This window comes from Ceratotherium simum, chromosome 13 (assembly GCF_057802395.1).
Source record: "Ceratotherium simum simum isolate JZ-2026a chromosome 13, ASM5780239v1, whole genome shotgun sequence".
In the NCBI taxonomy this organism is placed as follows: Eukaryota; Metazoa; Chordata; class Mammalia; order Perissodactyla; family Rhinocerotidae; genus Ceratotherium; species Ceratotherium simum.
The window spans coordinates 52,155,721-52,260,954 of NC_141912.1; the positions used below are offsets into that span (position 1 = coordinate 52,155,721).

The following is a 105,234-nucleotide window of genomic DNA, read 5'->3' on the forward strand; positions in this document are numbered from 1 at the left end:
CCTTGAATATTTTTTACAGTTGGTTTATTTGCATCAGGATCCAAGCAAGGTCCACACATTGCATTTGAGTGATGGGAATAAAGATATTCTGAAGACATGGGTGAGTGAATACAGACATCAGGCAGGTGGGAGTGTGGGGGGAAGTGTGAGGAGTTCCCAGAGCCCAGACTCAAACTCGGAGGTCACCGAGGTGTGCGTGGAGTTGTGTACGGTGTTTTCACCCTTGGTGAGGGAGCCCTGGGGACACCACAGGGCCATGGCCCCACACCAGGCACTCACAGGACAGCGGGGGAGGCACAGTGGCTTCAGGTTTCTGAGCTGCTCATGGGGCTCTGTGGGACCCCAGGGCAGAGCCCAGCTCTCACTGGGAAGCACCAAGGGGAGGAGTGGAGTGTGGCCGGGGGGGAAGGAGCTGCCAGGCAGGGCTAGCAACTGTGCCCAGGCAGGAAGGCCAGGGCCCCGCCTTGCCCATGAGTGTGATGGGCTGGAGGTGGGTGTGAGGAGGGGTGTGAGGAGGCCTCCCTGCAGGTACAGGAGTCACTGAAGGAGATCAAGAAGGTGGAGAGACTCAGAATTGAGCTTGAGGAAATCCACTCTGGCTGTGAGTAGAGAACAGACCAGAGTGAAGTGAAGCCTCAGTCAGGGAGCCCTGTGTCTGTGTCCCCCTGCCCCACCCCCCACTGTGGGGACCCTCACACTAAGGGGAGGAGAACTCCAGGCACCAAAGCCCACCTTTTCTGAGAGAGTGTTCATCACTGGCACTGGGTGTGGCTAAAGCTAGAAATCACTCCTCACCCAGGCACTCTGGCTGAGAACAATGATTTCATATATATTCATTTGCACATAATTCATACATATAATCTGACATCTGTGTTCAAATTGTTGGCAATAGCTGAAGCAGGGGGATGGGTACACTGGATGGTACCATACAATGTTTAGGACATACTCATACTAAAAAATGATTTACTGTTTGTCTGAAATTCACATTTAATAGGCTGTCCTGTATTGTATCTGTGACCCAGTATAAAAACTACTTTAGAGAACCGCTTGCCCCTTACTGGCATCAGCTCCCTGCTGCTCATGGCAGAGGTTTCTCATCTGCCTTCCTCCTTTCATCCAATTCATGAAAACCTCACAGTAAGCTTCTTCAAAAAGCCATTCCCCACTCACTGGCAGAGAGAGTTCAAACGCCCTCAAATTTTTTGTTTAATCATTTCATTGTCAACCTTGAAAAGGAACATATTAACCAATTGTTTGATCATAAGAAGATGACTTGTCACCTTCTTCTAATCTAGCATGGAACCCTTGGCCCCTGAACTCTGTAGGAGTGGCTTTTCCTTAACTGGTCTCTACCCTTGTCACAGGGAGGAGTTATTCCATTATACAAACAGCTATAAACACCTGAGGGGTTGGCATTGAGTTGCTGAGCCACGTGGGAGACAGACTTTAATAAGGTCAGTACTGATTTTGTAAATCTTCATACATTGCCTCACATCCTCACCTCTAGGTCACCAGAAAAATACTTTAAAATGTGTCCTCAGCACAAGAAAAATCTGTTTTAGACTCACATGGTGCCTTCTTGCTGTGCTTAGGGGTCAGTTCAAGAGTTGTTTATTCAATTACTGTTGGAAACACCTTTACAGAGTGTAAAAATGAAGAATTTAGGAAACCAGGGTATGAGAATCTAGATGCGAGAAAAATTAATGATAGGAGGAGAAAAAAGAATGATACCATTTTAGACAATCTGAGAATAAGAAGAGTTCAAGAGAGAGTGTGGGTGTTTGTACTGAGGTTACTCTCTCTGTAGAAGTGGTTGACACACAGCAGTTGTGAGCTGTGATACTGTAATACTATGTCGGCTGTGAAAATTTAATATTGATTGATTGTAATAGGAATAAATTAGTCCGAAGGTCAGCAGAACTCGATTCTAATTCAGCCTTTGCTGGATTAGCTCACTGGCACGTTTCCTCTCTCTGGAGTTCAGCCAACTCAGGGCAACCCGACAGCGGCTGGAGGTTTCCCAGTCTGGCCCTGTGGACACTGTGGCCGGGCAACGCCTTGTTGTGGGGCTGTCCTGTCCATGGACGTTTTTGTGTTTTAGTTAAAAAATGTTTATCATAGAAATGTACATTTAATTAGTTTTAAGAAATAGGGTTGAGAGTAGTCTTAAGATATATTTTCTCACATTTGCAAACTTTACACCTTTAAGATATCTGCAATGATAGTTTATTTACAAGTGTTACAAGAAATCATCATTTCATCCACACTCTACTCGCACTTTTTCTTCTCATTTCACTTTGTACTTGTAGAAAGAACACCATGTTTGGGTCAAGTTCCATGCCAGTGCTGGGGGCAACCGTAAAGTCGAATGAGAGATACAAATGGATAGAGAAGAATTATTCTATTGTTTAGAAATCTATTTTTCAAAACAACTTTATCCTGGGGACATGACACAGATGTAAGAGCCAAACCCAACATACCATTAGGTATTTCCAACTAAATATCCAATCAGTGCGTCTGTTAGGATGACATGGTGGATGTGAACTGAAGGTGGATGAAATGCAGAATGACTGAGGGTGGATAAGGAGCATTCACATGCACATCGAGGCATCGCCCCACTCCACATCAGAGGCGTCTCTGCTCTCTACGCAACGGGTGTAGCACTCTCACTCCAGCTTTCAAAAACGAAAAATGTCACCAGAGATTTCAATATGTTGTCTGGGGCAGAGGGGACAAAATCACCTCCAGTTAACAGTCCCTGGATGACACGACTTCTCAAACTCTCCAACTCAGGAAGTCTTGATGGGAAAACTAGAGAATCACAGGGGCATACATTAAGTTCTGAAAAAGCATAGGAATTCACCTAAGTAGAATGGACAAGTCAGTCAAATAAGAACGTAAGAGTCTATCATGCTGTAAGCATTAATATTGGGGGAAAAAAGGAAAGGTCTCACACAGGAGAGACGGACAGGTGCAGGGAGATCAAGTGAAAATCCTGGAACAGTCCAAACACAACAGAATTCACCAGAAAAACTCTAGTACCTATGGGAGAAGACATTGAAATGGCAGTGAGGAAAAGCACTAGGCAGGATGCTACCGAGAGCAAGGTTGTCAGGGCTGAGGCGGGGTCCTCATTTGAAGGGGAGGAAGGCAGCCACGTGGGGTAGAGAGGCACGGAGCTTGGGGACTGGGTGCTGCCTGGGAGGCAGGAGCGCCCTGGGCCGCGGAGCAGCGCCCTCAGCTTCCTCAGCCTGGCAGCTCCTCACCTCGCGCTGACTTGCTTGGCTGAGAGAATCGTGATTCTTGAGTTGGAACCACTCAAAGAGAGGTCCCTGCTGGGGCCTTGTGCTCTGTCTGCTGTCCACAAACCTGTTTTTCTGACTAGACTTAAAGCCCTGTAGGTCAGGGACCATATCAGGCTCGGATCCTGTTCCCGACCAGCCATCATTTCTTAGCACTGGAAACTGCTCCAGGAGTGTTAGAAGGAAGTTTGAAGGAAACTTTTTAGAAGAAAGAAATACATCTACATGGAAACCAGAAGCAAGGTGTCAGAGAAGGATCAGTGAAATGGGTTGTTGCCGGGTAAGCGAGAGGATGCTGGAGAGACGTGACCATTTTCATTGAGTGTCGACAATGAGACACGCAAGAGGGCTGTGAAGAGCTGGAGAGAGAAGCTGTGGTCCTCCCATTCCAGTGGCTGGATCCATGCAAAGGGGGCCCGGGCACAGGAAGGAGTCCAGAGTGCCCGGTTCAGGGAGGGAGTGGCAGCTGGGGTGGGCCTGAGGAAAGTCACGTGGGGTGCAGGGTCCTGGGACAGAACCAGGAATCTGCTGCAGTGTTGGGTACACAAGCCTGTGTTGAGTGATGTGCCAGATATCCCTGAACCTTCACCAAAAACTTCCTGCAGCCCAGGTTAAGTAATCAGTGAATATCACTAATCTTCCCGTACGAGCTAAATAAAATGAGCCTTTCTATGACTTTTGAAAATACTCTGTATATATACATAAAAAAATATATATATATTTTATGTGTAATCTTATTCCTACTGGAGCTCTATGTGTCAAGAGATAGCTAGCTAGCTAGATAGATATAGAGACAGAGAGATAGATTGACACACAGATGGATATAAAAGAGAAGACACATGTGATACCCAGTATGTTCAACTCACTCATCTCCAGGATCTGAGAGCAAGAGGGAGCTTGTATTAGCTGATCGCTATAATGAATTTTATGCACATTATCTCATTTAAGTTTCTCAACAGCCCTCAAAAGTAGAGATAAATCTACTTTCGTAAGAGAAAATTGCAGTGCAGAGATGCAACCGCCCACCCGATGTTCTGATCCTCATGAGGAAAGGAGCTGGGATTGGGCTCCAAAACTCCTTCTCTCTGTTGAGACCCACTGTAATTAGGACCCCCAGACCTCACCGCTTTACTTTACTCCCAGGATTATCACAGATAGCGGCCTTTTGAGGAATATAAGCCTACTCCCCTGTTACGGTATAGTGTAGTTGTACTAGTCCTCAATTTACTCACAGTAGATTTTTAGGATGTCAAAGTAAAGCAAAGCATGCTATTATCAATGTTTCTTCTTATCAAGCCCCTAAAAAATCAGCTAACAGAAAGGAACTCACAAATTCCTTGTTTCCTTCTCTCCCTCGCCTTCAACAGATAGCGGGCTAATGGATTCCGAATGGGAAAAATAAACAAAAGTCTCAGGGAGACCCACAGAGAGAGAGCCTGAGTGTTCCATGGTGGGGTGAAACCTGAAATGACGTGGCCTTGAAATCAGAGGACACAGCGTGTGAGCCTAGGAAAGCTGCTGCGTGTCTTTGACCTTCAGTTTCCTCCTCTTGAGAACAGGATAGTAGAAGCTATTTCCCGGGGTTGTGGTCGAGGGTAGACACACTCGCTGGATATTGAGTGTGAATCAGGAGCACACGTGTGTGACCTTTGGCAATTCATCGAAGCTCTCTAGTTCTCATTTTCCACTGACCAAAGTTTTAGGATAACCTTTGCCCCAGTCTGGACCAGGCCTTTGGAAACCTCCTAGTGGGGAGGTGAGGAAAGTTGTCTATGAGGAAGAGAGTCATCATAACATATTATCTAAGATAAGAGTTCCTTTCCTTTTGTAACAAGATCCTCAGTGAAAGGGAAAGGAGCTGAGTGTGAGGTGTGAGTCACTTGGCTCTGTGAACTCTAGTCCACAGCACACACTTCCCGCCTCAGTGCCGGCTTTAGTCTCCTCTCCATTCTGCTCAATCCCAGCACCTCTTTTTCCTGTGATGAGAAAACACAGAGTCCAATATCGCCAACTACACCACAGATGGTTGATTAAGTGTGTTTCCAAAGGATTTTTACTTTCTAAAAATTAGACTATTGAGTCCCCCATTAAAAATGTGGATATTGAAGACATTTTGATATCTAAAATTCAAGTCACCCACACTTTTTCAGAAATATATCCATTGGGTAAAGAGAAGTATATTTTTGTCCAAAACTCTACAACAATAAAATTTTGGCGGAAGAATCTTCATGTTTTCTAAACAGAGCCTGGGATTTGGATGGAAAATGCAACTGTTCCTCCCTAAGTCCTGGCTTTGGGACTCCCGCTTGTAATGAGTCTCGTGTGCTTCCATTCACACCCATGAGAGAACTAGCCGTGTCCACTGTGGGAGCCGTTGAGTGTCATTTTCTGGTTCCCTCTATGTTGACCACCCACGCAGCCTGGGGTAGAACAAGGGCTTTCAAATTTTTCTGACTGGACACAACCAATTTCTCTCTCACCATCAATTGATCAAATGAGTGTGCACACATCCACACATGCACACACACGTGACTGAAGCTGAAACTCCTGAGATGACCCTAACTTCATCTCCATAGAGTGACTAGGAGAGTTTCTATTGTCTTCTATTTCATTTGAAAAATTGGTGGATTTCACAATCCACTGAAGGATTGTCATGCATAATTTGAAAAACACTAAGACAGAAAATGAAACCTAGACTTTGGTTTAATATAAAGTGTGTTTGAATCCCAGGTCCACCACCTAAATTGGGGAAGTTACGTATATCCCCGACTGTAAAGGGAGAGTGATAACAGACCCACCTCAGGTGATTTTTGTAGGATTAAATGGAGATAAATTTGTGAGCTCGCCCATCGTATGATAGACATTGAACACATGTTAATTCTATTCCATTACTGTAGTTGATGCAGTAACATCCGTTTTTCTAGATTATAAAACACACCGAGTAGAGGTAGAATGTAGAATTCCAAAGACAGGCAGGAATCAGCATCCTGTGTCCGTGGGAAGAATTAGGATCTTTTGAGCTATAGTTAAGTGAGTGTGAGTCCTAATTTCAGCTTTTGAACAAATGCAGCTTTAACTCTGCTCCCTCTTCCCCCTCGCTGTCAGGGAAGTCCTCTGGTTTCAAGGCCCCTCACAGGCTCCAGCCCTGCCCTCCCTTTACCCTGGGGGTGGATTTCCATGTTCACCACTCACTGGAGTGTGACTGTGGGTTTGTTATTTAACTAACCTCTGAGCCGCCGTCTCAACTAAAAAATGGAGACAATCCCAACAATTTCATGGGGCTGTTATGAAGATTAAAGATATAATGTATCCAAAGGCGTTAGTATTCAGTCAAGATCGTTAGGAGGAGGTTTTCAATAAATATTAGTTCTCTAATCCTTCCCCTCCCCCTAATACCTACACACGCATCCTAACCACAGACTCTCACTTGCCAAGACCACCAGACTTTACCCAGCGGAGACTGGAGAGTGGTTTGGTGCCATTTCCTGGACTTGCCTCCTGAGGGTGAGAATTTGAGTCCAGGAAGACATTCCAGGGACTCTTCTGACTCTGCCCTGAAAGAGGAAGACCTTCTTCACCATGGTTGGTGCTGTTCAACCACGTATCATAAAGTACATTTTTGCTTCTGTGGTTTCATTCATTTGTTCATTCAATCATTCATTCAGGTTTAGAGAAACTAGGAGACTACATCATGGCAGGGAAGCCCAAACTTCACTACTTCGATAGACCAGGCAGAATGAAGGCCATCAGGTGGGTCCTGGCTGCAGATGGAGTAGAGGTGTGTTCTCAGTTCAGTCATGTGAAGTTGGATATAAAATTGACTATCAAAGCCCTTTCTCACATAAGCTAGGAGACTGTTCTTACTAAATGACCTGTGTAGGCTTTGGGTTCACATTGTCTTCTGGGTGTTTTATCATATTTTATTCAGATCTAACTCTAAAGCAGCAATACATACTAATTGAAATTTAAAAAATAATTATAAAGGAATGCACCAGATTATCTCTTCTCTCTCATAATCTACCCTCTGTTATCTATCTGTCTCAGCATGGATGGGATCTCATAAACATATTATTGAGTGTAAAGAGGAAAACAGAGAATGATATATACAGGGAATCATTTATACAAATTATTTCAAAAGGGACACAAGTCAATGGTTGGTGAGCACACATATAAATGTAAAAATATAAAGGCTAGACTGATTGGATAGAGGTTACTTAAGTGGAGATGGGGGTGATTGAATTTCATTAATTAATTCATTCATTAATTTATCTGTTAATGTTTTATTTTTAAAAGATTATATGAATATATTAGCTGTGGTTTGTTTTTTAAAGACTGAAGGCAAGTATGATAAAATATTAATAATTCTTCAATCCAGGTAGTGGGATCATGTTTATTACATATTCTTTGTACTTTTCTCCACACATTTTCAAAATTTTAATTTAAAATTTTTAGTTATTCAAAACAAAGGGATTTTAGAAAAAAGTGATGAATTTTCATGAATATTTTTTGCTTTATTAATTACTTTTTATATAGATAGCTTTTTTCTGGGAACAGTTTCATAGGTCTCTTCAGATTCTAGTATAAAACATGTTATTTTCTCCTAAAATTTCTTCAAACATCTGCATCACCAGATTACATAAATGGTACATTTCAGTAAATATTTAAAAAGTAAACCATGTTCTAAGCTGCATTCATAATAGGTATCCACATTTCTAGAGAACAAATGAACTTGGTGCCTCTACCAAGGCTGAAATATGGTGTAGAGCATCCTAATGAATATCAGGTCACCAGGGTTACTTGCTAATTTCATGTTAAACCATGGTGCAGCTGGCCATAAGTTTGAAGAAAACTCCCTGTTCTTTCATCTTTGGATCTAAGAGACCATTTAGGAGTGACGAAAAAACATTGTGTGTGTGGGTTACAGAGGAGGCTAATTGCCTTATATTCACCATTAACGTGTACACAGACACAGATATTTGTTTTTGAAAAATCTTCATAAACTTCAATAACTAAACTTTTAGTATGTTGAGAACAGAATTTTAAAAATTTATTAAAGTGTAAGACAGTTGTATTTTTGGTAGTGAATGATATGTTCTTACATGAGTAGCTCTGAGACTGTTCTACACATTTAAAGAAAATTACCTTTTTCTGAATATTTTTGAGACAAATGTAATCAAATGAATGCAATATTCGGTTGATCAGAGTGAAATGAAAAGAAGCCGTTTGATAGAATGAGTCTTCCTTAGTCGATAATTATTTGCCTCCTCTTGGATGGGCTCAGTATCAACAACCAGTTACCACAGTATTTGGGCACTTATTGAAAAGAACTAACTAATTTACTCACAGCCCAACATCTAAAGAACAGGTGGTAAAAACTGCTTTTTGTTTGGGGATCATGTAAAGAGTTTTCTACAACTGCTCCCTAAGTAAGTGCTCAGTGACCTGGAGACAAAAATAATATGAATAAATCCAGCGTCTTACCTCTACCCCTGCTGCGGCCAAGAGCCACCAGATTGTTTCCATTCTGCCTCTTGCATTGAAGTAGTGAAGCTTGGGCTTCCCTGCTGCACTTAGGGATTCCTGAAAGTCAGCAGAGAGAGACTGATTAAAACTCTTCTGCACAGAGAGAGAGAAAGAGAGAGAGAGAGAGAGAGAGAGAGAGAGAGCAAGCATACAAACTTACAGACCAGTATATGTTAGACCAGAAAGCTGTGGACTAGCAATTTTTGCTAAAAATCAAAGCTATTCCTCAGCTCCAAGCCTACTGTGTTCTGTGTTCTTTCGCACAAATGGAGTTTATCCTCACAAACTGGTGTTCTAAAAACTTAATTAAATAACTGATACATTTAAAAAAATTGATAGAAAGAGGACAAGAGTGAGGAAGCCAGACAGATGGAAGGAGTTTAGGAGTACAACTCTGACCAGCTTTTCCTCCCCCGGCAGGTGGCAAGTTTTTAGCATTCTAATTTTTTTTCTTTTTATCTGTACAGACCCTCCTCACTCCTCCCGCCAGGATGAGGATGAGAGTGAGATTAGGGGAGGATGAAATACCTCAATTTCCAAAATTAATCTGCATATTTTAATTCTGGCATCCTCTGATGCCTACAGACATCAATCAAGAGGATTTTCAATGACACACAGGGATTTAAAGCAAAAAAAAAAAAAAAATTAAACCAAAAGTGCAGTTAGGCAAAGTGGGTCTTTTCACACTTTCTTTCTCCTCTGAAAATGAAAATATCTTTTTTAGAAACATAACCTCTGCTCATTTTGAAGGCGTTAAAATCGTATAGAAGTGAAAAGCCCTTCTCCACCACCCCAATGGAGCTTATGGGGAATGAGGAGTAGACTTGGTGGGTGACAGGCTCTGGACATTCGGAGGCAGCTTGAGGACCCTGGAGATGGGGCCCCTGAAAGCAAGGGGGGCTGTGGGGAGGGTGGGTGGCTTTAGGAGTAGCAGGAGTGCGAGTCTTCACAGTATGAGCGGGAGCTCACTTATTTTGGAGCACATCACCTGGCTCACTTTCTAAAGCAGCTCTTCTACACATGGAGAGCTCAGCAAAATCAATGAAGAAAGACGGACAGATAGAGAATATCACCATTGGAAACCAGAATGAAAAAAAATGCTCTAGGCCAGTAGTTTTCCAACCCTACATGGTGCTTATTAGAATCACGTGAGGGGCTTAAAACACTTGCAGTGCACGTGCCCACGTGCACGCACACACACACACTCTGCCTGGGCCCCACCCAGAGATTCTGATAGAATTGATTTGGAATAGGACTCTGGCATCAATGTGTTTTAAAATCTCTCTGGGGGATTCTAATGTGCAGCCAACATTGAGAACAATGATCTGGAAAATGATGAGATCAGCTGCTAAAACTATTAATAGGGATTTATAATGAAAGGGTCATGCTGACCACCCTAAATGTCTAACATCACTCAAAGTGGGACAGCCGGAAGTGAGGGTCTTCCTGATGTGATGCAATAGAAAGGATGCCTATGAAGACTTGTTGCCAAAATAATTGACCCAGAATTCAATCAAGCCTCTCGGTTGATTACAGGAAACACAGGAAACAGAGGAACACTTCCGGGATGCAATTAGCAAGATTTGTAACTTGAAACTCAGCAGACTTGCTATTCAGAGAGTGGTGCCCAGACCAGCAAGTGGAGATCACCTGCGAGGTTGTGAGAAATGCAGCATCGGGCTCCACTCCAGGCCTACCAAATCAGAATCTGTATTTTAAGGTCCCCAGAGGGCACTGTACTCCAGGTCAAGTGGCTAACATCTTTCAGAGAACTCTCTACTCTTATATTTCCATAAAAGGAAATTTTAAAAATTGCGTGAAAATCGAAGAGGCAGGGGAACCTACAGGGTAAAGGGATTTAAGAGATTCTTCAAACAAATGCGATGTGTAGACATTTTTTGCATTCTGATTCTAACACAGCAATTATTTTAAAACTAGATGATACAATGGGGAGAATTTGAACCTAACATTTGCTAGCAGGGAATTACTGTTACTTTTTTAGGTATGATAATGATATGGAATTTTTCCAAAAAGGATCCTTATCTTTTAGAGACTCATATCAAAGTATCAAAGTAGCTTACAGAAGCAGTCAATGAGCAAATTAAACTTTTTTGTCTAGGTCTGACCTTCTGAAAATACGTCTCTGAGCCCCAGTTTCTTCCTTTGTAAAATGGAGATGGTAACACCAAATCTCACAGGTGTTTGAGAGTTTTACATGAGAGAAAGAGTGTAATGTGTTTAGCCCTCAGTGAATGATGAGTGATGGTAAGTGGTCCATATGTGTGGGTAGAGGAAAGGGAAGCAGACCCTGGAAGAGGGAAGACCTAAAAAGAGCAGGAGCCATCATCTTAGCGGTGAGATAGCTGGAGAGACAGTGGCAGGGACAGGAGGGAGATCGGGAGTTCATAGGAAAGAGGTGAGAGTTCTCTGGGATCCCCTGGGATCCAAGGAACAGGCCGGGGAGAGGCTGCCAGGCCCAGAGTAGCAAGGAAGATATGGCTGAAGATGGCTCTGACAGAGGGTCTAGACACCCCCTGAGGTGGGGCTTATCTCAGTTGGGCAGAGCCGGGCAGAGCAGCCAAGCCATCTGATGGTGCACAGAGCTGGGAACTGCTCTTACCCTCTGTAGAAGTGCACGGACTTATGGACAGCTATGCAGGACCCGAATGTGAGCTTCTGAGAAGCCTCTCCGTGGGAGGGGCAATTCTGTGGGAAGTCTATGAGATGAGGCTCAAGCCAGAGAAATACTGTAGGGTTGGTGTTGATGTCAACCAATTATCCCCCCATGCTGGATGGCCTGGAAAATACCGATTACATTTTAGAGGCCTATGCCCCCACCTAGACTGGAAGCCCTCAATGACCATGGTCTTTGGTCTTTTATCTTCAATTCCTAGAAGTGCCTGGCTCCCAGGAGGATCTCTGTGGTGGGATGGTGGGTGAGTGGATGGGTGGATGGGTGGATGGATGGATGAATAGATGAACAATCTAGCTAATAGCCAGGACTGTTTGGATAATAGAGGTGACTAAACTTCCTGAGTCAAGGCTCTTCATAGGAAAAAAAGAGGCATTACTAGCAGGTGTCATAAGAATGTGTCATTCACTCATCCAACAGCTATTTGTTGTGTGCTCTACATAGCAGGCACTGTGCTACACACTAGAGGCACAATAGTGAGCAAGGCCAGACTGATCCCTGCTCTCATGAAGGTAACAGTCTAGTTGCCTGCTATGGATCAGTCTGAGGTCACATAATTGTATCATAAAAACAAGGACCAGGGGCTAGAAGCCCATGGAGCTCTACCTCTCTCTGTCTCATCTCTGCTCCCCTCTGTTCATTTCTTTTCACACAGTGGGAAACGTGACCATTGGCAGCTCCTGAGTTTTATGTGTTAGAGCTACAGCAACTGAGAGGGACCTGATTAAATCTCTTGACCCCAAATCCAGAAACACAGGACAAGGAGCTCCTCAGCTCAGCTGGGGTCTGGAGCCTGCTCCTTAGGGACTCATCACCTGTGAGGAGGGGGAGGAATGGGATTATGGTAGAACATTGAAATCCTGTGGGAGCCACTAGGATGGAGAGGGAAGAGGCATAGTTCCCAGTTGTTTCTGTTTCAGGGAGGTGTGGGGATGGCAACCCTCCACAGAGATCAAGAGAATGATGGGAGGGGTGGATCAAAGTGACATCCTGGGTCAGCTGAGGAAGAGGGCTATGAGGTACGATGCCTTGTGCCTCCTGGAGGACTGTGGAGACGCAGGGCCGTATGCCTCCAGGCAAGTGTGTTATGAAGGTCAACAGACAGACCTGGGTTTCAATCCCAGCCTTGCCCTTTACTTTCTAAGAAGTTACCTAACCTTTGAATTTTACTTTTTTTTTTGGTGAGGAAGAGTGGCCCTAAACTAACATCTGTTGCCAATCTCCCTCTCTTTGCTTCAGGAAGATTGTCCCAGAGCTAACATCTGTGCCAGTATTCCTCTACTTTGTATATGGGATGCCACCACAACATGGCTTGATGAGTGGTGCATAAGTCCACGCCCAGGGTCTGAACCCAGGAACCCCGGGAGCGGGGTTCCTGGGCCAGGAACACCGAAGCGGAGCACGTGAACTTAACCACTACGCCACTGGGCCAGCCCCATGAACTTCACTTTCTTTACCTGGGAAATAGGAATGATCATACCCTGTAGTATTAATGTGAGCATTAAGTGGGATAATGTTCTCAAAGGGCTCGGCAAGTGACAGGAAGAGAGTAAGCATCCAGTAACCGGTGTTATTGTTATGATGTAGGACAAAGGCTCCATCTACAGGGGTGTTTATGTCCCAAAGTGATAACCTCTCTTTATGGTGATGCTGGCCCAGCCGATTGTGTTTTGTCAACATTGTGTAGGATGGATCAGCTTTGATGATGTTCTCAGTAAAGACCCCAAGTCAGAGTTAGAGCATGTGGTCATTCTGGGCACTGAGGAAAGAAGTTCTTAAATTTTTGCTGAGTGAATGTCTTTGAGGCGTTCCCTGATGTACAGAGCCTTTTCTGGTAATTAATCAAAGCCAAAAATGATAATAAATGCCAACCATGGTTGTGCTACAGAACCCCACCCCCCAGCCGTGACTGAATTGACCACGACATGGAGTCTCCTGACTCAAATGAAACCCAATCAGTCTTCAGCCTAGGAAGTTAGCGTTGAGACTCTGGGGCAGCTCTGTGTGTGACTGGAGTGAAACATAGACCCTCAGGGATGGTGGGACCGCCATCTTTTGTCACACAGAGTGAGCAATAGAGAAGGCTAATCGGTAAAGAGATCAAAATAAAGCCAGTGGGTGGAGAGAAGTAAAGAGATTGAAAGAGAGTACCGAGAGATGTCATTTCAGTGTGTTACTGTGCTGAATTGAAAAGCCTGAGGATCAACTCTTCCTCTGATCAGGAGAGCATGTCTCATCACGGTGTCCGCCAGCGCCTGCTCAGGAGAAAGGAACAGATCCCACTCATTTGTCAATGGAATTGCTGTGCTCCCTTCTGCAAGGTCTCCCTCCACGTCTGAGTACCTGCTCCCGAAATGGTGTTTGACACACAATAGTGTGTGCACCATCTGGGCTGATTCCTCTCCCCACCCACCTACCGCTCCTGTATTGTTATAGTCCCAGCATCTCCAAGCCCTAAGCTTACCTAATGTATGAAAATTATATTGTTTTTCAAATCAGTTCTTTATTTTTTTCTCTTTAATAAATTGAAACCCATCCCTCTTTGTAAGAGACACAAAAAACACCTCACTCACATGTAACATGTCATACCCTTGGATGGGATAATGTTTTGAGACAACCAAGGATTCTGGACACTGTACCTCCATCCTAGTCACCATGTGTCCTTTACTTATCATCTCTCTATGAATTCTGAGTTCGGTGAAAGGCAGAGGAACAAAGATGCCGAGACTTTGGAGTTGCAAAAGCCTGGATTTTGAGTTTAAAAGAGCATAAAGTATATGCCATATTCTGATTATCTATTGCTGCAGAACAAACTACCCCAAAACTTAGCAGCTTAAAACAATCATTTAATCTTGCGGTTTGGGAATTTGGTGAGTTTAGGTAGGAAGCTCCCTGACTATATCTTAAATAATTCTGTTAACACGTTTTGATCCATACTCCCCCACTCAGTGAGTCACAGCTGGCAAATAGTGGTCTCAGGTAGAGTTATCTGTTGGCTCCTGTCCTGTTTATGTTGGTACATTGTAATTCATTTATTTTACAAATTACACCAACATGCTTATCCACTAAACTCCAGAACGGTAATTTGATTTAGTTTGGTAAGTCCACACACTGAGACTGGTTTTCCGTGTTATCTTCATCCTTTTTTGGTGCTGAAGCAGATGAGTTTTTCTTCTTTAGTTCAAGTTATCCTTTCAAACAGCTATAGTGTGAAACTGCACCTCCCAAATACTATATCATCCAGGCAAAATCTTAGGGAAGAAAGCCAGACCTTGGATTCTCATTTCATCTAGAATAAAATCCAAATGCTTCACAGGATGTGAAAGAGTGTGTCATCTGTCATCTGCCGCCCCCTTCTCAGGCCACACCACTAACCCCACTCTCCAGCCAGGCCTCCTTTCGCTTGGGGTCCACGAAGACACTGAGCACTTTCCCACTTCAAGGCTTTGAAAATGCTGGTTCCTCTGTCTGGAACCCTCTTGCCCATCTCCTGGTGTGCCTGGTTTCTTCTCACTTTTTACTTCTCATCTTACATGTCGCCTCCCAGAGTGGCCTTCCCTCATCATCTGAAGTAGAGCTCTCTTTGGGGAAGGGTACAAACTTTCAGCTATGTGATAAGTAGGATCTGAGGATCTCATGTATAACATGGTGCCTCTAGTTGGTAACAGTGTCTTGCATAATTGGAGCTTGCTAAGAGAGTACAACTTAAATGTTCTCACCAAAAAAAGAAAAAAATGTAAATATGTGGGGTGACGGATGTGTTAATTAACTCGATGGGGGCAAACTTTCACAGTGTATACGTATATCAAACATCACGAGGTGCACTTTATATATCTTGCAATTTTCTTTGTGTATTATACCTCAATCAAGAAGGAAAAAATTAAAGAAGGAGAGCTCTCCCCTCACCTCCCACATCCACTCTCTATTATAATCTCTGTTTAATTTTCTTCACATCCGTATCACAGGCTATGATTGCGACATTTATTTATTTATCTGTTTGTGGTCTTTCTCCTCCCACTAAAACGTCAATTCCTTGAGGTCATTCAGCACAGTATCTCCACACCCAGGGTAACACTTCATACATTAGACTCAAAAAATATTTCCTGAGTCAGTGAAGAAATGGGAAAGGCTTTGGCCTGCGATTGAGGAGACCCAGCCTCTAGGCTGATTCTCCCATTGAGCAGCCGTGTGACCCTAGACAAATCCCAACCTTTATGGACCCCAGTTATTCTTCTAAAATAGAGAGGAAGACTCGATGTATTGAGGTAAAGATGACTGCCAAGTTTGGAGGCTTGATTCTTCCTTCCTAGTTTTCTCACAACGATACTGGAACAACCAGTATTTAAGACAACCTCAGAAAAAATATGGATAGGTCTTGAGGTAGAAGAACAGGGTCAGGATGGTGTAATAACAGAATTTAATCAGCTTCAGTGCATCCGCAGTTCAGATGTGTGGTGCCCAGCCTTCACCTACAACGTCTCATGGCCACCTTCCTGCTGTGTAGATGATTCTCCACCACTACTGACTACCACCACCCTCTTCCACATCTCCCCAGTGTTAGGGTGAGGAAACTATAACCTGAGCACATGGGATACAGAACAGAAAAAAAGCATCATTTCCAGAAGGACTCCTTATTGGAATGCCCACTGTTGAGTTCACAGTGAAGGCGTCATGATGGAGAAGACACTGCTGGACTGGTGCAGAGCAGGGGGGAGAACATTTCAAGTAAGAAGGAAAGGAGGGCAGAAAGGTGGCATAGTGGCCATGTCGCTCATCCAGTTGCTCTACCAAATGTTGCATTCCCTGCCCAACGTCAGACTCCAGAAACTTTCAGAGCCTTTGGTCACAAGCCTGAGCTCTGCAGGAGGGAGGGCTGTCAGTCATGGTTTGTTATTTATTTTATGAAAATTCTCACCTTTCGGAATGAAGCAGGATTGGATGCGATGAGTGTGACCCCGTGCTGGCAAGAAAAGCACATAAACCATGCAACCAAGAAAAGGAAGCCACAGGAGAGCATGAGCACCAGAGTTTCGTGGAGGGTGGAGGCCTCTGGAGAAAGTTGCTGATGTTAAAGGAGATTGCAGACGCACTGGGCCTGGATTTGCAGTAAAGAGGTCAAAGAGGACAGAACTGAGAAAAGACCTTTGAACAAGTAGGACGAATACGGCAAATCGTTAATTGGTTAAGATACAAAAGTTCCCCACTTTGGAGAGGACGGAGAGCCTGAGTGCAGACTCTTGAGTTTTGAAAGTGACAGGAGAGAGGGAGGGAAATAGCAAAAGAGAAAACCAGCCAGCAATCAAGAAAGGCCGTTTTGATTTGTTTGGGAGGGTTTGTTGGGTTTTTCTGAGGGGTGGACATGAAGGCGACTGAGGGGGTTAGGACAGGAGAGAGCTGAGTCTGTAATTAGAAGGAAACACGGCAGAGGAGAGAGAGGCAGGCAGGCAGCATGGCAGGGAGAGGAACTGTGTGGAACACTATCTACACGATGAATTTGTGGAGTTTATTTCCTCTGTTGGTTTTACTACTATATTTGGGGTATAATTGACATGTAATAAAGTGCACGTATTTAAGTGTACAATTGTATGTGTTTTGAAGAATGTGTACACCTATGAAGGACCCCCACAATCAGTACAGTGAACATGGCGTGTCCTCCAGCCCTGTCGGAGCCCCGTCCCCCTGCCCCTCTCTGTACCACTTATCTGCTTCTTGTCACTGTAAATTAGTTTGCATTTTCTAGAATTTTATAGAAATAGGGCATCCAATAAGTGCTCTTTTTTGTCTGGTTTCTTCCACTCAGCAGAATTATCTTGAGATTCATCTATGTTGTTGAGTGTCTTCATTCCTGTTTGTTGCAAAGTGCTTGTCTGAGCTTCCTGTGGCCGCTGTAACAAATGACCACGCACTGGGTGGCTTAAACAACAGAAATGTATTCTCTCACAGTTCTGGAGGCCAGAGGTCTGAAATCAAGGTGTCGAGAAGGTTCCTTCTGGAGGCTCTGAGGAAACATCTGTTCCATGCCTCTCCCCTGGCTTCTGCCGGCTGCAGGCAAGCCTTGGCATTCCTTAGCCTGTGGATGTGTCATTCCAATCTATATCACAGAAATGGACAGTGGAAAAGGAGACTGAAAAGAGAGACTGATGGATGGAGGTAAAGGGATGAGGGAGTAAGATAGAAGACATGGAATAAACTGGACGGTGTTAAGGGAAAGTGTGCAGAACTTTCCACCTCAGCCTTTCAGTCAGCACTTTTTTAGTTGCTCTTTTGGTGATTTATTCCAACACAGATTTAAGATTTATAAGCAAAAGTAATTTCCCTGTTCCAGAAAACAGATTGCTCTGACCTGAACAGGAGGCCCAACCTACTCTGAGAAGTTGTTCTGAGAAGAAGTTAACGCCGTGGCTGAGTACGAGATGGCGCACTTTCTGGAGCGACAGGACCTCCCTGATGACTAACAACTTAAGTGCCTTTAGAAATCTATGTCACTGTGGTACACAGCCTGGGCCATTCTTAGGTGACTTCCCACAATTGCAAATGAAACTGAGCCCAACCTACTTAACCTTTCCTTCCTTTTCTAGAGCTCAGACAAAGCCTACTGTCCCACTATCTGCCCCTTTTTGAAGCAAAACTCAAGAGGGCAGTCAGTAGCTGTCCCTACTGCTCATTTCCCATTTTCTTCTCAACCCACTGTAGTCAGGCTTCCGTCCCACCACTCCACCACAGCTGCTCTCACCAAGGGCAGCAGTGGCCTCCGTGTTACCAAACTCAACATTCACTCTTCAGTCCTCACGCTCCTCTCCCTCCTGATGCTGCCATATTTTCCTGTCTCTCCCTACTTCCTTGTCGCCTCCTCCTCAGATTTCTTTGCTGGTTCCCTCTCTACTTCCCTTCTCCTCTCCAACTGCTCTCTCATCCTACATGATCTCCTAAATCGATCACTATCATCAGAAGTGCGCCTTCCAATGCTGTTTCCATCTTGCTCTCCCTTTGGATCACTTACTCTGAGGGAGGCTAGTTGCTCTGTCATGAGGACACTGTGAAGAAGCAGGCATGGCAAGGAACTGAGGCCTCAGTCAACACTGATATGAATGAGCCATCCTAGAGGTGGACCCCATCCCCAGTCAAGCTTTCAGATGACTGCAGCCCCTGCTGACGGCTTGACTGCAACCATCCGAGAGATCCTGACCCAGAACAACCCAGCTGAGTTGCTCCTAGAGTCCTGGCCCTCAGAAGTGGCATGAGGTGGTAAATATGGGAGGCAAGATGAATCAAAGTCAACACCGATTGAAGTTGTGCTGACTCATGGCTGCTTTGCACAAGCAGCTCTGGTTGGCAGAATGTTTCTAATACATGTTCCCTCTTCAAGAAGATTTTGAGTAATTAATAAGTAATGGCTCAAATCTTGACCCAATACCCCCAGTACTGAGAAATTAATAGCTACACTCATTTCAATTATATGTGTATAAAATCTCTCCATGAAAGTGGTGGATGGTGTGAGGATTAAATACCATCTGTATATTAGTTTGTAACAAAATACTTATGTGTTTATGCCACAGATTATCCAGGAACAATTTTCAAAATATTTAACATCTAGTATGGTAAATAGAAATTTATATATAAATAAGTATATATATCAAAAATTAAAACATATTTCCCTTTATTTTCTAACTAAACCATGTAAAGCATAAAAATGGATAAAGCCGTACTGCAAACAGGTCATGAATCAATGTGATAATTTCCATCATTTGTGATTTCTATAAACTGTCCCTGTGTTGTAGGAAGTTTGGGTTGGCAGTGGGGACCTTCCTCTACAGAGGCCGTCAACTCCTGTAGGGGTGGCCCTCTCCTGCACCTATGACTCTCAGAGCACTCTCAGGTCCCTCTACTGCTTTCTGCCCTTGTCCTTTTGAGAGTAGGGGAGGGAGAGGCCTCCCGTTGTGTCTAGCCCCACAGTCTTTCACCATGTTTTGAGGTGTCTTAACTCAATCTCCAGCTTTGTAAATAGGCGTTTCGTTAAACTCTCTTCAGCCATCCTTTGTGAGATAAGGTGATATCTTATTCTCCTTGTATTCACAGCACCAGCAACGATGAGGTAAATGTTACGAAGTTCACTTCACAACAATAAAAAGAGATTATAAATATATATTATAAACTGGGGAAGGCTGAGTGTGATGAGGTTAAGAACTTCTGTTCCAGAGCCAGGGTATGAGAGTGTACGTTTGGAGGGATGTGTAAAAAAGATCTCTCCTCATAAATCCCTTGAGGAGTCTAGAGCTGGAGAGAGACCAGCTAAATGTGTACAGGGAACTGGAAGCCTCCTGAGAGGACAGCTTGGCACATCTTGGTTGGGCTGAGTTGACCTAACACTGAGTAGACATAAAAGACACAAGCCATGTGTCCCTTGTCTCTGTCTGCCTCACCGCAGCCAACGTGGGAAGTTGACGCTATGAAAATGGACAGTCAGGACCAGGAACCTGCGCTCAGCCTCATAGATTCTGGATTTCCTGGGGGAGCCCAAGTTATGGGCTCAGTATGTGGCTGAAGCTAGAAATCGCTCTATCCCAGCCTCTCCCACACAGTGACGTGCCAGGGGGAAATGACTACATATCTTAATCTGTAGTCTGAATTCCCAGGCCTGGGTGACAACAGTGAGGGAGACCTCCTCTTCCTTCCCTCTGCAGCTGTAGAGCATGAAGATGCTGCTGCTGAAGTGGACTAACGGTGACCGGTGTTTCGACCGACCCTCCCCAGCTCAGCGAGTCGATGGGACAATAGGACTCCAGGTGGCAGAAAGGGCAGCGAAGCCCAGGTGTAGCAGCAGAGGACTGGGGATTTTCTATCGGTCTCAGGGCTACTTGACTCCTTGGTGGAGTAAGCCCCTCGTTGTTGGATTTAACATGGGAAAGAGACTCCTGGGGGGGAGAAAGTTCTTACTCCTCTGAGATCTATGCTTGAGTAGCTTAAATATTTAAAAGATGTGATTTTATTCTCTATGTACATCAGGCTGGTAGTGTAGGGTGTGTGGCTGCACTTCAGTGGCTCTCTATTTTCCTTAGGACAAAATCCAGGTTCCTTGCCGTGGGCTTCAGAGTCCTGGGGACGCTGGACCTTGTTCCCTGATCTCACCTCCTCAGTGCTCCTCCCACCTTATACGTTAATGCTCCACTCAGACCCAGTGACTCCTCTTTCCTCAAATACACCATGCTCAGTCTCTCTCTCTAGGCCATTGACCCTGCTGACCTCCGGCCTGGATTCCATCCCTGCTGCCCACCAAAGTTCCACCCCCTTCCCTAACCACAACTTGTCTCTCCTTCAGGTCTCACGGCAGACACGACTTCCCTCCTTGAGAAACCGTGACAGACCCACAGATTCCAGCAAAGGTACTCTGATTAGCTTTATGCCCAGCAGTCTCTCATCCTATAGCATGGTGCTGTAGACTAAATTGTGTCTCCTAAAAAGAGGATATGTTGAAGTCCTAATTCTGGGCACCTATGAATGTGACTTTATCTGGAAATAGAGACTTTGTAGATGTAATCAAGTTAAGATGAGGTCCTACTGTATTAGGATGGGCCCAAATGCAATTCCTGGTATCTTTATAAGAAGAAGGAACTTTGGGTAGAGACACACACAGAAGAATGCCCTGTGACAATGGAGGCAGAGATTGGAGTTATGCATCTACAAGCCAAAAAATGCCAAGGATTGCCAGCAGCCACCAGAAACCAGGAAGAGGCAAGGACGGATCCTTCCCTGCAGCCTTCAGAGAGAGCACGGCCCTGCTCACACTGTGATTTTGTGCTAAGAGACTCCAGACCTGTGAGAAAATCAATTTCTAATGTTTTAAGTCCCTAAATTTGTGGTCATTTGTTTCAGCAACCCTAGGAAACTGATAGACAAGGTGTGCATGATTTTGGATTAGAATTACCTATTTTTTTCTTTCTCTCACTAGAGTGAACCCCAGGACTAGAGTGAACCTCTGTCCATGAGGACAGAGACTATATCTGGCTTGTTCGTCATTATTTACCCAGCTCCTGGAACACTGAATATTACATGTTAGATGTAAATAAATATTAGTTCCATAAAACCACAGGAAAACAGGTTGATTATCTGAAGAAAAGTGGTTTTCTAAAAAAAAAAGGAGAAAAACGTTTTAGGTCATGGGTCAGAAAGACAGCCAAGTACAAAAAGAAAAGACTATTTTTGTGTAACTGAGATTGTCAGATGAAAATTTCTGCTTAACTGTTTTTGATGAGGTATATGATTGCCGTTATATGACAATTTTTCAAATAGATCAAAGTGTCTTTGAAACTCTGTCTCCTTTTATTTATTATTGAGTCCAATGGACATCGTGGGAGGAAATCATAATTTCATATTTGATCAAAACAAAATAGATATCTTTGCAACTAAATCAGCATAGTTGATTTTTAATAAAATTAGCATTTAAACTTCAGAATAGTTTATTAGTCTTGCAATAGCCAAGATCTACATTTAGGTCCACCACTTCATTGCTGGAAAATTTCAGTAGATTGGTACTGCATGTGCTGGGGGCCATGCCTGCTCTATTAAAACTCCCAAACCTTCCTTGCTTCTTCTATAGCTTTCTCACCCAGTGGAGGCTTCCTCTGGCTGCCAGGCTGCAAAAACTTCTTCATGGTGGGGAGTTTGCTGATTCAGGTTTTCAGGGCCTGGAATGCACAAGAGCACAACCTCAGAGTGGAGCCAAAGACCAACCCCGTCATTAGCACAAGCCAGGGAATCTGAGACCCTCCTAGACGAGGACCCACTGAGTCTCTTCCATTAGCACCAGTGTGAGGCTGGGGAACAGATATTTTACAGTTTGTTTAAATCCAAATCCAAATAAGGCCCACACAGTGTGATTAGTTTCTTAACTTTATTTTACTTGTTTACGCTCTTTGATGACAAGAAATTTTGAGAATATATTAGGTCAAATCCGTTCATCTCTTAATATCTGAATTATTTTTAAAATGCAAAACTCTTGACAGGTCATTCAGCAAGAACAGTTTCCTAGCTTATGTGAGAAAGTACTTTTACAGTCAATTTTAGATGCAACTTAGGATGACCAAACTCAGAACCCACCTCTACTCCAGCTGCAGCCAGGAGCCGCCGGATGACTTCCATTCTGCCTTGTCCGTCGAAGTAGTGAAGCTTGGGCTTCCCTGCCATGACGCAGTCTCCTGGTTTCTCTAAACCTGAATGAATGAATGAATTAATGAATGAACAAATGAAAGAAACCACAGAAGCAGAAATGCACTTTATGATACATGGTTGAACAGCACCAACGAGGAAGGGGATCTGCCTCCCTTATGGCAGAATCAGAAGAGTCGCTGGAATGTCTTCCTTGGCCCAAAATCTCACTCTCAGGAGCAAACCCCAGGAAGTTAGACTAAACCACTCTCCAGTCTCCACTGGGTAAAATCCAGTGGTCTTGGCAGGCTAATAGTGAGTGTCAGTCGAAAGGATGCTTCCGTGGTTATTAGGGGGAGGGGGAAGGATTAGAGACGTAACATTTATTGAAAACCCACTCCTAATGATCATGACCGAATGCTAACCCCTGTGGATACATTATAACTTTAATCTTCATAACAGCTCCATGAAATAGATGTTGTTATCCCCATTTTTCAGTTAATGAGACTGAGGCTCAGAGATTAGTTAAACGACACAACCACAGTCACACTCCAGGGAGTGGTGGACATGGAAATCCACCCCCAGGATAGAGGGAGGGCAGGGCTGGACCCCAGAGAGATGCAGGCCCTGGGAGCCTGTGAGGGGCCTTGAAACCGGAGGACTTCTCTGACAGCGAGGGGGAAGAGGGAGCAGAGTTAACGCTGCATTTGTTCAAAGGCTGAAATTAGGGCTCAGACTCATTTAACTGTAGTTCAACAGACCCTAATTCTTCCCACAGACACAAGATGCTGATTCCTGCCTGTTTTTGGAATCTACATTCTACCTCCACTTGGTGCATGATCTAGAAAAAAGGATGTTACTGCATCAACTTTACAGCATATGGAGTGGAACTCACATTTATTCAAAACCTGTCATACGATGGGCGAGCTCACAAATTTATCTCCATTTAATCCTACAAAGATCACCTGAGGTGGGTCTGTTATCACTCTCCCTTTACAGCTGGGGATACTGAAGTTTCTAGAGTAACATACCCAATGGAGATGGTGGACCTGGGGTTCAAAACCACTTCTTTGTGACATTGAAATATAAGCTTCATTTTCTGTATTAGTGTCTTTCAAACTCTGTGTGACAGTCCTTCAGTGGATTGTGAAATCCACTAATTTTTAAAATGGAATAGAAGACAATAGAAACTTTCCCAGTGCCCTCTATGGAGACGAGGTTAGGATCATCTCAGGAGTTTCAGCTTCAGTCAGATGTGTGTTGCACGTGTGGATGTGTGCACACTCATTTGGTCAACTGATGGTGAGAGAGACATTGGTTGTGTCCAATCAGCAAAATCTGAAAGCCCTTGTTCTACCCCAGGCTGCATGGGTGGTCAACATAGACGGAACCAGAAAGTGACACTCATCGGCTCCCACAGTGGACACGGCTAGTTCCTCATGGGTGTGAATGGAAGCACATGGGACTCATTACAAGCGGGAGTCCCAAAGCCAGGACTGAGGGAGGAACAGTTGCATTTTCCATCCAAATCCCAGGCTCTGTTTAGAAAACATAAAGATTTCATGCAAAATTTTATTGTTGTGGAGTTTGGGACAAAAATATGCGTTCCTTTACCCAATGGACATATCTCTGAAAAAGTGCATCTGATTTGAATGTTAGATATCAAAATTATTTCAATATCCATATTTTTATTGGGGAACACAAAAGTCTAAGCTTTAGAAAGTAAAAAATCCTTTGGAAACATACTTAATCAACCATCTGTCTTGTAATCGGAGACATTGGAGTTTGTACTTTCTCGTCACTGGAGGTGGAGGTGCTGGGATTGAGCAGAATGGAGAGGAGACTAAAGCCGGCACTGAGGCGGGAAGTGTGTGCTGTGGACTAGAGTTCACAGAGCCAAGTGACTCACACCTCACACTCAGCTCCTTTCCCTTTCACTGAGGATCCTGTTACAAAGGGAAAGGAACTCTTATCTTAGATAATATGTTATCATAACTCTCTTCCTCATAGACAACTTTCCTCACCTCCCCACTAGGAGGTTTCCAAAGGCCTGGTCCAGACTGGGGCAAAGGTTATCCTAAAACTTTGCCTGGTCAGCAGAAAATGAGAACTAGAGAGATTCGATGAATTGCCAAAGGTCACACACGTGTGTTCCTGGTTCACACTCAATATCCAGCAAGTGTGTCTGCCCTCGACCACAATCCCGGGAAGTAGCTTCTCACATCCTGTTCTAAAGAGGAGGAAACTGAAGGTCAAAGACATGCAGCAGCTTTCCTAGGCTCACACGCTGTGTCCTCTGATTTCAGGGCCACGTCATTTCAGGTTTCACCCCACCATGGAACACTCAGGCTCTCTCTGTGGGTCTCCCTGAGACTTTTGTTTATTTTTCCCATTTTGAATCCATTAGCCCGCTATCTGTTGAGGGGGAGGGAGAGAGGGAAATAAGAAATTCGTGAATTCCTTTCTGTTAGCTGATTTTTAGGGGCTTGATAAGAAGAAACTTTGATAAAAGCGTGCCTTGCTTTACTTTGACATCCTAAAAATCTACCTTGAGTAAATTGAAGACTAGTACCATTACACTTTAGCTTAATAGGGGAGTAGGCTTATATTCCTCTAAAGACGTCTATCCATGATAATCCCAGGAGTAAACTAAAGGAGTGAGGACTGCGGGTCCTAATCACAGTGGGTCTCAGCAGAGAGAAGGAGACTTGGAGCCCAGTCCCAGCTCCTTTCCTCACAAGGATCAGAACCTCGGGCAGGTGGTTGCATCTCTGCACCGCAATTTTCGCTTCTAAAAATAGAGTTATCTCTACTTTTGAGGGCTGTTGAGAAAGTTAAATGAGATAATGTGCATAAAATTCTTCCATAAGGATCAGTAAATGCAATCTCCCTCCTGCTCCCGGGTCCTGGGAGAAGAGTGAGTCTCAACACACCGGGTAGCATCTGTATCTTCTTTCTTCTATCTCTGTCAATCTGTCTGTCTCTCTGTCTCTCTATCTATCTATCATGGTCTGTCTGTCTGTCTGTCTGTCTGTCTATCTATCTATCTATCTATCTATCTCTTGACAGCTAGAGCTCCAATAGGTATAAGATTAGGCATAGTATGTATATATTTCTCCAGAATTTTTCCAAACGTCATATAACGACTGTTTGTTTAGCTCATATGGTAAGATTAGTGACGTTCACTGATTACTTAACCTGGATTGCAGGAAGTCTTTGGGGAAAGTTCAGGGAGGTTTGGCACAATATTAAAAGCAGCCTAGTGTACCCAACCCTGCAGCAGATCCCCAGTTTGGTCCCTGACGCTGCACCCCAGGTGCCTTTCTCCTCAGGCTCACTGTGCTGCCACTCCCTCCCTGAACTGGGCACTCTGGCCTCCTTCCTGTGCCCAGGCTGCCTTTGCAGGGGTCCAGCCATTGGAACAGGAGATCCACGGCTTCTCTCTCCAGCTCTTCACAGCCTTCTTGAGGGTCTCACTGTCAACACTCAATGAAAATGATCATGTCTCTCCAGCATCCTCCTGCTTACCTGGAAACACACACATACACTGATCCTTCTCTCACACCCCTTTCTGGTTTACATGGAGGTATATTTCCTTCTAAAAACTTTCCTTGAAACTTCTTCCTAACACTCCTGGAGCAGTTTCCAGTGCTAAGAAATGATGGCTGGTCGGGAACAGGATCCGAGCCTGATCTGATCCCTGACCTACAGGGCTTTAAGTCTAGTCAGAAAAACAGGTTTGTGGACAACAGACAGAGCATGAAGGGCCCAGCAGGGACTTCACTTTGAGTGGTTCCAACTCAAGAATCACGATTCTCTCAGCCAAGCAAGTCAGAGCGAGGTGAGGAGCTGCCAGGTTGAGGAAGCTGAGGGCGCTGCTCCGCGGCCCAGGGCGCTCCTGCCTCCCGGGCAGCACCCAGTTCCCAAGCTCCGTGCCTCTCTACCCCACGTGGCTGCCTTCCTCCCCTTCAAATGAGGACCCCGCCTCAGCCCTGACAACCTTGCTCTCGGTAGCATCCTGCCTAGTGCTTTTCCTCATTGCCATTTCCATGTCTTCTCCCATAGGTACCAGAGTTTTCCCATGAATTCTGTTATGTTCCGACTGCTCCAGGGTTTTCACATGATCTCCCTGCGGCTCTCCATCTCTCCTGTATGAGACTTTTCCTTTTTTCCCCCAATATTAATACTGTAACAGAGCATGGTTGACTCTTACATTCTGATGTGAATGACTTGTCCGTTCTAGCTAGGCGAATTCCTGTGCTTTGTAAAATCTCATTCTGTGCTCCTGTGATTCTCTAGTTTTCCCGTTGAGACTTCCTGAGTTGGAGAATTTGAGAAGTCATGTCACCCAGGAACTCTTAACAGGGGGTGATATTGCCACTCTTGTCCCAGAGGACACTTGGCAATCTCTGGAGATATTTTTGGTTGTCAAAATCAAGAGGGAGGGTGCTACACCCAGTGGGTAGCTAGCAGAGATGCCTCTGACATGGAGTGGGGCGATGCCTCCATGTGCATCTGACTCCTTCTTATCCACCCTCAGTCATTCTGCATTTCATCCACCCTCCATTTTTCATCCACTGTGTTGTCCTAACAGACACATTGATTGGATATTTAGTTGGAAATACCTTATATTTGAGTGCAGTTGGCTATTTTATCTGTGTCATCTTCATAGGATAATTTTTTTTGAAAAATACATTTCTGAAACATGGAATAATTCTTCTCTATCCTTTTGCATCTCTCATTCAACTATGCGGCTGCCACTAGCACTAGGATGAACTTGACCCCCACACTGTGTTTTTTCTACAGCTACAGAGTAAAATGAGAAGAAAAAGTGAGAGTCAAGTATTGATGAAATGATGATTTCTTGTAAGCATGTAAACAAACTATCATTGTAGATATCTTAAGGTTGTAACGTTTGCAAATTTGAGGAAAATATATGTTAACACTATTCTTAAGTACACTCCTTAAAACTAATTAAATGTACATTTCTATAATAAATACTTTTTAACTAAAAAGAAAAAGGAAAGGAGAACAGACAGGACAGCCCCACAACAAAGCATCGCCCAGCCACAGTGTCAACAGGGCCAGACTGGGAAACCTGCTTCAGCCGATGTCTGGTTGCCCTGAGTTGGTTGAACCACAGAGAGAGAAGGAGACTTGCCAGTGAGCTAATCCAGCAAAGGCCGAACTAGAATCGAGTTCTGCTGAACTTCAGACTAATTTATTCCTAGTATAACCAGTGAATTTGGAATTTTCACAGAGACTATTACAGTATCACTGTTCACAACTGATGTGCATCAACTACTTCTATGGAAAAAGTAACCTCAGCATAAACACTCACACTCCCTCCTATACTGGTAATATTCTCGGATTGTCTAAAATTGTATCATTCTTTTTCCTCCTCCTATCATTAATTTTTCTTGCATCTAAATTCTTGTGCCCTAGTTTTCTAAATCCTTCATTTTCACATTTTTGTAAAGATGTTTCCAACAGCAATTGAATAAACAACTCTTGAACTGACCCCTAAGCACAGCAAGAAGGCACGATGTGAGTCTAAAACAGATTTTTCTTGCGCTGAGGACACATTTTAAAGTATTTTTCTGGTGACATAGAGGGGAGGATGTGAGGCAATGTATGAAGATTTATAAAATCAGTACTGATCTTATTAAAGTCTGTCTCCCACATGCTCAGCAACTCAATGTCAACCCCTCAGGTGTTCATAAGCTGTTTTTGTAATGGAATAACTCCTCCCTGTGACACAGGTAGAGATCAGTTAAGGAAAAGCCACTCCTACAGAGTTCAGGGGCCAAGGGTTCCATGCTAGATGGGAAGAAAAATGACAAGTCATCCTCTTATCACAAAAAAATTGGTTAATTGTTCTTTTGAAGGTTGGCAATTGAATGGTTAAACAAAAAGTTTCAGGTTGTTTGGACTTTCTCCTCCAGTCAGTGGGGTATGGCTTTTTGAAGAAACTTACTGTGAGATTTTCATGAATTGGATGCAAGGATGGCAGCAGATGAGAAACCTCTGCCATGAGCATAGCAGGGAGCTGACGTCAGTATACCGCAAGCAGGTCTCTGGAATACTTTTTGTATTGGATAGCAGATAAAACACGGGACAACCCATCAAATATGAATTTCAGCTGAATAGCAAATAATTTTTAGTTTAAGTATGTCCTAAACGTGTATTGTACCCACCAATGAACCCATTCCCCTGCTTCAACAACTGACAACTGTCTTTCTTCATCTATACCCCGTAGGGGGTATAGATGACCTCCTAAAAAGATAGGCCCGTGTCCAAATACCTGGAACCTGTGCTGTGACCCTTTGGACAAAGGGTCTTTGCAGATATAATTGAGTTAAGGACATTGAGATGAGATGGCTCTGCATTATGCTGATGGGCCCTAAATCCAAGAGCGTATACCCTTATAACAGAAGAGAAGACACAGACACACACAGAGGGTGAGGGGAGGTGAAGACAGAGTCAGAAGTTGAAGTGACGTGGCCATGAGCCAAGGAAGCAAAGAATGCAAAAAGCCACCAGAAGCTGGACGAGGCAGGAAGGATTCTCCCATAGAGCCCCCGGAGGAAGGCAGCCCAGCTGACACACCTCCACTTTGGGCTTCTAGCCTCCAAAAGTGTGATAGAATACATTCTGCTATTTTACGCCACCCAGTTTGTAGTAATTTTGTAGAAACCACAAAAAACCAATATAGACCCACCTACTGTCCCCACTACCAAGGGATTATTTTGAAACAAATCCTAGACAGCATGTCACTAAATCTATCAAAAAGTTAATATGTTAATCTCTGAAAGGTAAGGAGTCTTTTTCTAAACATAATCAGACTACAGTCCTAGCACACTAAAGTTTTATAATTCCTTCATTTCAGTAAATATTCCACATTCTAATTTCCTCCAATGTCTCCTGAAGATTTCTTAACAGTTGGTTTTTTTGCATCAGGATCCAAGCAAGTTCCACACACTGCATTTGACTAATGGAAATAAATATTCTGAAGACATGGGTGAGTGACTACAGATGTCCGGTAGGTGGGAGCGTGGGGGAAATGGTGAGGAATTCTGAAAGCCCAGACTAGAGCCCTTAGGTCCCCGAGTTGTGTGTGGAGTTGTGCGCCATGTTATCACCATTGGTGAGGGAGCCCTGGGGACACCGCAGGGCCATATCCCCACACCAGGCGCTCACAGGACAGTGGGGGAGGCACAGCGACCTTCAGCTTTCTGAGATGCTCATGGGGCTCTGTGGGAGCCCCTGGGAAGCAGCGAGTGTGGAGTGTGGCCAGGCAGGGCTAGCAACTGTGCCCAGGCAGGAAGGCCTCACCCAGGAGTGTGATTGGGCTGGAGGCGGGTGTGAGGAAGGATGTGAGGAGGCCTCCCTGCAGGTATAGGAGTCACTGAAAGAGATCAAGAAGGTGGAGAGACTCAGATTTGCACTTGAGAAAATCAACTCTGGCTGTGAGTAAAGAACAGACTAGAGTGAAGTGAGGCCTCAGTCAGGGAGCCCTGTGTCTGTGTGCCCCCTGCCCCACCCCCCACTGTGGGGACCCTCACACTAAGGGGAGGAGAACTCCATGTGCCAAAGCCCACCTTTTCTGAGAGAGTATTCATCATTGGCCCTGGGTGTGGCTAAAGCTAGAAATCACTCTTCATTGGGCACTCTGGCCCAGAACAATGATTTTATGTATATTCATTTATACATAATTCATGCATATAGTCTGTATCTTGGAAGCCTGGGCCTGAGGGACACTAAGTGACCTGAGAGGAAGGCTCTTACCAGGCCCCACAGAGCACTAAGCAACAGAGCGATGATGTGCCAGGGTGCTCGTGGACTGGAAGGGACAGAGGGTCCCCTGAGAGCAGACCTCGGCCCTGTTTTGTTCTTCATTCCTTCCCCACCACCTAGAACACTAAAGAGTCCATAGGAGACATAATAGCTGTTCAGACACGCATTAAAAAAAAAAGTTTTTATTATCAGAAGGAAAATGTTTCTCAAAGAAAAAATAAAATTTTTTTAGCCATTACTGAGAAAGGTAGGTATTTGCCTGTGAATACCTGAGAGTGTCAGGTATGAATTTCTGCACATGACTGTTTGTTGGCTATGTGACAGATGTTATATGACAATGTCTGGAAAAGATCAAGAAGACACAAAGTCTGTATTTCCCATTTTTATTTCATTTTTAATTCCAAGCAAGAGACAGGATAGAAGGAGACTGAAAATCTGATTTCATATTTGATCCTAATGAAAAGGAATAAATTGTAATGAAATCTGCTCATAGGAGTTGTATTATTTAATCAACACTAAAACCTTGGAATAGTTTATTAGTCTCACAATAGACAGGATCTACATTTAGGTCAACCACTTCATTTTTGGAAAACTTCAGAAGATAGGTCCTGCATATGCTGGGCAGCCATGCTTGCTTTATTATAACTGGAAAATCTCCTTTACTTTTAAAAGACATTTCTCATCCATTGGAGGCTTCCTCGGACTGCCAGGTTGCAGAAACTTCTTAACAGTAGGGATGTTGCTGATCCTGGTTTTCAGGGCCTACAATGCACAAGAGCACAGCCTCAGAGTGGAGCCAAAGACCAACTTGTCATTAGCACAAGCCAGGGAATCTGAGACCCCCCTAGATGAGGACCCACTGAGTATCATCCATCAGCACCAGTGTGAGGCTGGAGAATAGACATCCGGTGAGAAATGAGGAAAAGAGGAAGAAAATCCAGCTCAATAGCACTTTCTTCCCTCTCTTCTTCCCTACACACTCATCCTGTGGATTCATGGCTCTTGTGCAATGCAAGGAAGAGGATGTGTCTGTCAGATACCATCACAGATACAGTCTCCAATCAGGAAAAGAAAAGATATAGGAAAATTGGGCAGGAACTGAAGACAGAGAATATAAAAGGGGCCTTTTGACATGAGGCCGGTCAAAGCCAATTTACCCATGGAGAGAGAGAGACAGGGAGAGAGGGGAGACTGTGCAGAGAGAAACACAATGTCTGAAAGTAGGAGCAGGAGCCGAGGGGAGGAGACCTGCTCACAGACTCAGGTGTGGAAAGAGAAGGACACACCTGGGTCAAGGGAATCGCAGAGAAAAGAGGACAGAAACTGTCATGGACCAGGGGCCTGGGAGAGAGAGGCTGACCCTGGGTCCCTCTCCTTTAAAAGACAAATTCTTCTTCTTGGGGCAGCATCCACTCAGATCTCCTCAGCATAACAAGATTCTTTTCATGCCTCAGGCCATGGCCCAGGAGCTAATTTGAAGACCTGAGGGCAGCAAAGGCCTTGATAATAATGGAGACCCAAGAGTCCAAATATTAGATTCCAAAGTGGGAAATGAGGGCCTTCCGTCCTGAGGGCTGTGAAAGAGATCACCTTCAGCAGAGGGAAGTTGGCCAGAATGCCGGGGTCAAGCTCTTCGACAGAGTAGAGAAGTTCAACCAGCTGAATGTCAGCCCTGCTCAGCGTGTTGCCAACCAGGTAGTCTTGTCCGTGGCTCTTCAACACCTGACGAATTTGAGGGATCAGGTCATGAACATAGGCACAGTCAGGCTGGGCCCCTGCTCCTCCCGGGTCTCTCCAGCCCCACTCTCCCCCTCTGCTGCCTCCCTGGGCGGATGTGGAGCTTCAGACCTTCTCCACCGGCCCTGACTCAGTGAGACGGAGGGAGGAGTGGGCTCTGCTGTTCTTCCCTCGCTCCTCAGCTGAAGCCCAGGCCACCATGTCCTTCTCCCCTTCCCACATCACTGGGGCTCCTGCTGCACCTTCCTCTGGGCCAAGGGCTTAGCATCTGCTGTGCCATGTTTCTGTCAGCCCCACACTCTAAAGCGAGCAGCCCTGAAACTTCAGGCCATGGCTCTTTATCTTTCTGACCCTCTCTCTCCGTCTCCACACTTTTCTTTCTCCTCTCTGCCTTGGGAAAAGGCTCCATCTTCATGACAGCCTTCTTCACTCCTGAGCAAACTATTTTAGAGTCTACCTTTCTCCTCTAGTCAGCTTTCCTCATTTCCTCATCTATCTCTCTGGGACCCGAAAGGAACCTGAACTTACCATCTCCCTTTGGAGCCCTCTCAACATTGGCTCTGACTCCTAACCCACCTGTGTCTGTCAATGACATTGGTGGAATATGTTCTAATTTGCATGCTGAGCGTCTAAGGGTGACTGTGTTGATGTCTGCGTTTCCTTTAAAATGCACCATAAAATGATATGCTTGATTGGAGGAAACTGGGATGGGGACATACATGGTTAAGCAAACATGATAATAAAAATTAACTCTAGGTGATGGGTAATTAGGAGTTCATTATACATATCTTTCAACTTTTGTGTGTGTTTCAGTTTTTCATATAATATATTGTACAAAATATGTGGTGTTTATTAAAAATATTATAGCAATGTGGAAATCACAGAGAAAAAAGGGAAAAAACATACATAGTACCACCAACTGAAGATTACAACGTTGTGTCAAATACCCTTTCAGCAATGTATGCATATAGCAGTTGGATAAAAAATAAAGACTATAATGAAGCATCAAATGCCAGTTTGTGATATGCATCTTTCATTTATGTTGTCACAGGGCTCTTTATTCCTCAGGATGGATGTCCTCAAACTGCAGTGACTGAAGAGCTTGTCACCAGTGAATGTGCCTAAACCCTCAGCACAAGGGCCAGGAGAGAATATTTTCCTATTAGTATCAAATTCTTCACTCTTTGAATAGGACCTAACACACTAGCAGTGAATGCACGTTTGTTGAGTGAATGAAAGAATGATTTAATGTTTTATGAAGATGAGAGTGTTAAACCTCCTGTATCTCTTACAATCATTTTTTGGTTTACGATTTTTATTTAGCAGTATTTCAGGTAGTTTTGATCTTGAAATGTTCTCCATGACCTTCAAAGAGAAACATTAACTAAGATATGTACTATGTATAGTGATGGAACTTTATTTCCTTAGTTTACATAACTTTCCTCAAAAATCTAAGAGCCATGTCCCACAAATTTCTAGATTATTTTCCCTTAACATCTCTTCATCTATCTCTTCCTCTCCATCACACTGCTCCTGTCTGTGTTTAGATACATCTCATTCATTCCCTGAAACACTACCACATTCTCCTGATGTGCAGCTGGTCTCATGTCTCCCTACATATGGTACCAGAATATTTTCAGATGTATGGCTTTCATCATGTTCCTCCTGGACCAGAAACCTCTGTATGGTGTTCTGTAGGATCTGCTCCAATCTCTAGTGTGGCTCTCAGAGCCTTCAATTCCATTGAATAGAAAATTCTAGATTGGGTCCTAGCAAACCAAAGTTTTGCTGAAAAATTATAACTTGGGTAAAACTGGCACAATTCTTCCTCACGGTGGATATTTATAAGATGCCTTGAGAGTCAGGTACTCCATTAACTAGTATTCAGGAAGGCTCACTGGAAGTGAAGGTCAATGCCCCAGGAATGCCCAGGCACTCTTTCTCTTTCTCCTCTAACCTCAGTGCCAGGACACTAAACAGCCCACTTACTTTTTCAAATGCAGGGAAATAACGATTTGCTGCCTTCTCTTTTATCTGGGCGATCTTGGCACCTTTTTCATCAGGTGGGGTTATGAGCAAAAATATGAACATTTCATTCATATCTGCCACACCTTCTACGTACATATCAATCCTGAAAGAAAGAAATGACTAAATTGTCAAATGTCTCCTGTCTTAGATTTTATAGTTTAAAAATGTAAAAGAATGGGGCATCAGGAGGTGGCAAAGGAATTCACTTCCACTGGGTGCATTTTTATAAGCCAATCATTCAGCTATGATTTTTACTTATTTTTCACATTTCATTCTAGAACAAGCTACCAAGGTAGATATATGTCTAAAATTTTTGTTACACACATGACCAAATATAAAGACTAAGAGCATCAGTGACCTGCCCCGAGTCACAGGCATGAGAGACACTGGTGGAATCACTGCAAGTAACCACTGAGACTCTAGCTGGGGTTTGCCATCTCTGCTGGGGTTTGTTCTGTGCACAAACTCAGTGTGATTCACACGGCCAAAGACCAGTCACCTAAGTCACCTCCAAAGAGAGTCCCTGGTACAGCCATCTCAGTCATGGCCCTCTCCCTCTCATCCTGTTATACCACCCAGGCCCACTTAACGCTCAGTGTTAGAAGTTCTTTCAATGATTCCCCATAGAACACTGTTCCACAGCCCTCTCCATGCACTGTTTCCCAACACTGGCCATGTTTGCATCTCTCAAGACCCCACCTAAATATCCCCTGAAATGCTTCAATTCTTTATACACTTCCCACCAGTGCCTATTCCTAGTTTGTGTGTGTGTGTGTTCCAAGCAGGGCTTCCTATAAGAGCTTTTTAAAATAAAAGCTTTATTGACATATAATTCCGTTACCGTAATGTCACCTTTTTCAAGTGTACGATTTTGTGATTTTTGGTAAAGTCACAGATTTGTGCCATCAACACACTCTAATTCCAGAATATTTTGAACCCTTCCAAATCAAATGCTCTATGCTTTCACAGGCATTATACATTCTTCCCTCCCAACAGCGCCAGGCAACCATTAAACTACATTCTGTTTCTACAGATATGAATATTCTGGATATTGCATAGAATGAAATCATGCAATAAGGGCTGTTTGTTCTGGTCTCTTTTATGTAACATAATGTTGTCAAGGTTCATCCATGTTGTAGCCAGCAACAGGACTTCATTTCTTTTCATGGGAAAATAATATTCCACTCTATGGATATACCCCCATCTGTTCATCCATTCATCACTTGATGGCCATTTGTATTGTTTCTACTTTTTGAAGATTATGAACAACACTGTTATGAGCATTTGTGTACAAGATTTAATGTGGATATATTTTCGATTCTTTCAGGTATATACCTAGTGGTGGAATTGCTGAGTCATATAGTCATATGGTAACTGTTTTTCACTTTTTGAATAAGCCCTTACATGGTTTTAATTTTAATCATGTGGTCCATCACAACCAGGAGGAGACCCCCCCAGATATGGTTGTATTGAATAAATCTGATGCTTCATTCCTGTGTCAAAAAGCTTACTGTAACCCTGGCAATTTGGGCTCAACCTGTGCTAACCCTTGTCAAATGCCCAGTCAATATAACTCAGTCATAAATTAGGTTCCTGGTCATCATTCTGGTAAATTCTGCAATATGAGAAGCAGCTCATTTGGGTCCCACCCTTCGCCAGCCTTATCCTCTAGATCCTCAGACACTTTGTCCCTTGTCTCTAGCTGAGGGCTGGTGTCCAGCTCCTAAAGGCCTGAGTACCTGGAGTCATGACTCCACCAGCCTCCCGGCTTCTTAGTTCATCAGAGTTTGGAGACCTCTGTCACTGTGCCCTATCCGTGGGCCACATCCTCTTCTATAATCCCACTTGCTTGAGTCCACTGCAGGTTTCCTGTCCTTCATCCTCCAAGGTCTCTGGACCTCAGTCTATACCACCAAGGCCACCCTGCTGGTGGTCTTGTTCCCCCTGATACAGTCCTGCTCCCTCAGGGAAGGACCTACATTGTTCCTATTAACTGTTGATGAAAGAGCAGGAAAAATACCATACAGGGCTCTCTCCTTTATGTCTTTCCCGTAGAGGTTGTATTTGGCGGCAATGTAGCTGAGAATGGCTCTGCATTGCACCAGCTTCATCCCATCAATTTCGACCATTGGCACTTGCTGGAACATCAGACTCCCATCTTTGGAAAGAAGAAAAAAAAAAAGGAGAGTGAAGTGTTTTATGGATCAAACTTTCAAGATAAAAAACTGTTTGTTAGAATGACTGAAGATATAAAAGGAAACAAAACATTATTATGTGGAACATTTCAAAGGAAATAGCATTTGCTTTTGGCTTCCTGTAATCATTTTTGTTATCAATCTGTGTGTTACTTTTTATCCTATTATTTCATTTATCGTTTTATTCTCATTCAGGTACATGGGAGGTCCCTGTATTTGTTGTGTTCGATTTCTCTTCAAGGACATTTAAGGAAGAAGTTGAGAGAGGCTGCAACACGGCTACCAGCCGGTTGTCATTTCAGTTGGGAAGTTCCCAAAATAAATCTAGAGGGTTGCTGGTCCCCTACCATTAGTAGGGGAGATTTCTCCGGAGGATGTTTTCTATGCTCCTCAAATCCCCCCATTGGAGAGTGTGTGTAGGGGGCCCTGTGTTCCCCACCCCACTGCTGCTGGCCCTCGGGCTTTCACTCCCTCCTCACAGGCTCCCCTGGCCTTCCAACTAAATCAACACAATTTTGTTATCTGAGTCTACAATACGCTAGGACATCACCTTGCCAACCTGTCAGAGAGAATAACTCCAGGTAAGTGCCGGGCCTGTTTCTCCTCTTTGCTCTATTACATGTATTTGAGTGTCCTTCCTGGGAGGGCTGTGGGATCCTGAGCTGCTAGAGCTCAGTCACTGGGCAGAAAAGCAGGAGAGGCAAAGACAGGGATCCACAGGGCCTGGGGGATGGTCCTGGAGCAACTACTCAGAGAGTTCCAGCCCTTCCTGCCCTGAGCGAGTTACCAAAGCTGCTCAAAGAGCCCCAGCCCTGACATTTGCACCACTTCCCTCCCTCTCCCTGGACCCCAGCTCCCAGGGTACACACACATAGGCATTGCCCGGGGTTAAACCCCAACACATGACTTCTACTAGATACTCTCATCAGAGGCAACTAGATACTTGGTCTTACCATTTCTCAGCTTTTCCAAGTCTTTCGAAGTTTCTATAAACTTCTCTTCAAACTGGAAAGCAGAAACAGTCAATGAGTTCTTGTTCTTTCATTCCACAGCATTATAGAACTTTTACACTTGAATGGCCCCTGTCTGGCACATGATGAGGAGAAGGGCGATTCCTGAGCTTGGCAGGGTACGCAGAGGAGTGTGATCAGGGTCAATGGGAATTTAGATGAGAGCCATCAAGAAAGAGCATGGAGGCCGGCCCAGTGGCGTAGCGGTTAAGTGCACGTGCTCCATTGCGGCGGCCCGGGTTCAGATCCTGGGCATGCACTGAGGCACCGCTCATCAAGCCATGTTGTGGCGACCTCCCATATAAAGTGGAGGAAGATGGGCCCGGATGTTAGCTCAGGGCCAGTCTTCCTCACAAAAAAAAAACAAAAAAAAAAACAAAGAAAGAGCATAGGTTACAGCAGTGACAGCTCACTCTTGCAGTTTGAATTCACCTCCACCCTCTTTCCAGCTCTGTGGATGGTTAGGTGGTGACTGGGGAAGGGATGTCATGGAGGGAAGGGACCGGAAAGTTCATCCTGTTGTGGAGTTTGAATATCTCGGGAAAGCCTGTCTCTCCACGTGAGATCAGGACAGGACATTGTGTGTCCCCCGGCATGCGGTATGCCAGGGGGAAGTGACCCTCTAAGATGCTGCCACCAGGGGCCTCTGCTGTCATTGACACCACCCCATCCCACAAGGCCCCACTCAGGGTAAAATGAGTCCTGGTTGTTGCACAGCTTTAACTCTTTCAACTCAGAATTTCCTCTCCTGAAAAATAGTGGACACATTAGGTTAGAATTCCCAACTTAAGGAAGGAAAAAGAGTTCCCAAAGAGTGTCTTTCTTTCTAACCCAAAAACATTGCTTTCTGATATGACTGCCTGGTTTGAACATCATTTTTTACATGTAGTGACCTCTTGACCTTAAACACATCACTGAATCTCTCTGTGTCTCAATGTCCTCTTCTATAAAATGAGTATAGTTATGGTACCTGCATTATAGATTGGTGTGAGGATTAAATCAGTAAGGTATTCAAAGGCCCTTAAATAGTACCGTGTATACTCTAAGTGCTCAATGAACATAAGTGTCAGGATTTTTAAAAATAGTTGCTGTTTTATCATGCCATACTCTTTTTTTTTTTTAATTTAGGGCAAACCTAACATTGGTGAACACATCCTCAGTCCTTGACCTACACTCAGGATATGCACCTTGGTGTATATTATCCCTTCTCCTGTGGTTGGAATGGCAGCCAACAGCAAGCCTGTCTCAATCTGATCAGAAGCTCTGAGTGGTTGCGGGATTTTAATACAAACATGAAAATCAGTAATTATATAATCATGCAATTTACTTAATTGACAGAATCTACCAAACCAAAAGTCAAAAGAGACAGATATTAGGAAAGTGGATTTCAGTGTTGATTGGATTTGGTTCTACTCTTGGCTCTGCCTCACAGTAGCTATGTGATCTGGGCACAGTCACTTCACATCTCCAGGACTTAGTTTCCTCATCTATAAAATGGACGTAGAACATTTTCTTAAGCAGAATATGTTGAGTTTTAAAATGCATATTATAGGACCCAGCCCACATAAACCATGTAATAACTAGTAGTGGTGTTTGCAGTGGCTATGATAGTTTAAAGGGGGTCTTGATGGTGAAAGTGTAGGAATTTGGGAGTTTCTAACTTGTCCAGTGGAACTGTTTATTGTGGGTCTACACAACTCCACAGGGTCAGGCTAGACAGACAGTGAGGTGTGGGTGCAGTATTCATAAAGCACCACTTCAAGACAAACATAAGGGAATGTGGTGGTCTTCACAGCAGGGTGGCCGAGGTGGGGTGGGGTTGGCTAGTGAGATGGTGTTTGTGAGGCTAGTGGAGACGGATGGGATGGTGAGGGTCAGCCTTTGGGCACAGAGAACCCAGAAGCCCTGACCAAGAGCCTCTGGTAAGTCCTTGCCCCCCAGCCCTCTTCAGTCAAGCTGGGATGGAGAAGAGGAAGCCTGGATGCTCTCAGCATCTCCCCCTGCTTCCCCCTCCTGTGCTGAACTCATCCTGCCCAGGGGCTCTGAACACATCCCTGAACCCAAACCTGACGCTGGACGCAGTGAAAACAGGCTATTGATTCATAGAAAGAAAACAACCTGGAATGGCACTATTTGGATGTTTTCTGTACTCGTTTCTTCATGAAATTGAGAGAGGACCAGGCTAAAGCCCCGTGCACCCATGGAGCAAGAGAGAAAGTGTAATCCCAAGGCTTCAGTAAACATGGTGTTATGGGGCTGAATGGAACTCACTAGAAGTGCCTGTCACAGGACACTGCCTCACCTGGAACACTCCTTTTCTGCTCCCACTTGAGGCACAAGATGTCCTGAGTCTGTCCATGACCTCCTCCCCAGGAAAACCATCCCAGAGTTGCTGATCCCTCTGATCTGGACTGAGAAGTGTTTTTCTCAGTGACACCTCTAGAGGGCAGCACTCAACAGAGTCCCGGGGAAACCTACCGTTTTTCCACTGGGAATATGGCATTTTGACACTGTAAATGCTTGAGTGTCCTCCTAGATGCTCCCTCCCTCCTTCTAATCACCTCCTTGCTGTGTGCAACCTTCCTAGAATGTAGGCTGCCTGAGGACAGGGCCCATGTCTGTCTTGTTCATCCTTGTGTCCCCAGGACCTGACACAGAACCTGGCCCTTAAAGGTTCTCAACAAAATCACTGCTGAGTAAACATATTACATCTTTCACAGCCAGTTTGCTACAATCCATTCTTCCCCACATTTGTGGTTATGTCTTAACTTTAATTATATGATATTCTAATAATGTATGTTTTTTGTCCTTTTATTAATGAAATTTCTAGCATGTACTAAAATAAATATAAAAGTACAAATATCCTCCTTGTACCCTTCACCTTTGATAATTATCAACTCAAGCCAGTTGCCTGTCATTTATACGCCCACCACTCTCCCCCCTCATAAAAATTTGAGACAAATTCTAGATGTCATGTATTTCATCTTTAAATGCTTCAAAGTATCTCTAAAACATAAGAACTATTTTAAAAATAACCTCAGCGCATTATTAAACCTAAAACATTAACAATAGTTATTATTACCTAATATACAATCATGTTCATGTTTAATTTTTACAAAAAGGTCATAAATGATATTTTACGTTTAAATCCAAATCCAAATAAGGCCCACACATTGCGATAGTTTCTTAACTTTATTTTAATTTTTTATGCTCTGATGACAAGAAATTTTAAGAATATGTTAGGTCAAATCTTTTCTGAATTACTCAATTTTTTTTTTAATGCAAAACACTTGACAGGTCATTTAGTAAGAACAGTCTCCTAGCTTCTGTGAGAAATGACTTTGATAGTCAAATTTTGATCCAACTAAGGATGACCGAACACAGAACCCACCTCTACTCCAGCTGCAGCCAAGAGCCACAGGATGGAATCCAATCTGCCTCGTCCATCGAAGTAGTGAAGTTTGGGCTTCCCTGCCATGATGCAGTCTCCTGGTTTCTCTAAACCTGAATGAATGAATGACTCATTGAATGAATGAATGAAACCACAGAAGCAAAAATGCACTTTATGATTCGTGGTTGAACAGCACCAACGATGCTGAAGAAGGTCTGCCTCTTTCATGGCAGAGTCGGAAGACTCTCTGGAATGTCTTCCTCAGCCCAAATTCTCACCCTCAGGAGCCAAGCCCAGGAAATGGCACCAAACCACTCTCCAGTCTCCACTGGGTAAAGTCTGGTGGTCTTGGCAGCCTAATAGGTGACAGTCTGTGGAAAGGATGGATGTATGGGTATCAGGGGGAGGGAAAGGATTAGAGAACTAATATTTATTGAAAACCTCCCCCTGAGGATCCTGACTGAATGCTAACCCCTTTGGATACACTATATATTTAATCTTCATATCGGCCCCATGAAATAGTTCAGATTGTCTCCATTTTTCAGTTAAGACCAAGGCTAGGAGGTTAGTTAAATGACATGTCCACAGTCCCACTCCAGGGAATGGTGGACATGAAAATCCACCCCCAGGCTAGAGGGAGGGCGGGGCTGGACCCCACACAGATGCAGGCCCTGCCTATGAGGGGCCTTGAAACCAGAGGACTTCGCTGACAGCGAGGGGGAAGAGGGAGCAGAGTTAACGCCGCATTTCTTCAAAAGCTGAAATTAGGGCTCAGACTCGCTTAACTATAGCTCAACAGATCCTAATTCTTCCCACAGACACAGGATGCTGATTTTGGAATTCTTCCATGTTTTGGAATTCTACATTCTACCTCCACTTGGTGCATTTTATAATCTAGTAAAAGGGATGTTACTGCATCAACTTTACAGTATATGGAGTGGAACTAGCATATGTTCAATGTCTGTCATAAGATGGGCGACCTCACAAATTTATCTCCATTTAATCCTACAAAAATCACCTGAGGTGGGTCTGTTATCAATTTCCCCTTACAACTGGGGATACTGAGATTTCTAGAGTAACATCCACAATGGAGGTGGTGAACCTGGGGTTCAACCCACTTCTATGTGAAATCAAAGTCTAGGCTTCATTTTCCATCTTAGTGTTTTTCAAAGTATGCATGACAATCCTTCAGTGGATTGTGAAATCCACCAATTTTTCAAATGAAATAGAAGACAATAGAAACTCTCCGAGTGCCCTCTGTGGAGACGAGGTTAGGATCATCTCAAGAGTTTCAGCTTCAGTCATGTGTGCGGGCACGGGTGGATGTGTGCACACTCATTTGGTCAACTGGTGGTGAGAGAAACATTGGTTGTGTCCAGTCAGCAAAATTTGAAAGCCCTTGTTCTACCCCAGGCTGCGTGGGTGGTCAACATAGAGAGAACCAGAGAATGAAACTCAACGGCTCCCACAGTGGACATGGCTAGTTCGCTCATGGGTGTGAATGGAAGCACACGGGACTGGTTGCAAGCTGGAGTCCCAAAGCCAGGACTTAGGGAGGAAGAGTTGCATTTTCTATCCACTTCCCAGGCTCTGTTTAGAAAACATTAAGATTCTTTCTGCAAAATGTTATTGTTGTGGAGTTTGGGACAAAAATTTACTTCTCTTTACCCGATGGGCATATCTCTGAAAAAGTGTGTGTGACTTGAATTTTAGATATCAAAATGTTTTCAATATGCACATTTTTAATGGGAGACTCAATAGTCTAACCTCTAGAAAGTAAAAAATCCTTTGGAAACATAGCTAACCAACCATCTGTCTTGTAATTGGAGATATTGGAGATTGTGCTTTCTCATCACAGGAGATGGAGGTGCTGGGATTGAGCAGAATGGAGAGGAGACTAAAGCCGGCACTGAGGCGGGAAGTGTGTGCTGTGGACTAGAGTTCACAGAGCCACGTGACTCACACCTCACACTCAGCTCCTTTCCCTTTCACTGAGGATCCTGTTACAAAGGGAAAGGAACTCTTATCTTAGATAATATGTTATCATAACTCTCTTCCTCATAGACAACTTTCCTCACCTCCCCACTAGGAGGTTTCCAAAGGCCTGGTCCAGACTGGGGCAAAGGTTATCCTAAAACTTTGCCTGGTCAGCAGAAAATGAGAACTAGAGAGATTCGATGAATTGCCAAAGTCACACACGTGTGTTCCTGATTCACACTCGATATCCAGCAAGTGTGTCTACCCTCGACCACAACCCCGGGAAGTAGCTTCTCATATTCTATTCTAAAGAGGAGGAAACTGAAAGTCAAAGACATGCAGCAGCTTTCCTAGGCTCACACGCTGTGTCCTCTGATTTCAGGGCCATGTCATTTCAGGTTTCACCCCACCATGGAACACTCAGGCTCTCTCTATGCTTCTCCCCGAGACTCTTGTTTATTTTTCCCATTCGGAATCCATTAGCCCGCTATCTGTTGAAGGAGAGGGAGAGAGGGAAACAAGGAATTCGTGAATTCCTTTCTGTTAGCTGATTTTTAGAGCTTGATGAGAAGAAACATTGATAACAGCATGCCTTGCTTTACTTTCAAATCCTAAATATTTACTGAGTAAATTGAGGACTACTCTCTATATTTTACCTTAACAGGGAAGTAGGCTCATACTCCTCGAAAGGCGTCTATCCTATGAAAAATCCAGGAGTAAACTAAAGGATTGAGGTCTGGGGGTCCTAATCACAGAGGATCTCAGCAGAGAAGCGGAGACATGGAGCCCAATCCCAGCTCCCTTCCTCACCAGGATCAGAGCCTCAGGCGGGTGGTTGCATCTCTGCACAGTAACTTTCTCTTCTGAAAATAGAGTTATCTCTACTTTTGAGAGCTGTTGAGAAAGTTCAATGAAATAAGGTGCATAAAATTCATTATAGGAATCAGCAAATGCAAGCTCCCTCCTGCTCCCAGATCCTGGAGATTAGTGAGTCTGAACATACCGGCTGCACCTGTATCATCTTTCTTCTATCTGTCTGGGTGTCATTCTGTCTGTCTGTCTATCTATCTTCTATCTCTTGACAGAGAGAGCTCCAGTAGGAATAAGATTAGATACAGTGTATATAAGTATATATACATGTATATATCTCCAGACTTTTTCCAAATGTCATATAAAAGCTCTTTCTAAATAACTCGTGTGGAAAGATTAGTGATGTTCACTTATTAATTAACCTGGATTGCAGGAAGTTTTTGGCGAAGGTTCAGAGTTCTGGCACATCATTAAACAAAGCCTTGCATAACTCCAACTCTGCAGCAGATCCCTGGTTCTGCCCCTGGACCCTGTACCCCATGTGCGTTTCTCCTCAGGCCTGCCCCTGTGGCCCTTCCCTCCCTGATCCAGGCACTCTGGCCTCCTTCCTGTGCCCGGTCCCCCTTTGCATGGGTCCAGCCACTGGAATGGGAGAGCCACGGCTTCTCTCTCCAGCTCTTCACAGCCCTCATGCAGGTCTCACTGTCGCCACTTGATGAAAATGATCACGTCTCTCCAGTGGCATCTTGCTTACCTAGAACACGCACATTTCTCTGGTCCTTCTATGACTCCTTGTCTCTGTTTATGCGTAGGTGTATTTCTTTCTTTTAAAAAATTTCCTTCAACCTTCCTCCTCACACTCCTGGAGCAGTTTCCAGTGCTGAGAATTCATGGCTGTTTGGCAACAGGATCCGAGCCTGATCTGGTCCCTGACCTAAAGGGCTTTAAGTCTAGTCAGAAAAACAGGTTTGTGGACAACAGACAGAGCACAAGGCCCAGCAGGGACTTCACTTTGAGTGGTTCCAATTCAAGAATCACGATTCTCTCAGTCAAGCAAGTCAGAGCGAGGTGAGGAACTGCCAGGTTGAGGAAGCTGAGGGCGCTGCTCCGCGGCCCAGGGCGCTCCTGCCTCCCAGGCAGCACCCAGTCCCCAAGCTCCGTGCCTCTCTACCCCACGTGGCTGCCTTTCTCCCCTTCAAATGAGGACCCCGCCTCAGCCCTGTCAAACCTTGCTCTCGGTAGCATCCTGCCTAGTGCTTTTCCTCGTTGCCATTTCAATATCTTCTCCCATAGGTACCAGAGTTTTTCCCATGAATTCTATTACGTTCTAACAGCTCCAGGATTTTCACATGATCTCCCTGAGGCTCTCCGTCTCTCCTGTATGAGACTTTTCCTTTTATCCCCCAATATTAATACTATAACAGAGCATGGTTGACTCTTACATTCTGATTTGAATGACTTGTCCATTCTAGCTGGGTGAATTCCTGTGCTTTGTAAAATCTCATTCTGTGCTCCTGTGATTCTCTAGTTTTCCCATCGAGACTTCCTGAGTTGGGGATTTTGAGAAGTCATGTCATCCAGAGATTCCTAACAGGGGGTGATTTTGTCCCTCCTGCCCCGGAGGACACTTGGCTATCTCTGGAGATGTTTTGTGTTGTCAACACCAGGAGAGAAGGTGCTACTTCCATTGGGTAGAGAACAGAGATGCCTCTGATGTGGAGTGGGGCAATGCCTCAGTTTTCATCCAATGCTTCTTACCACTCTAACTCATCATGCATTTTATCCAACTTCATTTTTTATCCACCATGTTATCCTATCAGACACATTGATTGGATATTTAGTTGGAAATACGTTATATTTGTTTGCAGTTGGCTACTTTATCTGTGTCATCTGCCCAGGATAATGTTTTTTTAAAAAATTCATTTTTAAAAAATAGAATAATTCTTCTCTCTCCATTTGCACCTCTCATTCCACTCTGTGGCTGCCAATTGCACTAGGATGAACTTGACCCCCACACTCTGTTCTTTCTACAAGTACAGAGTGAAATGAAAAGGAAAAGTGAGAGTAGAGAATTGAGGAAATGATGACTTCTTGTTAAATGTGTAAACAAACTATTGTTGTAGATGTCTTACAGAAGTAAAGTTTACAAATTTGAGGAAATATATATGTTAACACTACTTGCAAGTATATTCCTTAAAACTAATTAAATGTACATTTCTATAATAAATATTTTTTAAATTATTTTATAGAGGTCATAATAGTTTAAAAACATTGTGAAATTTCAGGTATACATTATTATTTGTCAGTCACAATATATATGAGCCCCTTTACCCCCTATGCCTGCCTCCTAGCCCCCTTTCCCTCTGGTAACCACTAATCTCTTCTCTTCATCCATGTGTTTGCTATAATAAATATTTTTTAACTGAAAAAGGAGGACAACGGACAGGACGGCCCCATAACAAGGCATTGCCCAGCCACAGTGTCCATAGGACCAGACTGAGAAACCTCCAGCCGTTGTCTGGTTGCCCTGAGTTGGTTGAACCCCAGAGAGAGAAGGAGACGTGCCCGTGAGCTAATCCAGCAAAGGCTGAACTAGAATCGAGTTCTGCTGACCTTCAGACTAATTTATTCCTGTTACAGTCAGTCTTAATATTGAATTTTCACAGTGGACCTAGTATTACACTATCATAGCTCACAACAGCTGTGTGTCAACCACTTCTACAGAGAGAGTAACCTCGGCACAAACACCCACACTCTCTCTTGCACTGGGCAGATTCTCGGATTGTCTAAAATCCTATCATTCTTATTTCTCTTCCTATCATTAATTTTTATCGTATCTAAATTCTTGTGCCCTAGTTTTCTAATTTCGTCATTTTCACATTTCTGTAAAGGTGATTCCAACAGCAATTGAATAAACAACTCTTGAACTGATCCCTAAGCACAGCAAGAAGTCACGATGTGAGTCTAAAACAGACTTTTCTTGTGCTGAGGACACATTTTAAAGTATTTTTCTGGTGACTTAGTTTTGAGGATGTGAGGCAATGTATGAAGATTTATAAAATCAGTACTTACCTTATTAAAGTCTTTCCCCGACTTGGTTCAGCAACTCAACGCCAGGCCCTCAAGTGTTTATAAGCTGCTTTTATTAGGGAATAACTCCTCCCTGTGACACGGGTGGAGTCTAGTCAAGGAAAAGCCACTCTCACAGAGTTCAGGGCCAGGGGTTCCATACTAGATGGGAAGAAAAAAGACAGGTCATCCTCTTATCACAAGCAACTAGTTAATATGTTCCTTTTCAAGGTTGGCAATTAAAAGATTAAACAAAAAATTTCAGGATGTTTGGACTCTCTGGCAGTCAGTGCGGAATGGCTTTCTGAAGAAACTTACTGTGAGTTTGTCATGAGTTGGATGCAAGGACGAAGGCAGATGAGAAACCTCTGCCATGAGCATAGCAGGGAGCTGATGTCAGTGAGGGGCAAGCAGATCTCTGGAATACTTTTTATATTGTGTCACAGATAAAATACAGGGCATCCAATTAAATGTGAATTTCAGAGAAATAATAAATAATTTTTTAAGTATATCATAAAAATTGTATGGTATCCATCCTATGCACCCATTCCCTGCTTCAGATATCGCCAACAATTTTTTTCATCTCTACCCTGTAGGGGCTGGTAAGGTGGCCTCCTAAAAATATAGGTCCATGTCCAAATACCTGGAACCTGTCATGTGACCTTACTTGGAAAAAGGATCTTTGCAGATGTACCTGAGTTTAGGAAGTTGAGATGAGATCATTCTGGATTATTCTGGTGGGCCCGAAATCCAATGAAACGTATCCTTATAACAGAAGAGAAGACACACACACACAGAGGGTGAGGGGATGTGAGGATGGAGTCAGAGGTTGAAGTGTCGTGGCGATGAGCCAAGGAAGCAGAGAATGCAAAAAGCCACCAGAAGCTGGAAGAGGCAGGGAAGGATTCTCCCCTAGGCCCCCTGAGGAAGGCGGTCAGCTGACACCTTGACTTTCAGCCTCGAAAAGTGTGAAGGAATACATTCTGTTGTTTTAAGCCAGCCAGTTTGTAGTAATTTGATACAGCAACCACGAGAAACTAATATATACTCTCATCTATGGCCCCCACTACCACGGGATTATTTCGAAGCAAATCCTAGACAGCATACCACTTCATCTATCAAAAATTTACTATGTTAATCTCTAAAAGATAAGGACTCTTTCACTAAACATAATTAGACTAGTCTCCTATCACACAAAAGTTAATTCCTTCATTTTATTAAATATTCAGCATTCTAATTTCCCACAATGTCTTGTGAAAATTTCCTTAGAGTTGGTTTACTTGCATCAGGGTCCAAGCAAGGTCCACACATTACATTCGAGCGATGGGAGTAAATATATTTTGAAGACATGGGTCAGTGAATACAGAGGTCAGACAGGTGGGATTGTGCGGAGAATGTGAAGAATTCCCGAAGCCCAGACTCGAACCCTTAGGTCACCAAGGTGTGCGTGGAGTTGTGCGCGGTGTTATTACCATTGGTGAGGGAGCCCTGGGGACACTGCAGGGCCATGTCCCCACACCAGGCGCTCACAGGACAGTGGGGGAGGCACAGTGGCTTCAGGTTTCTGAGATGCTCACGGGGCTCTGTGGGAGCCCAGAGCAGAGCCCAGCTCTCCCTGGGAAGCACCGAGGGGAGGAGGAGTGGAGTGTGGCCAGGGGGAAGGAGCTGCCAGGCAGGGCTAGCAACTGTGCCCAAGGAAGAAGGCCAGGTCCCCGCCTTGCCCAGGAGTGTGATGGGCTGGAGGAGGGTGTGAGGAGGGGTGTGAGGAGGACTCCCTGCAGGTACAGGAGTCACTGAAGGAGATCAAGAAGGTGGAGAGACTCAGATTTGCACTTGAGGAAATCTGCTCTGGCTGTGAGTAGAGAACAGACCAGAGTGAAGTGAGGCCTCAGTCAGGGAGCCCTGTGTCGGTCTGCTCCCTGCCCCACCCCCCACTGTGGGGACCCCCACACTAAGGGGAGGAGAACTCCAGGTGCCAAAGCCCACCTTTTCTGGGAGAGTATTCATCATTGGCCCCGGGTGGGGCTAAAACTAGAAATCACTCCTCACCCAGGCATTCTGGCCCAGAACAAGGATTTTGTATATATTCATTTATACATAATTCATGCATATAGTCTGTGTCTTAGAAGCCCAGGTCTGAGGGACACTGAGTGACCTGAGAGGAGGGCTCATGCCCAGGCCTCACAGAGCACTAAGCAGCAGAGTGATGATGTGCCAGGGTGCTCGGGGACTGGAAGGGACAGAGGGTCCCCTGAGACCAGAGCTCGGCTCTGTTTTGTTTTTCATTCTGTCCCCACCTCCTAGAACATTAAAGAGTCCATAGGGGACATAATAGCTGTTCAAACATGCATCAGAAACAACATTTTTATTACCAGAAGGAAAATGCCTCTCAAAGAAAAGAAAATTTCTTTAGCCATTATGGAAAAAGGTAGCTATTTTCCTGTGACCACCTGAGAGTGTCAGACATGAATTTCTACACTTGACTCTTCGATGGCTATGTGACAGATGTTACATGATAACGTCTCCAAAAGATCAAGAAGACACATAATCTGTATTTCCCGTTTTTATTTCATTTTTAATTCCAAGCAAGAGACAGGATAGAAGGAGATTGAAAATCTGATTTCATATTTGACTCTAATGAAAAAGAATAAATTGTAACAAAATCTGCTCATAGAGTTATATTATTTAATTATCACTAAAACCTTGGAATAGTTTATTAGTCTCACAATAGCCAGGATCTACATTTAGGTTAAGCACTTCATTTTTGGAAAACTTCAGAAGATAGGTCCTGCATAGGCTAGGCAGCCATGCTTGCTTTATTATTACTGGAAAATCTTGATTACTTTTTCAAAACGTGTCTCATCCATTGGAGGCTTCCTCTGGCTGCCAGGCTGCAGAAACTTCTTCACGGTAGGGACGTTGCTGATTCTGGTTTTCAGGGCCTGCAATGCACAGGAGCAGCCTCAGAGTGGAGCCAAAGACCAGCCCTATCATTAGCACAAGCCGGGGAATCTGAGACCCTCCTAGATGAGGACTCACTGAGTCTCCTCCATCAGCACCAGTGTGAGGCTGGGGAACAGACACCCAGTGAGTCATGAGGATAAGAGGAAGAAAATCCAGCTCACTAGCACTTTCTTCCCTCTCTTCTTCCCTACACACTCATCCTGTGGATTCATGGCTCTTGTGCAACGCAAGGAAGAGGAATGTGTCTGTCAGATATCAGCACAGATACAGTCTACAATCAGGAAAAGCAAAGATATAGGAAAAGTGGGCTGGAACTGAAGAAAGAAAATATGAAAGGGAAACCATAGCCCAATGAAAACCAATTTACCCACCAAGAGTGAGAGACAGAGAGAGAGAGGGGAGACTGTGCAGAGAGAAACACAATGTCTGAAAGTAGGAACAGGAGCCGAGAGGAGGAGACCTGCTCACAGACTCAGGTGTGGAAAGAGAAGGACACACCTGGGTCAAGGGAATCACAGAGAAAAGAGGACAGAAACCATCATGGACCAGGGGCCTGGAGAGAGAGGCTGACCCTGAGTCCCTCTCCTTGTAAAAGACAAATTCCTCTTCTTGGGGCAGCATCCACTCAGATCTCCTCAGCATAACAAGATTCTTTTCATGCCTCAGGCCAGGGCCCAGGAGCTAATTTTGGAGACCTGAGGACAGCAAAGGCCTGGACAATAATGGAGACCCAAGAACCAAATATTAGATTCCAAGATGGGAGATGAGGGCCTTCCGTCCTGAGGGCTGTGAAAGAGATCACCTTCAGCAGAGGGGAGTTGGCCAGAAGGCTGGGGTCAAGCTCTTCGACAGAGTAGATAAGTTCAACCAGCTGAATGCCAGCCCTGCTCAGCGTGTGCCAACCAGGTAGTCTTGTCCGTGGCTCTGCAACACCTGGCGAATTTGAGGGATCAGGTCACGGACACAGGCACAGTCAGGCTGGGCCCCTGCTCCTCCCGGGTCTCTCCAGCCCCACTCTCCCCGTCTGCTGCCTCCCTGGGCGGGTGTGGAGCCTCAGACCTTCTCCACCGGCCCTGACTCAGTGAGACGAAGGGAGGAGTGGGCTCTGCTGTTCTTCCCTTGCTCCTCAGCTGAAGCCCAGGCCACCATGTCCTTCTCCCCTTCCCACATCACTGGGCTCCTGCTGCACCTTGTACTGGGCCAAGGGCTTAGTACCTGCCGTGCCATGTTTCTGTCAGCCCCACATGCTAGTGTGCTGCCCTGAATCTTCAAGATGTGGCCCTTCATCTCTTTCTCTCTTTGTTCCACACTTTTCTTTCTCCTCTGCACCTTGAGAAAAGACTCCATCTTCACGACAGCCTTCTTTAGTCCTGAGCAGACTAGTTCAGAGTCTGCCTTTCTTCTCTCCTCTGTTCTCCTCATTTCCTGCCTATCTCTCTGGGACCTGAAATAAACCTGGGTCACCTTGAACTCACCATCTGCCTTACAACATTCACTCTAACTTCTACTGCAGTTGTGTCTGCCATTAACATTGGTGGAATATGTTCTAATTTGCATGCTGAAGTGTCTGGGGGAACTGCGCTAATGTCTGCAACATGCTTTAAAATGCATCAAAAAATACTATGCTTGATTGCGGAGAGAGGGATGGGGACATATATGATTAAGCTAATATCATAATAAAATGTTAGTTTTTGACTCTAGGTGATGAGTATATGTGACTTCATAGCACATGTCTTTCCACTTGAATGTATGTTTGAATTTTTCATAATAAAATATTGCAGAAAATACGTAATGTTTATTAAAATTATTGCAGCAATATGGAAATCACACGGAAAAAAGAGAAAAAACACACATGGCACCATCAACTAAACATCATAATGTTGTGTCAAATACACTTTCAGCCTATGTATGCATATATAGGTGAGATAAAATATGAAGAATATAATGAAGCATCAAATGCCAGTTTGTGATACGCATCTTTCATTTATGTTGTCACAGGGTCTTTGATTTCCAAGTATAAGTGTCCTCAAACTGCAGTGACTGAGGAGCTTGTCACCATGTGAATATGCCTCAACTCTCAGCACCCCGAGGCCCAGGAGAGTGGCTGTTCTGATTAGTATTAAATTCTTTGCTCCCTGAATAGGACCTGACAGACTAGCGATGAATGGACATTTGTTGAATGAATGAAAGAATGATTTAATGCTTTATATAGGTGAGGGGGCTGGTGTTAATCCTTTTATTTATATATAAGTCTCCTGTATCTCTTACAATCATTTTCTAGTTTCTGATTTTTATTTAGCATGATTTCAGGTAGTTTTGATCTTGAAATGTTCTCCTTTACCTTCAAGGAAAAACATTAACTAAGATATGTACTATGTATAATGATGGAACTTTATTTCCTTAGTTTGCCTGCCTTTCCTCATAAATCTAAGAGCCACGTCCCATAAATTTGTAGATTATTTTCCCTTAACATCTCTTCATCTATCTCGTCCTCTCCATCCACTGCCCCCATCTCTGATTAGATACATCTCACTCATTCCCTGAAACACTACCACATTCTCCCCATGGGCAGCTGGTCTCATGTCTCCCTACACATGGTACCAGAATATTTTCTGATGTGTTGCTTTCATCATATTACTCTTGGAGCAAAAGCCCCTCTATATTGTTCTGCAGGATCTGCTCCAATCTCTAATGTGGCTCTCAGAGCCTTGGGCTCTCACAGCCCAAGCTCTATGACTATGAAATTCCATTGAATAGAGAGTTCTAGACTGGGTCTTAGTAAATTGAAGTTTTGCTGAAAAATTATAACTTGGCTAAATCTGGCACAATTCTTCTTTACAGTGGATTTTTGTAAAATGTCTTGAGAGGCAGGATGCCCCATTAACTAGGATTCAAGAAGCCTCCCTGGAAGTGAGGGTCAATGCCCCAGGAATGCCCAGACACTCTTTCTCTTTCTCCTCTAAGCTCAGTGCCCCTAAGACACCGACCAACCTACTTACTCTTTCAAACGCAGGGAAATAACGATTTGCTGCGCTCTCTTTGATCTGGGTAATCTTGGTACCTTTTTCATTGGGTGGGCTTAAGGGCAAAAGTATGATCATTTCATTCAAATCTGCCACACCTTCTATGTACATATCAATCCTGAAAGACAAAAATGGCCAAAGTGTCAAATGTCTCCTGCCTTAGATGTTATAGTTTAAAAGTGCAAAAGAATGGGGTATCAGGGTGTGGCAAAGGAATTCACTTCCATTGGGTGCGTTTTTATAGGCCAGTCATTCAGCTATGATTTTTACTTAATTTTCGTATTTCATTCGAGAACAAGCTTTTGAGTTAGATATATATCTAAAATTTTTGTTACATACATGACCAAATATAAGGACCGAGAGCATCGGTGACCTGCCCCAAGTCAAAGGCATGAGAGACATTGGAGGAATCACTGCAAGTAACCACTGAGCCTCTAGCTGGGGTTTGCCATCTCTGCTGGGGTTTGCTCTGTGCACAAACTCAGTGTGATTCCCATGGCTAAAGACCTGCCACCTAAGTCACCTCCAGGGAGAGTCCCTGGCACAGCCCTCTCAGCCATGGCCCTCTCCCTCTCCTCTTCTTACACCACCCAGGCCCACATAATGCCCAATGTTGGCAGTTCTTCCAGTGATTTCCCGTAGAAGATGGTTCCACAGCCCTCTCCATGTAGTGTGGCCCAACACTGGCCATGTTTGCATTTCTGAAGACCCCACCTAAAATATCCCCTCATATGGTGCAATTCTTTATACAGTTCCAACCAGCACATATTCAACGTTTTTTTGTGTGTGTGTTCCAAACAGGGCTTCCTATAAGAGTTTTTTAAAAATAAAAGCTGTATTGACATATAATTCCACTACCATAATGTCACCTTTTTTTTTCTTCCTTTTTATTGAGGAAGATTGGCCCTGGGCTGACATTGGTGCACATCTTCCTCTACTTTACATGTGGGACGCCTGCCACAGCATGGCTTGAGAAGCAGTGCATAGGTCTGCACCTGGGATCCGACCCTGTGTACGCCGGGGCCACCAGAGCGGAGTGCGTGAACTTAACCACGAGTCCGTTGGGCAGCCCCTATTGTCACCTTTTTTAAGTGTACAATTTTGTGATTTTTAGGAAAAGTCACAGAATTTTGTACCATTACCATACTCTAATTCCAGAATATTTTCATCCCTTCCAAGTGAAAGGCTGTGTGCTTTCACAGGCGTTCTACCTTCTTCCCTCCCTCCAGCCCCAAGCAGCTACTATACTACTCCCTGTTTCTATGGATATGACTGATCTGGACATTTCACGAAATGGAATCATACAATATGTGCTGTTTGTATTGGGTTTCTTTTATGTGACATAATGTCGTCAAGGTTCATCCATCTTTAGCATGCATCAGGACTTCATTTATTTTCATGGACAAATAATATTCCACTGTATGGATATAGCACCCTCTGTTCATCCATTCTTCACTCGATGGACATTTGTACGGTTTCCACTTTTTGAAGATTATGAACAACACTGTTATGAGCATTTGTGTACAAGTGTTAGTGTGGATTATATTTTCAATTCTCTTGGGTATATACCTATTAGTAGAATTGCTGAGTCATATGGTAACTCTATGTTTAACTTTTTGAATAACTGCCAAGAACAGTTCCTTACATGGTTTTAATTTTAATCATGTGATCCCATCACAACCAGGAGACACCTTAGATATGGTTGTATTGAATAAATCTGGCTGCTTCAGTCCTGTATCAAAATGTTTGATATAACCCGAGCATCTTGGGTTCAACCTCTGCTAACCCTTGTCAAATGGCCTGTCCATATAACTGGGTCACGAGTTAGGGTACTGGCTATCATCTGGCAAATTCTGGAATACAAGAAGCAGCTCATTTGGGTCCTTCCCTTCCCCAGCCTTATCCTCCAGACCCTCAGACACTGAGTCCCTTGTCTCTAGCTGTGGGCTGGTGTTCCGCTCCTAAAGGTCTGAGAACCTGGAGTCATGACTCCACCATCCTCCCAGCTTCTTAGTTCATCAGGGTTTGGAGACCTCTGTCACTGTGCCCTATCCATGGGCCACATCCTCTTCTATAATCCCACTTGCTTGAATCCACTGCAGGTTTCCTGTCCCTCATCCTCCGAGGTCTCTGCTGTACTGGACCTCAGTCTAAACCACCAAGGCCACACTGCTGGTGGTCTTGATCACCCTGACACATTCAAGCTCCCTCAGGGAAGGACCTACATTGTTCCTATTAACTGTTGATGAAAGAGCAGGAAAAATACCGTACAGGGCTCTCTCCTTTATGTCTTTCCCATAGAGGTTGTATTTGGCGGCAATGTAGCTGAGAATGGCTCTGCATTGCACCAGCTTCATCCCATCAATTTCGACCATTGGCACTTGCTGGAACATCAGACTCCCGTCTTTTGAAAGAAGAAAAGGAAAAGTAGAGTGAAATGTTTTATGGATCACACTTTCAGGATGAAAAACTCTTTGTTGAAATGACTGAAGATATAAAAAGAAACAAAAAATTATTACCTGGGAACTTTTCAAAGGAAATAGCACTTGTTTTTACCTTCCTGTAATCCTTTTCAATCTGCCTTTACTTTTAACCTATTATTTCATTTATCTTTGTGTTTCCCATCCAGATACATGGGAGGTCCTTGGATTTTGGTTTTGATTTCTTTCCACAGATATTTGAGGAATAAGTTGGGTGAGGTTGCAACATGGCCACCAGCCGGTTGACATCTCAGTTGGGCAGTTCCCAAAATAAGCTATGGGTTCATGGCATAAGGCCAGTACTAAGAGAGATTTCTCCAGAGGGTGTTTTGTATGCTCTTCAAATCCCACCATTGGTGAGTGTGTGCAGGGGACCCTGTGTCCCACCCCACTGCTGCTGGCCCTCGCTCTTTCTCTCCCTCCTCACAGGCTCCCCTGGCCTTCCAACTAACTCAAGGCCATCTTGTTATCTGAGTCTATAATACACTAGGACATCACCTTGTCAACCGATCAGAGAGAAGAATTCAAGGCAAGTGCGGGGCCTGTTTCTCCTCTTTGACTCTAACGCATGTGTTTGCTGTCCTTGCTAGGAGGGCTGTGGGGTCCTGAGCTGCTACAGCTCAGTCACTGGGCAGAAAAGCAGGAGAGGCAAAGAGAGGGATCCACAGGGCCTGGGGGATGGTCCTGGAGCAAACACTCACAGAGTTCCAGCCCTTCCTGCCCTGAGCGAGTTACCAAAGCTGCTCAAGGAGCCCCAGCCCTGACATTTGCACCACTTCCCTCCCTCTCCCTGGCCCCCAGCTCCCAGGGTACACACACATAGGCATTGCCCGGGGTTAAAACCCCAACACATGACTTCTACTAGATACTCTCATCAGAGGCAACTAGATACTTGGTCTTACCATTTCTCAGCTTTTCCAAGTCGTCTGGAGTGTCTATAAACTTCTCTTCAAACTGGAAAGCAGAAACAGTCAATGAGTTCTTGTTCTTTCATTCCACAGCATTAAGGAACTTTTACACTTGAATGGCCCCTGTCTGGTGCATGATGAGGAGAAGGGAGATTCCTGAGCTTGGCAGGGTACGCAGAGGAGTGTGATCAGGGCCGCTGGGAATTTAGATGAGAGGCGTCAGGAAAGAGCACGGGTTACAGCAGTGACAGCTCACTCTTGCAGTTTCAATTCACCTCCACCCTCTTTCCAGCTCTGTGGATGGTTAGGTGGTGACCGGGGAGGGGATGTCATGGAGGGAAGGGACTGGGAAGTTCTTCTAGTTATGGAGTTTGGGTATCTCAGGGAAGCCTGTCTCTCCACATGGGATCAGGACAGTTCATTGTGTGTCCCCCAGCATGCCGTATGCCAGGGGGCAGTGACCCTCTAAGACGCTGCCACCAGAGGCCTCTGCTGTCTTTGACACCACTCCATCCCACAAGGCCCCACATTGTATAAAATGAGTGCTGGTTGCTGCACAGCTTTAATTCTTTCAAAACAGAATTTCCTTTCCTGGAAAATAGTTCACACACTAGGTTAGGGTAACCAATTTAAGGAAAGAAAAAGAGTTACCAAACAGTTTTTTCTTTTTAACCAAGAAACTTTGGTCTCTGATATGACTCCCTGGGCTTGAACATCATTTCTTGCATGTACTCACCTCTTGATCTTGGACATGTTACTGAATCCTTCTGTGTCTCAGTGTCCTCATCTATAAAATGGGTATAGTTATGGTGTCTATGTTAAACATTGGCGTTAAATCCATAAGGTATGCAAAGGCCTTGCACGGTACCACGTACACACTAAGTGCTCAATAAACACAAGTTGTCAGGTTTTCTAAAGTTGATCGCTGTTTCATCACATCATCCTTTTTTTTTTCTATTTAAAGCAACCTAAGGTTGGTGAACATAGACTTTGCCCTTGACCTACACTCAATATTTACATGTTGGTGTATATTATCCCTTCTCCTGAGGTGAGTCTTTGTGGTTGGAATGGCAGCCAACAGCAAGGGTCTCTCAATATGACCAGAAACTCTGAGTATTGGTGGGGTTTTTAATGCAAATATGAAAATCAGTAATTATATAATCCTGCAGTTTACTTAATTGGCAGAATCTATCAAACCAAAAGTCAAAAGAGACAGGAAAATGGATTTCAGTGTTGATACAATTTGGTTCCACTCTTGGCTCTGCCTCATAATAGCTGTGTGATCTGGGCACAGTCACTTCACATCTCCAGGCCTTAGTTTCCTCATCTATGAAATGGAGGTAGAACATTTCTTAAGCAGAATGTGTTGTGTTTTAAAATGCATGTTACAGGACCTTGTCCATATAAACCACGTAATAACTAGTAGTGGCGTTTGCAGTGGCTATGATAGTTTAAAGGGGTTCTTGATGGTAAAAAGTTAGGAATTTGGGGCTTTCTAGCTCATCCAGTGAACAGTTTACTGGGGGTCTACATGATTCCACAGGGTCAGTCTACAGACTACAGACAGTGAGGTGTGGGTGCAGTAATTCATAAATCACCCATTTCAAGGCAAACATAAGTGATGGTGGTGGTCTTCACAGCAGGGTGGCCGAGGTGGGGTGGGATTTGGTAGTGAGGTGGTGTTTGTGAGGCTAGTGGAGACGGATGGGATGGTGAGGGTCAGCCTTTAGTCACAGAGAACCCAGAAGCCCTGACCAAGAGCCTCTGGTAAGTCCTTGCCCCACCACCCTCTTCAGTCAAGCTGGGGTGGAGAAGAGGAAGCCTGGATGCTCTCAGCATCTCCCCCTGCTTCCCCCTCCTGTGCTGAGCTCATCCTGCCCCAGGACTCTGAACACATCCCTGAACCCAAAGCTGACGCTGGACACAGTGAAAACGGGTTATTGATTCACAGAGAGAAATGACCTGGAATGGCACTATTTGGATGTTTTGTGTACTTGTTTCTTCACGAAATTGAGAGAGGACCAGGCTAAAGCCCCATGCACCCATGGAGCAATGGAGAAAGTGTAATCCCAGACTTCATTAAACGTGGTGTTATGAGCCTGAAGAGAGCCCACTAGAAGTTCCTGTCACAGGGCACCGCCCCATCTGGAACTCTGCTTTTCTGCTCCCACCTGAGGGAGAAGATGTCCTGAGTCTGTCCATGACCCCCTCCCCATGAAAACCTCCCAGCATTGCTTTTCCTTCTGTTCTGGACTGAGAAGTGTTTTCTCAGTGACAAATCTAGAGGGCAGCACTCAACAGAGTCCCAGGGAAACCTACCAGGTTTCCCCTGGGAATATGGCATTTTGACACTGTAAATGCTTAGGTGTCCTCCTAGATGCTCCCCTCTCTCCTTTTAATCACCTCCAGTGTGCAACCTCACTAGAATGTAAGCCGCCTGAGGACAGGGCCTGTGTCTGTCTTGTTCATCCAGGTATCCCTAGCACCTAGCACAGGCCCTGGCCTTTAACCATGCTCATCAATATCACTACTGAGTGAGTGTATTACATCTTTCACAGACAGTTTGTGGCAATCAGTTCTTCCCCATATTTCTGGTCCATGGTTTAACTTTAATTACATTTATTTTCTAATATTTTGTATTTTTATCTTATTATGGAAATCTCTAGCATGCATAAAAATCAACAAAAAGTACAAAGATCCTTTCACCTAGCACCAATAATTATCAACTCCAGCCAGTCTCCTGTCATCTATATGCCCATCATCTCCCTCTCTGGTAATAATTTGAAGGAAATCCAAGATGTCATATATTTCATCTTTCCATGCTTCTATGTGTATCTATAAAACATAAGAACTATTTTAAAAATAACCTCAGTGCATTATTACACCTAAAATATTAACAATAATTCTTTATTATCACCTAATACGCAATCAAGTTCACATTTATCTGTTGTATAATGTCAGAAATGATATTTAACAACTTTTTAAAATCCAAATCCAAATAAGGCCCACAATTGTGATTAGTTTCTTAACTTTATTTTAATCATTTATGCTCTTCAATGACAAGAAATTTTAAGAATATATTAGGTCAAATCTGTTCATCTCTGAATTACTTCATTTTTTTTTAATGCAAAACACTTGACAAGTCATTTAGTAAGGATAGACGCCTAGCTTATGTGAGAAAGGACTTTGTTAGTCAATTTTAGATCCAACTTAAAGATGAGTGAACTCAGAACCCACCTCTACCCCAGCTGCAGCCAGGAGCCACCGGATGACTCCATTCTGCCTCATCCATCGAAGTAGTGAAGCTTGGGCTTCCCTGCCATGACGCAGTCTCCTGATTTCTCTAAACCTGAATGAGTGAATGAATGAATGAATGAATGAAACCACAGAAGCAAAAATGCACTTTATGATACATGGTTGAACAACACCAATAATGCTGAAGAAGGATATGCCTGCTTCATGGCAGTCGGAAGAGTCCTGGAACATCTTCCTTCGCCCAAAATCTCACCCTCAGGAGGCAAGCCCAGGAAATGGCACCAAACCACTCTCCAGTCTCCACTGGGTACAGTTTGGTGGTCTTGGCAGGCTAATATGTGAGAGTCTGTGGAAAGGATGAGTGCGTGGGTATTAGGGGGAGGGAGAAAGATTAGAGAACTAATATTTATTGAAAACCTCCTCCTAATGATCCTGACAGAATGCTAACCCCTTTCGATACATCATATCTTTAATCTTCATAAGAGACCCATGAAACAGTTATTATCTCCATTTTTCAGTTAATGAAACTGAGGTTCAGAGGTTAGTTAAATGACACGTCCACAGTCACACTCCAGGGAGTGGTAGACATGGAAATCCACCCCCAGGATAGAGGGAGGGCAGGGCTGGACCCCGCACAGATGCGGGCCCTGGGAGCCTGTGAGGGGCATTGACACCAGAGGACTTCTCTGACAGCGAGGGGGAAGAGAGAGCAGAGTTAACGCTGCATATGTTCAAAGGCTGAAATTAGGGCTCGGACTCGCTTAACTGTAGCTCAAGTGCTCCTAATTCTTCCCACAGACATAAGATGCTGATTCCTTCCTGTTTTTGGAATTCTTCATTCTACTTCTACTTGGTGCATTTTATAATCTAGAAAAGAAGATGTTACTGCATCGTCTTTGCAGTATATGGAGTGGAACTAGCATTTGTTCAATGTCTGTTATACGATGGGCGAGCTCACTAATTTATCTCCATTTAATCCTACAAAAATCACCTGAGGTGGGTCTGTTATCACTCTCCCTTTACAGCTGGGGATACTGAGGTTTCTAGAGTAACATCCCCAATGGAGGTGGTGGACCGGGGGTTCGAACCCACTTCTATGTGAAACCAAAGTCTAGGACTCATTTTCTGTATTAGCGTTTTTCAAAACATGCGTGACACTCCTTCAGTGGATTGTGAAATCCACCAATTTTTAAAATGAAATAGAAGACAATAGAAACTCTCCGAGTGCACTCTATGGAGACGAGGTTAGGATCATCTCAAGAGTTTCAGCTTCAGTCAGATGTGTGTTGCACATGTGGATGTGTGCACACTCATTTGGTCAACTGATAGTGAGAGAAACATTGGTGGTGTCCAATCAGCAAAATTTGAAATCCCTTGTTCTACCCCACGCTGTGTGGGTGGTCGACATAGAGGGAACCGGAGGATGAAACTCAACGGCTCCCACAGTGGACACGACTAGTTCCTCATGGGTGTGAATGGAAGCACACGGGACTGGTTACAAGAGGGAGTCCCAAAGCCAGGACTGAGGGAGGAACAGTTGCATTTTCCATCCAAATCCCAGGCTCTGTTTAGAAAACACGAAGATTCTTCCTGCAAAATTTCATTGTCGTGTAGTTTGGGACAAAAATATACTTCTCATTGCCCAGGAGCTATATCTCCGAAAAAGTGTCTGTGACTTGAATTTTAGATATCAAAATGCTTTCAATATGCACATTTTTGATGGGGACTCGATAATCTAACCTCTGGAAAGTAAAAAATCCTTTGGAAACATATTTTATCAACCAACTGTCTCATAATGGGAGATATTGGAGTTTGTACTTTCTCATCACGGGAGGTGGAGGTGCTGGGATTGAGCAGAATGGAGAGGAGACTAAAGCCGGCACTGAGGCGGGAAGTGTGTGCCGTGGACTAGAGTTCACAGAGCCAAGTGACTCACACCTCACACTCAGCTCCTTTCCCTTTCACTGAGGATCCTGTTACAAAGGGAAAGGAACTCTTATGTTCGATAATATTTTATCATAGCTCTCTTCCTCATAAACAACTTTCCTTACCTCCCCACTAGGAGGTTTCCAAAGGCCTGGTCCAGACTGGGGCCAAAGTTATCCTAAACGTTTGCCTGGTCAGCAGAAAATGAGAACTAGAGAGATTCGATGAATTGCCAAAGTCACACACGTGTGTTCCTGATTTACATTCACTATCCAACAAGTGTGTCTACCCTCGACCACAACCCCGGGAAGTAGCTTCTCACATCCTGTTCTAAAGAGGAGGAAACTGAAGGTCAAAGACGCGCAGCAGCTTTCCTAGGCTCACACGCTGTGTCCTCTGATTTCAGGGCCACGTCATTTCAGGTTTCACCCCACCATGGAACACTCAGGCGCTCTCTATGCTTCTCTCTGAAACTCTTGTTTACTTTTCCCGTTCGGAATCTATTAGCCAACTAAGGGTTGAATGGGAGAGAGAGAGGGAAGCAAGGAATTCTTGAATTCCTTTCTCTTAGCTGATTTTTAGGGGCTTGATAAGAAGAAACATTGATAGAAGCATGCCTTGCTTTACTTTCAAATCCTAATTTTACTGAGTAAATTGAAGACTACTCTCTATATTTTACCCTAATAGGGAAGTAGGCTCATACTCATCGAAAGGCATTTATCCTATGATAAATCCAGAAGTAAACTAAAGGAATGAGGTCTGGGGGTCCTAATCACAGCAGGTCTCAGCAGAGAGAAGGAGACTTGGAGCCCAGTCCCAGCTCCTTTCCTCACGAGGATCAGAACCTTGGGCGGGTAGTTGCATCTCTGCACTGCAATTTTCTCTTCTGAAAATAGATTGATCTCTACTCTTGAGGGCTGTTGAGAAAGTCAAATGAGATAATGTACATAAAATTCATTATAGGAATCAGCAAATGCAAGCTCCCTCCTGCTCCCAGATCCTGGAGATGAATGAGTCTGAACACACTGGCTGGCACCTGTATATTTTTCTTCTATTTGTCTGGGTGTCATTCTGTCCGTCTGTCTAACTATCTTCTATCTCTTGACAGATAGAGCTCCAGTAGGAATAAGATTAGATATAGTGTATATAAGTATATATCTATGTCTATATATCCAGAGTTTTATCAAATGTCATATAAAGGCTCATTTTGTTTAGCTCTTGTGGAAAGATTAGTGATTTTCACTGGTTGTTTAACCTGGATTGCAAGATGTTTTTGGTGAAGGTTCAGGGTTCTGGCACATCATTAAACAAGACCTTGCATAACCCCAACACTGCAGCAGATCCCTGGTTCTGCCCCTGGACCCTGCACCCCACGTACCTTTCTCCTCAGGCCCGCCCCTTTCTCCCTGATCCAGGCACACTGGACTCCTTCCTGTGCCCAAGCCCCCTTTGCATGGGTCCAGCAACTGGAATGGGAGACCCACGGCTTCTCTCTCCAGCTCTTCACAGCCCTCGTGTGGGTCTCACAGTCGCCACTTGATGAAAATGATCACGTCTCTTCAGTGGTGTCTTGCTTACCTGGAACGCACACATTTCTCTGGTCCTTCTCTGACACCATGTCTCTGCTTCCATGTAGGTGTATTTCTTTCTTTTAAAAAGTTTCCTTCAAACTTCTTCAACTAACACTCCTGGAGCAGTTTCCAGTGCTAAGAAATGATGGCTGGTCAGGAACAGGATCCGAGCCTGATCTGGTCCCTGACCTACAGGGCTTTAAGTCTAGTCAGAAAAACAGGTTTGTGGACAACAGACAGAGCACAAGGCCCCAGCAGGGACTTCACTTTGAGTGGTTCCAACTCAAGAATCACGATTCTCTCAGCCAAGCAAGTCAGCGCGAGGTGAGGAGCTGCCAGGCTGAGGAAGCTGAGGGCGCTGCTCCGCGGCCCAGGGCGCTCCTGCCTCCCAGGCAGCACCCAGTCCCCAAGCTCCGTGCCTCTCTACCCCACGTGGCTGCCTTCCTCCCCTTCAAATGAGGACCCCGCCTCAGCCCTGACAAACCTTGCTCTCGGTAGCATCCTGCCTAGTGCTTTTCCTCATTGCCATTTCAATATCTTCTCCCATAGGTACTAGAGTTTTTCTGGTGAATTCTGTTATGTTCTAATAGCTCCAGGATTTTCACATGATCTCCCTGAACCTCTCCATCTCTCCTGTATGAGACCTTTCCTTTTTTCCCCCGATATTAATGCTTAGCATGGTTGACTCTTACATTCTGATTTGAATGATTTGTCCATTCTAGCTTGGCGAGTTCCTGTGCTTTGTAAATTCTCATTCTGTGCTCCTGTGATTCTCTAGTTTTCCCATCGAGACTTCCTGAGTTGGGGAGTTTGAGAAGTCATGTTGCCCAGGGAATCTTAACAGGGGGTGATTTTGTCCCTCCCACCCCGGAGGACACTTTGCAATCTCTGGAGACATTTTCCTTGTCAAAACCAGGAGGGAGGTGCTTCATGCCTTTGGTACAGAGCAGTGAAGCCTCTGACATGGAGTGGGGCGATGGCTCGATTTTCATCAAATGCTTCTTACCACACTTACTCATTATGTATTTTATCCACTTTTGTTTTTCATCCACCATGTTATCCTAACAGACACATCGATTGGATATTTACTTGGAAATACCTTACATTTGATTGCAGTTGGCTATTTTATCTGTGTCATCTTTCCAGGATAATGGTTTTCTGAAAAATACATTTTTTTGAACATGGAATAATTCTTCTCTATCCTTTTGCGCCTCTCATTCATTTGACTGTGCAGCTGCCACCAGCACTAGGATGAACTTGACCCCCACGCTGTGTTCTTTCTACACGTACAGAGTGAAATGAGAGAAAAAGTGCGAGTAGAGTATCGAAGAAATGATGATTTCATGTGAACCTGTAAACAAACTATCATTGTAGGTATCTGAAAGGTGTATAGATTGCAAATTTGAGGAAAAAATATGTTAACACTCCCCTCAAGTACATTCACTAAAACTAATTAAATGCACATTTCTATAAGAGATATTTTTTAACTAAAAAAAAGGCCAACAGACAGGACAGCCCCACAACAAAGCATTGCCCAGCCATAGTGTCCACAGGGCCACACTGGGAAACCTCCAGCCGCTGTCGAGTTGCCCTGAGTTGGCTGAACCCCAGAGAGAGAAGGAGACGTGTCTGCAAGCTAATTCAGCAAAAGCTGAACTAAAATCGAGTTCTGCTGACCTTCGGACTAATTTATTCCTCTTATAATCAGTCTTAATATTGAATTTTCACAGCTGACATAGTATTACAGTATCACATCTCACAACTGCTCTGTGTCAACCACTTCTACAGAGAGAGTAACCTGGGCACAAACTCCCACACTCTCTCTTGCACTGGGAAGATTCTCGGATTGTCTAAAATCATATGATTCTTTTTTCTCCTCCTATCTTTAATTTTTCTCATATCTAGATTTTCATGCCCTAGTGTTCTAAATCCTTCATTTTCACATTTCTGTAAAGATGTTTCCAACAGCAATTGAATAAACAACTCTTGAACTGACCCCTAAGCACAGCAAGAAGTCACCATGTGAGTCTAAAACTGATTTTTCTTGTGCTGAGGACACATTTTAAAGTATTTTTCTGGTGACCTAGAGGTGAGGATGTGAGGCAATGTAAGAAGATTTATAAAATCAGTACTGACCTTATTAAAGTCTGTCTCCCGCGTGGCTCAGCAAATCAATACCAACCCCTCAGGTGTTCATAAGCTGTTTTTATAATGGAATAACTCCTGCCTGTGACAAGGGTGAAGTCCAGTTAAGGACAAGCCACTCCTACAGAGTTCAGGGCCAGGGGTTCCATGCTAGATGGGAAGAAAAATGACAGGTCATCCTCTTATCACAAGCAACTATTAATATATTCCTTTTCAAGGTTGGCAATTAAAAGATTAAACAAAAAATTTTTGGAGGGGCCGGCTCCATGGCTTAGCGGTTAAGTGTGCGCACTCCACTACTGGCGGCCCGGGTTCGGATCCCGGGCGCACACCGACGCACTGCTTCTCCGGCCATGCTGAGGCTGCGTCCCACTTACAGCAACTAGAAGGATGTGAGACTATGACACACAGCTATCTACTGGAGCTTTGGGGAGAGAAAAAAAAGGAGGACTATTCGCACTAGATTTAGCTCAGAGCTGGTCTTCCTCAGCAAAAAGAGGAGGATTAGCATGGATGTTAGCTCAGGGCTGATCTTCCTCACAAAAAAAAAAAAAAATTTTGGAGGTCTGGACTCTCTCTGGCAGTCAGTGGGGTACAGCTTTCTGAAGAAACTTACTGTGAAGTTTTCATGAATTGGATGCAAGGACAGAGGTTGGTGAGAAACCTCTGTCATGAGAAGCAGGGAGCTGCTATCAGTATGGGCAAGCAGGTCTTGGGAATACTTTTTATATTGGGTCACAGATAAAACACAGGACACCCAATTAAATGTGAGTTTCAGAGAAATAATAAATAACTTTTTAAGTATAAGTGCATCCTAAATGTTGTATCCATCCTATGTAGCCATCCCCTGCTTCACATACTGTGAATAATTTTTTTCATCTATACCCTGTAGTGGGTGGTAAGGTGGCCTCCTAAAAATACAAATCCATGTCCAAAAACCTGGAATCTGTGAATGTGACCTTATTTGGAAAAAGGGTCTTTGCAGATGTTACTAAGTTAAGGAACTTGAGATGAGATCATTCGGGATTATGCTGGTGGCCCCTAAATCCAAGAACACATATCCTTATAACAGAAGAGAAGACCCAGACATTTAGAGGGTGAGGGGAGGTGAAGATGGAGTCAGAGGTTGAAGCGACGTGGCCAAGAGCCAAGGCGAGCAAAGAATGCAAATAGCCACCAGGAGCTGGAAGAGGCAGGGAAGGATTGTCCCCTAGAGCCTCTGGAGGAAGTGCAGCCCAGCTGACACCTTGATTTTGGACTTTCAGCCTTGAAAAGTGTGAGAGAACACATTCTGTTGTTTTAAACCACCTGGTTTGTAGTAATTTGATACAGCAACCACGAGAAACTAACATATACCTTCACCTATGGGCCCACGACCAGGGTATTATTTTGAAGCAAATCTTAGACAGCATGTCACTTCATATATCAAAAATTTAGTATGTTAGGGGCTGGCCTGCTGGCGTAGCACTTCAGTGCGCGCGCTCCGCTGCGGTGGCCTGGGGTTTGCAGGTTCGGATCCCAGGCGCCCAGCGACGCACCGCTTGTTAGGCTATGCTGTGGCGGCGTCCCATGTAAAGTGGAGGAAGATGGGCACGGATGTTAGCCCAGGGCCAGTCTTCCTCATAAAAACGAGGAGGATTTGCATCGGATGTTAGCTCAGGCTAATCTTCCTCACAAAAATAATTTAGTATGTTAATCTCTAAAAGGTAAGAACTCTTTCCCTAAAGATAATCAGACTAGTCCCCTATCACACAAAAGTAGTTTAATTCCTTTATTTCATTAAATATTCAGCATTCTAATTTCCCACATTGTCTCATGAAGGTTTCCTTAGAGTTGGTTTACTTGCGTCAGGATCCAGCAAGGTACACACACTGCATTTGAGTGATGGGATTAACATATTCTGAAGACATGGGTGAGGGAATACCGATGTCAGGCAGGTGGGAGTGTGAGGGGAAGTGTGAGGAATTCCCAAAGCCAGACTTGAACCTTTAGATCACCGAGGTGTGCGTGGAGTTGTGTGCGGTGTTATTACCGTAGGTGAGGGAGCCCTGGGGACACTGCAGGGCCATGTCCCCACACCAGGAGCTCACAGGACAGTGGGGGAGGCACAGTGGCCTTCAGGTTTCTGAGATGCTCACGGGGCTCTGTGGGAGGCCAGAGCAGAGCCCAGCTCTCCCTGGGAAGCACCGAGGGGAGGAGTGGAGTGTCCGGGGGGGAAGGAGCTGCCAGGCAAGGCTAGCAACTGTGCCCAGGCAGGAAGGCCAGGGCCCCACCTTGCCCAGGAGTGTGATGGGCTGGAGGTGGGTGTGAGAAGGGATGTGAGGAGGCCTCCCTGTAGGTACAGGAGTCACTGAAGGAGATCAAGAAGGTGGAGAGACTCAGATTTGCACTTGTGGAAAGCCACTCTGGCTGTGAGTAGAAAACAGACCAGAGTGAAGTGAGGCCTCAGTCAGGGAGCCTTATGTCTGTGTGCCCCCTGCCCCATCCCCCACTGTGGGGACCCTCACACTAAGGGGAGGAGAACTCCATGTGCCAATGCCCACCTTTTCTGAGAGAGTATTCATCATTGGCCCTGGGTGGGGCTAAAGCTAGAAATCACTCCTCATTGGGCACTCTGGCCCAGAACAATGATTTTATGTATATTCATTTATACATAATTCATACATATAGTCTGTATCTTGGAAGCCTGGGCCTGAGGGACACTAAGTGACCTGAGAGGAAGGCTCATACCAGGCCCCACAGAGCGCTAAGCAACAGAGCGATGATGTGCCAGGGTGCTCGGGAACTAGAAGGGACAGAGGGTCCCCTGAGGGCAGAGCTCGAGTCTGTTTTGTTCTTCATTCCTTCCCCAACGCCTAGAACACTAAAGAATCCATAGGGGACATAATAGCTGTTCAAACATGCATCAGAAAAAACATTTTTATTATCAGAAGGAAAATGCCTCTCAACCATAAAAGAAAATTTCTTTCACCATTACCGAGAAAGGTAGGTATTTTCCTGTGAATACCTGAGGGTGTCAGGTATGAATTTCTGCAAGTGACTCTGATGGCTCTGTGACAGATGTCATATGACAATGTCTGGAAAAGTTCAAGAAGACACATAATCTATGTTTCCCTTTTTTATTTATTCTAATTCCAAGCAAGAGACCGGATAGAAGGATATTGAAAATCTGATTTCCATTTAATCCTAATGAAAAAGAATAAATTGTAACTAAATCTGTTCATAGGAGATGTATTTTTTAATTACCACTAAAACTTTTGAAGAGTTTACTGGCGTCACAAAAGCCAGGATCTACGTTTAAGTCAAGCACTTCATTGTTGGAAAACTTCAGAGGATTGGTCCTGCGTGTGCTGGGCAGTCTAGCTTGCTTTATTTCATCTTGAAAATCTTTGCTTCCAAACATTTCTCATCCATTGGAGGCTTCCTCTGGCTGCCAGGCTGCAGAAACTTCTTCACGGTGGGGAGGTTGCTGATTCTGGTTTTCAGGGCCTGCAACACACAGGAGCACAGTCTCAGAGTGGAGCCAAAGACCAACCCTGTCATTAGCACAAGCCAGGGAATCTGAGACCCTCCTAGAAGAGGACCCACTGAGTCTCCTCCATCAGCGCCAGTGTGAGGCTGGGGAACAGACAGTCTGAGCCATGAGGATAAGAGGAAGAAAATCCAGCTCAATAGCACTTTCTTCCCTCTCTTCTTCCCTACACACTCATCCTGTGGATTCATGGCTCTTGTGCAATGCAAGGAAGAGGATGTGTCTGTCAGATACCATCACAGATACAGTCTCCAATCAGGAAAAACAAAGATAGAGTTCGATTGGGAGCGGGAGCGGAGAGCGGACGCCAGAGAGCCCTGAGCAGCCCCGCCGCCGCCGCCGGCCTCGTTACCATCACACCCCGGGAGGAGCCGCAGCGGCCGCAGCCGGCCCCAGTCCCCATCACCGCAGCCAGGAGCAGCGAGGCCGAGACCCAGCAGCCGCCGGCCCCGCCCTCAGCGCTGCCGACACCGAGCCCGGCACCCCGGGCAGGGCGGGGACCAGGTCATCGCAGCGAAGGTTTTGGGAACAGTAAAATGTTTCACTGTAAGAAACGGATATGGTTTCATCAAAAGGAATGACACCAAAGAAGACGTATTAGTACACCAGGCTGCCATAAAGAAGAGTAACCCCAGGAAGCACCTTCGCAGGGTAGGAGATGGAGAGACTGCGGAGTTTGGTGTTGTTGAAGGAGAGAAGGGTGCGCAGGCAGCAAATGTTACAGGCGCTGGTGGAGTTCCAGAGCAAGGCAGTAAATACGCAGCACACCATAACCATATAGACGCTATCCACCTCGCAGGGGTCCCCCACGCAGCTACCCTCAAAATTACCAGAATAGTGAGAGTGGGGAACAGGATGAGGGATCGGAGAGTGCTCCCGAAGGCCAGGCCCAAAGCGCCGGCCCTACTGCAGGCGACGGTTCCCACCTTACTATGCGGAGACCCTATGGGCGTCGACCACAGTATTCCAGCCCTCCTGTGCAGGGAGAAGCGATGGAGGGTGCTGACAACCAGGGTGCAGGGGAACAAGGGAGACCAGTGAGGGAGAATATGTATGGGGTTATAGACCACCATTCCGCAGGGACCCTCCTCGCCAAAGTCAGCCTAGAGAGGAGAGGACGGCAGTGAAGAAGATAAGGGAAATCAAGGCGATGAGACCTGAGGTCAGCAGCCACCTCAACGTCGGTGCAGCCGCAACTCCAATTACCGAGTCAGACGCCCAGAAAACCCCAAACCACAGGATGGCAAAGAGACGAAAGCAGCCGATCCACCAGCTGAGAATTCGGCCGCTCCCCTGGCCGAGGAGGGCGGGGCTGAGTAAATGCAGGCTTACCATCTCTACCATCATCCGCTTTAGATATCCAACAAGAAGAAAGGAATAGGAAATCCCAGCAATAAGAAATGAACAAAAGATTGGAGCTGAAGATCTTAAGTGCTTGCTTTTTGCCTGTTGACCAGATAACTAGAACTATCTGCATTATCTATGCAGCATGGGGTTTTTATTATTTTTACCTAAAAACGTCTCTTTTTGGTAATGACCAAATGTGTTTTTTTAAAAAAAAAGAAAAAAACCTGGTTTTTCTCAATATACCTTTAAAAGTTTTTAAATTGTTTCATATCTGGTCACGTTGAGATTTTTAAGAACCTCATTTCTAATTTGTAATAAAAGTTTACGACTTGGGGCTGGCCTGTGGCTTAGCGGTTAAGTGCAGGGGCTCCGCTACTGGCGGGCGGGGTTGGGATCCTGGGCGCGCACCGACGCACCGCTTGTCCAGCAATGCTGAGGCGGCTCCCACATAGAGCAACTAGCAGAATGTGCTACTATGACATACAACTATCTAATGGGGCCTTGGGGACAAAAAGTGAAAATAAAAGGGAAGAGGACTGGCAATAGATGTTAGCTCAGGGCTGATCTTCCTCACACACACAAAAAAAGTTTACAACTTGATTTTTTCAGAAAAGTTAACAAACTGCCAGCACCTGTTAATAAAGGTCTTAAATAATAAAAAAAATAAAAAAATAAAAAAAGGAAAGAAAAAGCAAAGATATAGGAAAAGTGAGCAGGAACTAAAGACAGAAAATATAAACGGGAAACCACGAGGCCAGTCAAAAACAATTTTCCCAGAGAGAGAGAGGAGACTGTGCAGAGAGAAACACAATGTCTGAAAGTAGGAACAGGAGCCGAGGGGAGGAGACCTGCTCACAGACTCAGGTGTGGAAAGAGAAGGACACACCTGGGTCAAGGGAATCACAGAGAAAAGAGGACACAAACCGTCATGGAGCAGGGGCCTGGGAGAGAGAGGCTGACCCTGGGTCCCTCTCCTTGTAAAAGACAAATTCTTCTTCTTGGGGCAGCATCCACTCAGATCTCCTCGGCATAATGAGATTCTTTTCATGCCTCAGACCAGGGCCCAAGAGCCAATTTTGGAGTCCCGAGGGCAGCAAAGGCCTGAACAATAATGGGGACCCAGGAGTCCAAATATTAGATTCCAAGATGGAAGATGAGGGCCTTCTGTCCTGAGGGCTGTGAAAGAGATCACCTTCAGCAGAGGGAAGTTGGCCAGAAGGCTGGGGTCAAGATCTTCGACAGAGTAGAGAAGTTCAACCAGGTGAACGTCAGCCCTGCTCAGCGTGTTGCCAACCAGGTGGTCTTGTCCGTGGCTCTTCAACACCTGGCGAATTTGAGGGATCAGGTCATGGACACAGGCACAGTCAGGTTGGGCCCCTGCTCCTCCCAGGTCTCTTCAGCCCCACTCTCCCCCTCTGCTGCCTCCCTGGGCGGATGTGGAGCCTCAGACCTTCTCCACCGGCCCTGACTCAGTGAGACGGAGGGAGGAGTGGGCTCTGCTGTTCTTCCTCAGTCCTCAGCTGAAGCTGGGCTACCATGTCCTTCTCCCTTTCCCACATCGTGGGGCTCCCTACTTGCACCTTGTACTGGGCCAAGGGCTTAGCGCCTGCTGTGCCATGTTTCTGTTGGCCCCACACCCTAAAGTGAGCAGCCCTGAAACTGCAGGGCATGGCTCTCCATCTGTTTCATTTTCTCTCTTTCTTTGTTCCACACTTTTCTTTCTCCCCTCTCCCTTGGACAAAGGCTCCATCTTCATGACAGCCTTCTTCAGTCCTGAGCAGACTAGTTCAGAGTCTGCCTTTCTCCTCTCCTCTGCTCTCCTCATTTCTTGTTTGTCTCTCTGGGACCTGAATAAACCTGGGTCACCTCGGACTCAGCATCTCCCTTACAACATTCACTCCAACTCCTAACTTGCACTATGTTATGATCTGCATGCTGAAATGTCTAGGGGTGAACTGCATTGATGACTGCAACTCGCTTGGTAATATATGCAAAAATAATATATTTGATTGACAGAGAGAGGGATGGAGAGGTAGAGACATATGATGAAGCAAACACAATAAAAGGTTAATTTTGGTATCTACGTGGTGGATGTATATGTGTTAATTGCATATTTCTTTCAACTTTTCTGGATGTTTGCAATTTTTCATCATAAATTGTAGGGGAAATATGTGATATTTATTAAAATATTCTAGCAATACGGAAATTATAAAGTACAAGCAGAAAAAACACACATAGCAACACCAACTAAAGAAAATAACATGGTGGCAAATACCTTTTCAGACTAAGTATGTATATAGAAGTTGGATAAAAAATAGAGAATATAATAAATCATCAAATGCTATGTTGTAATGTGCATCTTTCATATATTATATCACGTGGTTCTTTGATTTCAGAGTATAGATGTCCTCAAACTGCAGTCACTGAAGAATTTGTCATCATGGGAATGTGCCTAAACTCTCAGCACCGCAAGGACCAAGAGTGGATTTTATGGTTTGTATTAAATTCTTCACTCCTTGAATAGGACCTGACACACTAGCAATGACTGAACACTTGTTGAATGAAAGAAAGAATGATTTAATGCTTTATAAAGATGAGGGGGTCGGTGTTAATCCTTTTATTTGTATGTAAGCCACCTGTATGGCTTACAATCATTTTTTGGTTCGTGATTTTTATTTAGCATGATTTCAGGTACTTTTGATCTTAAAATGTTCTCCTTTACTTTCAAAGAGAAACATTAACTAAGATAAGTACTATGTGTAATGATGCAACTTTATTTCCTTAGTTTGCATGACTTTCCTCAAAACTCTAAGAGCCATGTCCCCCAAATTTGTAGATCATTATCCCAAACATCTCTTCATCTATCACTTCCTTTCCATCCACTGCTCCCATCTATTTAGATACATCTTATCCATTCTCTGAAATACTACCACATTCTCTTGATGGTGAGCTAGTCTCATGTCTCCCTATAGATAGTACCAGAATATTTTTTGATGTATTGCTTTCATCATGTTCCTCCTGGAGGAGAAGCCCCTGTATGTTGTTCTGCAGGATATGCTCCAATCTCTAGTGTGGCTCTCAGAGCCTCCCAAGGCCAAGGTCTATGAACATGAAATTCCACTGAATAGAGAATTTTAGATTGCATCCTAGTAAATTGAAATTTTGGTGAAAAATTATAACATGGGTAAAACTTGTACAATTCTTTCTCACAGTGGATTTTTACAAAATGCCCTGAGAGTCAGGTGCTCCATTAACTAGTATTCAGAGAGACTCACTGGACGTGAGGGTCAATGCCCCAGGAATGCCCAGACACTCGTTCTCTTTCTCCTCTAACCTCAGTGCCCCCAGGACACTGAAAAGCCCACTTACTTTTTCAAATGCAGAGAAATAACGATTTGTTGTTCTCTCTTTGATCTGGGCAATCTTGTCATCTCTCTCATCAAGTGGGGTTATGGGCAAAAGTATGATCATTTCATTCAAATCTGCCTCACCTTCTATGTACATATCAATCCTGACAGACAAAAATGACCAAAATGTCAAATGTCTCCTGCCCTAGATTTCATAGGTTAAAAATGTAAAAGAATGAGGCAACAGGGGCTGGTAAAGGAATTCACCTCCATTGGGTGCATTTTTATAAGCCAGTCATTCAGCTATGATTTTTACTTAATTTTCACATTTCATTTGAGAACAAGCTTGTGAGTTAGATATATGTCTAAAATTTTTGTTACACACATGACCAAATATAAGGACCGAGAGCATCGATGACCTGCCCAGGGTCACAGGCATGAGAGACATTGGTGGAATCACTGCAAGTAACCACTGAGCCTCTAGCTGGGGTTTGCCATCTCTGCTGGGGTTTGTTCTGTGCACAAACTCAGTGTGATTCATGTGATCAAAGATGTGCCACCTAAGTCACCTCCAGAGAAAGTCCCTGGCACAGCCCTCTCAGTCATGGCCCTCTCCCTCTCATCCTCTTACACCACCCAGGTCCACTTAATGCCCAATGTTGGCAGTTCTTCCAGTGATTTCCCATAGAACATGGTTCCGCAGCCCTCTCCATGCACTGTTCCCCAACAATGGCCGTGTTTGCATTTCTCAAGATCCCACTTAAAGTATCCCCTGAAATAGTGCTATTCCTTATACAGTTCCAACCAGTGAGTATACCAAGTGATTTTTTTTTAATAGTTCTAAACAGGGCTCGTATAAGAGGATTTTAAAAATAAAAGCTTTAGGGTGCTGGCCTGGTGGCATAGTGGTTGAGTTCACATGCTCGACTTTGGTGGACCAGGGTTCATGGGTTCAGATCCTGGGAGAAGACCTACACACTGCTTACCAAGCCATACTGTGGCCAGGGTCCCACATATAAAGTAGAGGATGATGGGCACGGATGTTAGCCCAGGGCCAATCTTCTTCAGCAAAAAGAAGAAGATTGACAACAGATGTTAGCTCAGGGCTAATCTTCCTCACGAAAAAAAATAATAAAATAAAATTGAAGCTTTATTGAAATATAATTTACCTACCATAACATCATCCTTTTCAAGTGTAGAATTTTGTGATATAGATAAAGTCATAGAATTCTATACAATCACCACACTCTAATTCCAGAGTATTTTCATCCCTTCCAAATGAAATGCTCTATGCTTTCACAGGAATTCTGCATTCTTTCCTCCCTTCAGCCTCAGGTAACCACTGAACTACTTTCTGTGTCTATGGATATGAACGTTCTGGGTGTTTTATACAAATGAAATCATGCAGTATGTGTCATTTGTATCTGGTTTCATTTATGTAACATAATGTGTCAAGGTTTGTCCATGTTGTATGCATCAGGACTCCATTTATTTTCATGGTCAAATAATATTCCATTGTATGGCTGTACCACCTTCTGTTCTTCATCTATTCATCACTTGATGGACATTTGCACTGTTTCCACTTTTTGAAGATTATGAACAACACTGTTATGAACATTGGTGTACAAGTGTTAGTGTGGATTGTATTTTCGATTCTCTTGGGTATATACCTGGTAGTGGAATTGCTGAGTCTTATGGTAACTCTATGTTTAACTTTTGAATAACTGCCAACAGTTCTTTACACAGTTTTAATTTTAATCATGTGTCCCACCCACCGGGAGGAGACCCCTCGATATAGTTGTATTGAATAAATCTGCTGCTTCAGTACTGTATCAGAATGCTCAATGTAACCCGAGCATCTTGGGTTCAACCTCTGCTAACCCTTGTCAAAAAATGCCAATCCATATAACTGGGTGATAAGTTATGTTCCTAGTCATCGTTCTGGTAATTTCTGGAATATGAGTCAGCTCCTTTGGGTCCTTCACTTCCTCAGCCTTATCCATAGGTAGGCACTTTGTCTCTTGCCTCTAGCTGTGGGCTGGTGTCCAGCTCCTAAAGGTCTGAGAACCCAGAATCATGATTCTGTCATCCTTTTGGCTCCCTTGTTCATCAGTGTTTAGAGACCTCTGTCACTGCACGCTATCCATGGGCCACATCCTCTTCTATAATTCCACTTGCTAGAGTCCACTGCAGGTTTCCTGTCCCTCGTCCTCTGAGGTCTCTGCTGTACTGGACCTCAGTCTAAACCACCAAGGCCACACTGCTATTGGTCCTGATCTCCCTGACACTGTCTTGGTCCCTCAGGGAAAGACTTAAATTGTTCTTATTAACTGTTGATGAAAGAGCAGGAAAAATACCGTACAGGGCTCTCTCCTTTATGTCCTTCCCATAGAGGTTGTATTTGGCGGCAATGTAGCTGAGAATGGCTCTGCTCTGCACCAGCTTCATCCCACCGATTTTGACCATTGGCACTTGCTGGAACATCAAGCTCCTACCTTTGAAAGAAGAAAAGAAAACATAGAGTGAAATGTTTTATGGATCACACTTGCAGGATGCAAACCTGTTTGTTGAAATGACTAAAGATAGAAAAAGAAACAAAAAATTATTATCTGGGAACATTTCAAAGTAAATAGCATTTTTGTTTTTAACTTCCTGTAATCCTTTTTCTTATCAGCCTTTTACTTTTTTTTTTTTTTTTCTGAGAAAGATCAGCCCTGAGCTAACATCCATGCTAATCCTCCTCCTTTTGCTGAGGAAGACCAGCTCTGAGCTAACATCTATTGCCAATCCTCCTCCTTTTTGTTTCCCCCCAAAGCCCTAGTAGATAGTTGTATGTCATGGTTGCACATCCTTCTAGTTGCTGTATGTGGGACGCAGCCCCAGCATGGCCGGAGAAGCGGTGCGTCGGTGCGCGCCCGGGAGCCAAACCTGGGCTGCCAGCAGTGGAGCGCGCGCACCCAACCGCCAAGCCACGGGGCCGGCCCCAGCCTTTTACTTTTTAACCTATTATTTAATTTATCTTTTTCTTTTCCATCCAGATGCATGGGAGGTCTCCGTATTTTTTGCACTGATTTATCTCATGGATATTTTGGGAGGAAGTTGGGAAAGCCTGCAATAGGGCCACCAGCCAGTGGCCATTTCAACTGGGAAGTTCCCAAAGGGTCTGTGGGTTCCTGACATTAGGGCCGGTGCTAAGGGAGATTTCCGGAGGGTGTTCTGTATGCTCTCCAAATCCCCTCATTGGAGAGTGTGTGCAGGGGGCCCTGTGTTCCCCACCCCACTGCTGCTGGCTCTCACTCTTTCTCTCCCTCCTCACGGGCTCCCCTGACCTTCCAACTAACTCAACGCCATCTTGTTATCTGAGCTATAATACTGCTAAGACATCACGTTGTCAACCGTTCAGATAAAAGAATTCAAGGCCACTGGTGGGCCTGTTTCTCCTCTTTTTACTGTATTGCATGTGTTTGATGTCCTTGCTGGGAGGGCTGTGGGGTCCTGAGCTGCTAGAGCTCAGTCACTGGGCAGAAAAGCAGGAGAAGCAAAGAGAGGGATCCACAGGGCCTGGGGGATGGTCCTGGAGCAAACACTCAAGAGAGTTCTAACTCTTCCTGGCCCTGAGGGAGTTGCAAGAGCCGCTCAAGGAGACCCACCCCTGACATTCGAAAAGCCACTCCTACAGAGTTCAGGGGCCAGGGGTTCCATGCTAGATTAGAAGAAAACTAAGTCATCATCTTATCACAAAACAAATGGTTAATATGTTCCTTTTCAAGGTTGGCAATTAAAAGATTAAACAAAAAATTTCAGGATGTTTGGACTGTCTCTGTCAGGCAGTAGGAAACAGCTTTCTGCAGAAACTTACTGTGAGGTTTTCAGGAATTGGATGCAAGGAGGAAGGCAGATGAGAAACCTCTGCCATGAGCAGCAGGGAGCTGATGTCAGTAAGGGGCAAGTGAGTCTCTGGAATACTTTTTATATTGGGTCACAGATAAAATGCAGAACACGCAATTAAATGTGAATTTCACACAAATAGTAAATAATTTTTTAGTATGTCATAAGCAATGCATGGAACATACTTATAGTAAAAAATAACTCGTTTTCTGAAATTCACATTTCATTGGTTATCCTGTATTTATCTGCTAAATCTGGCAACCCTATTTGTATACTTTTGTCTCTCAGCCACGCTTGGATCAGCCTTTCTAGCCTCTGGGCCTTTGCACATGCTCTTTGCTCTGATTAGAATATTCTACCCATGCTATGATTGTATTTCCCCTATCATATCTTTACTCACATTATTTGACACTGAATGTTTAATATCAGTTTCCCGACACACCGTGAGCTCCTGGGAGTAGAACCTTCATCTTGCTTTCAGTCAAGTCCCCAAAGTCCCTGTACATATTAGGGGCATAATATATAACATAGTTATTAAAATTATTAAGTGGAAAATTTCTAGCAAATACAAAAGTAGAGAGAATAGCATATCCAACTTCAATGTACCAATCTCCCTGCTTCAGCAAGTGCCAAGAATCTTTTTTCATCTATACCCTGTAGTGGGTGATAAGGCGACCTCCTAAAAACATCGGTCCATGTCCAAATGTCGTGAACCCGTGATGTGACCTTATTTGGAAAAAGGGTCTTTGTAGATGTAATGAAGTTAAGGAACTTGAAATTAGATCATTCTGGATTATCCTGGTGAGCCCAAAACCCAGTAACTCGTATCCTTGTAAGAGAAGAGAAGACAGACGCACATATACACACAGGGGGAGGTGAGATGATGACTGAGTCAGAGGTTGAAGTAATGTGGCGATGAGCCAAGGCAAGCAGGGAATGCAAAAAGCCACCAGAAGCTGGAAGAGGCAGGAAGGATTCTCCCCCAGAGCCCTCAGAGGAAGTACAGCCCAGCTGACGCCTTGACACCCTGACTTGGGATTTTCAGCCTCAAAAAGTGTGAGAGAAGACATTGTGTTTTTTAAGCTGCCCAGTTTATAGTAATTTGATACAGCAACCAAGAGAATCTAATATATATTCCCACTCACTACCATGGGATTATTTTGAAGCAAGTCCTAGACAGCATATCAATTCATCTATCAAAAATTTAGTATGTTAATCTCTAAAAGGTAAGGACTATTTTTCTCAAAAAGAGCAGACTTTTCCCCTATCACACTAAAGTTTTATAATTCGTCCCTTTCATTAAATATTCAGCATTCTACTTTCTCCCAACATCTCATGAAGGTTACTTACAGTTGGTTTAATAGTATCAGGCTCAAGTGAGGTAGAAATTTTCCGTTTAATAATTTTAATTATATGTTATATCATTTGGGTGATGGGAATAAATGTGTACTGAAGACATGGGTGAGTGAATACCTATGTCAGGCAGGTGAGAGTGTGGGGGGAAGTGTGAGGAACTCCCAAAGCCCAGACTCGAACCCTTAGATCACCGAGGTGTGCGTGGAGTTGTGTGCGGTGTTATTACCATTGGTGAGGGAGCCCTGGGGACACTGCAGGGCCATGTCCCCACACCAGGAGCTCACAGGACAGTGGGGGAGGCACAGTGGCTTCAGGTTTCTGAGATGCTCACGGGGCTCTGTGGGAGGCCAGAGCAGAGCCCAGCTCTCCCTGGGAAGCACCAAGGGGAGGAGTGGAGTGTGACCAGGGGGAAGGAGCTGCCAGGCAGGGCTAGCAACTGTGCCCAAGGAGGAAGGCCAGGGCTCCGCCTTGCCCAGGAGTGTGATGGGCTGGAGGTGGGTGTGAGGAGGGAGGTAAGGAGGGCTCCCTGCAGGTACAGGAGTCACTGAAGGAGATCAAGAAAGTGGAGAGACTCAGATGCACTTGAGGAAATCTGCTCTGGTTGTGAGTGGAGAACAGACCAGAGTGAAGTGAAGCCTCAGTCAGGGAGCCCTGTGTCTGTGTGCCCCCTGCCCCACCCCCCACTGTGGGGACCCTCCCACTAAGGGGAAGAGAACTCCAGGTGCCAAAGCCCACCTTTTCTGGGATAGTGTTCATCACTGGCCCTGGGTGGGGCTAAAGCTAGAAATCACTCTTCATCCAGGCACACTGGCTGAGAACAATGATTTTGTATATATCCATTTATACATAATTCATGCATATAGTCTGTGTCTTGGAAGCCCAGGTTTGAGGGACACTGAGTGACCTGAGAGGAGGGCTCATGCCCAGGCCCCAAGAACACTAAGCAGCAGAGCGATGATGTGCCAGGGTGCTCGGGGACTGGAAGGGACAGAGGGTCCCCTGACAGGAGAGCTCGGCTCTGTTTGGTTCTTCACTCCATCCCCAATGCCTAGAACACTAAAGAGTCCATAGTAGACGTAATATCTGTTCAAAAATGCATCAGAAAAAACCTTTTTAATGTCCTAAGGAAAAGGACTCTAAAAGAAAAAAGAAAATTTCTTTCACCATTACCGAGATAGGCAGGTATTTTCCTGTGAATACCTGAGAGTGTCAGGCATGAATTTCTGCACTTGGTTTCTCCCATGTATACGTTATTAAACTTTGTTATTATTTTCTCCTGCTAACCTGTCTTTCATTTATTTTTATTTATTTATTTATTTATTTTGTGAGGAAGATCAGCCCTGAGCTAACATCCGTGCTAATCCTCCTCTTTTTGCTGAGGAAGACTGGCTCTGAGCCAACATCTATTGCCAATCCTCCTCCTTTTCCTCCCCAAAGCCCCAGTAGATAGTTGTATGTCATAGTTGCACATCCTTCTAGTTGCTGTATGTGGGACGGGGCCTCAGCATAGCCGGAGAAGCGGTGCGTCGGTGTGCGCCCAGGATCCGAACCTGGGCCGCCAGTAGCGGAGCGCGCGCACTTAACCGCTAAGCCACGGGGCCAGCCCTAACCCGTCTTTTTAATTATTTGGCCAGCCATAAGAACCTTGAGGGAAAGGGCAGAGGGGGATTTTCCTTCTTCCCTGACAGTTTTGGCGCCCAACGTGCGGCAAAAATTTCACTGGCTGGACACTGCTCACTCCTGGACGACTGCAGCGGAGAGATCCCGGACCCTGACAAGAGCCGGCAGGAGGTGAGAGTTCTTACCATGTCAGTCTCCTGGATCTCTGCCTGCGGGGTCCAGTGAAAGTGAGAGTGGTGTGTTTTTTCTTTCTAAATTTAGATTAACAGGAGAAAATATTGGTGAAGCTAGCTTCTTGGACTCAGCAACTCTAGGTTCTGGTTGGGTACCCATTGGATAATTGATCCATTTCCTCCCAGAAATAGTCTTTGTCTCTGTCTCTCTGTTTGTTGTTTACACAGGCATCTCTATAAGCCTGTCGTCTGGACTTTTGTCTTGTTCTGTATCTTGTGAGCTTGGCTTTGTGACAATTCTGGTCTCCACCTTCTGGAGGATGTACATACCGGCGTACATCCTTGGCAGCCAATTGAGCAGACTGGGGTTCCGAGAAACTCTGTCTGGCTGTGCCTACTTTCAGGGAAGTTTGTCATAAGGGGTTCCTTTTGTATAAGGGGCCTTTGTCATCTCTTGTTGTGCTTTCTTATTTTTGGGAGTAAATTCTCTGGATCTCTTTTGGGGACACCTCTTGCATTCATAGTTAAAGCTTGGGATGAGTCGCTGTTAAGGTTAAGATCCCACTTGCCAATGTGGCCAGACGATGGATCATTTAAATTGGAAAAACTTCTAAATTGGGGGAAAAAATGTTTTGAGAGCTCTCACATAATTGTTTAATTGGTACCTAAAAAATGGCCAGAGGAAAAAAAAAAGAGAAAAATTTGACTAGCCTTAAGACCCTGACTCAGGTTACAATTGAATTGAGAATATGTAAAAGTGTAAGTGTTGATAAGATTATAAAGGTTGGAATGTTTGAGCTAATTTTATATAAAGAGGTAACATCAACTTTGCCTCAGTATGTTTTAAAATGTCTGACTGGGAATGCTTCCCTTGTCCAAAATTATAAGATCAAGACCTATTGATAATAGTCTTAATGAAAACTATGTTTAGAGGTATAAGAGGTGATGAAATTTACATGAAATTTTATAGAAAAACTGATGTTATTTCTATTATAGAACTGGTTAACAAAAATAATAACTTAAATGATGGCTAATTTTATCTAATGTCTTATGAAGTCTTGTAGGCAATCTAAATAATTATTGGGAACAAGTAACTAAATCGATGTGAAAAAGATAAATGTTGAGTGAACTTTTAACAATAATTCTGTGTTATGGTGGTTACAGCTTCCAAACTCTTTTTGGTGACTTAAAACTAGAGTTTTGCTAAATTTTATGATAAAAATTCATTGAGTATCTAGATCATTTCCAAATAAGATAAGATATTAGACATTAACTGCTAAATATAGGTTTATCTACTTTTGGCTTCTTACAGGAAAACTAAAAGGTGTTTTGGGTCTATTGGTAAACATGTCTTGTGTTTTATTAAAAGATTTTAGTATAAAGTAACATGTTTCCAGAAATTATGAAATGTTTATAAATTTTCCAAGCCACAGAATGTCAATGTAAAAGAAAGTTTATAATTGCTTACTTAGTTTTTACTTACAAATTAAAGTTTCTAAGGGTTAAAAATTCTAATTACTACATGTGATTAAAGCTACTAAAATTAAGAAAAATATGTCTGTGTACAAGGAAAGTAAGATGTATAAAGAAGGTACAAAAAATGGAAATATTTTGTTTGGTTGGTTAAGAAAGATAAGTTTGTCCCAAAGTACTAGAAGGAAAAAAAAAATGAGGGCAAGGGACAAATTCTGAATGTAAAAAGTAAGTTATAGAAGGTTTGTTGAAGAGGAACCCATGGTCAAGTTCGCTGGGATTAAGGTAAATCCAATTAAGTAAAAGAGTTTTAATATTAGAAGTAAGCTGGTGCAAAATTAAAATTTGGTCTCCTCTTAAAAGGATAATTTTTCTTGAACTTTTCATCTGAGAGGTTATAAAAGGTTTTTCTTTACCTTTGAGTAAGTCTACCTAAAAGACAAAAAAAGTCTATGTTTTGTTAAAATAATTTTCTATGTTCAAAGGACTGAGGTCTCTCTATTAAGGTTTTTTTTTTTTTGCTGTTTTAACTCTCTTTCTGCCCTTGACTGTTTCATAATGAGCATTGTTTCATACTTGATCAAGTGTTCATGATAAACCTTCTTAAGTGGTATTAAATAGGTTAATGTTATTGATATAGGTATTTTAAAATTGTATAACAGTGCTGAAATTCTGATCCATCCTGGTTACTTGTTATTATTAGTTAAAGTGTTGTATGTCACAGAATTAACCAAATTTCTTTGTCAATTGCCATTTTGGGGTCGTGTTTACAGATAGTTATTTCTTTACCCTGATGCTTTTACATATGTTTCATCTTCAAAAAAGTTCCTGGAAAGGACTCTAACATTTACTCTGGAGTATAGGCTTCTGACAAACCTTCTGATCATAAAACTGAATGGGTTAAGAAATTACAGAACTCTGATGGAGAGACAGATGACTTCATGAAGCTGCTAGCAAAAAAATCAAGATCAAAAATTGATTACACAGGACTAAATAAACTGATGAGGATGATTCTAATTTTTATGATTTTTCATTTGAAATATTGCTGATTTTTTTAATGTTTTGTTTTTTCAGATTTAAGGAAAACTTTTTCTCTTTTCTCCTGAGCTAGCTATGACTTATGTATATAGCAATTTGGTAAATGATAACTTGGTAAGCAAAATTGAAATATTTTTTTCTCTCTACCTGATCCCTCCAGAATTTGGAAACTTTTAGTAAGTAAATATTCTTGCTTCATGGCAATATAGTTATTTGCATATGTTCAATAAGAATCTGTTTTCCTTATAACAGGACACAATTGGAAACACTGGTTATATTACCAAGGCTGTGACTGGAACATCATATTTGCAATATAACCATACAGCTTTTAAGGAATGAAGATTGGACTTTACGGAATAAAGCCACATGGAAATATTGGCCTGGTACCTTATGTTCCAAGCAGCACTTACTGGATAAGTAAAAAATGTCACCTACCTGGCAGGTACAAGGAACCTCAAAATATTTTGGGGAAACCTCAAGAAGAGAGGAATTCACCCAAATCTGTAGGTATTGTAGGTGAAGTCTGATGAGAAAATCCTTGGCTTGGCTTTCCTGGCCTTGAGAGGCTTTTTTAAAGAGGCTTTTTAAGTTCAATCTGAGATTCCTTGTAAAAAGTTTCCAGCAAAGCAAATTTAAAAGAGCTTATATGATCAATGGCTATTCTTGCTGTACTTATGTAAATAATTGGGCCAAGTTTATTAAAACTAAACTTATATTGCAAACTAGTTATTTTTAATTTGGCTATCTTTGATAAAAATGAGGGTGATTTCAGAGAGAAAAATTATATTTCAGTAAAAACTGTACTATACATTTGCGGATATTAGATCCTAGTTTTGTTAATTGTCTTTTGAGGTTTTTGTTTTATATCTGTTGACTGGACTGATTCCTGATTTCTTCTAGTCTCCTGAAATATCTGGCTACAGATCTCCAAACTAACGTTTTTTATTTTTTCCATCATTTTCTTTTGGAATCACTAAGAACTGAACCTGCCCTTTATGCTGAAGCCTTACAAACTGAAACCAATGGAATTGATATAAACCTGAGAGATTACCCAATGACATCATCAGAGACATTTTAAACTGCAAAAGATGCTTTGACGCTGACATCTAGAAATCTTAACTGGCTGTCCTCTGAACACAGAAACCGCTTTACAATTTGCTCCAACAATTAACCCTGTTTTTCTTTTGTTTCCATAGAAATGCTTCTTATTAAATACTTGATTCCTCACTTCCACAATACATAAGGCCTAACTTTGGGAGCCCGCCTGCATCATCACCTTCTAAAATACACTTAATTGAACTGATCTATTATCAGGACTAAGAAATGTGTTCAGTGAGATGGAACAATCTACCAACTCAGCTTCTGGACTATGAAACTTCTTTAAGTTTCAAAAGGACTGTGAAACTTTTAGTTTCAAAGGCGGGACTGTGGGAAATCAAAATTGGCCATCCTGAAATACATCTCTTTACCTTGATTATTTTCTCTGACGGACATTTGACCTCCCCCAAACTGCCTAAAGGAATTTTTGTGTGTGTGTGTGTGAGGAAGATCAACCCTGTGCTAACATCTGCCAATCCTCTTTTTTTGCTGAAGAAGACTGGCCCTGGGCCAACATCCATGCCCATCATCCTCCACTTTATATGGGACGCCGCCCCAAGCGGTATGTCAGTGCACACCTGGGATCCGAACTGGTGAACCCCAGGCTGCCAGCAGTGGAGTGTGTGCACCCAACTGCCTGCTCCACCGGGCCAGCCCCTGCCTAAAGGAATTTAACTCTGGGTGTAGACAGACTGGCAGGATCCTTGCTAAGCCCATTCTTAACAAATTCTGTTTACCAAATATTTACATTTGTAAGGGTATCTCCTTCTGTGTAGTGGGAAGAGGGGGGATGACCTTATTTGTGAAAACTCTTATCAGGACGGAAGAAGAAGACTTAAATCTACATACTCTTGATTACTGTAATTCCTGTCTCTCCGGCCACATTCTCTGTAGGTGGCCCTGCAAAGCATTGTCTGACAAACATTTACATTTCCCTCTTCATGTAAATTGTCTTCTTCCCCTCTGAAATCCCAAAACACCGCCCACCCCCAACATCCTCCTTTGAGTTTAGCTGAAGATAGTATTTAAGATGAGAATTTCTGCTATTGTGTTGAGAAACTCAATTTCCCTGGTTTCTCCCATGTATACATGTTATTAAACTTGGTATTATTTTCTCCTGCTAACCTGTCTTTTTAATTATTTGGCCAGCCATAAGAACCTTAAGGGAAAGGGCAGAGGGGGATTCTCTCTCTTCCCCTACAATGGCTATGTGACAGGTGTTATATGACAATTTCTGGAAAAGATCAAGGTGAGCACAGAATCTGTTTTCCTTTGTTATTGTATTTTTCATTCCAACCAAGAGACAGTTTTGAAGGAGATTGAAAATCTGATTTCATATTTAACCTAATGAAACATAAAAAATTGTAACTAAATCTGCTCATAGGAATTGTGTTATTTAATTACCACTAAAAACTTGGAATATTTTTTTAGTCTCAAAATAGCCAGGATCTACATCTAGGTCAAGCACTTCATTGTTGGAACTTCAGAAGATTGGTCCTGCATGTGTTAGGCCACTATGCTTGCTCTATTTCATCTTGAAAATCTTCTTTACTTTTGGTAGCCTTTTCTCATCTGCTGGGGCTTCCTCTGGCTGCCAGGCTGTAGAAACTTCTTCATGGTGGAGAGGTTGTTGATTCTGGTTTTCAGGGCCTGCAATGCACAGGAGCACAGCCTCAGAGTGGAGCCAAAGACCAGCCCCGTCATTAGCACAAGCCAGGGAATCTGAGACCCTCCTAGGCGAGGACCCACTGAGTCTCCTCCAGCCGCACCAGTGTGAGGCTGGGGAACAGACACCGGGAGAGCCATGAGGATAAGAGGAAGAAAATCCAGCTCAATAGCATTTCTTCCCTCTCTTCTTCCCTACACACTCATCCTGTGGATTCATGGCTCTTGTGCAACACAAGGAAGAGGATGTGCCCGTCAGATATCAGCACAGATACAGTCTCCAAGAACTCAAGGCAAGTGCGGGGCCTGTTTCTCCTCTTTCACTCTAATGCATATGTTTGATTTCCTTGCTGGAGGGCTGTGGGATCCTGAGCTGATACAGTCAGTCCTGGTGCAGAAAAGCAGGAGAAGCAAAGAGAGGGATCCACAGGGCCTGGGGGATGGTCCTGGAGCAAACACTCACAGAGTTCCAGCCCTTCCTGCCCTGAGCGAGTTACCAAAGCTGCTCAAGGAGCCCCAGCCCTGACATTTGCACCACTTCCCTCCCTCTCCCTGGCCCCCAGCTCCCAGGGTACACACACATAGGCATTGCCCGGGGTTAAAACCCCAACACATGACTTCTACTAGATACTCTCATCAGAGGCAACTAGATACTTGGTCTTACCATTTCTCAGCTTTTCCAAGTCTTTCGAAGTTTCTATAAATTTCTCTTCAAACTGGAAAGCAGAAACAGTCAATGAGTTCTTGTTCTTTCATTCAACAGCATTATAGAGCTTTTACACTTGAATGGCCCCTGTCTGGCACATGACGAGGAGAAGGGCGATTCCTGAGCTTGGCAGGGTACGCAGAGGAGTGTGATCAGGGCCGCTGGGAATTTAGATGAGAGGCGTCAGGAAAGAGCACGGGTTACAGCAGTAACAGCTCACTCTTGCAGTTTCAATTCACCTCCACCCTCTTTCCAGCTCTGTGGATGGTTAGGTGGTGACTGGGGAGGGGATGTCATGGAGGGAAGGGACTAGCAAGTTCTTCCTATTGTCTCTCCACATGAGATCAGGACAGTACATTGTGTGTCCCTTATCATGCGGTATGCCAGGGGGCAGTGACCCTCTAAGATGCTGCCACCAGAGGCCTCTGCTGTCATTGACACCACCCCATCCCACAAGGCCCCACTCAGGGTAAAATGAGTCCTGGTGGCTGTACAGTTTTAACTCTTTCAACTCAGAATTTGTTCTCCTCGAAAATAGTGGACATATTAGGTTAGAACTCCCAATTTCAGGAAGGAAAAATTGTTTCCATATAGCTTTTTTTTTTAACTAAAAATGTTGATTTCTCATATGATTGCCTGGGTTTGAATACATGTAGTGACCTCTTGACCTTCGACACATTACTGAATCTCTCCGTGTCTCAGTGTGCTCATCTATAAAAGGGGTAGAGTTGTGGTACCAACTTATAGGTTGGTGTGAAGATTAAATCCGTATGGTATGCAAAGACCTTTAAACAGTACCATGTATACACTAGGTGATCAATAAACATACGTTGTCAGGAGTTTTGAAGTTGATTGCTGTTTCATCATACCATCCTTTTTTTAATAAAAAAGATTTAAAACAATCTAACATGGGTGAACATGTACTCTGTGCTTGACCTACATTAAGGATTTACACCTTGGTGTATATTATCCCTTCTCCTGAGCCGAGTCTCTGTGGTTGGAATGGCAGCCAACAGCAAGGCTGTTTCAGTCGGACCAGAAGCTCTGAATGGTTGTTGAATTTAGTACAAATATGAAAATCAGTAATTATATAATCATGCAGTTTACTTAATCAGCAGAATCTATCAAACCAAAAGTCAAAAGAGACAGATATTAGGAAAATGGATTTCAGTGTTGATAGAATCTGGTTCCACACTTGGCTCTGCCTCATAGTAGCTGTGTGATCTGGGCACAGTCACTTCACATCTCCAAGCATTAGTTTCCTCATCTATAAAATGGAGGTAGAACATTTTCTTAAGCAGAATATGTTGTGTTTTAAAATGCATATTATAGGACCGGCCCACATAAACCATGTAATAACTAGTAGTGGTGTTTGCAGCAGCTATTATAGTTTAAAGGGGTTCTTCATGGTGAAAAGTGTGGGAATTTGGGGGTTTCTAACTTGTCCAGTGGAACAGTTTGTTGTGGGTCTACATGACTCCACAGGGTCAGACTATACAGACGGTGAGGTGTGGGTGCAGTAATTCATAAAGCACCCACTTCAAGACAAACATAAGGGATGGTGGTGGTCTTCACAGCAGGGTGGCTGAGGTGGGGTGGGGTTGGCTAGTGAGATGGTGTTTGCGAGGCTAGTGCAGACGGATGGGATGGTGAGGGTCAGCCTTTGGGCACAGAGAACCCAGAAGCCCTGACCAAGAGCCTCTGGTAAGTCCTTGCCCCACCACCCTCTTCAGTCAAGCTGGGATGGAGAAGAGGAAGCCTGGATGCTCTCAGCACCTCCCCCTGCTTCCCACTCCTGTGCTGAGCTGATCCTGCCCCGGGGCTCTGAACATGTCCCTGAACCAAAACCTGATGCTGGACACAGTGAAAACGAGTTATTGACTCATAGAAAGAAAACAACCTGGAATGGCACTATTTGGATGTTTTGTGTATGGTTTCTTCATGAAATTGAGAGAGGGCCAGGCTAAAGCCCCATGCGCCCATGGAGCAATCCAGAGAGTGTAATCCCAAGGCTTTAGTAAACATGGTGTTATGAGGCTGAAGGGAGCCCACTAGAAGTTCCTGTCACAGGACACTGTCCCATCTGGAACCCTCCTTTTCTGCTCCCACCTGAGGGACAAGATGTCCTGAGTCTGTCCATGACCCTCTCCCTGGGAAACCCATCCCAGAGTTGCTGGTCCCTCTGATCTGGACTGAGAAGTGTTTTTCTCTGTGACACCTCTAGAGGGCAGCACTCAACAGACTCCCAGGAAACCTACCATTTTTCCACTGGGAATATGGCATTTTGACACTCTAAATGCTTGGGTGTCCTCCTAGATGCTCCCTTCTCTCCTTTTAATCACCTCCTTACCATGTGCAACCTCACTAGAATGTAAGCCGCCTGAGGACAGGCCTGTGTCTGTCTTGTTCATCCGTGTGTACCCAGGACCTAGCACAGGACCTGGCCCTTAACGGTGATCAACAAAATCACTGCTGAGTGAATGTATTACATCTTCACAGCCAGTTTGTTACAATCCATTCCTCCCCACATTTGTTGTTATTTCTTAACTTTAATTGTATTATAGTTTAATATTATATCGTTTTATCCTTTTATTATATAAACGTCTAGCATGTACAATTAAAATACAGGAAAAAAGATCATCCTTGCACCCATTGCCCAGCAGCAATAATTATCAACTCAAGCCAGTCTCCTTTCATCTATATGCCCACCACACTCCCTCTCCTGTAATAGTTTAAAGCAAATCCCAGATATCTTGTATTTCCTCTTTAAATAGTTCAATGTGTCTCTAAAACGTAAGAACTATTTTAAAAATAACCTCAGTATGTTATCACACCTAAAACAGTAACAATAACTCTTTAATATTTTTTAATATGCAGTATGTTCATGTTTCTAACTATTGCATAAATGTCATAAATGACATTTTACGTTTGTTTAAATCCATTTGTAATTGGCCCACATATTGTGATTAGTTTCTCAAATTTATTTTGGTTGTTTATGTTCTTTGAAGACAAGAAATTTAATAACATATTAGATCAAATCAGTTCATCACTTAATAACTGAAGTTTATTTTAATGCAAATCTCTTGACAGGTCACTTAGTAAGAACAGTCTCCTAGTTATGTGAGAAGGGACTTTGATAGTCAATTTTAGATGAGCAAGCTCTGAACCCACCTCTACTCCAGCTGCAGCCAGGAGCCACTGGATGGTCTCCATTCTGTCTCGTCCATCCAAGTAGTGAAGTTTGGGCTTCGCTGCAATGATGCGGCCTCCTGGTTTCTCTAAACTGGAATGAATGAACAAATGAATGAATAAATGAACAAACGAAGAGAACAACAGAAGCAAAAATGTACTTTATGATACATGGTTGAACAGCACCAACGATGCTGAAGAAGGTCTGCCTCCTTCATGGCAGAGTCAGAAGAGTCCCTGGAATGTCTTCCTGGGCTCAAATTCTCACCCTCAGGAGCCAAGCCCAGGAAATGGCACCAAACCACTCTCCAGTCTCCACTGGGTAAAGTGGTGGTCTTGGAAACCAAATCGGTGAGGGTCTGTGGTAAGGAAGTGAGTGTGGGGATCAGGGGAAGGGGAAGGATTAGAGAACTAATATTTATTGAAAACAACCTCCTAATGATTGTGAACAAATCCTAACCTCTTTGAATACGTTGTATCTTTATTCTTCATATCAGCCCCATGAAATAGTTGTTATTATCTCCATTTTGCAGTTAATGAGACAGAGGTGCAGAGATTAGTTAAATGACACATCCACAGTCACACTCCAGGGGGTGGTGGACATGGAAATCCACCCCCAGGATAAAGGGAGGGCAGGGCTGGACCCCACACAGATAGATGCAGGCCCTGGGAGCCTGTGAGGCGCCTTGAAACAAGAGGACTTCACTGACCCCGAGGGGGAGGAGGGAGCAGAGTTAACAATGCATTTGTTCAAAAGCTAAAATTAGGGCTCAGACTCGCTTAACTGTAGCTCAACAGATCCTAATTCTTCCCACAGACACAGGATGCTGATTTTGGAATTCTTCCATGTTTTGGAATTCTACATTCTACCTCCATTTGGTGCATTTTATAATCTAGTAAAAGGGATGTTACTGCATCAACTTTATAGTATATGGAGTGGAACTAACATTTGTTCAATGTCTGTCATACGATGAGCATGCTCACAAATTTATCTCCATTTAATGCTACAAAAATCACCTGAGGTTATTTATGAGAGTCTGTTATCACTCTCCCTTTACAGTTGGGGATACTGAGGTTTCTAGAGGAACTTGCCCAATGGAGGTGGTGGACCTGGGGTTCAAACCCACTTCTATGTGAAACCAAAGGCTAGGACTCATTTTCTGTATTAGTGTTTTTCAAAAGATGCATGACAATCCTTCAGTGGATTGTGAAATCCACCAATTTTTGAAATGAAATAGAAGACAGTAGAAACTCTCCGAGTGCCGTCTATGGAGACGAGGTTAGGATCATCTCAGGAGTTTCAGCTTCAGTCAGATGTGTGTTGCACGTGTGGATGTGTGCACACTCATTTGGTCAACTCATGGTGAGAGAGACATTGGTTGTGTCCAATCAGCAAAATTTGAAAGCCCTTGTTCTACCCCATGCTGTGTGGGTGGCCAACAGACAGAACCAGAGAATGAAACTCAACAGCTCCAACAGTGGACATGACTAGTTCCTCATGAGTGTGAATGGAAGCACAGGGGACTGGTTACAAGCGGGAGTCCCAAAGCCAGGACTGAGGGAGGAACAGTTGCATTTTCCATCCAAATCCCAGGCTCTGTTTAGAAAACATTAAGATTCTTCTTGCCAAATTTTATTGTTGGGGAGTTTCGGACAAAAATATATCTCTCTTTGCCCAGGAGATATATCTCTGAAAAAGTGTGTATGACTTGAATTTTAGATATCAAAATGTTTTCAATATGCACATTTTTAATGGGGGACTCAATAGTCTAACCTTCAGAAAGTAAAAAATTCGGGCCGGCCCCATGGCTTAGCGGTTAAGTGCCTGTGCTCCGCTGCTGACGGCCCGGGTTTGGATCCCGCGTGCACACCGATGGACCGCTTCTGCACGCTGAGGCCTCGTCCCACGTACAGCAACTAGGAGGATGTGCAGCTACGACATACAACTATCTACTGGGGCTTTGGGGGAAAAAAAGTAAATAAATAAAATTATTTAAAAAAAAGAAAGTAAAAAATCCTTTGGAAACATACTTAATCAACCATCTGTCTTGTGATTGGAGATATTGGAGTTTGTACTTTCTCATCACGGGAGGTGGAGGTACTGGGATTGAGCAGAATGGAGAGGAGACTAAAGCCGGCACTGAGGCGGGAAGTGTATGCTGTGGACTAGAGTTCACAGAGCCAAGTGACTCACACCTCACACTCAGCTCCTTTCCCTTTCACTGAGGATCGCGTTACAAAGGGAAAGGAACTCTTCTCTTAGATAATATTTTATCATAACTCGCTTCCTTATAGGCAACTTTCCTCACCTCCCCACTAGGAGGTTTCCAAAGGCCTGGTCCAGACTGGGGCAAAGGTTATCCTAAAACTTTGCCTGGTCAGCAGAAAATGAGAACTAGAGAGATTCGATGAATTGCCAAAGTCACACACGTGTGTTCCTGATTCACACTCAATAGCCAGCAAGTGTGTCTGCCCTCGACCACAACCCCGGGAAATAGCTTCTCGTATCCTGTTCTAAAAAGGAGGAAACTGAAGGTCAAGACATGCAGCAGCTTTCCTAGGCTCACACGCTGTGTCCTCTGATTTCAGGGCCACGTCATTTCAGGTTTCACCCCACCATGGAACACTCAGGCTCTCTCTCTGTGCTTCTCCCTGAGACTCTCGTTTATTCTTCCCATTCGGAATCCATTAGCCAGCTAACGGTTGAAGGGCAGGGAGAGAAGGAAACATGGAATTCCTGAGTTCCTCTCTGTTAGCTGATTTTTAGGTGCTTGATATGAAGAAGCATTGATAAAAGCATGCCTTGCTTTATTTTGACAGCCTAAAAATTTACTATGAGTAAATTGAGCACTAGTGTAACTAAATTTTACCTTAATAGAGGAGTAGGCTTATAGTCCTCGAAAGGCCTTATCCATGATAATCCCAGGAATGAACTAAAGGAGTGAGGTCTAGGGGTCCTAATCACAGCAGGTCTCAGCAGAGAGAAGGAGACTTGGTGCTCAATCCCAGCTCTTTCCTCATGAGGATCACAACCTCAGGCAGGTGGATGCATCTCTGCACCGCAAATTTCTTCTAAAAACAGAGTTATTTCTACTTTTGAGGGCTGTTGAGAAAGTTAAATGAGATAATGTACATAAAATTCATTATGAGGATCAGCAAATGCATGCTCTCTCCTGCTCCCAGATCCTGGAGATGAGTTAGTCTGAACATACCAGGTAACACCTGTGTCTTCTTTCTTCTATCTGTCTGTCAATCTATCTATCTATCTATCTACCTACCTACCTACCTACCTACCTATCTATTAACACATAGAGCTCCTTTAGGAGTGAGATTTAATCTCCAGACTTTTTTCAAATGTCATGTAAAGGATCTTTTTGTTTAGCTCCTGTGGAAAGATTAGTGACATTCATTAGTTTTTCGCGAAGGTTCAGGGTTCTGGCACATCATTAAACAAGGCCTTGCGTAACCTCAACACTGCAGCAGATCCCTGGTTCTGCCCCAGGACCCTGCCCTCCACGTGCCTTTCTCCTCAGGCCCGCCCTGCGGCCCCTCCCTCCCTGATCCGGGCACTCTGGCCTCCTACCTGTGCCCGAGCCCCCTTTGCATGGGTCCAGCCATTGGAATGGGAGACCCACGGCTTCTCTCTCCAGTTCTTCACACCCCTTACACGGGTCTTACTGTCGACACTTGATGAAAATGATCACGTCTCTCCAGCATCCTCTTGCTTACCTGGCAATGACCCATTTCACTGATCCTTCTCTGACACTTCATTTCCGGTTTATATGTAGAAGTATTTCCTTCTTTTAAAAAATTTCCTTCAGTGCCAGCCTTGATGGCCAAGTGGGTAAAGTTCATCAGTCCACTTAGGCAGTCCTAGTTCAGTTCCCCACGAGGAGCCCCACCACTCCTCTGTCAGTAGCCATGCTGTGGCACAGGCTCACATAGAAGAACTAGAAGGACTTACAGCTAGAATATACAATTATGAGCTGGAGCTTTGGGGAGGGAAAAAAAGTAGAGAGAGGATCATTGGCAACAGATGTTAGCTCAGGGCAAAGCTTTCACAATAAAAAAAAGCAAAAAATTTCCTCAACTGACACTTTTTGAGCAGTTTCCAGTGCTAAGAAATGATGGCTGGTCGGGAACAGGATCCGAGCCTGATCTGGTCCCTGACTTACAGGGCTTTAAGTCTAGTCAGAAAAACAGGTTTGTGGACAACAGACAGAGCACAAGGCCCCAGCAGGGACCTCTCTTTGAGTGGTTCCAACTCAAGCATCATGATTGTCTCAGCCAAGCAACTCAGAGCGAGGTGAGGAGCTGCCAGGCTGAGGAAGCTGAGGGCGCTGCTCCGCAGCCCAGGGCGCTCCTGCCTCCCGGGCAGCACCCAGTTCCCAAGCTCCGTGCCTCTCTACCCCACGTGGCTGCCTTCCTCCCCTTCAAATGAGGACCCCGCCTCAGCCCTGACAAACCTTGCTCTCAGTAGCATCCTGCCTAGTGCTTTTCCTCATTGCCATTTCAATGTCTTCCCCCATAGGTACTAGAGTTTTTCCTGTGAATTCTGTTATGTTCTAATAGCTCCAGGATTTTCACATGATCTCCCTGAGCCTCTCCATCTCTCCTGTATGAGACCTTTCCTTTTTTTCCCCCAATATTAACACTTAGAGCATGGTTGACTCACATTCTTTTTTTATTTTTTTTAATTAATTTATTTATTTATATTTTTCCCCCAAAGCCCAAGTAGATAGTTGTATGTCATAGCTGCACATCCTTCTAGTTGCTGCATGTGGGACGCGGCCTCAGCATGGCCAGAGAAGCAGTGCGTCGGTGCGCGCCCGGGATCCGAACCCAGGGCCGCCAGCAACAGAGCACGCGCACTTAACTGCTAAGCCACAGGGCCGGCCCAACTCTTACATTCCGATTTGAATGACTTGTCCATTCTAGCTAGGTGAATTCCTGTGCTTTTAAAAAATTCATTCTATGATCCTGTGATTCTCTAGTTTTCCCATTGAGACTTCCTGAATTGGGGAGTTTGAGAAATCATGTCGTCCAGGGATTCTTAACGGGGTGATTTTGTCCCTCCCACCCCGGAGGACACTTCGCAATCTCTGGAGACATTTTTGGTTGACAAAACCAGTAGGGAGGGTGCTTCATCCATTGGGTAGCGAGTAGAAATGCCTCTGTTGTGGAGTGGGGCGATGCCTCGGTGTGCATCTGAATGCTTCTTATTCACCCTCAGTCATTCTGCATTTCATCCACCTTCGTTTTCATCCACCTTCGTTTTCATCCACCAGTTTATCCTAAAGACAAACTGATTGGATATTTAGTTGGAAATACCTTATGGTGGATTGGAGTTGGCTCTTTTTTTTTTTTGGTGAGGAAGATTAGCCTTGAGCTAACATCTGTTGCGCGTCCTCCTCTTTTTGCAGAGGAAAATTTGCCCTGGGCTAGCATCCAAGCCCATCTTCCTCTACTTTGTATGTGAGATGCCTGCCACAGCATGGCTTGGTAAGCAGTGCATATGTCCACGCCCAGGATCCAAACCTGCGAAACCCAGGCCACCACAGCAGGGTGTGTGAACTTAACCACTGTGCCACCGGCCCCATCCCAATTCCTTTTTTTTTTTATTGTGGTAACATTGGTTTATAACATTATGTAAATTTCAGCTGTACATCATTATATTTCGATTTCTGTGTAGATTACCTTATGTTTACCACCCAAAGCCTAATTACAATCCATCACCACACACATGTTCCTAAACACCCCTTTTGCCTTCCTCCCTCTCCCCTTCCCCTCTGGTAACCACCAATCCGATCTCTGTCTCTATGTGATTGTTTTTTGTTGTTTTTATCTTCTATTTATGAGTGAGATCATACGGTATTTGACTTGCTCCCTCTGACTTATTTCACTTAGCATAATACCCCCAATGTCCATCCATGTTGTCACAAATGGCTGGATTTCATCGTTTCTTATGGCTGAGTAGTATTCCATTGTGTATATATACCACATCCTCTTTATCCATTCGTCCCCTGATGGGCCCTTAGGTTGCTTCCAAGTCTTGGCTACTGTGAATAATGCTGCAATGAACACAGGAGTGCATGTATCTTTACGCATTTGTGTTTTCACACTCTGGATAAATACTCAGCAGTGGAATAGCTGGATCATATGGTAGTTCTATTCCTAATTTTTTGAGGAATCTCCATACTGTTTTCCATAGTGTCCGCACCAGTTTGCACTCCCACCAGCAGTGTTTGAGAGTTCCCTTCTCTCCACATCCTCTCCAACACTTGCTATTTCCTTGTTAATTATAGTCTTGTTAATTATAGTCATTCTGACGGGCATGAGGTGATATATCATTGTAGTTTTGATTTGCATTTCTGTGATAGTTAATGATGTTAAACATCTTTTTATGTGCCTGTTGGCCATCTATATATCTTCTTTGGAGAAATGTCTGTTCAGATCTCTTGCCCATTTTTCAATTGTGTTGTTAGTTTTTTTGTTAATGAGATGTGTGAGTTCTTTATATATTTTGGAGATTAACCCCTTATCACATATATGGTTTGCAGATATCTTCTCCCAATTGTTAGGTTGTCTTTTCACTTTGTTGATGGTTTCCTTTGCTGTGCAGAAGCTTTTTAGTTTGATGTAGTCCCATTTGTTTATTTTTTCTATTGTTTTCCTTGCCCAGTCAGACATGGTATTTGAAAATATGCTGCTAAGACTGATGTCAAAGAGAGTACTGCTTATGTTTTCTTCTAGAAGTTTCATGGTTTCATGTGTTACAGTCAAGTCTTTAATCCATTTTGAGTTATTTTTTGTGTGGTGTAAGATAATGGTCTACTTTCATTCTTTTGCATGTGGCTGTCCAGTATTCCCAACACCATTTTTTGAAGAGACTTTCCTTTCTCCATTGTATGTTCTTGGCTTCCTTGTCAAAAATTAGCTGTCCATACATGTGTGGGTTTATTTCTGGGTTCTCGAATCTATTCCATTGATCTGTGTGTCTGTTTTTGTGCCAGTACCATGCTGTTTTGGCGACTGTAGCTTTGTAGTATATTTTGAAATCAGGGAGTGTGACACTTCCAGCTTTGTTCTTTTTTTTCTCAGGATTCCTTTGGCTATTTGAGGTCTTTTGTTGTTCCATATAAATTTTAGGATTCTTTGTTCTATTTCCGTGAAAAATGTTGTTGGAACTTTGATAGGGATTGCATTGAATCTGCAGATTGCTTTAGGAAATATGGACATTTTAACTATGTTAATTCTTCCAATCCAAGAGCACAGAATATCTTTCCATTTTTTTGTGTCTTCTTCAGTTTCTTTCACCTATGTTTTATAGTTTTCAATGTACAAATCTGGGCAGGCCCTGTGGCGTAAGCGGTTAAGTGCGCAAGCTCTGCTGCGGCGGCCCGAGGTTCGCTGGTTCGGATCCAGGGCGCGCACCTATGCACTGCTTGGCAAGCCATGCTGTGGCAGCGTCCCATATAAAGTGGAGGAGGATGGGCTCGGATGTTAGCCCAGGGCCAGTCTTCCTTAGCAGAAAAAAAAAAAAAAGAGGAGGATTGGCAGATGTTAGCACAGGGCTGAGCTTCCTCACAAAAAAAAAATATATATATACAAATCTTTCTCCTCTTGGGTTAAGTTTATTCCTAGGTACTTTATTCTTTTTATTGCAATTGTAAATGGGATTGTATTCTTAATTTCTCTTTCTGCTACTTCATTGCTAGTGTATAGAAATGCAACTGATTTTTGTATGTTGATTTTGTATTCTGCAACTTTACCATATTTATTTATTATTTATTATATATTTATATATAATATTTATATATTTATTATTTCCAAAAGCTTTTTGGTGGGTTTTCTTTAGGGTTTTATATATATATTTATAGATATTCTATCTATATTTATATACATTTCTATATATAAAATCATGTCATCTGCAAATAGTGACAGTTTCACTTCTTTCTTTCCATTTTGGATCCCTTTTATTTCTTTTTCTTGTCTGATTGCTCTGGTTAGGACTTCCAATACTATCTTAAATAAGAGTGGTGAAAGTGGGCATCCTTGTCTGGTGCCTGTTCTTAGAGAGATAGCTTTCAGTTTTTCACCATTGAGAATGATATTAGCTGTGGGTTTGTCACATATGGTCTTTAATATGTTGAGGTAGTTTCCTTCCATACCCATTTTATTCAGAGTTTTTATCATAAATGGGTGCTGTATCTTGTCAGTTTCTTTCTCTGCATCTATTGAGATGATCATGTGGTTTTTATTCTTCATTATGTTAATGTGGTGTATCTCATTGATCAATTTGCAGATGTTGAACAATCCCTGCATCCCTGGAGTAAATCCCGCTTGATCATGGTGTATGATGTTTTTAATGTATTGTTGTATTCAATTTTCAAGTATTTTATTGAGGATTTTTGCATCAATGTTCCAGCCCAGTGATATTGGCCTGTAATTTTCTTTTATTTGTGTTGTCCTTGTCTGGTTTGGGTATCAGGGTAACATTGGCTTCATAGAGTGAGTTAGGAAGCTTCCCCTCCTCTTCAATTTTTTGGAAGAGTTTGAGAAGGATAGGTATTAAGTCTTCTTTGAATGTTTGGTGGAATTCACCAGGGAAGCCGTCTAGCCCTGGACTTTTATTTTTTGGGAAATTTTGAATTACTGTTTCGATCTCCTTACTGGTAATTGGTCTATTCAAATTCTCTATTTCTTCTTGGTTCCATTTTGGAAGGTTGTATGATTCTAAGAATTTATCCATTTCTTCTAGATTATCCAATTTGTTGGTGTATAGCTTTTCATAGTATTCTCTTATAATCTGCTGTATTTCTGAGGTGTCTGTTGTAATTTCTCCTCTTTCATTTCTGATTTTATTTATTTGAGCCTTCTCTCTTTTTTCCTTCGTGAGTCTAGCTAAAGGTTTGTCAATTTTGTTTATTTTTTCAAAGAACCAGCTCTTGGTTTCATTGATTTTTTCCTATTTTTTTTTAGTCTCAATTTCATTTATTTCTGCTCAATTTTTATTATTTCTTTCCTTCTACGGATTTTGGGCTTTGTTTGTTCTTCTTTTTCCAGTTCCTTTAGATGCACTGTTAGATTGTTTATTTGAGATTTTTCTTGTTTGTTGAGGTAGGCCTGTATTGTTATAAACTTCCCTTTTAGAACTGCTTTTGCTGTATCCCATAAATTTTGGCATGTCGTACTTTCATTTTCATTTGTCTCCAGGTATTTTTTGATTTCTTCATTGACCTAATCGTTGTTCAGTAGCATTTTGTTTAATCTCCACATATTTGTGGCTTGTCTCATTTTCTTCATATAGTTGATTTCTAGTTTCATACTGATGTGGTCAGAGAAGATACTTGGTTTTATTTCAGTCTTTTTAAATTTATTGAGACTTGTTTTGTGGCCTAATATGTGATCAACCCTGGAAAAATTACTGTGTGCATTTGAAAAAAATATATGTTCTTCGCTTTTTGGATGGAATGTTCTGTCTCTATCTACTAAGTCCATCTGGTCTAATGTGTCATTTAAGACCAATGTTTCCTTATCGATCTTCCTTTTGGATGATCTATCCATTGGTGTAAGTGGAGTGCTAAAGTCCCCTAGTATTATTGTCTTACTGTCTATTTCTCCTTTTATGTCTGTTAATAATTGCTTTATATATTTAGGTGCTCCTGTGTTGGGTGCATAGATGTTTACAAGTGTCATATCCTCTTGTTGGATTGTTCCCTTTATCATTATATAGTGCTTTTCTTTGCCTCTTGTTACAGTTTTTGTTTTAAAGTCTATTTTGTCTGATACAAGTATTGCTACCCCAGCTTTCTTTTCATTGCCATTTGCATGGAGTATCTTTTTCCATCCCTTCACTTTCAGTTTGTGAGTGTCTTTGGGTCTGAAGTGTGTCTCTGTTATGCAGCATATATATGGGTCTTGTTTTTTTAATCCAATCAGCCAGCCTATGCCTTTTTATTGGAGCATTTAGTCCATTGACATTTAAGGTAACTATTGATAAGTATGTACTTATTGCCATTTTGTAACTTTTTTTCTGGGTGTTTTACTTGTTCTTCTCTGTTCCTTTCTTCTCTTGCTCTCTTCCCTTGTGGTTGATGGCTTTCTTTACTACAATGTTTGGGTTCCTTTCTCTTAATTTTTTGTGTATTTATTATAGGTTTCTGGTTTGTGAATATCATGAGTTTCATATATGATAACCTACATATAAAGCATCTATATTAAGTTGATGTTCTCTTTAGTTTGACCTCTTTCTAAAAGCTCTACTCTTTTACTCTCCTCCTCTGACATTTTATGTTTTTGATATCATATCTAACCTCTTTTTCTCTGTGTGTGTATCCATTAGCCTCTTATCATGGAAAGAGGTAATTTTAGTACTTTTGTCTTTTGACCTTCATATTATCTTCCTAGGTGGTTGATCTGCTACCTTTACTGTATTTTTCACTTTACCAGTGATTTTATTGCTTTTTTTTTTTCTTGATAATTTTCTCATTCCTATTTGTGGTCTTCTCTTTCCCCCTTATAAAAGTCCCTTTAGCATTTTTGAAAAACTGGTTTCTTGGTGATAAACTCCTTTAATTTTTGCTTGTCTGGGAAACTCTTTATCTCTCTTTCCATTCTGAATGATAAGCTTGCCAGGTAGAATATTCTTAGTTGTAGATTTTTTCCTTTCAGCACTTTAAATATATTGTGCCACTCCCTTCTAGCCTGTAAGGTTTCTGCTGAGAGGCCCCCTGATAGCTTTATGGGGTTTCTTTTGTATGTAACTTGTTGACTTTCTCTTGTGGCTTTTAGGATTCTCTCTTTATCTTTAATTCTTGACATTTTAATTATAACGTGTCTTGATGTGGGCCTCTTTGGGTTTATCTTGTTTGGTGCTCTCTGTGCTTCGTACCTGCTTATCTGTTTCCTTCCTTAGGTTAGGAAAATTTTCAGGTATTATTTCTTCAAATAGATTCTCTGCCCCTTTGTCTGTCTCTTTTCCTTCTGGGACACATATAATATGAATGTTAGTGCATTTGATGTTGTCCCAGAGGTCCCTTAGAATTTTCTCATTCTTTTTCATTTTTTTTCTTTTATCTATTCAGCTTGGGTGACTTCCTCTAGTCTTTCTTCCAGTTCGCTGATCCATTCTTCTGTATTATCTACTCTGCTATGGAGTCTCTCTAGTGAATTTTTCACTTCCAGTATTGCCTTCTTCATTTCTGATTGGTTCTTTTTTATATTTTCCAATTCTTTGTTGACATTCTCGCTGAGTTCATCCATTCTTCTCCCATGATCAATGAGCATCCTTATGACTTTTTGTTTGAACTCTTTGTCAGGTAGATTGTTTATTTCTGTTTCATTTAGTTCTTTTTCTGGGGCTTTGTCTTGTTCCCTTACGTGGAATGTATTCCTTTGCCTCCTCATTTTGCCTCTTTTTCTGTGTTTATATCTATGTATTAGGTGGGTCAGCTACGTCTCCTGATCCTGGAGGGGTGGCCTCATGTAAGAGATGCCTTATGAGGCCCAGCAGTGTGCTTCCCTCTCATCATTAGTTCCAAATGTTCCAGGAGTGACCTTGTGTGGGCTACGTGTGTCCTTCTGTTGTGGCAGGGTTGCTCTTGCTGTAGGTGCCCAGGGAGGCTAGGGTGTCCCATTGGCCGGCTGGTTGTAATGCTCAGCTGTGTGTGGCTGCTATGGACCCTTCAGTCACTTTATCGGGCAAGGGAAGCCCAAGAACAGTTGGCTGCAAGGTCTAATAGCACATTCCTGTTGCAGTTTTTCTGTTAAGTGAGTAGACACCCAGCTTGGCTGGTTGTTAGGCTCAGGAGCTTACAATTGCTATAGGCCTACATCCTGCAAGCCTCTTGTCAGCTCTGTCAGGATTGCAGATAGGTGGGGCTGGCATTAGGCATGACAGCAGCCAATTGTTTCAGGCTTTGGAAGGTGGGGCTGATCCCCTATGTGGCTGTTTGAGAAACACAAGTCTGCTGCTGACAACGCCACTGCCCACAGGGCCACACACCCCCTCAACACAGTCCTGTCCTATGCGCAAGCCCAGACTACCTGAAGTGGACCCAGTTGCCCCACAGCAGAAGCCCCACACACTCCATCCGCTCCTCACGCACACCCTGCCCTGCAGAGGTGGACGTACTCACCTGGCTGCAGAGGCACCCGGGCACCCAGCCTATGCAGGCCCACAAGTTGCCTGAAGGCTTGCTGTCCCTCAGGAGGGCTGCCTGCCCTCGCTGAGCTAGATTAAATCTGTGCTTTAATGAGTGGGGCAGACTCTGGGCTAACAGGCCAGGGGAAGAACTCCAATGGCCTCTGCCAGTGTCTTTGTCAGTAGGCCTGTGCTAGGTTACAATGATGGCTGTCGCCAATGTCTCAGTCCTCGAGAGGTCTCACTTCTCACCAAGATGCACCCAGAGCCTATTGGGTGAGTCTCTTTCCACCAAAGGACTGTGCACCTTTCTTTCTGTGATTTTAGATTGCTTTCCTAAACGAGTGAATTGGTGCATGGGCCCTTTAAGAGATGGCTTTTTTCCCGCTTGTGTCCAATAGCTTCTCTGGGGGTATTCCCGACTGTTGTTAATAGCCAGCAATGCCAGATATTATGACACTTGTCTCAGTTGTGCTGAGTCCACCACATGCTTATAGCAGTAATGCCCCCATACTTAGGTCCCCCACTCCTCCAGGGAAGGCTGCACACCTTAGGACTTCTCCTGGCCAGCCATGAAGAACCTCAGCTTGCATCCCAGGCTTTGCACCAATGCACCACTTGTCAAGCTATGCTGTGGCGGCATCCCATATAAAGTGGAGGAAGATGGGCATGGATGTTAGCCCAGGGCCAGTCTTCCTCAGCAAAAAAAAAAAAAAAAAGAACCTCAGCTTGCGAAGGTGGCTTTTTTTCTCTCCAGAAGGAAATTTCTGCCTCTTCCACCTCAGTCAGGACTGTCCCTTGTTGTGGGTTTTTTTTAATCCAGTTTTCAGTTCTCTCTCAGGGGTAATTGTTCCGAGAGTAGTTGCAAATTTGTTGTGTCTGTGGGAGGAGATGAGTTCAGAATCCGCCTATGCTGCCTCTCGACAACTCTGAGGGAGTCGGCTCTTATATCTGTGTCATCTCCCCAGGCTAAATTTTTTTTTTTGAAAAATACATTTTTGAAAAGTAGAGTAACTCTTTTCTATCCATTTGTATCTCACTCGACTCTGCGGCTGCCCCCAGCACTAGGATGAGCTTGACCCCACACTGTGTTCTTTCTACAAGTACAGAGTGAAGTGAGAAGAAAAAGTGAGAGTAGAGTGTTGATGAAATGATGATTTCGTGTAAAATGCATAAACAAACTATCGTTGTTGATACCTTGCAGGTGTAAAGTTGGCAAATTTGAGGAAAATATATGTTAACGCTACTCTCAAGTACTTTCCTTAAAACTAACTAAATGTACATTTCTATAATAAATACTTTTAACTAAAGAGAAAAAAAAGACAACACACAGGATAGCTCCACAACAAAGCATGGCCCGGCCACAGTGTCCATAGGGCCAGACTGGGAAACCCACTCCAGCCGTTGTCTGGTTGCCCTGAGTTGGCTGAACCCCAGAGAGAGAAGGAGACGTGTCCGCGAACCCAACAAAGGCTGAACTAGAATCGAGTTCTGCTGAATTTCGGACTAAATTATTCCTATTACAATCTATCTTAATTTAGAATTTTCACAGCAGACATAGTATTACAGTATCACAGCTCATAACTGCTGTGTGTGGACTACTTCTACAGAGAGAGTAACCTCGGCACAAACACCCACACTCTCTCTTCTCGTCAGATTCTCAGACTGTATAAAATGTATAAAATATAAATTGTATAAAATGGTATCATTCATTTTCTCTTCCTATCATTAATGTTTCTCATATCTAAATTCTCCTGCTATAGTGTTCTAAATTCTTCATTTTTACATTTCTGTAAAGATGTTTCCAACAGCAATTGAATAAACAACTTTTGAGCTGACACCTAAGCACAGCAAGAAGGCACGATGTGAGTCTAAAACAGAATTTGCGGGCCGGCCCCGTGGCTTGATGGTTAAGTGCACGCACTCCGATGCTGGCGGCCCGGGTTCGGATCCCGGGTGCGCACCGAGGCACCACTTCTCCGTTCATCCTGGGGCCGAGTCCCACATACAGCAACTGGAAGGATGTGCAGCTATGACATACAACTATCTACTGGGGCTTTGGGGGGAAAAAATAAATAAATAAAATCTTTAAAAAAAAAAATAAATAAATAAAACAGAATTTGCTTGTGCTGAGGACACATTTTAAAGTATTTTTCTGGTGAGCTAGATGTGAGGAAGTGAGGCAATGTATGAAGATTTATAAAATCAGTACTTACCTAATTAAAATCTGTCTCCCACATGGCTCAGCAACTCAATGCCAACCCCTCAGGTATTCATAAGCCATTTTTATGATGGAATAACTCCTCCATCTGACACAGGTGGAGTCCAGTTAAGGAAAACTCCTACAGAGTTCAGAGCCAGGGGTTCCATGCTATATTGGAAGAAAAATGACATCATCCTCTTATCACGAGCAATTAGTTAATGTATTCGTTTTGAAGGTTGGCAATTAAAAGATTAAACAAAAAATTTCAGGATGTTTGGACCCTTTCTGCCAATCAGTGGTGTATACTTTTGGAAGACGTTTACTGTGAGGCTTTCATGAGTTGGATGCAAGGAGGAAGGCAGATGAGAAACCTCTGCTGTGAGCAGCAGGGAGCTGATGTCAGTAAGGGGCAAGTGGATCTCTGAAGTAGTTTTTATATTGGGTCACAGATAAAATACAGGACACCCAATTAAATGTGAATTTCAGACAAACAGTAAATAATTTTTTAGTACAAGTGTGTCCTAAAAGTTGTATGCTACCATCCATTATACCCATCTGCCTGCTTCAGATGTTGTGAGTGATTTTCTTCATCTATACATCTATACATCTATATGTAGTGGGTGGTACGGTGGCCTCCTAAAAAGATAGGTCCATGTCCGAAAACCTGGAACCTCTGAGTATGACCTTACTTGGAAAAAGGGTCTTTGCAGATGTAACTGAGTTAAGGATTTTGAGGTGAGACCTTCTGGATTATCCTGGCAGGCCCTACGTCCAATAACTTGTATCCTGAAAACAGGAGAGAAGACACAGACACACAGAGGGTGAGGTGATGTGAAGGTGGAGTCAGAGGTTGAAGGAATGTGGCAATGAGCCAAGGAAGCAAAGAATGCAAAAAGCCACCAGAAGCTGGAAGAGGCAGGAAGGATTCTCCCCTAGAGCCTCTGAAGGAAGGCAGCCCATCTGACATCTTGAGTTAGAGTTCCCGCCTCCAAGTGTGAGAGAATACATTCTGTTACTTTGAGCCACCCAGTTTGTAGTAATTTGATACAGCAACCATGTAGTAATTTGATACAGCATCCCATCTATGGCCCCACGACCAAGGGATTATTTGAAGCAAATCCGACACAGCATATCACTTCATCTATCAAAAATTTAGTATGTTTGGGGCAGGCCCTGTGGCATAGTGGTTAAGTTTGGTGCACTCTGCTTCAGTGGCCTGAGGTTTTGGGCCTGGACTCCAGGTGCGGACCTGCACTGCTCCGTAACCATGCTATGGCGGCTACGCACTTAGAAAATAGAAGAGGATTAGCACAGATGTTAGCTCAGAGCTAACCTTCCAGTGTTAGAGACTCAGATAACAAGATGGTGTTGAGTTAGTTGGAAGGCCAGATAAGCCTGTGAGGAGGGAGAGAAAGAGTGAAAGTCAGCAGCAGTGGGGTGGGGAACACAGGGCCCCTTGCAAACACAGCCCAATCTCAGTCCTGGGCAAGGGGGGCCCTGGCCTTCCTG

At 43.7% G+C, this 105,234-nt stretch overlaps 2 protein-coding genes and 2 pseudogenes across 2 annotated transcripts; 1 reads left to right on the forward strand and 3 right to left on the reverse strand.

Moving 5' to 3' along the window:
* Positions 1 to 30,839: 30,839 nt before the first annotated feature.
* On the reverse strand, positions 30,840 to 46,717 carry LOC101405660 (glutathione S-transferase A1). The gene is made up of 7 exons (XM_014782623.2): positions 46,677 to 46,717; positions 40,818 to 40,930; positions 37,370 to 37,421; positions 36,247 to 36,379; positions 34,183 to 34,324; positions 32,047 to 32,178; positions 30,840 to 31,218 (listed from the first exon to the last, which is right to left on the reverse strand). Exons 2-7 carry the CDS (start codon positions 40,902 to 40,904, stop codon positions 31,096 to 31,098), a joined length of 669 nt encoding a protein of 222 aa, XP_014638109.1. The 5' UTR covers positions 40,905 to 40,930; positions 46,677 to 46,717; the 3' UTR covers positions 30,840 to 31,095.
* A 2,778-nt stretch (positions 46,718 to 49,495) lies between these two features.
* LOC101405400 (glutathione S-transferase alpha M14-like) lies at positions 49,496 to 59,371 on the reverse strand (annotated as a pseudogene).
* Positions 59,372 to 68,314: 8,943 nt separating this feature from the next.
* LOC101394374 (glutathione S-transferase A1) lies at positions 68,315 to 89,595 on the reverse strand. Its single transcript, XM_014782624.2, has 7 exons — positions 89,564 to 89,595; positions 89,360 to 89,471; positions 86,147 to 86,198; positions 75,534 to 75,666; positions 73,194 to 73,335; positions 71,017 to 71,148; positions 68,315 to 68,434 (listed from the first exon to the last, which is right to left on the reverse strand). Exons 1-7 carry the CDS (start codon positions 89,593 to 89,595, stop codon positions 68,315 to 68,317), a joined length of 723 nt encoding a protein of 240 aa, XP_014638110.2.
* On the forward strand, positions 68,681 to 69,797 carry LOC106800857 (Y-box-binding protein 1 pseudogene; annotated as a pseudogene).
* Positions 89,596 to 105,234: the final 15,639 nt, after the last annotated feature.

What these genes read in the sequence shown, in the direction of transcription:
- LOC101405660 (XM_014782623.2), bottom strand. Translation starts at nt 40,904, where the DNA reads ATGGCAGGGAAGCCCAAACTTCACTACTTCGATGGACGAGGCAGATTG. An exon ending in CTTGGAAAAGCTGAGAAATG is followed by an intron (nt 36,380 to 37,369) that starts GTAAGACCAAGT and finishes TTCTTTCCAAAG; the next exon opens with ATGGGAGTCTGATGTTCCAG. An exon ending in ATTTCCCTGCATTTGAAAAA is followed by an intron (nt 32,179 to 34,182) that starts GTAAGTGGGCTG and finishes CAAATTCGTCAG; the next exon opens with GTGTTGAAGAGCCACGGACA.
- LOC101394374 (XM_014782624.2), bottom strand. Translation starts at nt 89,595, where the DNA reads ATGAAGGAGGCAGACCTTCTTCAGCATCGTTG. An exon ending in GACATAAAGGAGAGAGCCCT is followed by an intron (nt 73,336 to 75,533) that starts GTACGGTATTTT and finishes TTTGTCTGTCAG; the next exon opens with GATTGATATGTACATAGAAG. An exon ending in CCAACTTCCCTCTGCTGAAG is followed by an intron (nt 68,435 to 71,016) that starts GTGATCTCTTTC and finishes TGTGTGTTGCAG; the next exon opens with GCCCTGAAAACCAGAATCAG.